The sequence below is a fragment of the Hemiscyllium ocellatum genome, chromosome 17, assembly GCF_020745735.1.
Source record: "Hemiscyllium ocellatum isolate sHemOce1 chromosome 17, sHemOce1.pat.X.cur, whole genome shotgun sequence".
Taxonomy (NCBI): domain Eukaryota; kingdom Metazoa; phylum Chordata; class Chondrichthyes; order Orectolobiformes; family Hemiscylliidae; genus Hemiscyllium; species Hemiscyllium ocellatum.
This window is the reverse complement of record NC_083417.1, coordinates 43,745,768-43,889,946: the sequence shown is the minus strand read 5'-3', so window position 1 is coordinate 43,889,946 and position 144,179 is coordinate 43,745,768. Positions and strand designations below refer to the sequence as shown.

Sequence of the window (144,179 nt, the reverse complement as noted above, 5' to 3'; positions counted from 1 at the left end):
TTGTTTGTGGGTTTGCGGTAGAGTGTGGTGCTGAGGTGTCCGTCCTTGATGGAGACGCATGTGTCCAAGAATGAGACAGACAGTCGAGAGTAGTCCATGGTGAGTTTGATGGTAGATGAAACTTGTTGATGTCACTGTGTAGTTTCATCAGTGACTCCTCGCCATGGATCCAGAGGAAGAAAACGTCATCAATGTACCTGGTGTACAATGTTGGTTGGAGATCCTGACACACACGCTCCCACACTCGCACATGCACCTCCTCACAGACTTAAGACACTCTGCACTCACTACACACACACACACTTTCTCACGCTCACAACCCCCACCCCAGACAGACACACAGACAAAGACCCACATGCACACATATATTTTGTGGGGTGAATTTGTACCTTGCAGAGTTACATTGCACTTTGCTGAAAAACTGCATACGTTCATGTAGAACTCTGAGCTCAAAAACTGCATGAATTTATGTAAAACTCTGTTATCTCACTTTTTAGATTGGAATCAATCTAAACATCAGGTCATAGACAGAGAATACAGGAGGCTAACACCTTCAACATATTGTCTAGCTATCACCATTGTTAACAGCTAACCCGAGAATGCAACTTTAAAAAAAGGGTTTTGTGATTTACACATGAAAGAAGTGAAACTATCACTGTATTCTAACAGATGAAAGGCTTAACGGACAATCAATTTTTGAATGTATAATTTCAGTTACATCACACTGCAAATTTTTGCTATAAATTCTGTGTTACGATCGAGTCCTCCACTATCACCTGATGAAGGAGTGTCGCTCCGAAAGCTAGTGTGCTTCCAATTAAACCTGTTGGACTATAACCTGGTGTTGTGTGATTTTTAACTTTGAATTTGTCAACACTGTTAAGGGAAGAAGTTAACATTGTTTCATATTTAACTGATGGTTAGCATCAGTACACAAGTCCTGCTGAAGTAACAAGTAGTCTGCTTTGATTTAGACTCCCACAATACTTGGAATTCATTGTTAAAATTCCTCTCTTCACATGATGTGTTTTAACAGGAGGTACAGGAATCTATTAGCAAATCAGTCACTTGTTTCGGTATGTATTGCTATCTGTTTGCTTTATTTAACCCAAAACCTGAGTACATTTTTTGGTATGAAATGGATTCTAGTGTGAACGTTATGCATCGGACTGACAGCTTATAAAAGAAGGGCATAAGGGAAGATAAATGTCCTTTAAAACTCGCCTTTTTCAGTAACCGAAGGCATTTCCAGGATACAGAACTTAGAAATTTTAGTGAGACCTGGTTTCCAGATGAGGGGCAGTGCCTCTTTGTCTTGTAGCATCTGCACATTATAAACACTTCAGATATTCAGAATAATCACTAGATTAAATATTTTAAGTCGTCACACCCAACTCATCTGGGAAACTGTCAAAGACTGCCAGGATCTGTTGGCACTTTAATGCAATCTTTCTTTAATTCCTATTCTTATTCATTATGAAGTGGACAAATGTTTGGAATAGCTATCATTCTCAGTGTTAGAAGCAGTGATCTTTATAAAACTTTGTTTTGTTACACCGTGGTAGAAATTAGCCCTTGAAATGCACAATTCCAGGCAGAAAGGAGAGAATAATGAAGACCTATATCAGGATGTAGCAGCCCTGCCTGATCTGTGTATATCTCATGAGCACTGCCACATTGATAAAATTGACCTTACAGGTGGCCACCTGAAACTGTCCCCTTAAGAAGTAAATAGAAAGGCAATGTCTGTTTCAGATACCCTCAATAAAATTACTTTGCGAGAAGTGGTACTGATCATGGATCTGCTGCATTTACAATTCTTCAGTGCCAACAGAGGATTACTAAGAAATGTAAATACTTTTGTCAAAGGAAACCTATCCGTCCTTCCTCCTGTATGATGGTGCACAAGCCATGATTCTCACCAACAGGATCCACCACTGACCCCAAACTAGGCTCAGGCAGGCTGTGTCCTCACACCAACATTCGTCTCCATCTTCCTTGCAACAACGCTCCATCCCATATCTCTGAAGCCTCCAACAAAATCAGGTATTGCTGGTGAAACTCAACAGGCCTGGCAGTCTCTATGGACGGTAAGCAGAGTTAATGTTTCAGGTTCAGTAAGCCTTTTTCAAAAGGTTCACAATTTCTGGAGAAGGGTCATTTGACCCAAAACTTCAACTCTGTTTTCTCTCCATGGATGCTGCCAAACCTGCTGGTTTTCTCCAGAAATTTCTGTCTTGTTTCTGATTCCCAGCTTCCCTACTCCTTCGGTTTACATTATCCTGAAGTCGCCTACTAGAATAGAGCTTCTCAGCATGACAAACGCAAACTTTTTAAATAAGTGTTGCCTCCAGTCCAGAATCAAGACCACCCCAAACTCGGTTGTTGAATTGTTTTATGCAGATGACGATTTCATGTGCACACATTCAGAGACTGAACTCCAAACTATTAGTTGTGCATTCATGTAGGTATACGACAGAATGAACATTTAAACAGATGAAATAGGAGAAGTAGACCATGCTTTGCCAATCAATAAGACCATGCTGATCTGTGTTTGTTTTGCATTCCATATTCTCATCTATACCTGATAATTCCTGATTACCATGCCTAAAAATGTCCTTCCACCATTGCCTTGAAAAATGACTGTACCCCACCAGCTGCTGAGGCAGAGAGTTCCAATGTTGCACAATGTTCTGAGAGAAATATATCTTTCTTAAGTCTGTCCTGAAAGGACAACACCTTTTTTTTAAACGAGTACACCCTAGCTCACTGTAAGGGGAAACATCCTTTCCACATCCATCTTATCTAAGTCACTCAAAATCATGTACACTTCAATCAAATCACCCCTCATTCTTATAAGCTCAGTGGAAACAAGACCATTCTGTCCAGCTTATGCAAATGAAACAATCCGCTCATTCTAGTAATCTTCCTTTGAACCAACAATGAATTTACATCCTTCCTTATGTAAGGAGATCAAACATATTCAAGATATGATCTCACCAGTGTCCTGTATACTTGAAGCATGACATCCTTAATTTTATGTTCAACTCCTCTTGTAATAAAGGATAACATTCCCTTAGTCTTCTTAAATATGTAATGTACCTATGTCCTAACCTTAGGTGAATGATGCAACAGAACATCTAAATCCCTCTACACCTTAGAATTCTGCAGTCATTCTCGGAGTATTTCTCCACTTTTTCATTACAAACCTGCTAAATTACAAACTTCACAGCTTCCCATATTATACTTCCGTGTGGACAGTGAGAAAGGTTATCAGAAATCGCTGCAGGACCTTGATCAGCTGGGGAAGTGGGCTGAGAAATAGTAAATGGAGTTTAATATTGATAAGTGTGAGGTCTTGCATTTAGAAAAGTCAAACCAAAGTAGGAGTTTTGTAGTGAATGGTACAGGCTTAAGCACTGTATTGAAACAGATGGATCTTGGAGTTCAGGTTCACAATTCACAGAAAGTGGAGTCACAGGTAGACAGGGCAGTGAAGAAGGTTTTTGGCACACTGGCCTTCATCAGTCAGGGCACTGAGTATAGAAGTTGAAAGTTAGGTTGCAGTTGTAAGGACGTTGATGAGGCTGCACTTGGAGTACTGTGTTCAGTTTTGGTCATCTTGTTATAGGAAGGATGCTACTAAACGGGGAAGAGTGCAGAAGAAATCTGCAAGGATGTTGCCTGGACTCAATGGTCTGAGTTGTAGGGAGAGGTTGGACTAGCTAGGACTTTTATCTTTAGAGTGTTGGAGCTTATAGATGTGTGTAAGCTCATGAGAGGCATAGATAGAGTGAATGCACTCAGTCTTTTTCCCAGGTTTGGAGAATCAAGGACTAGAGGGCACCAATTTAAGGTTAGAGGGGAAAGAATAAATGGGAACCTGAGGGATAACTTTTTTTTTCATAGAGGGTGGTAAGCATATGGAATGAGCTGCCAGTGGAAGTTGTTGAGTCAGGTACATTAAAAACATTAAAAAGGCATTTGGAAAAGCACATGGATGAAAACAAATGGAAAGGATATTGGACAAATGCATGAAAATGGGGTTAGCATGAATGGACATTTTGGTCAGCATGGACCAGTTGTGGCCAAAGGATATGTATCCATGCTGTAGGACTCTCTGTTTCTATGATAGGTTGAATGGACAAAACTCTATCAATGACCATCTATAATCTCTTTACCACAGCATCATGGTACCCAAGGCTATGCTGGGAAAAGAGAGAGAGACTGGTAGGCAGATTAAAAAGGTAGAAGTAGTGGGTTACTCAAAAGTACGAGGGAAGTATAATTTTCAGCCAGGAGCTTGAGTCCTGTATGGTTGGTTGGCTCTTGGGTGCAAGGGTTTGGGATATAATTAAATAGCTGGTTAAACTTCTGGAAAAGGAAGGTGAATAACTAATGGTTGTGGTTCATGTGGGAACCAACAACACAATGATATAGCCTAGAAGACTTGCAGGAATTTGCTTCTAAATTTACCAAATTAGAAGATGGTGACCACGTTGAAAATGTGGGTGTTGAATAATTGAGCAATATAGTAATAAATAATGAAGAGGTGCTAAAAAGGCTGGCAGCACTCCAGGTAGAGAAGCCACCAGGCCCAGATGGGATACATCCCAGATTGCTGAGAGAGTTAAAGGAGCAAATCATGGAAACATTGTCAGGAATTTTCCAGGCCTGTCTGAATACAAGATTGCAAATGTGACATCGTAGTTCAAAAAAGGGGCAAATGATAACTCATGAAATTACATACCTGTCAGCTTGACATCAATAGAGGGAAATCTAATGGAAGCCATAATACAGGATTGGGTAAACAAGGACAGGTATGTCTCACGAATTTAATTCAGTTCTTTGACAAGGTGACACAGGCATTGAATGAGGGAAATGCTATGGATGTTGTATATTTAAACTCTCAGAAAGCCACATAGCAGATTTGTTAGCAAATAAGAAATGATTGATATTGATGGGTCTTTGGCAGCATGGATTAGAAGTTGGCTAAAAGATGGGAGACAGAAGGTGGCTAAAAATGGGCATTTCTCAGGTTAAGAGTCAGGTTGAAAATAGTGTTCTTCAGGGATTGATGGTGGGACCCTTGCTGTTTTTGATTTATGTACACAACCTGAAGATGGCTGTTGATGGCAAAACCTTCAAATTTCATGACAATAAGATGATACTAAGCAAGAAAGAATAATGAATTGTGAGGATGATGCTGAGCAACTTCAGAAGAACATTAATAAGTTGGCCTAAGGGGTCAGGTACATGGCAGGTGAATTTGAATGTACAGAAATATGAGGTAATGCATTTTGGTAGAAGAAACACAGAGAGACAATAAAAGCTCAATGGTATAAATATGAGGAGAGTACAGGAGCAGAGGGAACTCAGGGTTCACATCCATTATTCTATTATCCATTTATCCAGGCAAGTTGAAACAAGTGTTAAGGAGGCTTACAGGATTCTTGGGTTTATAAATAGAGACATAGGGCATAAAAACCTATACCCTATGCTACACCACTACAAATCATTGTCAGACCAGATTTGGAGTATTCTGTTCATTTCTGGGCACCTTATTTCCTGAAGGATGTTAAAGTCCTAGATAGAGCTCAAAGGAGATTAATTGGAATGACAGATTGCTGATAAATGGCAAGATCAGAGAAATTGGGTTTGTTTTTCTTGGATCAGAGAAGATTAAGACCTTTTTGAGGTGTTCAAAGTAAAGAAGGATATTTTTGTTTCCACTAGTTAATATGTCACTAACTAGGGTCACAATTTCAAGATTTAGAACAAGAAAGTGAGGAATGAGATGAAGAGAGACTTCTTTACTCAGAGAGTTGTTAGGATTTGGAATGCATAGGCTGGGAGAGTGGTAGAGGCAGATTCCACACAAAGGTTTCAAAAGAGATCTGGATATGTATTTGAAAGTGATGAATTTAGAGAGCTGTGGAGATGGGGCTGGAAAATGGGACTAACTGGGTAGTTCTTTCATGAGCTGGTACAGACAAGGTGGGTTGAATGGCCTTCTTCTGTACTGTAAAATTCTATAATTTTATGTCTTCTTCAAAATGTACTTTCCTACCTATCTTAGTGTCTACTGTGAGTTTAGTTACTATACTTTCTCTCCCCTCATCGAAATCATTGATGTAAATTGTAATAAGTTAAGGCCTCTGTACAGACCCCTGTGCGGCTCCACTTGTGACAATCAGGCTAAGTCCCATTCATTTGTACTGTCGGTTTTTTGCCAAGCAATTTTCTATCGATGTCAATATGTCACCCTGTACACCATGTGCTTTTATTTTCCACAATAACTTTTGATGTGGCACATTATCAAATGTCTCTGGAAATCCAAATGTTTGTATGTTTACAGGCTCTCCTTTATCCATGTCACCTCTTCAAAATCTGCAATTAATTGGTTAAGTGTATTTCCTTTTGACAAAATTATGCTGTTGCTTCCCAATTATCTTGGGTTTTTCTAACTGCGCAGTTATAATATTTTTCATGATTGATTCTAACACCTTCCTCATAACAGGTGTCAAGGTAACTGGCCCATAGATTCCTGTTTGCTGACTCCCTTCCTTCTTGAGTAAAAGGGCAATACTTTCTTCTTTACAGTCTGATGCAACTTCTTCTGAATCTAGGGAATTTTGGAAAATTAGCACCAACACATCTGCTACTTCAATAACAGCCTCTTGTAAGATGCTGGAATGAAGTCTATCTGAACCCAGAGACTTGTCGGGTTTCACTCTACCACTTCACTGATGATTGTAATTTCACCAAGTTCCTCTCTCCCTTCCATCTCCTGATTAAGTTTGCTGTATCCTCTATAGTGAACTAAAATGTTTATTCATTTCATCGATTGTTTCCTCATTGTCTTCTATTACCTCACCATTCTCACACTCTAGAGGACTAACACTCACTCTACTCCTTTTTAAATATCTGTGGCTATCTGGATCTGAAACGTTTACTCTGCTTTCTCGCCACAGCTGCTGCGAGACCTGCTGAGTTTCTCCAGCAATTTCTGTTTCAGATTTCTAGCATTCACAGTGCTTTGTTTTACTCTAGTGCTTTAAGCTTTAATGGAAATTTCTACAATTAAGAGGTTTTTTAAAACTTTGGTGAAACAATCATTAGCTTTGAAGAGAGAAACTGTTTTTCAGCTTCACTTTGTTTTGGATAATTCTGTGAAGTCCTTGGATGGTTATGGTTGTGTAGAAAAGTGATCCTAAGCAGAAGAGAATATAATAATTTTAGATATATGAGAATAAGGAGTTATTGATTGTCTCAAATCAGAAGTGTTAGAATAAAACCCTGAAAAGTTTATTTGAAACAGAGTGTGTTGCAGCTTAATTCTCTAATAGCTTCAGAAAGTAGAGGCCATCAGTGTTTCCTGTCTAGGAGCTAAATCAGATCTACTTTAAGCCTATCAAAATGTTAGGAAAATAAGTTTTTGTTGCTGTGAGTGCTGTAAAAGGGATGTTTTTATGTAATGGAAAAGAGATGTTGCTTTTTCTTTGGAAATTATATAGGAGTGTTTTATATTTCTACTGTATTTGAAATTCTTTGCATTTGTCTTGTGAGTAAATAGTTGGGTTTATTCAATTTTATTTTCATTCACCTTGGTTAGCAAACATTGGTTATGTCTATATGTGCAACATTACATGCTCATGTTTCTGTGAGAGACCACCTTGTTAAAACCAAGACAAAACAAAATATAATCTATCAGTTCAGGTTTCAGGCTGGCATCTGACTTGTTGAGTAATAATATTAGCTGGAATCATAGCATTTTAGGATTTTTGGCAGGATCTTTAATCTAAGAGAGTTCTGTGTCATTCTTGTTAAAGTAAATTGCTACAGAATGGTTTTGGATCTCAAGCAGCTGTGTCGTGAAGTTCACCACACGTAGTTTGAAGATAGCTTTGAGTGTTGTAAGAGTTTTGTGGAAGTGGAAGATGTAACAACAGATAATTTAAAATCTTTGACCAAAGCTAAACTGAGAGAGTCAATGGATAAATTGAAGATAGAAGGAAATGCAGAATCTCATAAGGATTGGGTTTATGGTGCCTCAGTGGTTTTGGAAATTGTGGAGTTTGCATATTCTCCCTGTATCCTCGTGGATTTCCTTTGGATGCTCTGGATTCCTTCCACAGTCCAAAGATGTGCAGGTTAGGTGTATTGGCTATGCTAAATTGACTTCTAGCGTCCAGGGATGTACAGACTAAGTGGGTTAGCTATGGGAAATACAGGGTTACTATAATAGGTTGGGGTGGTGTTTCGGGAGGGATGATATTCGGAGGGTTGGTATGGACTCGAAGGGTCAAATGGTCTACTTCCACACTGTAGGGATTCTATGAGATGTTTCAAGATGAACTTGGTAAATTTAGAAATTATAGTTGGAGTAGTGAAAATATAAGAGGAATTGACTTTATTTGTGGAAGTGACCCAACAGGTTCAAGAATGTTGGCTTCACCAAGAGTGATAGAACAACCAGTGAAAGTAAAAGAAACTGAAATATTACAAAAAAAAACACATCCTGGATTGTATTATGACTTTATCCTGACTAGATCTCAAGCTCACAGACCTAGACAGGAATAAAAGGTGTCTATAAAACAGAGAAATCATATAGAAATTGAGTTAGCAGGTGAAATTTCTGATAATTTAACTAAAAAGAATAAAGGTAAGGAGAATAAGGCTAATCAGTTTGGCCCATCTTTTTTAAGAGAAATCTAACAACTGCTTCAAAATTGAACGAGTTATACCAAACTAGCCTAATCTGAAACTGAACCAAAAACAATGTGTGTTTTATTCTTTGATAAACGATGTATTAATGAGGAAATGTAGACAATTCCTATACTAGTCTGTGAGGAGTGGGCAGTGGTCCACCCAGCATCATTATCTGAGTATCATTATGATAGGTTCAGTGGCTCATGCAATTCTAATGACAGCTCACTTAGGTATTAAGAAAAAAATGAGGTCTGCAGATGCTGGAGATCACAGCTGCAAATGTGTTGCTGGTCAAAGCACAGCAGGCCAGGCAGCATCTCAGGAATAGAGAATTCGACGTTTCCTGATGAAGGGCTTATGCTCGAAACGTCGAATTCTCTATTCCTGAGATGCTGCCTGGCCTGCTGTGCTTTGACCAGCAACACATTTGCAGCTAGGTATTAAGAAAGCCTATGCCAAAATATTCAATTTTCTTTCTTGGTCAGGATTACATAAAGATACATTTTATCAAATGTACTACATGTCATAGAGATGTACAGCACAGAAACAGACCTTTTGGTCTAACTCCTCCATACCGACCAGATGGTCTACACTGATCTAGTTCAATTTGCCAGTATTTAGCCCATATCCCTCTAAATCCTTCCTATTTACGTAGCCATCCAGATACCTTTTCAATGTTGTAATTGTACCAGCCTCCACCACTTCCTCTGGCAGCTCATTCCATACATGCAACACCATCTGCATGAAATAGTTGCTCATTAGGTCCCTTTTAAAGTTTTCTCCTCTAACCCTAAACCTATGCCCTCTAGTTCTGGATTCCTCCACCCCAGGGAAAAGACCTTGTTTATTTATCTTATCCATGCCTCTCGCGATTTTATAAACCTTATAAAGGTTACTCCTCAACCTTCACTACTCTGAGGAAAACAGCCCCAGCCTTTTCAGCCTCTTTCTTTAGGTTAAGCCCTCCAACGTTGGCAAAATCCTTGTAAATCTTTTCTGAACCCTTTCAGGCTTCACAACACCTTTCTGATAGACGTAGGAAAACCCCAACCCTAAATAAAGCCTACAACTATAATTCCAGTATCAACTTTTAAAGAAATATTTAGTGAGGTCTAAACAGGTTCATAGGGCCTCTAGTTAAAACAGGAACAAGGACCAATATCTTTTAATGATTTTGGATTTTTCCATCTAATTTCCTAAAGTAGTGCCTTTAGGGAAAAATTACTGCAAAGACAATAGTAGGAATGCTTGCTCAGTTTTTTTTAATTAGCTTTGGATTACCCAAAGTAATAAAATGTGATCCTTGATCCAACTGTATGTCACAAATGTTCAAGAAAATGATGTTTAGATTGGGAATTAAACAATTAGCATCTTCTGCTTATCATCCACAATCTCAGAGTGAATTGGAAAGGTGACATCAAACTTTGATGACTATGATTAGAGCTTATTATCAAGAATGTTCTGATGATTGGGTTAAAATAATTGCTTAGTGTTTGTCATAAGATTCATTTGGAATGAGTCACAGGATTTAGGACTTTTGAACTAATATATTAACATGAGCTGAAAGGACTACAGACTAATTAAAGAAAAGTTGATAATCCAAAATGTAGAAATTTCATTTCCAATCTCTGAGACAAACTGACCAATGCATGTGAGTTGGCAAAAAAAACATCATTTGAAGGAAACCCAAGAAACCATGACCACTGGAGAACGCTATAAGATCCAGCTCAGTGCTACAGTGGGTGCACAGAGAGGGGAGCCGGAAGGTAAGCGGAGACCAGTTTAAATTAACGATTTTCTTTTCGCAGTCTGTTTTTTTCAACTAGGAGTGGGAACCCGGAAGTCATCAACAGAGGCTTCTGGGAAGGTAAGAAGTTTGAGTGGAGAAGGAACCTGAGACACTACACTTGTAGTGTCTCCCACCCTCCCTCCTCTAACCTAAAAAAAAGAACTCAGTCGGCTGAACAGGTAAGCTACTAAGTGTAGAGTTATGGTAGCGCAGGCAGTGGAATGTTCCTCCTGCAGGATGTTTGAGGTCGGGGTGACCACCGATGCTCCTGCCGACTTCACCTGCAGGAAGTGCAGCCAGCTCCAGCTCCTCACAGACCGTGTTAGGGAACTGGAGCTGGAGTTGGTTGAACTGAGGATTATTTGAGAGGGTGATAGATAGAAGCTACAGGGACATAATTACGCCAGAGAACAGAGGTAGCTGGGTAACAGTTACAGGTGGGAAGGGGAGGAAGCAGGCAGTGCAGGGATTCCCTGTGGTCGTTCCCCTCAACAATAAGTATACCGCTTTGGATACTGTTGGGGGGGGCGGAGACGGCCTAGCAGGGGTAAGCTGCAGTGGCTGGGTCTCTGGGGCAAGGTCTGTCTCTGAGGCCCAGAAGAGAAAGGGGGAGAGGAGGAGAGCGCTAGTTATAGGAGACTCTATAGTTAGAGGGACAGACAGGTGGTTCTGTGGACATGGGCGAGACTCTCGGATGGTTCGTTGCCTCCCGGGCAACGAACTGGCTAACCGGTCGAAGTCAGAGAGTGGTGGTAGATGGTAAGTATTCAGCCTGGAGCCCAGTTACAAGTGGAGTTCCGCAGGGATCAGTTCTGGGTCCTCTGCTGTTTGTAATTTTTATTAATGACTTGGAAGAGGGAGTCGAAGGGTGGGTCAGTAAATTTGCAGATGATATGAAGATTAATGGAGTTGTGGATCGTGAGGAGGGCTGTTGTCGGCTGCAAAGGGACTTAGATATGATGTAGAGCTGGGCTGAGGAGTGGCAGATGGAGTTCAACCCTGTCAAGTGTGAGGTTGTCCATTTTGGAAGGACAAATAAGAATGCGGAAAACAGGGTTAACGGTAGGGTTCTTAGTAAGGTGGAGGAGCAGAGGGATCTTGGGGTCTATGTTCATAGATATTTGAAAGTTGCCACTCAGGTGGATAGATTTTGTAAGAAGGCCTATGGTGTATTAGCGTTCATTAGCAGAGGGATTAAATTCAAGAGTCGTGAGGTGATGTTGCAGCTGTATAGGACCTTGGTAAGGCCACATTTGGAGAACTGTGTGCAGTTCTGGTCACCTCATTTTAGGAAAGATGTGGAAGCTTTGGAGAGGGTGCAAAGGAGATTTACCAGGATGTTGCCTGGAATGGAGAATAGGTTGTACGAGGATAGGTTGAGAGTGCTAGGCCTTTTCTCATTGGAACGGCGGAGGATGATGGGTGACTTGATAGAGGTTTATAAGATGATCAGGGGAATAGATACAGTAGATAGTCAGAGACTTTTCCCCTGGGTACAAGAGTGTTACAAGGGGACATAAATTTAAGGTGAAGAGTGGAAGGTATGGGGGGGGATGTCAGTGGTAGGTTCTTTACTCAGAGAGTGGTGGGGGCATGGAATGCGCTGCCTGTGGAAGTGGCAGAGTCAGAATCATTGGTGACCTTTAAGTGACAATTGGATAGGTACATGGATAGGTGTTTAAGCTAGGACTAATGTTCGGCCCAACATCGTGGGGCAAAGGGCCTGTTCTGTGCTGTATTGTTTTATGTTCTATGTTCTATTCAAAATGTTATTTCAGGAAAGTGTTATCTGTCTCTAGGGAGCCATTAATAGAAAGATTCACTGGACCTTCCCAAATCAAGAAGAAACTAAAAGATTTGAATTGTGTAGTGAGTATTTGGGACAGCAGAAAGAATCAGCAAGTGTATCATGTCATATGTTGGAAATACATGGTAATAGGTCTGATAATCAAGGGTACTGCGTACTTACAGCAATGGTGGAAGGAGGGAGTAAAATAGAAACACCAGAGTAATTGTAAAATATTAAATCAATTGAAAATTCAAATGTTGTAGTTAGAATTTATTTCTTTATAATTAATGGCAACTCTTTTTAAGTACAGTAAACTAGTCCATGCTTTCTGTCAATTTAATGTCTAAAAACACAGGTCAATTGGAGAGTTTTTGTGTATTTTGATTAGACCATTCTAAAGATCCAAAAATAAAACAATGTGGTTCACAAATTGTACAGCAATGTTTGAACTGTTGTTCAATTTTTTGATTGCAGCCAGTTTTTAACAAGGAGAAAAACAAAACTGGCGTCTTTACGAGATGATTTACCTGATTCAACTTTTTCTCAATTTGACAGGGACCACTAAACTAAATGGATCTCTCTACAATTGGTAAACATTCTAATATGTCATCCCCATGGGAAAATGTCCGAATTTTAAAGTTTTTATCTTCAGCCTGCTTCATTCTATGCTATGCCCTCTTCAGGTGCTCTTTAGCTAACTCACCTACCCGATTTTAATCTCTCACTCACCTTAGATAATAATCTAGTATAAAATCTTTGACTTCCATCCTGTCAATTTTTTCTTTAATTAATTTCATAGGGCGTCTCACTTCATATCTGAATATTAACTCAAAGGGAGTAAACTGACTCAATTTGTTTTGGGCATCTCTAATGGCAAACAATATGAAAGGGATACCTTTACCCTAATCATTTGGGATAATCCTGACTGCACACCCTTGACATAATCTTTAGGGTCTGATGTCACCTTTCCAAAGCTCCCTGGGATTCAGGATGGTACGCACTTGATTTAAAGTGCTGTATGCCTAAGCCATCAATGACTTCCTCGCAGTAAAATTAGACCCTTGGTCTGACTGAATTGCTATTGGTAGCCCATACCACTTAAAGAAAGCTCCACTATCCTTTTTGCCTTAACACTCCATGATGGAATTGTCTCCAGAAATCTGGTAGACACATCCATTATAGTTAGCAAGTACTGGTCCCCATGTTTAGTTTTTGGGAGGGGACCTCGACAATCAATCATAACCCAGGTGAAAGGGTCTTTGAATGCAAGAATTGGCAATAAAGGGCTGGTTTTATTACTGCCTGTGGCTTACCTACCATTTGGCAAGTAAGACATGTACGGCAAAAGTTAACCTTTTGCATTCCAGGCCAATAGAAGTGTTTTTGTACCTTAGCCTGAGTCTTCCTCACACCTAGGTGACTTCCTACTGGCAATTCATGTGCTACCCATAACACTTCCTGTATGTGTGCTACTGGCAACACAACCTGGTGCACTTCCACCCATTTCTCTTCTGCACTAATTTGCCATGGTCTCTATTTTCATCTTTTCAGCTAGGATTCTAGTTTTAAGATAATAACCCTCAGGAATACGTTCCGATTCTTTTTCTGAGTATGCATCAATATATATGTTTTATTGTATCGTCTTTCTGGTGTAAGTCCATTAGCCTTTCAGGACTAAACACTTCTGCCTGTTTAAGATTTTCCTGCACCATTACATCGTACAAGACATCTGCTAACTGAACCTCAACTCCATCATCTTTCTCTTTAGTTTTTGCTTCTTGCTGTGACTTATGACAGTGAGATCTTGTTACTACACAGTCTGGAAAAATTCAGTGTAATTTTCTTTGAACTCTTCAGTTCCCTGGCCTTCCTTTGACTTCTCCACAACAAGGGGTGTCACTCCCACCTTGGATCATGCTAAATTGTTCCCAAGAACAAACTGTATTCCTAGAACTGACACTCTGGCAATCACTCCCACTGTTACTTCCCTGGTCTTAAATTGGCTCTCCGAACTGATCTTACACAGGGAACATTAAATTTCTGTTCATTTATTCTACAAATTAACACTTTCTCGGGTAACATATCAAAACGAGTGCAAATTCATTAATGTCTTACTGTTAGAGATTGATTAGATCCCGTATCTCTCAAAATTGTAGCTTCTTTCCCTTCTCCCTCTGTTCTTCCTGAGTATACATTACCTACAGAGGTGAATTCTTCATAGAGATCAGGCACTAACTCTATACCCTAGGCTAGGCTGTGCACTCTGTAGCTCCTTGACTTTTCTTGGGGTTTCCTTTACTACTTTCGGTAATGCCACTGGCTTAGCCTCTTATACCACATCTTTTACCACAGTGCATTTCTTCAATGACCAGCACTGTGAGCTTATGTGTCCCATTTTCTGGCAGTGAAACCATCTCTTCCCAATGCCCTTCTGAAACCACCGGCACTGTAATTTTATCAGTCCCACTGTTTGTGAGAAGATTTGTAGCTCGGGTGCTTGTTGTTGTGGTTCTGTTTGCCGAGCTGGGAATTTGTGTTGCAGACGTTTCGTCCCCTGTCTAGGTGACATCCTCAGTGCTTGGGAGCCTCCTGTGAAACGCTTCTGTGATGTTTCCTCCAGCATTTATAGTGGTTTGAATCTGCCATTTCTGGTTGTCAGTTCCAGCTGTCCGCTGCAGTGGTCGGTATATTGGGTCCAGGTCGATGTGCTTATTGATTGAATTTGTGGATGAGTGCCATGCCTCTAGGAATTTCCTGGCTGTTCTGTTTGGCTTGTCCTATAATAGTAGTGTAGTCCCAGTCGAACTCATGTTGCTTGTCATCCGTGTGTGTGGCTACTAAGGATAGTTGGTCGTGTCATTTCGTGGCTAGTTGGTGTTCATGGATGCGGATCGTTAACTGTCTTCCTGTTTGTCCTATGTAGTATTTTGTGCAGTCCTTGCATGGGATTTTGTACACTACATTGGTTTTGCTCATGCTGGGTATCGGGTCCTTCATTCTGGTGAATTGTTGTCTGAGAATGGCTGTTGGTTTGTGTGCTGTTATGAGTCCTAGTGGTCACAGTAGTCTGGCTGTCAGTTCGGATATGCTCTTGATGTATGGTAGTGTGGCTAGTCCTTTGGTTGCAGCATGTCCTCGTTCCGTTGTCTTTCCCTTAGGCATCTGTTGATGAAATTACGCGGGTATCCGTTTTTGGCGAATACATTGTATAGGTGTTCTTCCTCTTTTTGCAGTGGTGTACTGCAGTGTGTGGTGGCCCTTTTGAACAGTGTCTTGATGCAACTTCTTTTGTGTGTTTTGGGGTGGTTGTTTTCATAGTTCAGGACTTGGTCTGTATGTGTGGCTTTCCTGTATACCTTTGTGATGAATTCTCCATTCGATGTTCTCTATACCATCATGTCTAGGAATGGGAATTGGTTGTCCTTTTCTTCCTCTCTAGTGAATTGGATTCCTGCGAGTGTGGCGTTGATGATCCGGTGTGTGTTTTCTAGTTGTGTCTTTAATGATTACAAAGGTGTCATCCAAATATCCAACCCAGAGTTTGGGTTGAATTTGTGGTAAGACTGTTTGTTCTAATCTTAGCATCTCTGGACTCATAGCAGAAGCGGTAATGCAATCAGTCCCACTCCATTACATGGAAAACACTGGAGGTCTTTCATCTCCTTTCCACCCTCTTGAGTTTCTTTATTCATCGGTGATAAACTATTAGTGTGATCTATTCTTTGTTTTGTAGTGAAGGATCTCCCCTTTTCCCAATTTTTATCCCTCACAGGGTGAAATTCCTGCTGGAGACTCAATTTTATCTTATGTACAAACGCATATTCATCTGCCATCTCGACCATTCTTCTCACTACTTGAACTTCCTGTTCATCCACATGAATTCTTATCATCTCTCAAAGTGAGTTTTTAAACTTCTCCAGCAGAATCATCTCTCTTGGAGCCTCTTAGGTCTTACCTATTTTTAAGGCCAGCACCCATCTATCAAAATTGCTATGTTTAATTATTTCAAACTCAACATATGTCTGACCTAGTTCCTTCTTTATGTTTCTGAACCACTGTCTATACGCTTCTGGTATCAATTCATAAGCACATAAAATAGCCTGTCTGACATCTGCATAATCTCTTGACCTGTCATCTGACAGTGCTGCAAATACCTCACTAGCTTTGCCTACCAGCTTAGTTTGAATTAGCATTAGCCATAAGTTCTCTGGCCACGCGATCTGCCTAGTCATTTTTTCAAATGAAATAAAGAAGGCTTTGATATCTTTCTCATCAACATGTGGCAATGTTTTAACATATTTGTATACATCACTACTTTCTGTCTTCATCTCCATCCTGTTAACTTGACTTTCCTGACTAATTCACAACTTCAAAGCTCAAATTCTCTCTCTTTCATTTTGCTCAGCTAAGAACTTTCTCTCTCTTTCTTTTTCCTCACTCTCTCTTTACTCTAACAAGGCTCTTCTCTCCCTGTATCTTCTAATTCCATTTGCCTCAATTGCAATTTAAGTTTGTCTGCTGCAGTTGTCTGTTTCTCTGAAACACCCAAGTACTTGACCAACTCCACTACAATTTCAGCTTTCCTTTTGTCCCTGTAAACCCAATTCTAACCTATTTGCTAATTCTAGTAGTATGTCCTTCCTCTGTCTTTCTAAACTTTCTTGGCAAATTTGGAAAGCATCTTCAAACCCCAGAACGTCTTTAGCAATGTTAGGTGCCATTTCCCTCACGTTTAATTTAACCAACCACAAGTAACCAATATTAAACAAATTGCCTCATCTTTTAAAGATCTAGGACACTAATTGGCAAGTATTTAAATCTGCTGGGACCTTTTGTAACCTAAAATCTTTTCAAGTCTGTTCAGATCTCAGACTATATCTGTCTAACCCTTTCCAAATCCATCCAAATCGCAGAACCAAACCCCCAAACTGTTACAACATGGAGGTGAACCCCTCTGTTAATTAAACCAAACAACCAGAAAACCTCACCTTGCCCACCCAAGATACATGCGCAAATCAACCCCACCGCCCCATGGCTGAACACTTCAACACCCCCTCCCACTCCGCCAAGACATGCAAGTCCTGGGCCTCCTCCACCAGCAAACCTTTACCACCCAATGCCCGGAGGAAGAACACCTCATCTTCCGCCTTGAGAGCCTCCAACCACATAGATCAATGTGGATTTCACCATTTTCCTCATTTTCCCCTCCCCTGATTTATCTCGGATCCAACCTTCCAACTCGGCACCACCATCTTAACCTGTCCATCTTCCTTCCCACCTATTTGTTCCACCCTCCTCTCCGACCTATCACCTTCAGTCCCAACTTCATCTACCTATTGCATTCCCAGCCACATTCCCCCCAGTCCTAAACCCACGCCCCTCCCATTTATCTCTCAGTCCCCTTGGGCCACACCCTCATTCCTCATGAAGAACCTATATTCAAAGTGTCAATTCCCCTGCTCCTCAGATGCTGCCTGACTGGTTGTGCTTTTCTAGTGCCATGCTCTTCGATTCTTGACTCATAATCTGTTAAAATTTGAGTGTCAGAACTCCCAAATTCTACTTTTTAAAGGAAATAATATCAATTTATTTTTTAACTCTAAAAGTGCACATTAAACAACAATTATTCACAACTCCAAGCCCCCCTTTCTCTTAATTGCTTATCACCTGCCTCCAACTCTATAACAATATGCTGTTCCGATAAGTCACTTATTAAAATTATATAACTTAATTTCAAAACCACACAGCTACTGTCATCTTCTGTGACTTCACTATTCTGGTTGCTAAATTCCCTGGATCATCTTTCTTTTTACAGCGAGTATGTTTCATATGAAAAGGTACCTTTGATAGAGAGTTTTCCTAATTTCTTGGATCTATCTCAATGGCAGTTGCTGTCTCTCCACTTTTCAAAACATCTGCACTTTTATATCCCCAACATCAGATTGTTTCATTGTTTTGATGTTGGCAAAACAATAAATTCAAACTTGATTGGGTTTTAGTATCCTGGGTCATAATTTAAACTGGTTAAATCTGCATTATTGTCATAATAGCAACCAACTCGGTTATCCATTTTGCAGCCAAATGTTACATACTTTGAATTTTCCAGTATACTCTGGGACTGCCATTCAGTCATATATACAGGTGCTTGTGAGCTCTCAGTTCAGAACAGCATTCATTCTCTGAGGTACAGTACACACCTTCAACTTCATAACATTATTATAATGTTTGGAACGAGATGAATCTTATTGACTATAAGATCATAGTCAGGGAGACCTGGCTGACAGATATAAACAGAGGATTTAGTGACTAATCACTTCAGGGACAGACTCTGAGTTGACTGGTGTGCATATGCACTGTGCACATGCAAATAAAGGGTGAATTGATGATGGAATACTGGCCTCTGCACAGTTATTTCACTTATCATTTCCTGTTTTGCCACTTTTCTCTCTTGCTTTGACTCTACATTTTGAATAACTATATCTTCCCAAATATTATCCTTAGCCCTACTATTTAATTTGAAGGCTTCTGTGTTTCCCCAGTTATGCAACTCACAAGAACACTGGCCCTAAGCATTGTTGAGCTGGACAAAGTTGCAGCAGTATAGATCCCACTTCCTAGTATCAGTACCCAATGGCCCAAGAACCAAAACCCATCTCTCCCACAACAATCTTTGAGTCACACACTTTTCCTGATTTGCCTTATACCAATTTGCATGTGGCTCAGGTTATAATCCAGATATTTTGACCTTTGAGCTCCTGCATTTGAATTTAGTAGCTACCTCTTTATACTATGCAGAACCTCCTTCTTTGACCAGTTTGTGTTGGTTGTACCTACCTGGAGCATGAGGACTAGATCCTCATCTTCCCACTTCAGATCTTTTCTCTAGTGCTGTCTAGATGCCTTGAACTCTCACACCAGGCAAATAAATGGCCACCTGGATGCATGCTTTTTGCTGCAGGGAATGGTGTCAACCCACATTATACTGTCCTCTGCTACGACTACATTCCTGTTTCTTCCCACCATTTGAATAGCTTTCTGCATCATATTACTGTGCTCATCTAATTTGTAAATCCCCTCTTCATCCAAACAAGAAGCTCAAACCTGTTTAAACAATTGAAAAGGTTAAGGCTCCTCTGTTCTTGTCCTTTGAGTCCTCTCATCTGTTCCACTCACAATTACACTCTGTCCAAGAACACTGACCAAATCAGAATACTCGATCCTAAGAGGATTTATTTCCTCTTGCTTTAAAAAATCCATATAATATTTCCCCTCCTTGATGAATTCCAGCATGTGTAATTCAATCTCCAGCTCATAAACTCTGAGCAAGAACACTTCAAATCTCACTTATTGCTGATAGGTTTCCTCTGGATCAAACTGGCAACCAGGAGGTCCCACATGCTGCAGCTGTGGCACATCACCCATCCTGTTGCAGCTGTGGCACATCACCTATCCTGCTATCCTTAATATGTTCTAATTAGCTACTTAACTATTTTGCTTAATGTTATGTTTGCTGATGCTTTAATGTATTTTATAATCTTACCACAGTTGCAATGTTTTTTAAGCCTTAGGAATTGAATAAATAATGTATCAGTATATTGCAACAGTCTGAGCTGGTTATTGCAAAGCAAGCCTATATATATTGCACAATGTTCTTGCCCTTCCAAATGCGGAGTCCTTTAAATTAATTGATATACTTCTTGAGAAGGAATGGTTACAGCAATTAGATCCTAGTTTTATGTAAGTTTCAGCTGCAGGGTATTGTTTCGCATTACTTATTATCTGAGAGCACTAAAACACTTTGTTAACATAGGCCCTCAAAAGTATCTCAACAATTATTATTATTTCCGCCATAGTGTGGGTTTTATTGAATGAAGTCCCAAGACATACCACAATTACAGTGCTTCATTAAAAGGATAGGTATATTGCGAACACAAGTTTGAAAATTTGTCAAAATACACTGTGTAGTCAAATAGCATAATACCAAACAGCAAGACATATTATCAGCTTCTCAATGCACATTTTGGCAATATACTGAAGCTCATAACCATCTCCATAAAAAATGAATATTTCCACATGATGCTGAGATTAATGGTGTTGGTACAGAATCGCAAAGAAACTAAGCATTATGCCCAAAACATTGCTTCTATTTTTGAAATTAAACAATGAAGACAGCAGTCTTTTTATCCGACTTTGTTCTCTATTATTCTGTTCTATTTTTACTGTAGAAGGTTGGAAGTCTTTGCTGACATATAAATTATGGGGAATTCTGTTTAGGTTTCAAAGTAACATTGAGCTGTGAATTCTCTAGAGCTCCAAAGCAGCTGATTTACATCAAACTCTTATGGACAGCTAATGTGACAATTCAGCTGATTCTAAATTAAAATCCAACCCCAGGATATGTATCAATCAGGTAATTCAATACCTCTCAGTGTATAGGCTGAGAGAACCAGCCACATGTCTATCATTTAAACCCAAGGGGGATAGCCTTCAGTTCAAATCAGTCTAATGCAAGCTGAAAGCAAACTCTACAAGTCTGACACAATTAATAGAAATTTTACATTGTTGAAAAAAACAAAATAAAATGAACTAACACTTTTGGTGAAAATCACTCACTGGACAGACATTTCACTTGGGATTCAAGATCCTGCTGTCAGGAGGAAATGCCGGTCTGGATCCCATACTTTCTAGCACCAGGACCAAAGAGTGAGTTATATCGAGGCAGGCAATGAAGTGGCTACTTCCAGAAGCCCAGTCCAATGAAGGATAGACTTTAGTTCTGTAAGGCTGGATAGCCAAGAGGAAGCCATCCAGCAGTAAAGGATTAGCAGCTCACATGAGCTTTGGGATCATGTGGATGTGCCTGAGTTGGACAAAGTCAAAAATCACACAACACCAGATTATAGTCCAACAGATTTATTTGAAATCACAAGCTTTCAGAGCCACACTCCTTCATCAGATGCAGGTTTTGGAGTTGAAGACATATGAAGTGATGCCTCAAGATTGAGGTACCCCGTTTGGACTTATGAAAAACTTGTAATATAAAAAAGGAGCTACCTCAGACCATCAATGCAGAGGGAGAATCTTCTCCTCTGGCTACCCTTGGGGTCAGTATTGCACTTATGGCCAGAGTGCATGTGTGGGTGAGAGGGGGAAATAAGGTGTTTGGTAAATATAACAATCTTTTTCCACTCTGGTCCTTGAATCCATCTCAATTCATTCACCAATATTCTCTCTTAGCAAGCGGCTTGATGTTGACAGGACAATTCCAAACACTGTTTGTAAATCTTTTGAGTCCATCTGCTCAGATATGTTATGACCCCACCTGTGGAGCAGTGGGATTTGAACCCACATCTTCTGGATCAGAGTAGGGACATTACCACTGCACCTGAAGACACGGAAGTGTCAGTCACTGATAGTAGATTGGTCTTAATATGTCACAGAATTCACTTCCCACTATTGCACGCAGTTAGACACCACTCTTCTCAACCAGAATCTTCATAAATACACCCAATGGGACTCAGCTTCTAGCCACCAGTCAGTGTGTAAGCAGAGAATGTTACCTTCTCCATTCCCAACTCTGCAGCCATTGAAATATTCTGCACATTGATGAAAAGAATTCTGCACTGCTGAAAACAGCAGCCTAAAAATGCACTTGTCTGTTCCCTTCCTGCTTCCCCAATCATCATGTTTTGGTGTTATGGGATATGGCATTAACACAATATGCAGGGGTTCCTAATTTATAAATGCCCAACTTACAAACACTTCATACTTATAAACGTGATTGCATACAGGTGCAATTTTAAAGATCTGACATATTAACATTTCTTCTCCTACAATCAGTCACTTTATATTGTTCTGCATTGTGTTCTGACTTGCATATGAATCGACTTACAAAGGGACTCAAGAATGGAACACATTCGTAACCAGGGCCTGCTTGTAGTGACTTTTTTTGTCTTATTGCACTCACGTAGGCATGTTTGGATGTTTTATAATAGTAAAACTCTATATACATTACAACAACTGTTGTCAAGAAGTTTTCAAACTTATATTCATTTAGCTTTTATTGATCAAGAGAAACAGTGTGTTCATGTTACACATAATAAAGTAATACTTCTCCAGTACATTCAAAATGTGTTTGTGGATTTTTGGCACCAATTCACAAAAAATGCATATAATCGAAGATGTTTTTAAAATTGATGTGGGTATTGGATTTTGTTCATTAAACTACTTGGAATGAACAAGGATAATATGTCTAGGAGATACTGATAAGAGGTTAATGAATTAAGTTATACTGAATGACACAGCAAACATTTTTAGAAATTAAATATATTAATAGCATATTTTAAGACTAATTTTGATGCATCATTCTTGCTGCATCCAATCGGATTTTTGAAAAAGGAGAAAATATGATGAAATGTAATTACATTTCCATGTCTATGATTTTAGCAACATATCCATACTGCAATTCTTTAAATCACAGTTAATATAATCCTCCATTTCATGATGTTCAAGTTAAACCACATTTTTTGAAATTCTCAAAGGATACAATTTTTTTTTTACAATATTCAGATAATGTGAGAACTAGGAAAAGTCACATAGAATGAAACCTTTCACCCTTTCAGACATTGCATTGTTTGCAAAACCTGCCTTCAGTGAAGTAAAACTTAACCGAAGTTGCTAACACAGCAAGATTATTTGAAGAGTTACAAAAAAATTTAATCAAACCAGTTTTGAAACAGGATCTGGAGGGCAAGAGGACAATCCATTTTAAGTTAATTCTCCCTAAAACAAGGAATGTCACTCTAGTTTGGTGAGGTTTTCTTAATGCCTCCCAATTCCCCACTGGAAAACAGTGCAATGCATCATATGTAATGGCTTAGCAAAACATCAAAAAAGCTGGATTAAACAGGAACTAATTCAGGATCAAAACTTGGCATGGTTATTTAGCAGCACATGCTGGATTTGTAAATTTGTGTACATGATTGTATATTAAAGGTGCTAAGTACTCCTGCAATTTGCAGTGCATTAAGAGAGGTAGTTACATATCTAGGGCATGGTAATTTTCTCCCCAGGGAGTGAGGAGGGTTATAGAATCAGGAGGGCAAGTGGGAGATATAATGATCCTCGCTTTCAAAAATCCCCTGGATAAAGTCAGAAATGTGAAAGGCTGAAGACAGACTTCACACCTAAATTCCCATCAAGTTCTGTAAGTGGCTAATTATTTGGGATTTCGGTTTAAATAAACGTTGGCAGCCTTACTACAGACTTCAATAAGGATTGGACCTTTTCTGACCACAAGAATTTGCTAGATGACCTATCTAGCCTCACAGTGACCTCCTTCCCTTTTGCCTGGGACTGATCCCAATCAACTTTTGTTCTAGCAGCTTGTCCACTGTCATTGGCCTTCGGCTGGCTACAATCCCAGCGGTAACCAATACTTCCAGTGGCCCTGCTGAGACTGGAAAGCTGCTAGTCCTATGATTGGCAGGCAGCTTTTGTGGATGGGATGCCCCATTATCAGGTAGTCATTTCCTGTTGATAGTTAATCCCATCAGTGCTTTGGAAATGTCATAGTGATGTTGCCACAAACTGCTGTGCTTTACCATACACTTCATGCATCCAACATCCTGTATTGCCTTGGGTAAATCACTTAAGTGGCTGGCATTGTGACAGAAATGACAAGCAAACAGCTCTCCCATTTGATTTCTAAATTGTGACAGAATGATTTCTAAGACGTTCATGAGTCCTGCCTGAATTTTAGCTTACAGCTACAGAAATGGCAACATAACCACCTCTGAACTATTCACACCCATGACTGTACATGACATAATAAACATTCTAAAGCAAATAACAGGGATTAAGATCACTAAGAGGTTAAGAACAAAAGAATTAGAAGCAGGATTAAGTCATCTTAACCATTTGAGAAGTTTCCTACCCATCCCCATAAACCTTCACTTCCTTGTTGATCAAAAAATGTTTAGTTCAGCTTTGAATATATTCAAATCACTGCTGAGGTAAATCCCACTGTATCACAGACTCCTGTGATCTCTCTCAATCCAAAAAATATACTGCTTTTCTATTCTTTCTGCCAAAGTAAACAACTTCAAGCATTCTCATATTAAATTGCATTAGCCAAATATTTACTCACTCAATCTTTTCTGCAATCCCTCTCCATTCAAACTTACTTAACCTACCTAAATCTCTTTGTTGACTCTATGTCCACATGATAACTTACTTTCCTACCCATCTTTGTATCATTCAAGGTTTAGCTACTATTACTTTAGCCCCTTTATTCAAATTGTTGATTGAGATTACAAATCACTAAGGCCCCAGCACCAAAAAGTGTGGCATTTCTAACTAATTGCAAAAGGCTTTTGACAAAATTAGCAGAGCTGTCCCACAGACTGATCAAGCAATAGTTTGACATAGCCAGTCATAGTCACGGTATCTTGCAGTGTTCCAGACATCACATTCACAATCCCTATGCTCTATCTAACCAGAAGGATAGATCCACCAGAGGTGGTGGAACAGTGTGATACAGGCAGGCATAGCGAGTTGCCTGAGAGTCCTTAATATGGTCTCCTAACTACATGAAGTCTCATATCATTACATCAAACGTTTACATCAAACTCCTACAATTACCACATACTGTCCCTCTAGGTGATGAATTAATAAGTCAGGAAGCATTGAGGTGTCAAAGGCATGGAATGTATCCTGGGTGGGGGGTCTTCAATATCCATCACCATTGTTGGCATGACTACTGCCTGTGTTCTGAAGGATAAACTGCTAGACTGGATCTGCAAAAGAAGAAAATCTACTTGACCTTAGATTATTCAATCTCTTATGCAGATGTATTTATCCTTGACAATATTGGTGGGAGTGAACACTGCATGGTCAACATGAACACAAAGTCCCATCTTCACAAAGGGAAGAGCATTCATGCATCATTGTGCTAAATGGCATAGCCTTCAAACAGATCTAGCAACTCAGAACGACATCTGTGAGACAATGTGGACCATCAGCAGAAATGCAGTCGATCACAATCTGTGGACTGAAGGTTTGACCAATCGCTCACTCTCCTACTACCACCAAAGTAGGGGATCAATCTTGGCTAAATGAAGAGTGCAGGATGGCATGCCAAGAGTAGTATCAGTTACACTAAAACAGAGGTGTCAAAGTTGGTTGAAGCTACAGCTCTGTTACTTTCATGCCAATCAGCATTGGATAGACAGGGCTACGTGATCCCATAATGAATAGATTAGATTTGAACTCTGCAATCCTGCCACATCGAATCGATGTTGGTGGACAATAAACAACTAACAGGAGATGGAGACTCCACAGATCTTCCTAACCTCAATGATAGGGAAGCCCAGCACATCAATGGGAAAAACAAGACTGAAGCATTTGCATCCATCTGCAGCCAGAACTGCCAAGTTAATGATCTATTTGTCCTCTGCCAGAGATATCCAGCACCACAGGTACCAGCCTCAATCAATTTGATACACTATGCTCAATATCAATATATGGCTGGAGACAACAGATATTGCAAAAACTATAGGGCCTGACAACATTCTGCAATAATTTTGAAGACATCTATCAGAATTAGTCACACTCCTAGCCATGCTATTCCAGTAAAGTTACAACATTGTCATTCACATGACAATGAGGAAAATTGTTTTAAGCATGTCCTGTCCAATAAAAGCTGTGTAAATCCAACCAGCTAATTAATACTCCATTAGTCTACTCTCAATCAAAGTGATGAAAGAGGTTGTCGACAGTGCTATCTAGTGACAGTTGCAAAGCTCACTTTAATAGTGAGCTATCCAAGAGCGTCTGTTTAAAGAATAAAGCTCTTTTAAAAGAAAAACTTCTGGCTGAACCACTGCATGACAGTTGAAGAAACATATTGGACTTGATTGTAACTTGGATCAATGAAAATGCTTTCAGTAAGTTAAAATCTCACACTATTTTATGAAGAAGGCCACTTATTCAAATATGCTGAGGGAGTTTAAGGAGTATTGGGATTGCCACCGTAATCAAGAGTCAGGAAAGCTTTTTTATTCCAGGAAGAACCCTTTGATAAAGTAACATTTTGGTTTGTGGATATTATCTGAAGGATAACTGAAGGAGTTATCTTAATAGGCAAAACTGAAAGTGTGTTAAGTTTTATCTAGAGGCTATAATGAAATCTAACTTCCACCCCACCAATTTAAACACATGTAGCTCAGTCCCATTATTTGGTTCATAAGCAGTTAGGACTGTATAATAAACGGTGTTATACTGGTGTAGGATTTTAGTCTGTTGCATGCAGGGGCACGGTGGCTCAGTGGTTAGCACTGCTGCCTCACATCACCAGGGACCCGGGTTCAATTCCCACCTCAGGGTGACTGTGTGGAGTTTGCACATTCTCACTGTGTCTATGTGGGTTTCCTCCCACAATCCAAAGATGTGCGGTTAGGTGAATTGGCCATGCTAAATTGCCCATGGTGTTAGGTGGATCAGTCATGGGTGAATGTAGGGGCATGGGTCTGGGTGGGTTGCTCTTCGGAGGATCGGTGTGGACTTGTTGGGCCAAAGGGTTCCACACTGTAGGGAATCTAATCTAATCATGATTTAGAACATAATGTACTGTCTTAGGAAACAAGCTCAAACTGCAGGTGATAACAGACTCCCAGTCAACCAAATTAATAATCTTTGTGAAAGATGAGTCCAACTTAATTGATAGAACTTTTACTTAACAGCTTGGTTACTGAATGAAAATATCAGCAATTCATTTGTCCGCTACCTATTAAAGATTTCTGAAATGAATACGTTGCCAGTATTGAGGAACTAGTTTGGATAATGGATTGAGTTTGATATTGTGGAAAATTCAATTCTTATCAGTTCATACTAAATGTGATTGAAGCATCTGAAATCGTGATTTTATCACTTGTGCTCGTTTAATATTAATTTCTCTTATGCATTTTCAGCTTTAGTATCATCTTCAGCCAATATTCCTGAATCATTGGCAATTACTAAAATGTTAAATGAAAAACAGAAATAGACAAACATATACTAAAACATTAATTACTTTTGTAATTTTTGCTTTTGATCCTTTTGATTCAATTTTTAGAAGTCAAAAATTAATCTTTGGTTATATTACTCTTGGTGAATATATGGTTACCCTATAGCATTAAAATGAACCTGATAAATTAAATTCTCAAAAGTGTTAATTGATTATAATTTATTTATATCTGTAAAATAACTAACTACTTATTACTATGTATAAATTGTAAGTTTTATTTAGGTGAACATAATATTTTTTATGATTCTGATTTTGAATGATTCCTTTCACTTACAATGTAGTTGAATCCCAGTTGCATATGGGGGTCCCATATTTTTGAAACTTCAATAGAAACAAGTGACTGCATTCAAAGAAGCAGGTTTGGAACTATTATAATTCATGTCATTCCATTTTTTGTAGAATATTCTCTTCTCAAAATGAAAAAACATTTTAAATAATGGCACTATGCTAAACAATAACTAGCCTCCAAAACGTAACAAACCTATAAAATCTGGTTCTTAGTAACTATAATTACATTGCAGAACTTTCCATCTCAACGTCTCCCCTCAGAGATATGATGGCCCTCAGGTTTAACCACCATCCCAGACATCTCTCTCTAACGAGACAGAAGCTCTGTGGATCTGGTAAAGTTAGAATGACTCACAATCAGATCAGCAGTTTGTTTTTGATTAGCTTACAGGCCTTGTTTCCAACTTTCCACTTTTCTCACAAGATAAGTAATGTAAAAACTTTGCGAATGCGTATGCAATGTTTCTTCTTAGGTCTCATGAGGTTCTGCAGAATTGCATTATGTGAGGTTTGCCTTTTTGTTAAAATGGCAGGCAGACCTACAAGATCAAAACTCACCGGTCCCGAAAAGCTCATAGTGAAATATTGCTGAACATTGCCAAATAATTAGTCACTGGGACACCGGTTTGTTAATGTGTTCGACTAATTTACCTTTAATGAATAGGGGTTCTGGTTGGCACAGTTTTACTATTAAATAAATAAAGCATTTAATCAAAACCATCTATATATACTATACAAAATACTGAAAAGATATATTCAATTAAAGGGATACCAAAAAAATTATTTCAGAAGGGAACATGAATTGTGTTACACAAGTAGTTTTACAATTGAATGGTACAATATGTAGTAAATGCAAATTTAAACATTGTTCTTTTACATGGCTGTCAGAAAACACTACACATGTTGGGAATGTACACAATTTGTAAAATATACTAGTGGTGGAGACAAGATTGCATTAGACTTAAGTTTGTTAACACAAGATTGCTAATAATTAAAACACTATGACACAAAAATCCAATATGCTTAGCAGACATGTCATTTTCAGTCCAATATATATTTTATAAATACAAAGTATACTTAGGAGGGAAAGACTGCTACATGAGCAGTATTTGTAACATACCTAGCATCAAGGTACAACTCTGTCTAAGCCCAGATAAATGAAAAAGTTCATGGCCTCCTTAATTCCTTAGTAAATTTGAAAAAGGATCCTTGAAATATACTTAGAACGTTTTCTTCAAGGATGCTGTTGCAATAAAACAGTATATTCTTTAAATGTTTTCTTCTATAATTCGTGAGTGGTGATTTCACTGCCCACGGCACCATGCTTTCACACCTATAGAAATTGGACGTATCCTTTCACTGATGTGAAAGAAAGCACAATTCCACACAGCAATTGACTTCTGGTGACATTAGAGTAAGTGTGAATATGGGGGAACAGACCTACTTCAGTCCGTGTTGTGTATTTCTGCTGTGTCAGTTTAATTGACACAGCTATCTGAACAGACCGCAACAAAGGACAGCTTCCCAAAATCAATTATTATTGGAAACACATCACATGATCTTATCAGTAACAATAGTCTATGGTGTGATTTAAACACAGTTGTTTCTAAGTTTATTTTGCTGCTTAATACAAGAAAGATTCACTAACCAAATTTGCCTCTAGTAACATATTTCCTATCTGAAAAGGAAGCATTGACGTTTATTACTGACCTTTTCCTGGAGCAAAGCTGAATTTTTTTAGGGATATCTTCCTTGCTGTGTGAAAAAGGCCGAACACTTAATCGTCAACAGCAGCATGTAGTGCTTTTGAATTCCTCTGTAGTACATTTAAGATGCTGGTCATAGAATTATCAGGATATCTCACTCATTCACAGCCTTCTTCCATTTGTGCAAAAGACTCACCATAACTAACTCCCAACAGGCTTCTGAATATCACCATTATGGGTGAGGTATCTTCATTTGATTATCTCCTATGCTAGTTCAATAAGATTTAGAGACACTACTTGAAAACTGAAGTTGGTTGCATCAAGTTATGTGCCATCTTCCCTGTGCACCACTCATGAAGAAGTCCATTATCATTCCTTTCAGAAAAGACTTGCATCTCAAAAAATAAAGTCAAACCACAGTTTAAAAGAAAACCTGAGATAGAATATATACTCGTTAACTTCTCTGAAATGCGTATAGAGCATTGCACCTTCTGTGTAACACGGTCCCATAGCACAGGGTCAATTGTTATGGTGACCTTGAATTTCTCCAGTTGGTGGGATTGGAGTGACAGAATTTGAGTGCTATAACATTGGGGTTAGTTGCATTCATACACATTCTTAGAACTTCCACTGCATAAATATCTCAATTATATGTGAGTGATTACACCCAAGAAGTTAGACAGTAAACCTCCAATCTGTAACACTATGCACTGACTACTGCACAAAGTTTTGAAAATTATGTGCACAGTTTTGACTAACCATTTCACTCCATGTATAATATGTAGTCAGATCAGAAGTAACCTAGGAGGCATGCCACTGTCTTGGATATTTCAAAATAATTCAAATAGGTGTTCAGTCACAAAACATTCAAATCAACAACTCTTTGCCAGAAAGCAATGCATTTAAACAATCAAATAAACTAAGAAAAAAAAATGCACCAATCAGGGCACAAATCTTTCAGAACACTTAGCAGCGTTTCTTTCCTTTAGGCTACATCTCAAAAAGGTAGAAAACAATTTGACTCCAGAAGGAATAATTAAAACTACAGTATTATAATAACTGTAGAATTGGCAAATATGGGTAGTGTGGAACTTAATACAGAAAATATTTCAAATACAGAAATTTAAATGATACTCTAGACAACACAAAACTTTTACAAAACTTTTACATTAAAACCCCCTGTGGCACATTTTATAGGTTAAAGAAAATAAAATCTGAATTAACACGAGAGGTAGCCAGCTGTTCAAAAGTCTTTTAGTTTCACTTCATCTCATTATTATTCACTGTCAAAGTAATGAACTTTGCATGTTATAATTAACATCAACAATACTGTGTAGACTGAAAGTGATAAAATCCAGTCAGAAATCTCTCCTTCAAATTGAATAGTGTACTTTTTCAGTTCTCATCGAATGCCCTGATCTTCTCCGCTCATGTCTGGTAGAAATGATGGTAGTGGTGATGATGTTCATGGTGGTGATGATGTTCGTGTCTCTGAACAATCCGACCAACATGGCCTTCGTATAGCATAAGAGATGGCAAATCCCTCACATGCTCTTGCTCTACTACTCTTGAAGGGGGCTGAAAGGTTTTATACACTTGATGGCTGTCCTTCGATCTTTGTTTGTGTTTCTTGTGACTCTGTTGATGTTGTTGACCAAGCTGCATGGGGAGATATGGAATATTTGGGGTGACTACAACAGGAGTGGAGGTCAGTGGCACGTAGGGATTCTGTGAAAACTTGTTTTTGCCAACCTTTCCAGCCTGGACTGAAGCCATCATATTTTTGCTCAGGGTTCTTGGCGATTTGACTAAGTGCTTGCTGCTGTCCTGATTACGTAGTCTTTGCTGTAATTCAATCATCCGAGTGTAAGAAGAATGATTAAGGTGACTGTGCCCTCCATCCACAGTTTGACATCTCCTGTGGTGACTGTGCATGACCTCAGGATCATGGGAACGGGATCTGGCATGTTGAGAAACTTTCACATGACTTTCCTTTCTCGAAGCCACTGGAGGTGAACCTGTGGAATAAACACTTAGATCAGTCCAAAGCTTAAAAATAATTTTTATTATAACTTCCTAACAATAACTGTACATTAGGTCCCAAATTCTTAAACTCTTTTTGTATTTGTTGCTTGTCCTGACTTTAGGCTCTTTTCTAGACAATGCTTGCTCCAATTTTTCTGATCAACACTACTCATGAACTATTGCTTGAGAGGTGTATGTAATAATCTAAAATATACAACCTCCAGGCAATCCTCTGCACTGTAAAATGTCTCTTATTGGTTCATGTAAGCTGAGGTTGAAACTATTTGTACAAGAAGTCCCATCCAACCTGGTGTGGCCACTGGATATCACTGGTCAGACAGACCCATGGAAATAGGCGAAGAGAGACAGAGATAATGTGGATTGCTGCACTCAGAACCTAGTTGAAAATGTGGTGCTGGAAAAGCACAGCAGGTCAGGCAGCATCTGAAGAGCAGCAAAATCGATATTTTGGGTTACCCGAAGCGTCGATTTTCCTGCTCCTCGGATGCTGCCTGCCTGCTGTGCTTTTCCAGCACCACACTCTCGCTCTGATCTCCAGCATCTACAGTCCTCACTTTCCCTTAGTTGATTTTGCACTCAGACCCTAGCCCAGAGATCTTTCCCAATCTCTAATGTCTAACACTGCACTTGCCCAGAGTACCTGGTTGGCACAGCAGCCAGTCACAAACATGGCAAATAATACAATGGCCCTCGAAGCATGCAAATCTACTTGTAGCATACAAATGGGGATTGGCTGATGCAGTCCAGCTGATAATTAAAATCCAACCTTTATGTCAAAACACAGAAATAAGTAACCACATATCCCCTGTTAAAGAATTACAATATCTTTTTTCTGTTCTAATTTAGATCCTTGTACCTGGTCCAAATTTTGAGGTGTAGTTTTCTATCCCTGCCAAGTCAAGGTAGTGGTTTCTCCTTTCTATGTTCTCATCAACACAGTGGCGATGGCAGCTATTTTGCTGGGGATGCTGGTCACTGTTGTGACGTCTGAAAAAGAGTAACTTGATGTATATTCATTCCATAAGAACTTTAATCTAGATGGTGTTCCAGCTGTTTTTCCTTCAGTGTTTGCAGGCAAAATACAACACTTACTAAATTTTACATAAAAATCAACATACATCCTTGTAAATTGTGAACCACTAATGCAAATTACATTTCATATTGTAGGATTATTTCTGTATACAATAAAGGGTTTGTACAGCAACAAGTGAAGTAAAGATTATTCAACATAATCACAATTACATGCTAATCACAGAGATGATCTAAATGTCAGCGGGTTTAACATTTTGAAAAGATACGGAAGGCTTGCTTTCTTTACCTGAGGGGGGCACGGGTTTTCTTCTCGAAATTCTTTGACTCGTCCACACATTTATTTTCAGTTTTTTGCCATGTACTGTTAACATCTAAGATGGAGAAAGTCAAAAGAATTAGCTCTTTCACTTCTAAATGCAGTTTATTGTATGACCCAATATTTACAAGCACAAGAAGTAAAACTAAAATCAGGAATACTGGCAAGAGTGTGGAACTGCAGATTCAAGTAGCAAGCCTTGAATTTCTTCCAATCATTTCACCCACCCTCTCCCCATTATGGATCTTAGCCAGAAAACTGTGGTGGTGCTGTATGGAGGCTAGTGTGCTTTCTTCAATGGACAAAGTTCAAAATCACACAACACCAGGTGATAGTCCAACAGGTTTATTTGGAAGCACAAGCTTTCAGAGCGCTGTTCCTTCATCAGGACACTAGTGGGGCAGGATCTAAGGACACATAATTTATAGTAAAAGTGTCATACAACTGATGGAGCGAGAGCAGGGTTAAAGAGTCCAACATTCATGTACCAGATGTTAGAGACATGCAGGAACAGGCAACCTTTTTAACAATATGGTGGAAATTATTATTGAGGTCTTCTACCCTAAACGTGAATCTTTTATCTGGAATCAGAAACTCACCTAGTTCCAATTTAAACATTCAAATGGATTTATTTTAGCTTTCTAGGTGGCAGCGTATTTAAACTTGAAAGATTGATGCCTATTGATTCTGATTGAATGAACTGAAACCACACACGTATTTATTTTGCAAAGCCCTTTCAAGTTATATTATATTTTAGGGCTCTTGTAGCACAGTGATAATGTCCCTAACTCTGAAGCAGGAGGCTCCAGTTTGGATCCAATCAGCTCCAAAAGTTGTGGTACACATTTGGGAGAGGTGGGGAATTGTAGCCAGGTCTCCTAGCTCAGAGGTAAGGACACTGCCCCAGAATGCACCACAAGAGCCTCACATTAATGCTTAAACAGGGAGTTGAACACTAGACCCTCAGATTACAAGTCCTATACTTCGCCAGCTGAGCTATCTGAGCTCTAAACTACAGATCTATGCTTGGCTCAATTGGTACAGCATTCGCATAGAGGCCAGGAGCATAGGCAGAAATGTTGTGCTGCAAGTTCACTGCAAAGTGCGTGCACTGTTAAAGATGACACCATTCAGATGAGACATCATGTTTCAAGAAGCTTAGTTAGACTTTATCTGGAGTACTAAATCAGAAAGGAGATTAATGCCCTCAAGGGAGATTCAACAAAGATGGTGGGACTGGTCTATAAAGAGAGATTGGGCAAACTGGACCTGTATACTTTAGAGTTTCAAAGAGTGAAAGGTATTTCTTGAATACCTAAAGGAATAGACAGGTAGCGTTTGGGAGTCTAAAACTAGGAGGCACTATTTAAAATTAATGGGATACCGCTTATGGTGGACATAAGGATGTTTTTAAAATAAACTTACAGTTGTCAAATCTTTGGAATTCTCTATCACAGAGGGTGGTGGAGGCTCAGTGTTTGAGTACGTTTACAGTAGAGCCTGATAGATTTTGGATTACCAGTGGTGTATAGGGTTATGGGAAATAGCGAGTTGAAATATTTGATCAGCCTTGATCCTATTGAATGGTAGGGCAAACTTGACAGGCTAAATGGCCTGTTCTTGTTCCTATATTCCTAAAGCGTGTGCGCAAGTACACTCAGATCCTTCTGCTCCTTCACCCCCTTTAGAATTGTACCTCTTATTTTGTGTTGTCTGTTCACATTATTTCTACTAAAATGTCTCTGCATTGAATTTCTTCAACCTTTCTGCTCACTCCCTCAACTTTTGAATGTCCTTTTGAAGGTCTACAATGTCCTTCCCACAGTTTACGATGCTTCCTAGTTTTGAATCATCCATCAGCTCTGAAATTATCCCTGGCACACCAAGATCTAGATCATTATGATACATTAGGAAAATCAAGGGTCTCAATACTGAACCCTGATGAACTCCACTACAAACCTTCCTCCACCCCCCAAAAAAAAATCCATTGATCATATGATATGTGAAAATGTGATAATGCTGCAATACAAATGAGAACCTCCTTTGTTCTCTCAAATCCATATACTTAGGCTGAGCATTTCTCCATGACACTGCCTCAATCCAGCTAGCAATCTCCAACAAGGCAGCACGGTCTGGTGTTGTTGCCTCCACTGCTGGACTTGAGGGAAGGGGAAGTTTCAAGTCGGCACCAGCCCTCCCAGCAGAACCCTCGGGACCCTGCCCACAAGGCAGAGCATTAACTTCCCCCGATCTACCAATTCCAGGGTAAATGTCAGGAACTGCGCAGGGTACACTGACTGTCCAGGCATACAACAGACAAATATTATCCAAGCTAAGGAATGCCAATGAATTCTGGGATATTTGCTGAGTGGATATTGTTCCTGGACAGAACATGGTAAGATGGGCTGGACATCAGATTGAGAGATGTTACTGGGATAAAGTATGTAGTTAATGAGGAGGGTTTGGTCATGGAGAAAACTCACTGGATATCACAACGAGAACCAGACCAGACCACTCGGTGAGACTCGCAGTTAGCCCAAAAAACATAAAACTCAGCCCAGATGGTTGATAAAAGGAGGCATTTTCAGGGTGGCAACCATAATTAATAAAGCGCTAAAGATCAGCACTGGATCCACAACTATTACAATTTATATGAGTGACTTGGATGACAGAAGTGAATGTATGATCGATAGGTTTGCAGATGACAAAATCGATGGGAAGGCAAGTGGTGAGGATGACAAGTTGAGGGGGTGAAAATTCAACAGAAAGAATATATTGTAGGAAAATGTGAGGTCATGCACTTTTGCAGGAAGAATGGAGGAGCTGTATATTATTTAAATACAGAAATCTGCCTCACTGAGGGATTTGGAAGCCTGGCAGCAGTCTGTGCACAAGTGAAGTACACATGGTGATCCCTACACCCAGTTTTGAGTCTGCATTTGAACGGACTATATTTTTAGCCATTTAAATTAACTGCACACAGTATTACATTCCTGTATTCTGAAAGACTTAATTAATATTTAAAATATTAAAGTTGGGGGGGTGTAAGAAGAGGAGATTTCAGAGCACCCTGCTTTGTATGCAACTTCCTCACAAATTGAGAACTCTGTAGAACAGAATATATTGGCCTCATTACATAACTGTTGAAGCAACAATGAATCTAAACCTTTACAACGATTGCTTACAATCTATTTAACTGAAAGTGTGATTTTCACTAAGATCTGTCTATTTAAATTGAGTGTTTTGAGAGAGAGTTTTCTGGAATTCACATTATATAACCCTTCATTTGTAAATAAGTTCAATAATCTAGTAGGATAATCTTTCGCATCCAATCTGACCTGTTTGATTGCCTTTATTTTTCTGGCTTGCATCAGGTGTCACAGTTAGCTTTACCCGCAATGTCTTACTGGAACTTGGTGAGTGGTTCACAGATGCATCGACCACCTCATAGATTGTGTGCAGAAGACTAGTGATATCCTGCAAAGGTAGTAAAACAAAAGTGGTACAGTATTTTATCAACATAATTCCTTCCAAAAATGCAGACTGTTACAAATTAAGCTCTGTTGAGCGTTTTTATAGCTTAGGCAAGTCATTTATAAAAGCTAAAATTAAATACAGAAGAAAATGAGCAATCATGCACTCCAGCAGTCAGAAAGCTACATGTTAACTTGAATGCTATGAAACCTAACAAAATAACCTGACAGGATCACTTCAATCTCAGAAAAGTATTCTCTACTGATCAAGACAACATTCCCGTTTCCACCACTATACCCTTTGAATGAGACTATCAATTAAAGGCCAACCTTAGCTATGAACTCAAAATAAAAGGCCTAACTTCACTCAGTACTATGTTAGTCAAAGACAGTACTGCTGAAAGTACAAACAAATACATTTTATTCATACCAACAATAAATATGCCAGTTTTCATATAGGGGAAAAAAAAAGAGAAGGCAATGCAATATTGGATTCTTCATCTCTGGTCAACTAAGAATGACAAATCTGACAGAGTCATGTTGGGATGGAATCTTCCCCAGGACGGCATCTACATTGGAAGCAAGCCTGAAGAGCAGGTCAATTCTGGCCGGGGGTGGATTGAGATTCCTTGCACAATCACACTAATCTCTCCTCATTCACGATGGGTGTGAGCGTCAGCCAACATTGAACAATGAATCTCAGGAGCAGGCAGGACCTTCTTGGCCTAGAAGGGACCAGACACAATAGTATTGTGGACAACCAATAGCTCAATGACAGCCTGGAGGATCACTCAGCCCTATGCTAGTCACCTCCACTCATCCACTGGAGGATACTTCAGTCTGCTGTTGTCAGATGTGCAGACACATGGTGAGAGATTATTGGAGATGGTGAACTGTATCTATCCAGAAACTGATTCTTTGCTTCTCTAATCGAGGTGCCAACAGACAATAAAAGAAGTGGAGGTTGCAGCATTCCCCAGTTCCACTTTGCCCTCCATTTTCACCCCACCACTTCACAGACTGAGTTCTCCTGAAATGGAGGCCAGTGTTCATGGTCAGAAGTTGTTGAACTCAACGCTGACTCCTGAACAACATTTGAGTTCAACAATTCATAGCTTGAACTGCATTTTGATTTCACCTACTTCTCCACTCTGTTTCATTTGTATGTGATCACTCTCAACAAGGATCATTGACTTTTTCACTATTCATATCTAAAATTAATGCAGATTCTTGAACTATATCTGTATTCTCATTCCACTGGCACTTTGTCTTTTACTCTGGACACCCTCATCATCGTGCCCCTCCCCTTTTGTCAACTACATCAAAATGAATTATTTTCCAGGCCTGTTCAGTTCTGAAGAAGTTATACTAGACTCTCCTTCCCTCTCCACAGATGCCTCCAGATCTGCTGAGCTTCTCCAGCACTGTTTTATTTCACAACTCCAGCTGATTTGCTTTAATTGGCAGTAAGACAGTATGTGGCTTTCAAGAAAAAATATATTTAGGCTTGCTCTAGGCAAGGCCCATAATGGAACTTTTCTCCAGAAGCCCGAGATCACCGCAGTACACAGTGTTGTTCATGTATAGTTGAGGCAATTAATGCAAAGACTAGTTTCTCTATACACAGCTTGACTAAAGCAAATGAATATATTAACAGCAGAACCCAAGTTAAGCGGGATGCTACAGTTAATGAAACAGAAAGAAATACATCATAAGAATCCGACGAAGCATGTCTCAAATAACAAGCAGCAGACTTCCAACAACCAGGTGTTTTACGAAAAATCTTAAACAGAAGAACAGTTATCCATAGCTCTGTCAGACTGGAATAGTCTGCACTACCATTTCCAGGGGGCTGTTTGCCTTTGTCTTACCAACTCACTGGCCTCTTTCTGTCTCTAAGTGACCCCTTGTCCCACGTCACAATCATTGATTGCCCGTTCCTCATTAGAAGGCTTTCTTAAGAAGGCTTTCTTTGAGTTCGGATTCATAATACATTGGGACCAACATTGGGGAAGGATGTTCTAATGGCACGGGCTCCACTAGACTCCTGGAATATTGCAAAACTAGGGCTGTGAATTGGGCTTTAAACTAAATAGTGGGGTGGGTAGGTTCAGTTGCTTGGAAAACTATGGGAAAAGTTAAAAGGGGGGAGGGGAGGGGGGAGGTGGGAGGAATGGCTTAAAAGGTTAAAGTTTCCACAACGAGTAATAGGATAGAGAAAATGGAATGGGTCAGGAATCTAACTTTAGGCACAGCAGATAAGGGGAAATCTTTGAGGGGGAAAAAGGAAAAGCAACTGTGAAAGGGAAAAAAAGACCCTGTTGTGAGTTTTGAACAGGCTTCTCAGAAGTCATCAGGATGTGGGGAAGAAAGTAAATGAGGAGAAAGAAAAGGCATGCAGAAAGACACTCTTATAATAATCATGGGGCAGGGACTTCAATATATAGGTGAACTGGAAAATCAGGTTGGTAGTGTATTTCAAGAAAAGGAATTCATAGAATGACTACGAGGTGGATTTTTGGATACAGCCCACTAAGGAACAGGCAGTCCTGGATTTGATTATGTGTAATGAAGTAGACTTGATTAGGGAGCTTAAGGTGAAAGAACCTCTAGGGGACAGTGATCATCACATGATGGAAGTCACCCTGCAGTTTGAGGGGGAGAAACTGGAATCAGATATAAAATGGTGTTATAATTGAGTAAAAGGTAACTACAAAGGCATGAAGGAGGAGCTGGTCAGAGTTGTTTGGAAGGGAAGCCTAGTAATGAAGACAGAGGAGCAGCAATAACGTGAGTTTCTGGGGATTTTTCGGGAGGCACAGAGAAATTCGTCCTAAGGAAGAAGAGGCGGCAACTATGGCTGACAATGGAAGACAGGAACAGCATAAGAGACAAGAAAAAAAAACATACAATGTGGTGAAGATTATTGGGAAGCCAAAGGATTGGCAGCCTTTAAAAAAAATGCAGAGAATACCTAAAAAAGCAAGGAGGTAGGAGATGAAATGAGAGAGTAAGCCAGCTAGTGACATTAAACAAGATTACAAGAGTTTTATTTAAGTTATCTAAAAAAGAAAGAGAGAGAGGCAGTGTGGGCATTGGACTGTGGAAAATGAGGCTGGCAAAGTCGTAATGAAGCAAAGAAAAAAGGAACTGAATAGGTACTTTGCATCAGTTATCACATTGGAAGATACCAGCAGCATATCAAGACTTCAAGAGGCACAGGTGAGTGTAGTGACCATCACTAAGGAAAGGCGCTGGGGAAGCTGAAAGATGTGAAGGTGGATAAATCACCCAGACCAGAGGGACTCTGGCCAAATGTTCTGAAGGAGATAGCTGTCAAGATTGTAGAAGCCATTGGTGGTGATTTTTCATGGATCATTGGAAGCAGAGAGGATCCCAGAGGACTGGAAAATGGCTGTAACACCCCTGTTCAAGAAGGGAGGCAGGTAGAAGACAGGAAACTAATGGTTGTTGTCTGACCTCAATAGTTGGTAGAACTTTAGGTGGAGGTGCGAGTTATCCCTCATTCTCCGGCTGACAAACAGAACAAGTGAACTCAAATCTGAACAATTGCACATTGGGGAACGGAACACTTTTCTGCTCAAAGACAACTTTAACAACAATGTGTACACACACACACACACACACACACACACACACACACACACACACACACACACACACACACACACACACACAATCAGGAGCACCTTTATGTGAAAACTCTGATTACAGCAAATCCATTGTCTTAGCTGCCTGGCTCTTTGTATGAAAAGGACAATTCCTGGGATTTTCCAAGTGGAGTATCAGTAACCCCCTGTATGTACTTGTGAGTGAGTCACTGACATCCTCAGTGAAGCCCTGAAACAAGCCACTTACAAAGAAGCTGGGGGGGGGGGGGGCGGTGGCGGCAAAGTGTCTAACAAGGCAACTGGTGTGCAACTGCCTCTCAGTCCTTGCAGGCACAGTTCCTTATCCAAGAGCTCTGCTGTTCAATCCTGCTTCATTATGTCACCACTAAACCATTAACACAGTGTGTGTGTGTCCCCTCCCCTCACCTCCTCCACACACAGTCAGATCCAACTGATGTGGCCTCACAGGACACCTCCTTGTGGCAAAATATACATATGTGTGGACACAATATGCACTGCCTGGAGCATGTAAAATAAGACTGTGCACTTTCTCCTGGACACAGCAGTGAGCTTCCCTTCAGCAAGGGTGGAACTCCACTGTAGTCACCTTGCTTTGAGATGAAAGTCCTGTCACCTACTCTCCTTATCCACCACAAACCCCTAGCCAGAAACTGCAGCTTTCCATCCTGAAAACTGGTGCATTCTGCCAGCTGGCCTCCTTAAGGCTTGAATCTTTCTCCCTTGCTCCATGGTGCTGCCATAGATTGAACATGATGAGGTACCCAACAGCCCTCAACATACTGTGCCTAATTGCCAATGCGAGATCCTGTTGGAATACAGTGCCATGGCCTCTGTAATGATGCTGGTTCACTTGGAGTTGAACCCAGCCTAATGTGGTTTCCCAGCCTTTGGATTGATCATTTATAGGATTCCCTCATCAATCAACCAAAGAAAATCCAAGCATTAACCCCACGCACTGGGAGAAAGAAACCTTTTCCCTCTTTGGATGCTGCTTTTTCAACACTGATTGCCACTTCCTTGTACAGAAATAGTCTGTTTCACTCTTACTGAGGATAAACATGCCTGATCCTCCCTGTGTAACCCAACAATCTTTTTTTCTTCCACACACATTGCCTTGATTTCTACTATCTGTTAACCTAGAACTTCCTGCTTTTCCATTGATCCTAGTTTTGTCAGTGTTATTTTTCCTGTTCTCTCAGTCCTTCCTTGCAGAGTCCTGACCCTGATCCTGCCTGTTCTTCAAGAGACCCGCACACTTTGGGCGGCTGATTTCCCAAATCCTCCAGCTAGTAAGCTCACTGGATCAATCAGGCACTGAAGAGCTGACTGACAAGCTTCTTGACAAATCACAAGAAATCACTGAAGAACCGCCTTGCCAAAAGTTGCCAACCACAGGCCAGTGGTTTCTGGAAGTTGCCATTGGATTTATGAAGTTTTAGGAATTTAAGGAACAAAACTTTTCTTTGGGGTTTTGTAGGGGTAGATGTCTCAGAGAGGGTTAGCCCAGATTTACCCCAGTTTTGGGAAAACAGGCCTGCCCCACAAGCTGGCTGACAGGAACTTGGAGCCAACCTCTCTCAAACCCCAGGAGAAAGTGAGGACTGCAGATGCTGGAGATCAGAGTTGAGAATGTGGTGCTGAAAAAGCACAGCAGGTCAGGCAGCATCCGAGGCGCAGGAGAATCAACGTTTCGAACTCCTGGTAAAGGGCTTATGCCCGAAATATCGCTTCTCCTGCTCCTCTGCTGCTGCCTGACCTGCTGCATCTTTCCAGCACCACATTCTCCACTCTTTCAAACCTCAGCCGAGAGAGGAGATAATTGGCCTTGTGAGAATCTGAGCTCTCTTGGTCACTAGGACCCCCTAGTCTTAATGGAGACATGGCAGGTTAAGGAGGTCACCAGTCACCATTCTTGCCTAGCACTTAAATATAATAGCATTAGGGAGGCAAGGAAGGGGCAACTCACTCAATTATTTGCCTTTTTATTGCCACCTCTTGGGAAGTGATTAATGTGCTTTGCAACTAAGAACATCAACCGGTCTTTTAAGATTGGGTAGCCTTGTTGCAACAGTTTATTCTGCCACAGATTCTGAAATTTGGATCCTTGCCCAGTTAAAGGTCCCCTGCCTGCCTAACTTGCCACCTTGGCTCAAACCAGAAAATTCTGGTTTACAAAGTTGGGTGTCACAGGACAGCGTTGCTACTTGTTGGGCAAGAATTTCTCTAGTAACCATATGCAATGAGTCTACAACGTTAGAAATAGTCATGAAATATAAGATTGTACATCACAACCAGAGGAATTCTTACCCGGAGTAAGGGTAGGATCAAGACTGATTGCAATGTCCAGAGTGTGCTGGCAGTAAGTAACTAGATTCATAAGAGAACAGCCATTTAAGTGTGACACACAGATTGCTGCTCAGTTATTGAGTGCAATTTTGAATAATCTCTAAATGCTGACAATTAAAATTTTAATGGTTTGAACAGCAAACTAAATTTAGTGTTATATGTACATTTCATGAAATAGCCACTTAAGCCATCTTTTTAAGCTGATGACAGCTGTTCTTACAGCACTGCAGATCATAATTTCACAAAGAGAATTTAATTAACACAAAATATTTATAATGCAGACTGCGAAAGAACCCCTTACCAGAATGATTGATCTGGGAATACATCGTTATATTCAAGTGATCAAATACAAGATTAGCTGTATAATGCTGGGAGCACTAGACCAGTTATAAAGTATGACTACTAAATGCAGGTGCTAGAGCAGACCTGGGCATTTTACAGCCTGCGGGCCATATCCGGCCCTTTGGTCACTCCTGTTGCCCACATGAGGTCAGTCTTAAATTAGAACACAAATGAAAATGTATTTACACTATGCATGCAATACAACTGTGTTGCTTTTGTTTTGAAAAGGATGTTTTTTTTATTTTTGTATGGACTCACATGCGCGCATATATGTGTGCGTGCATGAACAGCTAAAAGTGATGCTTGCTAGCTAGCCCTTAAAATGTCAGCTTAAGCCCAAAACAGACTGGATTTTTCTCACTAAACAAGTAAAATGAACTGAAAAACATCAAAAGCACATATTGCTTTTTGTATAGAGTTGTTTGTTGTTTATAATATTGAACAATAATGAAAGAACTTTTCATTATTAGTTTGTGAGATTAACATGTTAAAAATAAAATGAAATACTGAAATTATTGTTTTTATGTTTATTTCTTCTAGATTTAACCTACTCCACAATTCATATCTTTATTGTAACAGAATATCCTTATTCTTTTTATTATAAGTTTCAGTGCAAAACTATATAATTTAGTACTTTTTACAATGGGAGAAAATTAATACTGTGCAGAATTATGTTCTACTTATTGTCGGTTTGGCCCTCCAACATAACTCAGGTTTCTCATGTGGCCCCTTGGAAGACTGAATTGCCCACCCCTGTGCTAGAGGATCATGTAGAACATCACAGTGAAAGAACTATTCACAGTGAAAAGTACTATTTTGTCCTTCATAATGCATACTTTTACATCCCAGCACCTTGATGCTGCACTGTGCAAACAGGCCATGAGTAGGACTGCAAAAAGGTACAAGTCTGGTTAAATATTTTTTATTAGAAAATGCAGGTAGCATCATGAAAGTGATGCTGGAATTATTTCTCATTGCCTCCTTAACAATCAATCAATAGTGCCAAACCAATTGAGAAAAGCAGCATTCATCTTTAGTAATTGCAACTTTCTTCCCAGGAAAAGTGACAAAGCTTTCAGATGTACAATATCTTCAAAGTGTTCTCATCATAATAAGATTTAGATTTGGTATTACACTAAAAATACACACACAAGGCTTCATCTGCTTCTAATTTATAAACCTTTTAATTTTACAACAAATTATGCAATAGTTACATGCAAATAAGCAGGCAATTTTAGTAAGCAAAAGATTTAAATTGTATTTAAGAAACACAGCAGTAAAACTTTCTGGATCAAACAAATTGGGTTTAATAACTTTGGTTCCCAGTATTTTATGGAGGTCCCTGTGAAGGTAATTACAGCATAACTAACGATTCTCAAAAGACTATAAGAGCAACATCAGTTAGGCCTTCAAATGCTTCCAAAATAAAGAGTAGCAGTGAATGAGATTACCTGTTAGTTTTTAAATTCACAAAGCCTAGCAATTTATCTTGGAACATAACAAAGCATTGCAAAATACTTTTAATTGGTATTATCCTACAAAGATGATGTTTCCTAATTAATCTTCCAGGAGACTAATCTTCCCAGTGCTCCTTTTGCTTCCCAGATTAGTAAACAAAGCTTCTTAAAAAAACCCCATAATTTGGATAAACCTTATTAATCAAAAACCTTTAAACTGTAAAATGCACTGTCTTAAACGAAAGAAAGTGTGTAACAAAGCTTCATTCTTCATGAAAATGTGAAGGAATGTGGATGCTGGAAGTCTGACCTAAAACTAAATATTCCTGATGAAGGACTTATGCCCAAAACGTCGAATTTCCTGTTCCTTGGATGCTGCCTGACCTGCTGCGCTTTTCCAGCAACACATTTTCAGCTCTAAAACTAAATATGCCAACAATGCACAGCAGGTCATGCAGCATCTGTAGAAGGGGACGGGGCACCATTTCAAGATCTAGAACCCTTCTTCAGAACTAGACAAAGAAAGAACAGATTTTAAGCAAGTGCAGAGATGGGAATAGGGAGCTAGACAGAAAAGAACAAAAATGATGGTACATGAGACAAATTAAAAGCTGGATTTTCCCAGGACAATGCAGAATGGGATGGCAGGGAAGAGGTGAATGACATTTTGCAGTCTTCCTAGCATTCTGTCACCAGTAGGATTATACCAACATGTGCAAAGGCAGTCAGTTCACTAGAGAGAGCGAGAGAGTAGGAGGGCAAGAGTGCAGGAGGGCGAGAGAGAGTGCATGCACAATTGAAATTATGTGAACCCAGAAACTGGGAGTGAGCAGACAGATGCACACACCCCTCCTACACAAAAATCTATCCAGATACCATGTCAGGAGACAAGGAAAACCCAGGCTGAAAGACAAAGGAATCTCACTTTTGACTCCCAATGTCTTGTGTGTATGGTGCTGGAGGAGAACACTAGGTCAACTTTACTTCAACCCAACTCATTAGTTTGGCCCAGGTCCCCTCCCCCTTCCACAATGGGCAGAACCTTGGGATCTGGTTTCTCTCAAGTATTTCTTTTCAAGCAAAAAACACAAAATACGGTTTTGTTAGTTTGCTCTATTCCTTGGTAATTTTCTAAAGTAATCTTTGGTAATTTCCTAGCATGGTTTGTCTTGGCATTCTTCGTTCATGCCTCAATTGTTTTTCTCAATCCTTGTTTCATGGATTGGACCTTACCGTTCCAAAATGCGCTTTTTAATCCTGTGTGAGGAGAAAATTGAAATGTGACTCCTCACGCAAAAGGTTGGAACTCCTTGTTCTGAGGGGCACCTTAACAAAGGGAAATTTTGAAAGGAGCTACCTTCACCTCTTAACAGGTGGTCTCTGAACTCCTAAAGATACATTATAAAGACCAGTGCAAACTATCCATCCATCTCAAATATATAGACATTTTTTTTGGAAAACTGTTACTCTGCATCCAAAAATCTCAGGTTCTGCTGAAACTGATCCAAACTGGCAACTGCCAGCAGTTCTCTGGAATGAGAAACAGCATTTTTTACCAGAATATTTTACACGTTTGTTTCCTAATTCAGGCAACCAAGAACTTCTGGGATATTTTCACGGAGATGCACAATCTACTCAAGACAAAACCAATGCAAAAATGACTCACAGTCAGCCTCAAGGTATCACTTATTTAACTGCACCAGTGCCATTGTTCTGGTAGCAATTTTCTAAATATCTGTTGGAGAAGGCTCAACAGATATTTTCAAATAGAATCAACATCTTTTCAAATATGTACATATAAGGCTGACCAAGAGCTTACCTAATAAGTGTTGGCAACATGATTCAGCTGCAATATCATGACAGAAAAACATGGCCCATTACCTTATTAATCCACCTCAATGAGAGATTAGATTAGATTCCCTACAGTGTGGAAACAGGCCCTTCGGCCCAACAAGTCCAGACCAACACTCTGAAGAGTAACCCACCCAGACTAATTTCCCTACATTTATCCCTGACTAATGCACCTAGACAGTTTAACTTGGCCAATTCACCTAACCTGCACATTTTTGGACTGTGGGCAGAAACCAGAGCATCCAGAGGAATCCCACACAGATACAGGGAGAATATGCAAACTTCACACAGACAGTCGCCCAAGGCCGGTATCGAACCCAGGTCCCTGGTACTGTGAGGCAGCAATGGTAACCGCAGAGCCACTGTGCAGCTTCATTCCTTGGCTGCTGGAACCTGATAATATATTTGTACACAGCCAGCAGGTATGTTTTATTGAAGTAACAAACTGGATAGATCATAAATGAATTACTCTCACTCCAGTATTCATAAACATGAAGCAAGGTATGTAAAAATGTGAGAACCAATCAGCTTCTTCCTCACAACGCAAAGTGTCCAAATACATCTGCAAAACCTTTTGTCTGAACCAAAATGACCTTGATGAATTCAGTAGCTCAAGGACTCATATTCAAATAATGGTTTGTTTAAGTTTAACAACTGTGAAAAGGCAGTCTTGCATTTGCAATAATCTACTTCAACATTCACATTCAATTACAGTAGAGATGTTTTAAGAAAAAGATCTGAAGAAAGTTATATCTTTAAACAAAAAATAAACGAAAAGCTGGTGAGTCATTTGTTTGGTTTACCTCACGAGTGACTTTCCCATTGTTATCGAAGTCATAGAGTGTGAATGTCCATTCTTGTCTGTTGTCGTCTTCTACTGAAACATCACATTCCAACTCCTGAAAAATGCATTTCAAGGGTGACTTCAGACTTTCTCTGAGCATTATGCCTCAATACGTTCAAACACCAAATCAAACAAAGTTCTAAGGCAAAAAATTGCCAAAGTAGATTAGGGGCAGCTGCTTGTAGGAAACTCTACATCACAGCAGTCAGAGTCTTTCAAAAAGGAAGTGGTAAGAGTGCAGGGCCAACATGTACCAATAAAAGGCAAAAGGGTAGGACCAATACATTAAGTGAAACCTGAATGTTGAGATATTTCACAGGATTGGAGAAGGAAAAGGGAATCTTTTGGGTTGTACCAAGGACTCAAACAGCAGAAACACTAAGTGGGGCATAAAGGGTTACTTAAATAAAAATAAATTAAGAAAGCAAAGAGGTTAAAATAATGGCTAGTAAAGGAAATTTTTTTTAAAAAGGTGTTTTATAAGTTTATCAGAGGCAAGAGGATCACTCGGGAAAGAGAAGGGCCCATTAGGAACCAAAGTGGCAACGTATGAGTGAAGCCACAAGGCAAAGATAAGGTTTTAAATGAGCATTGTGAATCTATATTCACAATAATGGATAATGTAGGTATATAAATCAGGGAGAGGAACTATGATATATTTGAAATATTGTGATACCATTAAATTAGCATTAAGAGGGAGGAAGTATGAGCAGTTTAACCTGTTCAGAATTGGATAAATACCTAAGCCCAGATGGGATTTATCCCAGGCTGCTCTGGGAGGCATGGGAAGAGATCACAAGGGGCACAATATTAATTTTCAAATCCTTTCAGGCCACAGTTGAGGTGCCAGAGGACTGGAGGACAGCTAATGTGGTTCTGTTATTCATGAAGGATGGTTAGGATAAACAAGGCAAGTATAGGCTAGTGAATAACATCTATGCTAGGGAGACATTTGGAACAAATTCTGAGGGACAGAATTGATCTCCATGCGGAGAAACAAGATTTAATCAAGGATAGTCAGTACGGTTTTGTCAGCAGAGACCATATCTGACAGTTTTGAAAATTATTTTTGAGGTGGTGACTAGGTGCATAGATGAGTATAGTGTTGTTTCTGTGGTCGACATGGACTTCAGGGAGGCTTTTGACAGGTGTCACATGGGACATTAATAAAGAAGTTAAGAGCCAATGCAATCCAGTGTAATTTTCCGAATTGGATCCTAAATTGACTTAGTAGGCAAGAAAGAGGGTAATGGTCAAATGGGGATTTTGTGACAGGAAGGTGGTGTCCAGGTTTTCTGGTGGGTCTTTTGCTGTTTGCAGCACTCATTAACAATGAAGACATAATAAGAAGAAGTTTGATCAGTTAGTGTGGTAAAGTACAGTGATGAGGAAAGCCTCAGGCTACAGGATGATGCAGATGGGCAGAACAGTGGCAAATTGAATTTAATCTTGAAAAGTGAGGATACATATTTTGGGAGGACTAATGAAGTAAGGGAGTACACAATGAATAGTAGGACCACAGGAAGTAGAGGGGATTAGAGGAAGCTTGGCATGCATACACAAAATCTAGTAAAAGTCATTAGAGAGAGCGGAATCATGGCTAGTCTTTCTTCTCTTCTTTGAGGATGCTGAGACTAACTGCAGTGGGATCCGGCATCATCCAAGTACAAACTGAAATTTAAGCCTCTGGCTTTTCCAGTCGGCATATCTCAGCTCCATGCCGGCAGGAGTGCTACAAGCTGAGTTGCCTTTAGGCATTATTTCCTGATCGGAAATTCTATATAATGAATGAATGAAATTGGTTCGAAATGAAACAATTTTAGGTTTGAATCTAGTCAGTGTATCAGTGGTTAAGTGACCATCATCATTTAGTGTCGTACTTCATCAGGATAGAAATCAAACCAGACTGCCAGGTAGGTTTGCTTCCAGTCAGAAAAGGTTCCTGTTTATGCCAGTCCATATTAGGTGAATTTAGATCGAAGATTGTAGAAAGCTATCAGTGAGGCAAGTAAAAATGGGCATTGTTCCTGCTATTACATGGCAATCACTGAGCTTTAATGTGACAAAGGTTTAATAGCAGCTGAGACTCCAGTTGAGGCATGTGGTATAGTCCAAGACCAGAAGAGGCACCGATCTTTTTTTTCAATTAGATTAGATTAGATGACTTACAGTGTGGGAACAGGCCCTTCGGCTCAACAAGTCCACACCGACCCGCTGAAGCGCAATCCACCCATACCCCTACATTTACCCCTTACCTAACACTATGGGCAATTTAGCATGGCCAATTCACCTGACCCGCACATCTTTGGACTGTGGGAGGAAACCGGAGCACCCGGAGGAAACCCACGCAGACACGGGGAGAACGTGCAAACTCCACACAGTCAGTCAGTCATCTGAGTCGGGAATTGAACCCGGGTCTCAGGCACTGTGAGACAGCAGTGCTAACCACTGTGCCACCGTGCCGCCTTCAAAGGACATCTTCAATGTCAACAAGATAGAAATGAAAATATGTCTTCCACGTAGTTACTTTGTCACTGGAAGATCCATTCTGCTGGTTTTCTGAAGGCTACTCACACACTCTCAAGTAGGATTGTCCTCTCCACAAGTATTACTAATAATGAAGGACATGATGGTTTTACTTTTGCAAACAGCACATCAAATGTTTAAAACATACTTTACAATTGATTTTTCTACTTCATCCTGGGGATATTTTATTTTGAATGTACTTACCACATACAATAATGAACTAATGCAACTGAGGTGCTGTCGTTATCCATTTTGGTCAAGAATAGAAAGGCAAATTATCTAAATGGAAAGAAACTTCAGTGTTTCAATGCAGAGGGATCTGGGTGACCTCATGCATGAATCTCAGTAACTAGTATGCCGATAGAGCAGGTAATAGGGAAAGCAAATGGAATTTTGATATTTATTGCAAAATGAATACAGTATAAAAATAGGAAAATATTGCTGCACAGAAAACTACTGGAGCTAAAATTTGCACATAGAGTACCATTTGGGAAAATGCGAACTTGTCTACATTGGCAGGGAGAACAGAAAAACAGCATATTGTTTGACTGGAGAAAGAACTTTGAGGTACAGACGGATCCGGTCAGCTATACTTAAAACACAAAAGGTTAATATGCAGGTACAAAAAGTGATTGGGAAGGCAAATGGAATGTTCTCTTTTATTGCAGAGGGACTGGAACATAAAAGTCAAGATCTGGACTACTGTGGAGAGTTTTCTATCGTCTGATTTAAGAAAGGAGTAAGTGAAGGTTCACTAAACAAATTCTTGGGATGAAGGTGTTATTTTACAAGGAAGGCTTAGACCTGTTGGACCTGTATCCACTGGTACTTGGAAGAATGAGATATGATCTTATTGAGAAAAGTGCAATCTTATGGTGACTTGACAGCATAGATGCTGTAAGGACATGTCCCAATGTGGGAGATGTCCTTAAGATGTTGATGAGCTGCCTTCTCGAACTCTTGCAGTCCTTTTGGTGTAGGGAGACCCACAATGCCATTACAAAGGATGTTCCAGGATGTTGAATCAGCTACATTGAAGTAACAGCAATATATTTTCCTTGGATCTGCTGCCAGGTCAAGTGAGCCACTGTATCTTGAATGGTGTCATGCTTCAAACTGTACTCATCCAAGTAAGTGGGGAGTATTCCATCACACGCCTGCTTTGTGACCTGTAGATGGTGGATAGGCTTTGGGGAGTCAGGAGGTGAGTTACTCAAGATTCCTAACCTCTGACATTTTCTTGGAGCCACACTATGGTTAGTCCATTTGAGTTCTGGTCAATGGTAAACCCCAGGATTTGATAATGGGGTGATAATGTCACTGAATACAAAGGCTTGAGTGGTGAGATTCTTTTTTTTAAAAAAGATATTCAGTGCCTGACACTTGCATGGCACAAGCATTACTCACTACTTGTCAGTCCAAGCCTAGATATTGTCCAGATCTTGTTGCAACTGAATATATATTGCTTCAGTTTCTGTGGAGTCATGAATGGTGCTGAGCGTTGTGCAATCATCAGTGAACAAATGATTTCTAATCTAATGATGAAGGGAGGGTCACTGATGAATTAGCTAAAAAATGGTTGGGCCTTGAATACAACGCTTAGGAACGCCTGTGTACATGATCCGAGGTGGAGTTGACTGACCTCCAAAAACCATAACCACCTTGCTTTGTGAGAGGTATGAATCCAACTGCTTTCCCAGATTCCTACCGAGAACAATTCTACTTGGGCTCCTCGATGTCAAGAATAATCACTCTTATCTCTCGGCCTATTCTTGCTCCTAACTCCTATGTTCATATGTAAAATTAGCTTTTCTTTTCTCCTATTCACAATGAACATACCAATACAAACCACCAAAGATGCAAATTCTTTAAAGATCACTAGTTAGTTAAAGGATTGTTATAACTTTCCCACACTGTATACTCTCCCACTCCTCCTTTGTTGGAGGTGGTAGTTTCTATTGTTCGCAATGTTTACAGCAGGTAACTAAAATGGATAATATACATGAAGTCAAATGGGTGCAATATGGGCATGAGGAGAAAAACTACCTTCTATACAATTGCTTTCTATATTTCCTTTCAAGTGACATAAACATAAATGAAAACAATGGTGGCCACCCACGATTACAACAATCACACAAAAAAATACAACATACTGAAATTTAAGTTCACACTCATGGAGTTTGACTTTTCCATCCTTTGCACAGATAAATAAATGTTCCAGTTTCCTCCCACAGTCCAAAAAATGTGCAGATTAGGTGGATTGGCCATGCTAAGTTGATCACAGTGTCTAAGGATGTGAAGTTTTGGTGAATTAGTCATGGGAAATTGGCAGTTACAGGATTGGATGGGGTGTGGGTCTGGGTGGGATGTTCTCCAGACAGTCAGTACAGACTTGATGGGATGAATGGCTTGCCTCCACACTGAAGGGATTTATGATTCTACAGAATGACTGTCACTCTGCACTTTTATTTTCAAGCACGCCACGTTTCTGACAAGAGATTCAGATTTGGGCTTCTTCAGAAATATAGCACATACTTCAAAAATGATAGGTCCCTCATAGGGCAAGGTAATCAAAGGAAGGCAAACCATTTTTCACAGCTGTCAGTTGTTGTATTCTGTGATTTAAAGATCCAGCCAGAGAGGTTTAGAGTGCCATAAAGGAAGGGTTAGGGTGCCAGTGTGCAAGGTGGGAAAGGGGCCAGGTGGAATTTTGGTGGACAGCAGATATTAATTCTGAGGGAGGGGTAGTCAGTGGTCCCAGGTGTGTGGATCTGCAGCAGGGGGAGGTTTAGTTGAGGGAATACATAATAAACTAGAGGGGTCAGTTTGGTAGTTACTCAAGAATTATGCGAGGCATTTAACAGGCTAACTTTTCCTGAGTGACTATTTACCTAATTGCAGTGGAACTCTGCAGATTCTCATTTAAATGGAATGCTTTTGGAGGGCTCCAGGCAGAGGCTGATTACTCATCAGAATCGTTAATTCCCCGAACAACTCATTCGGGATCCGTGATGTTGGGTATTCCGCAAGGTCCTAATACATAACTCCCATTTACACTACAGAAACGACCATCTGGACATTAGAAAATCCAGGCTATTCTCTTTAGTTTTCAACACTACAAAGACACCTGGGAAAACCCTTGTTTTTACTTCTTCAGGAATGCTAGCTGGGTTCCGCTCATCTCTAAACTGCCCTTGAAAAGACTGTGTGAGCTGCCTTCTTGAACAACTGCAGTCCATGGAGGGGGGGGGCGGTGGTGAAGGTAGGTACCCTCACGGTGCTGAAGAAAGGAGTGCCACTCAATATGCCAGGCCTTGTGAGGTCATTTCAGAGGGCACTTAAGAGTCAATCACACTGCTGTAGGTCTGAAGTCATGTATAGGTTGGATGAAGTAATGGTGGCAGACTTCCCCAGCTAAAGGAGAGCAAGATGAGTTATTACAACAATCAGCAATGGTTTGTGGTCACTCTTCGACCTCACTTTAATTCAAGATTTATTAATATCTGCCATTGTGCTCATTCTTAACAAGATCTATCTACACAAAAACTCACTTCAAATTTCAGTTGTTTCTTCACACCACTTTGTCCAGTTGCTTCTTTTTCCATTTTCTTTTCAGTTGTATTACTGAAGTCATCAGTGTTTTCTGGAGGTAGGGCAACTTTAAATTAAAAGAAAAAAACAGTTGGTTAGTTTATTACGGACCATGCAGTTAATTGACTATAAAGAGGTACCACTACCACTACACACCAAAATTTGATAAATATTTATGTCTCCAGAAAACTCTTAAACATACAAACTTTAACCTTGGGTACAAAATTATCACCAACAGTGCTGTTAGGAAGAGAGTTCCAGTATTTTGATCCAGTACTAGTGAAGGAATGGTGATATATTTCCAGTCAGCATGGTGTGTGACTTGGAGGGGAATTTGCAGTTGGTGATGCTCCCATGCATCTGCTATGTGTTTCTAGATAGTAGTGATTGTGGTTTTGGAAGGAGCTGTTGAAGGACCCTTGACGAGTGCTGCAGTACTTCTTGTAGTGGTACACACTGTTGCCATTGTGCACCAGTGGAGGGAATCAATATTTAAGGTGATAAGGAGGGTGACAATCAAGTGCTGGATGGCGAAGAGCTTCTAAAATGCAGTTGGAGATGTAATCGTCCAAGGAAATATAGCATTTTCCATTGCCTTTCTGATTTGTGCATGGAAGATGGTGAACAGGCTTTGGGAAGTTGTTTGCCACAGAATTCTTTGCTTATTCATCTGCTGCTATGGCCAGAATGCTCATATGCCTGGTCCAGTTTGGTTTCTGAACATAGTAGTCTCAGAGTCATACAGCATGGAAACAGACCCTTCGGTCCCAGCCAACCATAATCCCAAACTAAACTAGTCCCACCTGCTTGCGCTTGGCCCATAGCTCTCCAAACATTTCTTTTTCACATACTTATCCACATATCTTTTAAATACTGTAACTATACCCACCACTTTCTCTGAAGTTTAAACAAACTTCTGTGTAAAAAAAAAACCCTCACGTTTTTTTTTAAAGATTTCTCCTCTCACCTTAAAAATATGCTCCCTAGTCTTGAAAACTCCCATGTTAGGTAAAAAAACACCTACTATTCACCATAATAGTTTCTGAAAATAGCAAACCTAAATAAATAATAAAATAAAAATATGTTTCACTTAGGTATTCAAAACTGTTATTGAGATGCTGATTCTGATCCCTTACAAGTACTGAGGCACTGCTCATATCTAGCGATATAGATTGGACAGAGATTAAGTAGGTAGTTAGTTTGTTTATTGAAAAACCATCAAGGTGACAATTCTGAACTGATGATCAGTACAAATAAAATAATTCATAAGAATTTATGACAGTTATATGCAGTCATTAAAATAAAATGAAAGTTAACTTATATCATAATGAAAGGAGAGCACAATTGTGATCATTTCAGAATGTGAATAGTTACAAAACTTTACAAAATGCAGGTCTACTTTATAAACAGAATCAGAGCAAAACATTTAGTTTCCCCATTTTGTATTCATTACTACAGATCACAGGTTGCCATCAAGTCCTGGAGAAACTCAACAGATCTGGCTCTATTTGTCAAGAGAGAAACAGCAAACATGTTTCTGAAGAAGAGTCATATTGAATTTGAAACATTAATTCAGTTTCTCCATAAATGCTGCCCGACCTGCTGAGTTTCTCCAGCACGTTTTTGGTCTTATTTCTGATTTCCAACATTCGCAGTCTTATGCTTTTGATGAATAGTTATGTTGTCAAGTTGACTTTGTTGAATTCTCACTCATTTACATGACTTTTTAAAAAATTGATTTGGGATTATAAATAGCCCAACACTCCCAACCTCCTGCAAACAGTATGGTATTCGTGGAATTCACTAATGCCCTTTAGAGAAAGATAATCTGCCATCCTTATCTGGTCTGATCTACATGTGACTCCTGACCAACGAAAGTGCGATTGGCTCTGAAATAGCTTATCAGAATCACTCCATATCTAACTGCCAAAATGTTTGATAACAAGAAATAAGATCAGATGAATCACCCAGCATTGACCTATGCACCAGAAACAACAAAGGCATACACAAACCTCGTCAACTCGCAAAATCCTCCGAACTGACATCAGCGAGTTTGTGCTAAATTTGGGAGAGCTTTCTCACAGACTAGCAAAGCAACAGTCCAACAAAATAATTCTTGGAGAATCATGTTGCCATATTATGGCATCAATTCTTAACCAGACAAGCACTGTACCTTTAAGATATTATGTGACATTACAGTATAAAGGCACTCATCTTCAATTATGGGGTGTCATGGAGTCCATATACTGTCCTGAGTCATATAATGTGTATAAAATGTACAATAACATCAGTAGGCACAGAATCTAGACTCAGTGTAAAAGACTGTATATAAAAAAAATGAGAAGACATCCATCCTAATAAGTATCAAGCTTTCTGTGGTTTCTGCTTTGCCACCTAACACAAAAAAACCCACAAAACCCATCACAATACATTATAGACAATGCTCCACCATCTCCACCTCTGGGTGCACTTCTGCCAACAAGGCAGAGGTGGCAGCATTGTGACATATAGTTGAGAGTGAGCTTCCCTGGAAATGCTCAACATTGACCCAGAACACAAGTGATTTGTATCAGGCTTAACAAAGACAAAGAAGCTTCCTGCTGATGAAGCAGTACACTGCCATGTTGAGCAACACTTCGAAGATGCACTGAAAGTGGCAAGGATGTAGAATATACTCTGGATTCGGAATGTCAGTATCCATCCCCAAAGTGGCTCAGCTGCCAGACTAGGCTTGCGGCAGGTAATGAGGGAGTCAACAAGAATGAAAAATGCTCTTGATCTTGTCTTCACCAATGTACCAGGAGCAGGTGCATCTGTCCATGACAGTTTCAACAAGAGTGACCAGTGCAACGTCCGTGTGGAGATGAAGCCCCATCTTCACACAGGATACACTTCATCATGCTGTGTGGAAGTAATAGCACCATACTGAATGGAATGGATTTTCAACAGGCTAATAATTCAAGACAGGTCCATGAGACACTTTGAGCCATCTGCAGTAGAATATGCAAACTCATGGCCCAACACACCCACCCCTTACCATTATCATCAAGCCAGGGGAACAACCCTGTTTCCAAGAAGAGTGCAGGAGAGCACAACAGGAGTAGCACCAGGCATACCTATAAATAAGGTGACACTACAACACAGGACTACTTCCATGTCAATAAGTATGAGCATCACATCATGGACAATAATTAAAAGATTTCATAATCAATCGTTCAGATTGAAGCTCTGCAGTCCTGCCCCATTTAGTCATGCGAGGTAGTGAACAACAAAAATAAATCTCTCAAAGAGAAGGCTCCAAAATACCCTAATCCTCAGTAGATGGTAGACCAGACAACACCAAAACATTCGCGTTGCTAGAAGAGCCAAGTGGACAATCCAACTCCGTGTCCTCCTAATGTGACCAGTATTTGGCCAATCTGACTCACTCCACACAAAATCAAGATGCCGAAGGCTCTGGATACTGCAAACTCAATGGGCTCTGACAACATTGTGGAAATAGTACGGACAGTTTGTGCTCCAAACTAGCCATGCTCCTAGCCAAGCTGTTTCAGTACTCTTGCAATATTTCCAATGTTCAAAATTGCCTCAGTACGTCTTACCCACAAAAAAGCACCAAAAACAGGGTGCTCCGGTTTCCTCCCACTGTCCAAAGATGTGCAGGTTAAGTGAATTGGCTATGCTAAATTGCTCACATTGTTAGGTGCACTAGTCAGGGGTAAATATAGGGTAGGTGAATGGGTTACTCGGAGGATCAGTGTGGACTTGTTGGGCCTGTTTACATACTGTAGGGAATCTAATCTAATCAAGCAGGAGAAACCCAACCCAATCAATTACCACCCAAGTCCATTTTCAATCATCAGTACCCTGAAAGACAATGTTGCCAACAGTGCTATCAAGTGTCAATATGGAATTGGGGGAAAGCACTCTACTTGATGGAGTCATACCTGGCACAAAGAAAGATGACTGTGTGGTTGGGAGCTCAATCCCAGGAGAGAATCTTACAGTACAGAAACAGACCCTTCGGCCCAAGCACATCTCTGCAGGTGTTCCTCAGAGTAGTGTCCTAGGCCCAACAATCTTCAACTGCTTCATCAACAACATTCCCTGCATCATAAGGTCAGAAGTGAGGATGTTCAGTGACGATTACAAGATGCAAAATTCACAACTCTTTGGATTTAGAAGCAGTCCACGTCCAAATACACCATGACTTGGACAATGTTTCAGATTGGAATGAAATGTAGCTAATAACACTTCCAGTGCCAGGTGAACATTACATCCTGTGAGTGAAAATCAAAAATAAAATTCTCACTCTCCTTTCAACTAATGCAACACTTCCCAACCACCTGTAAACAACTCTCCATTCCTTGGAAATAGTTGCATCCTCTTCAGGACAACATCCTAGTTTTGAAAAGATGATCTGAGCTAGACCCAGAGAGAAATACAAAGCTGATATCGTAAAAATCCTTTCTTTACTACGAGACTGATTGTAACAGAAGTTAATATCCAACGGGATTGACTCCCTCATCCTCCCACAGATATTGTGGCAGATTGTTTGGGTTATCCATTAGAAGCATCTTTCATTGCCAATTAAGCAGTACTGCAGCAACATCCAAGAAACCACCAACTATTTAATTTAGATTTGGGGTCAAATCCCTTATTCTGACCTCAGTGTTATTATTTAATTAGATGATGGAATGCCAAGGAAGTGTAAGATGGTAACTGTCGAGTGGAGGTTTGTTATGTGTCATTCAAATAAAACTGCAGAGAAAGGCAGAAGAAAGACAAACTATTTAGCCAAAAAGCAAAAGCTTCCCAAGGTGCCCAACTTTTGCACAAATAGAACTTCACAAGCTTTCAGTAAACACAAGATAATATCTGTGGCTTGCTTCCCACAAACGTAATGTATTTGCACTTTTAAAAAAATGTTTTCGTATGTTCCATTAAAAAAAGATGTCAGTCCATAAAAGAACAACAATGTGAAATCATGAATCAGCAGCATGAATTTTTCTTTGAATGACAGTGCTACTATCAATCTTGTCAGTTTCTGCAAGATGCATCCAAAGCAGCAGATTTTACCTTTTGTTTGTGAACAGTACATCAAATAGTCAGTTGATCTAACCACTGGATCTCTAAATGGCACATCCAGAACAATGCCTGGGCATTCAATGGGCATCAGCACACAACAGTATTTGGTAAATGAAGCTCTGGAGTCAATAAGCCGAAAGGTTAGGTGCTGTCCTTATTGCTGGTTCTGGACTTAGCTGTAACCTACTCAATCAATAAAGTAAATAAAGTTGCCATAGACCTGGAGGACCACAAAGCTGGTCTCTCTTTAGAGAGACAACTGCTGGTGATTTAAACTGAATAAAGGACTCATGATACATATGGATGGTGAAGCTTTTTCTATGGAAAATCCTGTAGTTAACTCTACTTTGACTCTTTTTGTACTGTAGTCACAACTGGCCTAGTTTAGGTTAGATTAGATTGGATTAGATTACTTACAGTGTGGAAACAGGCCCTTCGGCCCAACAAGTCCACCGCTTCGACCCGCCGAAGCGCAACCCACCCATACCCCTACATTTACCCCTTACCTAACACTACGGGCAATTTAGACCCGCACATCTTTGGACTGTGGGAGGAAACCGGAGCACCCGGAGCAACGTGCAAACTCCACACAGTCAGTCGCCTGAGTCGGGAATTGAACCCGGGTCTCAGGCTCTGTGAGACAGCAGTGCTAACCACTGTGCCACCGTGCCGCCCTTCACCCAGGTGGTGAAGCCATCGCGATGTCACACAAATCATATTTTTCTGGAAAGTTGAGCCCAAAAACATCCCCTCTCCTGATCTTGACTAGTCTTGAAAACCTCAACGCTCGCATTCTCTGTTTCTTGCTTGCTTTTTGCCCAATTCTAACGTTCAGCAGAATTCCCCACTCTCCAGGTCACCCAGGCACAGAAACTTTCTTTTAGAATTTTACACGTGGAGAAAATACAAATTTCAATAATCGTCAAAAAACCAGGAGCAAATTATTTATTTCAATAAGAGTTAGAAACAATCATCAACTAAATGAGGGATAGGAATTGAACTACAAACTGTGCCCTGGGGAACTCATGCCGTCAGGCCAACCAGATGTGCTTGCTGTGCGCTCTATCAATCAATCTGATCATTTTTGTGAATGTATACTTTAGTCATTGCAGCAAATCAAAACCTTTCTGCCAAACTGTCTTAAGTTTATGGATGGTTAGCTGGCTGTTTCATCTCACTGAGCACTGTATTAAAAACCCTTGTCTGTCTGTGCTTTAAGTGAACTAGTCTACTGATGGGTCAAGCAAGGCTCCTCACCAGCAGCTTGCTTCATTGAATTGTTGTTATTGCCACCCCGAAAGATGCATCAGACAACTGCTCATGACTTTCCGGACAGGCCTTGTGGGAGACTGGGAATGAAAAACTGCTACATTCAGCCCAAGGACACAACGTTTTAGAGTTCCAGCCTAACTTGATTGCAATTAGGCAGAAAAATGTGATGTGTACAGGAAACTCCCAAATTTCCCTTCACCAAAGTTGGTGTTACGATGGGGACGTCAAGCATGCAGTGGGAGCTCGTGATATGTATATTGAGCGGCATTACTTTGAAATCTTGAGTTACAGCCAGCAGCTCCTTGCGTGCCATATTAACAGCATAGTCTTCCAACGAGGAATATTTTGCAATGAATATCTCAGGATTAGTATGTTATTTTCAAATCAAAGAGTTTTCCTGTGATGGAGAAGTTCTTGATAAACAGTCCCAGCAAACCTTGCCAACTGGATTGGTTCCAGGTAAATATGAGCAAAGGTTAATTTTAGCTTAGTCTAGTTCTGGGCCCGATTTACCACCAATTCCAATTACCTTAATGGTCTATAAAAACAATATTTGTCAAGTAACGCTTTAAATTAAAAGCCTCTAATCATTTCATTATTCTACAAACACTCAAGATTAACATAATAGCCATTATTGATTTTCTGTGAATAACTTATCAGAAAGAATTAATGTCTATTGCACATAATCTGAAAGTTATTGGTAACCTGCTTACAAACTGAATAATTTTGTGAGATAGAAGTTGTAGCTGATGAATTAGGCCTGCCCTTACATTAATAAATATCTAACTCCAATCCTGGACTTGTACAATTGAGAAGCTCTTTGGTAACTAACCGTAGTAAAGCTTTAGTTCATTTCATGGCACATTGCCTTGAGGTGACACTGCAAACTCTAGATCATTGAGCCTTGCTATTAACAGTTGTGCCTATCCAAAATTTGTCAAGGTCATAATTTCAATATATCCGATTAAGCATTTCTCTCTCAACATCTATTTACATGTGGAATGGCCAAAAATAGCTTTTCTTATAGCCAATGAATGCTATACAGCCTTTGCTAACTTCATTGCATCACACAAGAATCTTTACAAGTGATTTCTTTGTCCGCTTCTTACTCTATTGAAATAAAAAGTAGAATTTTTTAATCAATGATCTACAAACAAGCTTTTAACTGGGGTTTTAGTGAAATAAGTATGACTGCTTTGGGAGTCAACATCATTGATATGCTGCCTTGTGAAATATCTTGTCGAGACATTTGCAGATATATAAGCAAATAACAATAAATCCTCTTTTAAAAGACTAAATTATAGAGTAATTATTTGTTGCCTAGTTGAATAAGTCAACAGTGATTAGTAAATAGAAATTACTTGAATCAAACTAAAACTTTACCAACTTTCACAACAGGTATCCAATGATTAAAACTCCACTTTCTGCAATGGTGTATTAAACCTCCTCTCCAAGCTAGATTTTTAAACTAGCTGTGTAATCCAGTTAATCACATAAATATGGAAATAAACCATATTCCATTTATACCAGTTTCATTTAATCCTTACTGAAACCTTATCAAAGGATGGCAGCTATATAAAAAAAAGGAATCTGCACAACAGGAGCTCAGAAATATATATGGAACATAAAAGTAATTAATTATATGGAAGTATGACACTTAAAGTTATTCTGGTTTTTCATTAGATTCTTACTGATTTGTGATTTAGAGCACAGTTATACTGCTGCTTGCTGTGAAGTGAAGGAAAGCAGCAAGACATCACCCATGGATTGCACTGTGTGATGCTTGGCTCTTCTGCATCTTCTGGACACTTTTTAAAAGAACATATCTTAAAATAAAAGCCAAGTCAGATCAGAAACTAATTTCTTCCCCTACTTTCAAGCCATCAAAGGCAGAGTGCTCTCTGCATGTCAAGTCAAGTCGCCATAGTCTTGCCAGACTATACGGCTGCTCTATCATTAGAGAGAATCGACTGGTAGTGATTTAACTGGATGGACACCACACTTCAGGCAAGGGCAAGAGGTGGTCAAGGAGAGTCCTTCATGGTAACCTCAGCCGGTGTTGGCATCAAACTGCTCTGTAAACCAACTGTCCAGCCAACTCAGCTAAACCAACTTCCTCTCTCCATGTACTTCAGCAATATCCCCTTGTTCCTGGCAATTTGATTGGGGATGCCTTGTGATAGTTCCTCCATTCATTTTCTACATTTGTGGCTTCTTTCTTTGTGTGCCTACATGATCATTCACAAATGCAAATTTCCCTGGGGCAATGCTTCATGCTTCCTACATGTCCTACAAGGGAAAACACATTCATTTAAGGATAGGTAATACCTCATACTCTATTCACGTGCAAAGTCTGACTCATTTGACATTAATCTGACAGGTAATGAAGTTTTAAGCGTGGACTGTGTAACTGCAGACTGCAGCAAAATCTACTGTGGCATTCTCCACAAACATTCACTCCTCCACCACCAGCACCAATGGTTGGTAGCAGCAGTTTGCGCGCAGTCTATCTGTAAGATGCACTGCAAAGTCTACCAAATATCCTGAGAAAGCACCTTCCAAGCTGAAAGGGCAGCAGATATATGGCAAAACCACCACCTGCAAGTTGCCATCCAATGCCCTTAATATCCTGACTTGGAGATATATCACTGTTCCTTCACTGTCACTGGGTCAAAGCCCTGGAATTCCCCGCTAATTGCATTGAGACTATACTTGCAACACACGGACTATAGCAAGAAAACGGCTTACCACTACCTTCACAAGGGCAACTCGGGACGTGCCAGCCAGCAACACCAACATCCAATAAGTGAATAAATGATGGGGTGGCACAGTGATTAGCACTGTTGCTTCATAGTGCCAGGGACCAGAGTTTGATTCTAGCTTTGGGTGACTGTGTGGAGTTTGCACATTTTCCCTTTTTATGCATGGGATTTCTCCAACAGTCTAAAGATGCACAGGCTAGGTGGATCAGCCATGGTAAAAGCCCCACAGCAAGGATGGGATCTGGCAAGATGCTCTTCGGAGGGTTGGTGCCTCTTCCAGCATTGTAGGGATTCTTAAAAAAAAAACTTTCCAGGTGAAAGCAGCCCATAACAGAGCAGAGAGCGCCAGGACAGACGGCATGGTGCCCAACATTCAGCCAATGTCACCCTCTTTAACAGGATGCTGCTCTGGCTGTTTCTACGATGATACTGAAACCTCCACGTCCTAGCCACCAAGAACGATGTGAAAAAAACTGCTGTTCTTCTATTACGGAGGATGTATGCTTATCGTGTTCAATCTTCTATCCCTTGTTTGTGACAGTCTCCCTGTTGTCTCCCACAGCTACTAGTGGCATCTGCACGATTGTGGTGGCTAAGAGACTAGCCCCACTACACATCCCTCCTCCACCTCCAAGGAAGAAGCCATAGTTCCTTTGGAGCATGCACTGGCAACTTTGCTTCCTGCACCCACCAGGAATCCAGACCTTGACACCTCGTTGGGTACTTCTGGCTTTATTACAGTCGGAAGCAGATACAGGTGAGTACATCACTCCACCGTCTCTGCACTGAGAGAGAGAGAGAAGCAACGCCGCAGGCTGCTGGCACTTAGACTTTGGAGAACAGGCACCTATTCAATACTGGCCATGAGAGAAATCCATGGTGTTGGTAATTAATAACTTCACTCCAATGCACAAGCAGACACAGGAGTGTTAGTGGCACTGGATAAACTGAGTCAGAGGTTACAGGGCCATACTAATGCTGTGTGTACCTGCTGCTCTTGGACAGAGATTTTCTAAAGGCACATAGGTTGGCATGGGTGAAACATCACCGTAAATACATTCTCACATTTTTAAATACATGCACTCTTCATCATTAGCTGAGCAAGCGAATATGTATCTAGTAGCAACTGCAACACTGAACACATTAGACTGAGCCTTCCTGAGCACTATATGAACTTTTATTGTCCATGGTGTAAAGTTAGAAGCTCCTGCATAATGTGCTGGCTCTAGCAAAATTAAAGGTGTTTGCAACTCGAGCAACTAAGATGAACCCTCCAGATTGTAATATATGATTTATGCAGCACAACCATTAGGGGCATTGATTCCTGATGTTGCAGCATGTGGTTGAGGGTTTGGGCCAGTATTTGTGGTCCGCGCAGCAGGTTAATGACTAAGGTTCACCATGTCTTTTATTGGACCTCCTGTGTAATGCTATTGACCTGTGAAGCACTTCATTGAGCAAAACTGAAGCCCACTCCATTATTAAGCAAAACTCTGTAGGCTACAGAGGTACAGACCCCTCTGATCCTCACTAGCCCAAGTGGCCAAATGACCGTGCCTAAGCCCCTAGACAAATACTGGGCAGCTGTTGTTGACTTACTGTGCAAGGACCCCTGACTGAAGGGTGTTGCTCTAGACTTGACTGAGGGCTACTCCTCTTAGACTTGTTGGTACATAGTGCAGGTGTGAGATTGACATCACACATTGTCATACAGCAATGTATCAGCCCCATTAACTGGTGACTGCAGACAACCACAACAAGCTACCTCACTTTTTGTCTGCACTAAAAGGCAAGTCAAGACAAAAGAATTAGGAGCATTTAAGCTCTGGCTGTGTGGACAAAGCACAAACAAGGTATGGAAGCTACAAGCATGTGCAGAAGTGAGTGATTGAGTGCTAATCAAATGCTAAGATGGGACTCCTGAGATGCAGGCAAATAAGTGCCTATTTCTGTGTGCAAAGTGTCCTTATAGCAACATTACAATTAAAAGTACCAGTGCACTCCAAAGTGCAGCATGGAGGTGAAGAATTGGGCTGTACGTAGGTCAGAGATGTACTATGAGGATTTGTGGAGGTTGGTGTGAGTCAGATACCAATCTCCATGGACTGGGAGGGGAGTGCTATCACATTACAAAGAACATGCACTGCAACAGTCCAAAATGTGCAGGTTAGGTGAATTGGCCATGCTAAATTGCCTGTAGTGTTAGGTGAAGGGGTAAATGTAGGGGAATGGATCTGGGTGGGTTGCTCTTCGGAGGGTCAGTGTAGGCTTGTTGGGCCGAAGGGCCCATTTCCACGCTGTAAGTAATCTAATCTAATCTTAGTAATCTAAACATTGGCGACTGGTGCTCAAGATGAAGAGCTGAAGGAGCAGCTGGCAAGTTGGAGTCTCCAGGTAACAACTCTGATTCTCACATCAGGAGTTGTCGCCACCTAGTTTCTCTCTGGTAGGTGAGAGAATGGTATTCAGTCTCCCAATGAGGTGAGATTGGCTAATAATGAAATATTAATTCATGCTAATGCACGCAAATAAACCTTTCACTGCTCATTAAAGACAATCTCATTCAACACTTCTTTACAAAAGGAGGCATTTCGCTCTTGATGTCAAGAGGCTCCTCAATGCCAATTTCACATGGGTTTCCCAACATTCTTCACCAATGCCCATTACCTTCAGTGCCTGGGAATATTCTCCCCATATTTACACTGCGTTGGTAGCAATATGCAGTTCACTAGGACAATGCTACCAGTCAAAAAGAAAGTAGAGGGCTGATGGAAAGCTTGGCTGAGGGGCAGCTGGTTAGTTCATTATTTCTGTGACTTGGTGTGATGCTAGATTATATGCTTTGGCTCTCTTACAGTACAACAGCATCAGGAACATAAAACTATTAAAATTCCAAAATTTCCATTGGCTACATCTGTGTTGATCAGTTAACTGACCACAATTCTTCCACTGAATTATGTAAAATCAGATCTGCATCTTTGCAATGATAAAGTTTGTGCACAACTTGATCTTTCTTTAATGGCTTAAAAGGTCCAAGATATGTTACAAGAATTGCAAACTGCGGTCTGGATCATTTGTGTTGCCAATTTTGTATTATCCACTGTTTATCCTATTAGGTAGCAACTGCCAAATTAAATGCTTTATTTCACATATTTACTTGAAACACTTTGATGCTCTATTCTCATGCTAAGAAAATGCACTTTGGCCACAGATCAGACAGGATTAAACGGAGTAACTAATTCGTTAAGTTAAAATTTAAACACTGTTTCTATGTTAGCAAGAACAGTGAACTTTATTTTGAAGATCAAAGAAGATTCCAACCCTTCAATCACCAAAGCCAAAGTAAAACCTTTCCCAGCATGCTTCTTTTGTGATGCTATTGTCGGGAACTTATATGCAAGAAGTTAAACAAAATAAGCCGTCAGGGTTTAAAACTTATAAATACTTTAACAAGGCACATTTATTTTTAAAGTGATTCAGTAATCATGCCCAGCCTGGGTTCACACAAGAAAACCTAAACCATCTTGGATGGAGCCTGGACAGAGCTGATCAATCTGACCTTGTAATTAAACCCAAATTCATAACAGAATTACAAGCAAAGAAGTTTTTCCAATCGGTAACACTGGTTTGTTTAAAATGTCACAGTCAGTCAATGTTACATGAAAGAAATTCAATTTCTGCTCAATAACTATTAAAACTGCTCCGTAAAAATCCCCTCAGAATGAAAATAGTGCCTGCTGCTTATGGTACAAAATATCCTTAATACCCGCTGCTGCAACCAGGTTTTGAACATTTGTACACGTAGAAATTAATAATATTTTAAAATATGAATGACACCATCCAAACATCATGCTGTGCTCAAAGCACACTGCTGCTATAACTTCTAAAATGAAACAGTCCCATAACTCTTAACAGTAGATTGCTGAACTTCCAACTAGACAGCAGGGGTATAACAGTCTGAACTATGCTGTCCTAAGAAACATGGAGCTGACACCAGTTCACATTGAGACCATTGCAAAGAATGCTTCAAAGCAAAAGAAAAGGTCGGACTGGCTCTGTAAAAACAGCCTGATAATTGGCTGATTAATGTTAGCCAAGGTTGTGTATGATTGATGTGGACAGAAATGAAAATATATATAACTACAGAAGGGCAACTTGAGAAAAGATGGAACAAGTTTCCGCTCTCTATCTCACCTATCTTCTTCGCTGTCCCATCAAACATAGGCGCAGGATACAGGATTTGGAAATAAGAGTTAACCAATTTATTTCCACATAACCAAAACTAGTTCAGAGTTATAGCCTTCAAGTCAAAGTCCCACTGAATCAGCATCTGTTCACGCAGTAACCAAAGTATTGAGCTTCTGTTCAATAGAAATACTAATGTACCAATTTCTCACCAAATAATTTCTTATTCAGAAACCTGCCAACCCGCCTCTCTGTTGTCCAAGACTAGAAAAAAAACTGATTAAAATTTTATTCCTGTAAATATTTATTTCTGCCGAAAAAAAACCTTTTATAATTTTTATGAATCAATGAGAAAACTCCATGTTTAAAAGGATCATTTGTGCAAAGCTATTGTTTAATCAAAATACATACTTTTCATTCCAACCAGAATGAATATTTAACCTAATTTTTATTTCACATTTCCCTCAGTTTGATGAACTTACAAGTTTGTCTGGCTCAGACCTAGGTGTAGATTTTCACTGAGTCAGGATAACTTAGTTGTCCCTTAGTAGGTAGGAGCCAACTTCCAGATTCCCAAACCTAATCGCGAGCTTTCTAATTTCAGTAAGGTATGACTGATTCTGATCAAAAGCCTGCACTCAGCTCTCCTGACCTGGCTGGTTCCACTACAGAGGTAAGTATGATTTGGGCCAGCTTTTTAACGATCAGGTTTCGTGGCACCATTGAGATGTTGTGAGCTTTGGTGTGTGCGAGCGAATCATTTGAACAGTAGGCTCAACAGCACCCCCCCCACCCCCCACCTCCTCCAAATGTCAGACCATAAATCCCTAAATGTTTCCTATGGCCCATCATGCCCACCAACCCACTGCCACAGCTTCCCATTCAACTTGCACATGCAGACTATGGAAGTTTGATGCTTATTCACCCATTATACAATGTAAAGAAACAGTGAACCCTGCAGTTACAGTTGGATGTCAAAAAATGCTTCTAAAAAGTAACTCATTGACAATGTTCCACTACGATAAAAAAAATTATTTTCACTGCAGCTCAATAAAAGTGACAATTGACCAGACCCTTATAAATTTCAAGACGTGAAACTGCAGTCGGCTGACACCTCTTCACCTTGTTGAAATAAAACACTGTGAAACTGATAGTGAGAACAGTTAGCCTGAGCTGTCAGCTAAGCAGGACTCAGGTGTTAAAAGACTGAAATGAGCTTGAGGTTCATTTGACTCATTGCTGAGATGAAAGGATCATCTTATGCAGGTGATGTTAAACAGGCTAGGTCTATATACATTGGAGGAGTTTAGAAGAAGAGGCAACCTTATTGAAATATGCATGATCTTGCAGAGGCTGGATAGGATTGATACCCAAAGGGTGTTTCTACTTGAGAGTGAGACTAAAACCATAGGACATAGCTTAAGAATAAGATGATTCCCTTTTAAGATGGAAGGGGATTAATGTTTTTTCTCCCAGATCTTCTGTACTGTATGTAGAATTTTCTTTCCCAGAAGACAGTGGAGGCTTTAAATTTATTCAAGGCTGAATTACCTACATTTTCAATAGACAAGGAAGGAAAGGGTTATGTGATACAGACAAGAAAGCAGAATTGAAATAACAAGAACAGATCTTATTGAGTGATAGAGTAGGCTTGAGGGGCCAAATTGCCTACCCCTGCTGCTAGGTTCCATGTTTCCATTGTTTCTGAAGGTTTTCTAAACCAAAACACATGCCACTGTCAGTATAGGTTTTGTTGTTTTTATACAGGCAATTCAGAGAATACAGAAATACAGACAGCAAAGAGGCAAAAGGTTCTCAGTTTAAAAAGGCATCATGTTCAACACAGTCTTGGTGGGCCGCAAGGCCTGTTCCACAGTTGTATATTCATTACAAGGTGATAGATATCAAAGTGCCATAGCCGGGCATGAGGGGTCATAGAGCAGGTCTGTGACTTTCTTTGAGTGAAAATTTTTTAAGGAATCCATGTGTTATCTGTATATAAATGCTGTGACTCTGCCTGACAGTTAACCATGGAGTTAATTAATCCCTAGTGAGCAATTATCAGACAATTATTAATATGGCATGAGGGGTATAATATGGTGTGGGTGGAGGTGATTGAGAGACCATAGGGAATGGGAGGGAGCAATGAGGTAGGACAGGTGGAGTATGGCAACTATGTGGGACTGACATTACGATTGGGATAAAGTCCTGTAGAATCATTCTAAAATGGCCCACCTCCACAACAGAAAGCCCTGTGCTCTCTCCAAACCTTTTCCATTATTGGCTGGCAACCAAGCACCCCCACCAACTCTATCCTGGGATGAGCATGTCATTCTGGCAGCATCCCACTATGTGCCTGGAGGATGAAAATTCAGCTGCTCAAAAATTTTGCTTCATTATGCTGCAGTTACTCTACAGGTAGTGTCTGAGATTGGCACCAATTTCCACCACTGCAAACCAGCAACTCAGTTATAATCCCAGTTTTGCACTCCTGTTTAGTCAGGGGAAACTTCTGTTCTTAGTCCATAGTTGAAACACACATACATAGAACATTACAGCGCAATACAGGCCCTTCGACCCTCAGTGTTGCGCCGACCTATGAAACTGTTAGGAGAGACAGGCTGGAGCCCCTTGCTCGAACAGGGAAAAAAAAGGCAGACAGAGTGAGGATGGGCAGAAAGATGTTTACACCCTGGAGTTGAAGAATGGTGAAGGATTAAAATGAGGGTATTTTATATAGAAGACAGTGATGAATAAACCCATTAAAAGAATCCAAGAGAAACTATTACAAAAGACTATGAATCCAATACCACATGATCTAGTTGATGCAAATAGCACAGGTGCCTTTGAGAAAATTAGTTGCTGGATTTGTTTTTTATTCTTACTGAGAGATCCAACATCCTTTTCATTACTTACAGACTCAAAAATGTTTTTTTTAAAAACAAATTAAGTTTAAAATATTTATTCATATATATTATGCACAGCTACTGCACAAAAAAGCAATATGCAACTCTTTCCTTGAAATCAAATAAAATCACATAAAACCAAGCATCAAACACATGCCAGTTTGGCTGCAGATGAACCACATATTCTACATCACTGTGAAGCCCGAAAACTTTCACAGAAACCCAAGGCATGCAGTATTACCGCCTTATTAGTTACTGTCCCATACACTATCAAATGAAGTCAAGCTGATTCTTAACAGACATTTCCTCAGACTTCATTACACTCCCAACATCCCAGACATAGTTTACAAATCCAAAAATAGAAAATTCATCAATGTTTCAGAGCAGGACTATTTCTCAGATTGATCAAGCCTCAAGTGGCAGATATAAATTACACAGAGGTAATTTCTTGTTTACCGAATCAAAATAAAAGGGTCATTTTCTGCTTGGCAAAATGTAACAAGCTGTGTGCCCCAGGGATCAGTGCTGGAGACTCACTTTCTTCCAATAATCTGGATGAAAAGATTGCTGGTGCAGTTGCTAAGTTTCATGATGACACAAAGATAGCCAGGAAAGTATGTTGCGATGAGAACATGAACATGCCAAATGTTAACTGAGTGGGAAATATCTGACAAATGGAATGTAATGTGGGAAGATGTGAAATTGCCAATTTTTGCAGGAAGAATTAAAAAATGCGCATATAAACAGGGAGACACTGTAGACCTCTGAGATGCAGAGTGTTTAGTGTGTATTGTGCATGAATCACAAATCATTATGATGAATGTACAGCAAATAATCAGGAAACCCAATAGAATGTTTTTTTTAATTGCAAAGGGAATGGAATACAAAAGACTATATTTCAGTCATACAGTGCACTGGTGAGACCGTATCTAAAGCATTGTATGTAGTACTAGTCACTTTACTTACAAGAGGATGCTAACATAGTGAAAGCTAATCAGAGAAGGTTTACTAGACTAATATCCAGAATGGGCAAGTTATCTTATCAAGAAAGATTGGACAAGCTGCTGAGTTGAAAGAGTAAGACATGACTTGATTGAAACATATAAAATCCTGAGGGGTCTTGATAAGAAACATTTGAAATAGGAGGAAGAGTAGGCCATTTGAGCCCTTCCATCACTTAATATGATCAAGACTGATCTGCTGTCCCAATGCCATCCCTATAAAGCCTTGAACATTTATAAATCTATTTCTTTCTTAAACATAATTTAAGCCTCCACAAGGCTGCAGGAGAGAATTCTAAAGGTTCAGCACCCTCTGAGCGAAGAGGTTTTTTTTTCATCTCAGTCCTAAGTGACTTATCCAGTATGCAGAGTCTGTGACCCCTTGTCCTGGATCCTCACCCCCAAAACAAGGAAAATATCATCCTTGTAATCTGTCGACGTAGGCCCTGTCAAATTTTTAAGCCTTTCAATGAGATTCCCCCTCGTTTTTCCAAACTCCAGAGAAGAAGCTGAAAATGTGTTGCTGGAAAAGCGCAGCAGGTCAGGCAGCATCCAAGGAACAGGAGTGAAGAAGGGCTTATGCCCGAAACGTCGAATCTCCTGCTCCTTGGATGCTGCCTAACCTGCTGCGCTTTTCCAGCAACACATCTTCAGCTCTGATCTCCAGCATCTGCAGGCCTCACTTTCTCCTCAAACTCCAGAGAACACAGGCATGGTTGACCCAATCTCTCCTGACATGACAATCTTGCTATCCCAGGAATCAGTCTGATGAAGCTTTACTGCACTCGATGGAGAAATGATATTTCAACTTCTGGGAAAATCTGTTACTCAAGCTCACTGTTTAATACTAAAATAATTGCTCATTTAGAACAGAGCTAAGCAGATTTCATGCACACCCCCTCCCTCCACCACCACAGAAAATCCTGTATCTTTGGAACTCTTAACACTCAGAGGAAGCAGAATCTTTGAATATTTTTAAGCAGAGATAGATGGAATCTTGATAAGCCAAGGGCTGAAAGGCTATCAGGACCAAGCAAGAATGTGGACTAAACAGCTATGTCACAATCTTACTGAGTGATGGAGTAGGTTTGAGGCGTCAAGTGACCTGCTTTGCTCAGAGTTAGTATGTTTGCACGTAATTATTTTGAGACCTAGTTTAAAGTCACATGACAATTTTACGTGCAAATTTGATACAGATAGTATCATTATTCTGAACTTTCCTTTTCCAGAATAAGCCATGAAAAGTTCAAAGTCGCAGGCTCGCAGTTGAAACTGATCAGTAGTGTAGAAGAAAAAAGGTTTTATTTGTGACACATGGCACTGCACCGGGTCTTTTCTTCTGTTTCCCCACCACCACCCCCCACCCCAGCGCTCGGTGCAGGTTTAGTGGGCTGAAGGGTCTATTCCTGCGCTGTACTGTTCTTTGTATATTCTATTTTAGAGATGAAGAAAAATGTTGGTTTTAAGACAGCACTGGCTAAGCGTAAGATTATACTTCATTATTCAGATTATCATCTGAAAGGAGCATTGACCTCTCATAGCATAATACTCGCATGGGCTTAAGGCTGAAACATTCCCAGATTTTCATTACACACACCAGGTATATAAAATAATATATACTGAAGTAAACCTGAAGTTTATATTAATGCCATGGGTCTTTTCAATAATAATCTGAAATAAAAATAAAAATTGATCATTAGAGATTTTGTGTGTCAACATTTTCTAATTTTTTCTTGTAAATGATCCATGTTTTAGATTAAGATATCCCGGCACGTTGTAGTGACTGCCTATACTTATCAGTGTAATTAAATGGCAGTTACTCCTTTAGGTATGCAGAATTTGGCTTTTACAGCTGTCTCACAGTCCAAATCTTCTGCTCATCTCCAATAGATATAAAAGAAATCTCCAAACGTTAAAGATAGATGAGCCAATGGATAAGTTATTCAGATGATTATCTAAGTAACAGTTCATTGCTTTTTCTTCTACTTTAAATAACACCTGACCTTTACTGAAAGTCAGCCTTCTTCCCTAGAGATTTGCAAGTAATACAACTGCTCAACCCATTAAAGTCTACAATATGGATTCCCTACATTTTGGCAGGGTCTGGAAAGATCCACTGCTGGAAGACTCCATCTGTCTGGCCATGTATCACCCTGAGTGTAATAGAGATGCATGGTGACAGCTGCAGAGTCTACCTACACTAGATAAATTTCAGCAAGCTGTTTGGTCAATACTTAAGTTACAATTTCAGGACCTGCAGATTAAACTTGGCAAGACCGATAGTGGGTTGTGGGCTGTGCCAAAAAAAAAATGCTCAGGAAAACTGGTGCCTGAGTACGGGTGGGAAGACATTCATGTGGCTCAAGTTGCACTTTACCCAGGAGAGAAGCTGTTCTCATGGCTGTCTACATCCGCTACACGCTCAGTGACAAAAACACAGAAAATGCACAAGTTACAAAGAGGAAACTGAGGAAACAGGGCCTTCAATGAGAAGAATCAGCACTTCTGACTGGGGGGCTGCATCGGGCAATGCCGAAGAACTACAAATGTCAACTTTCTTTTCTCCCCTGCATTACCAACAATTCCACCACCACCCCGCCTCCCCACCAGTGTGTCTTCTTTCATGCTGTGGCTTTTTATACTCTCAAATTAAAATTGGGAAAATATGAGAGTTCCATCCAAAGAAGCATTCTGCATTTCTTTTTACACTTGCTTTTATAAGAAAAGACAAAAATACACAACTGACTTCACATAAATATCACTGTCAGTGCATCAGTGACTTGGTCCACCTACCAGAGTTTGCTGCCACAAATCAATGCAGACGGCTTCTGATTACAATACATATTGAAAGCAATCCTTTCCAATCCTCGCACCATTGGGGCAGTGGGTTGGTACATTAGTAGAAGGTGGTATAGCACGTGGAACACGGAGTGCAGGATGCATGACAGGAGTAGGGAAGAACAGAAGATACGGTGAGAGCACAGCAGGTAAAGAGAAATAAGAATGGATGGCCATGATTAAAGGGGAACATTGATAGCAGTGAAGGTGTGTGAAGGAAATAAAATTGATGGTAGAGAAGAGAGGAGAAACCGGCAGTGAAGGAGGGTTGGAAGAACAGCAGAAACAAGAGGAACAGTCAGTTTGGGGTTGGGAATGAATGATGGAGAAGGTCAGCATTGACCAAGACGAAATGGGGACAAAAGTGTGAGCATGAAATTAGAGGACACGGTGACAACATGGAGAGAGCAAAGGCAGATAGAGAAGTGCAACTAATTGTTTTCACATATCAGCAATGTTTATCAAATGGTTAGCTTTTCTGGGGGACTGAATACATGAAGTTTTAATCAGTTTTTGTTTTTCTAAACTAACTGGAACCTATCAGTATATTTGCACATGCAGTTCCTTTCCCCACAATTAAACTGCTTACAAAGGTCCATTTAACATCACAGAGAAGCTACCGTTCAAAGCAATAAAGATCTGAAAGCTGAATACACTGGAGCTAAAAGCACATTAAAGTCTTCACTTCTAGACAGATTACCGCTGAAATGTTGACTCAACTATATATAAAGTAGCCATAGAGATACATCAATCAAAACAATAATGAAATCCTATGCTTAGTAATACAGAACATTCCACACAACTTCTTCAGCTTAGTTACAATGACTGACATTGCAATTTCACAATCTTATAAAAGACTAATGACATTAACTCAGCAAATTACTTTTTAAAAATAATCCAGTTCATTTAGAAGGCTGTCAATACCACTTAATAGGCAACGGGCTAAAATAGAGTTCTTAAGCATTGAGGTAAAATAGGTCTGAGGAAGTATTTTTGTACAGTGCTTCTTAATGCTTTCTAAACCAAAGAAAACAACAGCGTCATGTAGAAACGTAATTTAATCCTTGCGAAGTATTGAGTTAGATTTAATAACCAAAATATTCATGCCTATAATTGTTATTATGACTGCATTGTAGAAAAAAGGTGCGTTCCATAAATCAAAAGAGATGATAGTGTTGAAGAATGAGTTGATTGTAAAGAGTTTCAAATATCCCATTCTTTTTACCAGCAATGGCCTACACAGGACTATGCTATATTTGTCACTCTATGAAACATAACATGCAGCACTGCACTTTCACTGACAACGGGTACAGCCCAGGTTGTCAATTCATCCACATATTTCAAGTTATGGAGAGTGAGTAAATAAGATGAAATAATACTTATTTATGCCAGTTCTGAAAACGTGACAAATTATTTGTACCTTTTAGAGTACTTAAAAGCAGGCAGCAACTGACTGACAAATTGGATGTCAAATGAAATATAAATATGAAACATAGAATAAATTTTTTAATTAAGTGTGGCACTTACCTTCTAAAGGATAATGTTCTTCACTGTATCCTTCTCTGCTGTATTCACCAGCTGATCCCTGCAAGACACAACCTAGAATTACTTTCAATGTGAAGCTCTTTTTTAAATATGAGATCGTTGACTATCAACAAACAGCAACCAAAGGGCAGACTATTGTGGATATGATGCTGGAAATGTGAAGTTTCAGCAGAACATGCCAGAAATACTCAAGCAGATTAGTAAAGATGGAAAGAGTTAGCGTTGCAGATCAGGACGGCACTTAATAAAACAAAGGAGTTCCATTTTTGTATAACAGAACTATATTAACTAAAAGAAGTCAGTAAACACACTAAGCTTACATTGTATAAGGGGTCTTGTGAAACAGTGGCAATGTCCCTACCTCTACACCAGAAAGACCAGAAGGGATATCTGGTCGGCATGGATGAGTTGAACTGAAGGGTCTGTTTCCATGCTGTACATCTCTATGACTCTACGACCAGATTCAAATCTTACCTGTCCAAGAGCTGTAACATCTCTGAACAGGTTGTATAGAAAAGTTTGTTTACGTCATACCATCAACTCTTGATCAATTGTCAATGATAAATTATATGGTGACCATGTTTGGATACTCTATGTAAATGTCTAATTCTGGTGCACTGATCACAACAGATCTATTTTTAAGTGGAATCAGGAGGGATCAGGAAAGAGGAGTGGCAGGTGAATTTTAATTTAGATAAATGCGAGGTGCTGCATTTTGGGAAAGCAAATCTTAGCAGGACTTATACACTTAATGGTAAGGTCCTAGGGAGTGTTGCTGAACAGAGTGTCCTTGGAGTGCAGGTTCTTAGCTCCTTGAAAGTAGAATTGCTGGTAGGTAACATAGTGAAGAAAGTGTTTGTGATGCTTTCCTTTGTTGATCAGAGTATTGAGTACAGGAGTTGGGAGGTCATGTTGCGGCTGTAAAGGACATTGGTTAGGCCACTGTTGGAATATTGCGTGCAATTCTGGTCTCCTTCCTATCGGAAAGATGTTGTGAAACTTGAAAGAGTTCAGAAAAGATTTACAAGGATGTTGCCAGGGCTGGAGGATTTGAGCTATAGGGAGAGGTTGAATAGGGTCGGGCTGTTTTCCCTGGAGCATCGGATGCTGAGGAGTGACTTTATAGAGATTTATAAAGTCATGAGGGCGTAGATAGGGTAAATATATGAAGTCGTTACCCTGGGGTGGGGGACACCAGAAGTAGAGGGCATAGGTTTAGGGTGAGAGGGGAAAGATATAAAAGAGACCAAGGGGCAATTTTTTCATGCAGAGGGTGGTACATTTGTGAAATGGGCTGCAACAGGATGTGGTGAAGGCTGGTGCAATCACAACATTTACAAAGGCAACTGGATGGGTATATGAATAAGGAAGGGGTTGGAGGGATATGGGCTGGGTGCTGACAGATGGGACTAGATTGAGTGGAGATATCTGGTTGGCATGGATGAGTTGGACTGAAGGGTCTGTTGTACACCTCTATTACTCTAAATATGATCCTGCAACTATCCCTTAGTGACCAGAAAACATAACACGTCACAGGTAATGAAATCAAATGAGAGATGAGCCCATCATATTCGAAGGACAGGAGGATTAGTCCTTCCATCTGAAAACAGCAATCCTGTCTGTCAAAGCAAAAAAAAGCAATATGTTCTGGTGAACTGCCTCGTTTACTCGTTCGGATGGAATCTGACTCTAGGTTTGCAAATTATGTCAAGGTTTCCAGCTTCTCCTAGGTACCTCTGTCTTCTACTGCCAACTTCAAATTATTGCAAGAGCCCTACTTACACCCCTCCACTAGAGGAGTCAAGCTCTTCGTGAGTACATCTGATGTGTGGGACAGAAACGCAATTCCATATTAACATGCTTCCTGGCTTGCTATAGCCATGTGACCTCTACCATGAGAGACCTACTGTGGGCACCCAGGGGCATGGACAGAAATCATATGACTCAGCGCTGCTTTTAGTCAGGGGCTCCTGCCCCAAGCACAGGGAGCCTTCCCCTTACCCGAGGGCTGAAACATTAGTGCCTGATCTGAGCATGGTGCCCCTAATCTCCCATATTGAGTGCAGCAGCACCACTCATCAGAGCCAGAGCACAGCAGTGCCTACCCATCACACCCAACCTTTCCTCTGCCCTAGCACAGTGAGCCACCTGAAACCTTTGGTCTTATGTACCCTATAGTGGGCACTGCAGATACCCACTAAAAAACAATGAAGACACAGCACAAACAAGACTATTGACCTGTAACCTTGTAACATGGTGTCAGGAGTGAAAGATTTGTTAACTACCTCTTGAAAAAATAAAAATGCAAATCGCCCTCAACAGCCAGTTGATCGGTTTCCAGGCACCAAGGCTTACACCTATCCTTTTAACTCTTCACGTCCCATAATCCAGGGACACACATCCCTCCTTCTACGCAAAACTGTTATAGTGTTGTTCTTGTTGTACACTGTTCACAAAGTGGTCTCGTTTCTACGAGGAGGAGCAGATGCATATTGGGGAACCATGATGCCAAAGACTTCTTTGGTATCAGCAAGAACGATTCTGAGTTAAACATCACTTTCTGCTGAATTCTGGCCCCAGTTCCACTCTTGACCTCTGTGTGTTCAGCATCCTGCACTGTTGCAGAAGCTTAATGAAACCAGATCGACTTTCCACTCTTTACAAACTTCTAAACAGTAAGTTCAATAAGTTTAGATCACTGATGTATTGGGAGCTCTTAGCATCTGAACTCTGAAACTTAACTTCATAAACAATTGGCTTTGCAGCTCTGTCAGACTTCAAGCACCTCTGAAAAACGTGTCTATTTAGCACAGTCTTCATATACCCAAACTAAACTGCCTTTGCCTCCTGCTAACTGACAATTTCACAATTTCATCAAGATATGATTAACCTGAGGAGGGAGCATTTCATCCAGTGATAAAATCTGCCTGCATAAATCCCTTGAAGTTTAATGGGTGCAGATCCTACCAGCCAGAAAGTCCTGTATTTAATTCATGGTTATTGCATAACTCAGATAATCAGTTAGGAGGTACAGTTAGTCTCAGGAGTAAGGAAATACAAAAATAAAACTCACACAAAAATAAACACAAATGAATCACAGAATCCCTACAATATGGAAGTAGGCTATTTGGCCACTGAGCCTCTGAAGAGCATCCCAACCTGACCTATCGCCGTACTCTATCCCTATAAATCTGTATTTCCCATGGCTAACCCACTTATCCTGTACATCCCTGAACACAATGGGCAATTTATCATGGTCAATCCACCTAATATGCACATCTTTAGACTATCATAGGAAACCAGAGCACTCAGAGGAAACCCATAAAGACACAGGGAGAATGTGCAAACCCCACTTAGACACCACCTGGGGTCCCTGGCATTGTGAGGCAGCAGCGCTAACCAGTGAGCCAGCGAGTAGATTGTGTATGGGAACAGAATCTGGATCGGCTGCAATACTGTCTTCAGATAAAGTCAGTTATTCTCTTGATTTACTCATTAAAGAAATGGTTACTTTAGGAGATACCAAGGCATTATTCTGCCACAGTTCGTACCTTCAGAAGGTGAGGGAAAAAATTGATGCCCTGTATTTCCTGTGAAATTTGAGAGAAAGGAAAAGCAATAACATTCCCTCTTTCTCTTTAAAACACATTTTTTCCACCGTTCAAAGCCTGAGTTGAAAATGTGACCACTGCTCAAAAGCCATAGAATATAAACATCTCACGCGCTTCTCACATTGACCTCCCACAAACCAAAACATACACTTCCGGCTGGGTCACCAAGGACCAGGGATGTGCTCAACTACCCAGATTTCCAGGAAAACAAACATATCTTCAAGATTACAGAGAAGACAGAACATTCCCTTTTCAGGCTGTCCCAGAAAATGAGGCCACATTCACTGCTGAGCCATTTTTTAAAAAAATCATCAAAGATATAAAAGCTACTTCTCCTCCAAAATGTCAAATGTTTCTGGACACATTCTTTGGAGACCGGAGTTACAAATGTAACATCCAGACACCAACCTGATAGACAGACTGGGTCTGAAGTTGGGCAAGGAATTAGTGCTGCAAACAGCCAAGAAGATGGAAGAGGTCAACCAAAAAGAGGGGTAAGAGGTCATATGAGTTAGTTGCCATTTGGGGGCAATGGGTGTGCAGTGAGGGTGGATGGATCGAAGACTAATGCTGAGAATTCAAAGTGCTTTGGGGGAAGGCAGCGTTTGGTATGCTTTCCTTCGTTGGTCAGAGTATTGAGTACAGGAGTTGGGAGGTGATGTTGCAACTGTACAGGACATTGGTTAGGCCATTGTTGGAATATTGCATGCAATTCTGGTCTCCTTCCTATCAGAAAAATGTTGTGAAACTTGAAAGGGTTCAGAAAAGATTTACAAGGATGTTGCCAGGGTTGGAGGATTTGAGCTATAGAGAGAGGCTGAACAGGCTGGAGCTGTTTTCCCTGGAGTGTGGAGGTTGAGAGGTGACCTTTTAAAGTTTTATAAAATCATGAGGGGGAGTCCAGAACTAGAGGGCATAGCTTTAGGGTTAGTGGGGAAAGATATAAAAAAAAGAGACCTAAGGGGCAACAGAAGTGGTATGTGTATGGACTGAGCTGCCAGAGGAAGTGGTGGAAGCTGGTACAATTGCAACATTTAAGAGGCATTTGGATGGGTATATGAATAGGGAGGGTTTGGAGGGATATGGGCCGGGTGCTGGCAGGTGGGACTAGATTGGGTTGGGATATCTGGTCAGCATGGACGGGTTGGGCTAAAGGGTCTGTTTCAATGCTGTACATCTCGATGACTCTATGACCCAAGATCAAATGGGTCTGGGGTCATTGTAAAGACAAGGAAGGAGTTAAAATTATAGAGACTCTTCAAACGAGACCCATGGATCTAGAAGGAAGCGAGGCTCATAATACATGGATACAGTGAGGAAATTTGACCCCAAGGAAAATGCATCCATAGGGATGACCGACCAAAAGAAAAATGTCACCCCCCACAAACAGACTGGCCAGAATCTGCGAGGAGCGCAGGTTGGAACTCCCATACATTTGCAGGATAGATTCACTCCGTGGGAGAGACGCAGCAGCAAACAGAGCAAACAGTAAAAAAAAAGGAAAAGGAGTAATAAGCCAGCCAAACACCGGGGAATTCCCTTTCCTGGGGTTTGCCAAGACCTGGGGTGTCGAAGCAGGAGATGCATCTGTTAGGAATTCCATCAGCTAAGTTGGGGGAGGAGAGGGAAATAGCTGGGATGGTGAAAGAGACTGCAAGGGGAATGCAAAGGGGTGGGAGGAGATGTTATAAGGAGGGTATGGAGAGAAAGGAAGGCTGGAAAGCCTTGGGGGAGAACGGAAGGCTGTAAAAGGGGTTGGCCTAAGGCCACTCATATGGTAGCTTTTCAATGAAACTAACAGTGGGTCTAGGGAAGGGGATTAACATGTTGGGGTTGATGGAACCACTCTTATCACTCTAGCCCATGTTGTATTATAAAAAATGTATTTACATCATGGATTCACCCTTTTTTTCCTCCTTGCAGCTTTTAGGTTTGCCTAGACTCAGGAAACATTAAAAAATGGTTTAACGATAAATTACTGTTAAAGTGCATTTTAATATAAAAGAGGAGTGGTTTGATCACTCATTTTGTATCCATTACAATTAAAAATAGATGGCTTTGAGGTGGCCTTTTAATAATTATTCATTCATGGAATCTGAGCTTTTATTGACTTTCCACTGAGTGCCTTGCTAGGCTACAGAGGCAAGTTAGGTGTCAACTACATTGCTGAGAGTCTAGAAATACACAGGCCAGGTAAGGATAGTAGACATCCTTCCCAAAAGGCTATTAGTGAACTAAATGGGTATTCACAATAACTACTATATAATTAATTTTTAATTCCACATTTTTTATTGTATGAAAATTTCAGCATCTGCCATGGTGGGATTTGAACGTATCTCCCCAGAATAATAGTCTGTGATGCTGGGTATCCAATCTAGTGACTCAGTAACCATCACATTGACAGACTCCATGTTCTTTACACCTTAAACTGTGACATAATTCAAATCCTCCTGATGTCTGGAAGTTAAATTCAAATCTTCGTTAAGGCTGTTCTTTTAAACACTTTTCTTTATATTTGTCTATGCACTAAAATGGGGGAAAAAGATCTGTTAGTAGAACCAAGGGCTGTGAAAGGAATTGTGGCACTTTAAAGGCAAGTTAGAAGGGACACTGTAGCTTTCCAAGTAATGACGGCAGAGAGATATGATGTCACAACACCAGGGTGTGCACAGAGTAGGATTCGTCCAGCAACAGATTGCTGATTGGTGTGGACAATTGCGATCAGTTGTGGACATCAGAAGTTTAACCTGACTAAAAGTTTGAAGGCAGTTCTCGAACTGGCTCACGGGCAGGTGATATGTTTTGGTGTTTACAAGAGGAGACAGAAGCCTGAAGAGTTAGATGCTGTATCTCTTTCTCTGCAGTAAAAGTAACTAAGGCCCAAAATAAAGGCCCGTTATTTTCTCCTAACAGTTACTGTAAGCTATTCACTTTAATCAGTAACTCAAGGATTTTATATGCAGTGGAGCAAATTACATGTGCCTCCTGCACAAAAGTAAAAGGTGATTGGGCAACAGATCTTGGGAAGTAAAAGGAATACTGTCAAATTCTGTGGACTGGTACCGATGAACTATATTTCCCCAATAACTTTTCCTCCACCCATAAGACTAAAGTTTTATTTCTTTGTCTGTCTAAGCGTGTGCAAATATTTTAAAAGTGAGTCAGTGTTTCAACTAGCAGAGTCTTTTGTTTATTCAGTTTTGTTTTGTTTATGGTTAGTATTTATTTGTAATGTATAGTCATCCTTGCTAAGGACAGGATCCTGGTTGACATTTTTACATCAATAAGAATTAAATTGGGGAGTTTCCACTACTTTGATTTGATCATGATCTTTACTGGCAATCCTGGAAATAGAGCAGCTCATGCATCAGTGCATGTTCCCAAGTGGGTCATGACATCTTGGAAATAAACTGTATCAACAACTGTCAGTATGCGGGTGTCAAGTCCATTCGGACAAACTACAGGAATTTCAAAATGTGTACATTTTCTAAAATAGTTACCAAAACGCAATAACCAGGACATGCTCCATTTAACAAAATAAAAGCAATCAATACATTTGGACCACTTATGCTCTCACCCGCAATATAAATGTTTGATACAATTAAGTTAGAGGATGGAAGTCTGAAAACGGAAAAAAAAAAGCGGCATTCTAACAAGAGGCTGAGGACGATGGTGGAATTACAGCTTTGGAACAGTTGTATCAGATGGCAGCAACTCCATTTCTTGCCATTTACTCTGTCCTGATTACTGTACAAAAAAAAACATATCAGTAACTCGGATCTACATGCATGACCTGTTGAAAGGATCAGAAGACTGAACTGATAAAAGAATTCAGTTTGTAAAGCACACCGAGAGGTTTATCAAAATCCCACAAAAAAGTCAGGCTCATCACTGATCAGATTACTAAGATTTTCTGTGCAGTCACTGGAGGTTGGTCCCACAGGTTCCTCTCACTGGGTGGTCAGCCTTTTAACGTGAAAGACAGTGCACTGACCTGGATTCTTTCAAGTTTGAACTGTATGGGGTTGTCATTTAAACCAATAGTGAATGTTTATTAATAGGAACATGGAAAAACTACTGACACCACGTATGCATTTCATTTCTGAGACGATTCAAGCAGCATGCACTGGAGATACTGTGACTTCAGACTTCTATTTATGAAGGATGAAATTACAATAGTTAAATCTATCTTGGCCACATGCGAGGACTGAACAGCAAAACACGTTTAGTATCTTCTCTTTCTACATTCCAACAATATTTCACAACAAGCCTTGTACAGAGTTCTCATTTTGTACTTGTAGTAATGAAAAGTTAGATGCCAGGATAAAATAAGAAACACCGCCTTATACTCGCATCTACTTCTGCACTGAAATTCGTGGACAGAGGAGAAGGTAGACCATTATCGAATGGGGAACCCACCAAATTTAAAGTCAAGTCTAAATGAAACATTAAACATTTTATGTTCATGTCACTTATAATACAAACAAACATGACAAAATATGCTCTGTTAACTTGATCTATTTATATGTAGCATAATTGCCTTGCCTCTAAATTAAAATGCAAGAGGCTATATCTTCTAACATTCAGTAATTCTGAGAAAGGACATTAATATAATGCAGGAAATAAATGAAAAGAAACGAAACGAAAAGAAACAACGCATGTTGCGCTTTTTAAAAATGGGATACCTATAACTTTTTTGTTTTGAGTGTGTGGTGCTGGAAAAGCACAGCCAGCCAGACAGGATCCGAGGAGCAGGAGAATTGAGCTTTGCATCAGGCTTATGCTTGATTCTCCCGCTCTCCGAAGCTGCCTGACCAGCTGTGCTTTTCCAGCACCACATTCTCGACTCTGATCTCCAGCATCCGCAATCTTCACTTTCTCCCATTTTTATTTATTTGCATTGCCAAAGCAGATAAGGGGTGAGATACAGAAATACACAGAGTGCAATTTTAACCTTATCTTACCCACCCTAAATCTATGTGAAGTGACTCGTTCTGATTTCCACTAGTTCAGTAGAACAGGCTCAAAAGGATACTCACCCAAGGATAAGTTTATTTTTTATAAAAAGAACATATGCATGTTGGGTTTAGATAATATTGTAGTCTTACTCTGATGATGTTAAGAATGGGCTGAAACAGCCATGAGTTGTCTGCCTGACTGAGCTAGTGGTGCAGAAGTGATGCAGTTTCTTTATGCAATCAGGAGTAGGTGAGCTCCTTCTAGGCCATTGTGTGTGGCCTTTTGAATGAATCCAAATTTTGCAGAACAAATCTTTTATTTTTTATTAATATGTTTTTTTTCCATCCTTTATTATTTTTGTTTTAATCTTAAAATAAATGCATTTAAATTACCAGAGAGTAAAAGAAAATTCAACAAAATAATCCTCACAGACTGACTGCCACAATTAAACAAATGTGAATTTTGAAGTATAATTGAAGTTTTTTTTTGATGCGGCCTTATTAGATTACAACTAACATAATGCAGCTTTTCAACATGAAAAGGTTCCCACCCTCTGTAGGCGGCAGTGCCTGCCATGCAAACCATATTTTCCAAACCTTCTCCAAACCCTGACTTTGCAAATCCCCAGTGCTGGTGATTTACCTATACTCCGTGAATGGGAAAGGTGAATCAGTTGGAACAGCATTACTCCAGGATCAAGGAGTTCAAATACCTCAAGCCCATATCTCTATATGGCTGTTCACCAGATGAAATTGGATTGCCGCTAAAATCAGGACCCTAGAGACATGTAGAATCCCTCAGACATTAAGATTAGATTCCCTACAGTATGGGAATAAACCTTTTGGTGCAACAAGCCCAAACTGGCCCTCCGAACAGTAACCCACCCTGACCCTATATTTACCCCGACTAATGCACCCAATGCTATGGCCATGCTAAATTGCCCCATTCTCCTGACCTTGCACATCTTTGGGCTGTGGGAGCACCCAGAGGAAACCCACACTGCCACAGGGAGAACGTGCAAACTCCACACAGGCAGTTGCCAGAGGGTGGAATTGAACCCAGGTCTCTGGCATTGAGGCAGCAGTGCTAACCACCTGAGTCACCTTGCCACCTTGATTTACTTATCATGTTCAGAGTCGGGTGTGGTGGAAGATGGCTGGTATAGCTTAGTAATTGTTTCCATTGGGAATGACATGAACTAGAAACAAGAAAGATGGACCAATGAAGGTTAAAGACTTAAGTGGCAATTTTATCTCACTTTTGAAGTTAAGATAATACCTTTTTATTAATGAATAGTTAATTGTGATTTATTAACTTAATGTGCAACTATCTTTTTAATAATTTACTAGCATAAACACATGCAAACTGCTATGGTCAGTAATACTGTCAGCCTTGACTGTTTGACAGCACTCTCACCTGTGAATCTGAGGCTGTAGGTTCAAGTCCTACTTCAGAAATTTAAGCACATAATCTTTGGTGGTACCCCAGAGAAATGTAATGGAAATGCTATATTACCTAAAGTTGCTATGTCTCAGATGAGAAGCTAAACCATCTGGATTTTTCATGAATGAACAAGTTGCAGCTGCAATGCTGAAAGGTGAGCAGTATAGTTCTAACTGGTGTCTTAGTCAACATTTATTCCCCCGCTTCCACCTTTAGTAACAAATTATCTGGTTGCTAATTCATTTATGGGTCTTCTTGTGCACAAATTCCCACATTACAACAGTAACTACACTTTAAAAGTACTGTATTGGCTGTAAACTGCTTTCAGATGGTCTGTGGTGAAATATACATATACATATATATACACACATATATACAAGCTCTTTCTTTTAGCAGAATTCAATTTGCCATGATAAATAAAGGTGAAATTGGGAAGTAAAGTTCAAACTTTGACTTAGTTGTAAGTTTAATTTGACAAATCAGAATAAGTTCCAAATTTATAAAAGTTCTAGCTGTGGCAACATATTCCATTGTGCAAGTTTGAGGAAGCAACACTTGGCCAATAACATGCATGCTCAGTGTAATTCAGCTCTCCAAGGTCAACATAGCGTGAAAGATCTCAATAAAAGTAACCCAACATTTTTGTATGCAAACCTACAGAGGACAGAACATTTCCTTAAATGGAATGCTACTACTAAGGTAAGGGTTTATCACCTTTTTTTTGATCTTCTAAAATTCACAACATAATTTTAGTCTGTATCAGATTTCATTGTTTTATTTATGTCTCAAACCCTAAAAGTTAACAGATGTGGCACAGCAAGGTTTAAATGATGTTTCTTAATAGCCATAAGACTTTGACGACAGTATCAGAAGTTGGAGTGTGCATAAATATACCAATACTTCAAACATAAGAACTTAGTCAGATTATACGGTTAATATTAAAAGAGTCAGCACATTTTTGACTCTTGACAGCTTTTATTCATGACATTATTTCTTTAAATGTTCCAACCACTATAGAAAACTCAATATTCCCCAGGAATTTAAAGACAGCTACAAACTTGACCTTGATTTTAAACTCCATGTAGGTAGCAAAGTGATTTAGGAATTCTGGCAAAGGACTAAGGCTGATTATTTTAGCCTGTGGAGCTAATATACCTCCACCTATCACAAGCTAGAAACTGGCAGGAAAACAAGCAGAAAACTACACAACTCAGTGGCCTCCTGCCCAGACCAGGTAACATAATTTGTCTAGTGCCAGCGCTTGGACTGGGTAGGTGCTCATGTTGAGTAGAGAAGGTAAAAGTTCAGGATGGTGAATTCATACCAGCTGTCCAGCGCTCAAACAGAAGGAAGATTCTAACAGCCCGCTTGACAGCTATGTTTAACCTTTGTGCTACATTTCTCTCGGTCATATAACCAGGCAAGTGGTGCTAATACTGTGTTTTTTAAAGAAAGGATATTAATGTGTTACCTAATTTATAAAAGAAACAGATTGAAAGAGTGAATTGTCTCCATGTCTAACAGATTTTGTTAAGGAAATTCAGATCCTGTCATCAGGGATGCTCAGCAATTCAAGATGTGCAAAAGCACCAGAAAAATAAAGTAGAGACATATGGGAACCTTCAGTACAAAAAACAGTCATAAGTATTTGTTAAAACAATTGACTATATCTGGTTATGTAATTGCAGCATACGTATCTACTATCTTGATTTAGCCAGCAGTACTCCAATAATTGTGAACATTTTATTAACATGTGATTAACTCCCAGATAAGTTTACTCAATAAGCCGACTGTGATTTTCACAATCCTATTGTAAAGCATCTTAGTAAATCATGTGCCTGGTCTGAATTTTAATTGCTTTTGTCATTTTCCTTTATCGATGAAATGGTTTTTAAGGGTGATTTATGATAATCCAATGAGAAAGCTGACCAACCAATGCCTGGTGATCATTATTCAACTTGCATGCGTTCAATGTTTGTGGATAAATTCAATGACAGACGTGAACAGAATTTCTCCAAATGCTGCTGGGAATATTAGATAAATATTACATTCCTTTACTAAATTCACTATTTCTCTTTCTCCTGATAAGTGGTGTATATCATGAAGAACTCCGTGACTAATAAAGCAAGGTCTGATCTGTCAAATGGACAGTTGACAAACATTCAACCTGCTACTTTAAATATTATAGTTACCTAATTTACAAAGGTGGTCATTGGGTGGAACGATAGAGGTTTGAATGGCATGATGGGAGAAGTGGCAAAATGGTGATAAGCGCATTGAGGCCTATCTCAATGGACAGCATGGTGGCTCAGTGGTTAACACTACTACCTCATACCACCAGGGACACATGTCTAATCTTGGGTGACTGTTTGTGTGGAGTTTACATGTCCTCCCCATATCGGTGAGGGTTTCCTCCCACAGTCGAAAGGTGTGCAGGTTAGGTGGATTAGCCATGCTCAACAATTACCCAGAGTGTCCAGGGATGTGTAGATTAGATGGGTTAGCCATGGTAAACATGGAGTTATGGGGATAGTGAGTTTTGAGAAAATTTGTAGCACAGGTTGAGGTTCTGAATGTAGGTTTGCCCACTGAGCTGGAAGGTTTGTTTTCAGATGTTTTGTTTACCATAAAAGGTAACATCTTCAGGAAGCCTCCAAATGGAGTACTGGTGATTTAGCCTACTTCCTATTTGTGTTTGGGTTTCCTTGGTTAGCGATGTCATTTCCTGTGGTGATGTTATTTCCTGTTCTTTTTCTCAGGGGTGGTAAACAGGATCCAAGTCAATGTGTTTGGTGATAGAGTTCCGGTTGGAATGTCACACTTCTAGGAATTCTCTTGTGTGTCCCTGCTTGGCTTGTCCTCGGATGGATGTGTTGTCCCAGTCGAAATGGTGTCTTTCCTCATCTGTATGTAAGGATACTACTGAGTGCGGGTCATGCCTTTTTGTGGCTAGTTGATGTTCATGTATCCTGATGGCTGGTTTACTGCCTGTTTGTCCAAGTTTATCTTGGATCCCATTTACCACCCCCTGAGAAAAAGAACAGAAAATAACATCACTAGAGGAAATGATGTCACCACCACAGGAAATGACATTACCAACCCAAGGAAACCCAAACACAAAAAAAGAAAGCAGGCTGTACCACCAGTGCTTCATCTGGAGGCTCACTGATGATGTTAACCAGTATGGTGACGAAACATCTGAAAACAAACCTTCCAGCTCAGCAAGCAAACCTACATCCAGGGGAGGATGTCTTTGGAGGGTTGACATCGACTCGATGAGCCAAAAGTCCTCTTTTGGCACTGTAGGGATTCTACAATCAATGACACGAACAATTTGCTGCATCTTTTAACTAAGTTCCAGGTGCCAAGTGGTGGGAGATGGGGGCAATAGCTGAGGAAGACCGAGTGACAGGCATTAGAGTGAAGATGGCAGCATTCTGCTGGAGGAGTGGAGCAGGTCATTGATCTTCTTCTGATAAGGCCAGACACTCCTCCAGACAGCTGAGACTGCATTGACCCAAGTAGCAACCTTGGACTAAGCTGGCAGGGTCTGCTGGTATGGCCTCCACTGCTGGTCCTGGGAAAACAGGATGTCCCATGTTGGTACCACCACATCCAATAGAATTTCCAGGAACCCCTCCACAAAATGGATATTAAATCTTTCCTCGTCTGCCATGTCCTGGGCGAATAATATGAATTATAGAGGGCAGCTTCAACTGACAGCTTGTCCAAGTACACAATGGCCTTTTAAAGATGACGCCAGGGATTCTAGTCCTTTCCAGGACCTTTCAACAATGGTGGGTAGTTCCGGATACTGTAAATGACAGAAATGGGCAAGAGAGTGCAATAGGTGCATGGTGGGTAGTTAATGATGTGCGTTTAGTATTTTATGATAAGAGATAGCACTGAGCCTTGTGGTGAGAAACCACTGACAAAATTCATAAGATTCACCATTTGTCTTGACCCACCTGCCCAGCATAAACAGGAGAGGTGGGCAGTTAAATTATCCAGTTTACTTGCTCTCGAATTCTGCCAGGAATTCAACATTCTGAATGTTATGATACTGTACAGAATTTACAGGTCTTGTGAAGTAGCGGTTAATATCTCTGCCTGAGCCAGAAGTTTGAGATTCAAACCCCATTCCAGTCTTGATGATACAGGAAAGTGCATGTGAGATGTGGTCCAACAGGTTGAGTATCAACCTGCAAATCCTTTTAGCATACAAAAGGCAGGAGCTAAATGGAGAAGATTCCTAACCAGACGGTGCCGGAAAGAACGCTGCAGTCTCTACCCTCACTCCACAACTCCAGATGATGACATATTTGTAAAAGCACACAATTGTGACAACTACTCCGATTCCCCAAGTGAGCATTACTATCGTCCAGGGAGCTTAGGTGATCCCTATCTGCCCTTGCCTCTTTATCATAACTCCCTCCTTTAAGACTCGCCAACTTTAAGGGGATTTAAATGGTCATTGGTTAAATGTATGGATGATAATGGAATAGTGTAGGTTAGATGGGCTTCAGATTGGTTCCACAGGTCAGTGCAACATCGAAGGCTGAAGGGCCTGTACTGTGCTGTAATGTTCTATGTTCAAAGACATTCCATAAAACCAAATTTTCAAAGAAACCATTCGGGCTCAATTCCTTAGCCAAGAGATCAACAGAGCCTCAATTTCAGAATTCCTGCCTCTAACAGCCACCCAGCCCCCATTCTCATTATATCCTGGACCCATATTTTCACACGATCAGGGGGCAGGTGAGGAGTAGCTGCATAGCTTACCTGCATGTGTTGTGTTTGAATTTAGAATGGCAGCTGCCTTCATTCAGAAGCAGTTTTATTATCAGGATTTCCAAAACATCACTCATTGTATTTACAAGATATAGGAGCAGAATTGGGTTATTCGACCCATTGAGTTTGCTCTGCCATTTGACCACAGCTGATTTGTTTCTCACCCCATTTCACCTGCCTTCTCCCCAAGACCCTTAATCTCCTTACTAATCATGAACCTATCTGTCTGTCTTAAATATACTCCATGACTTCGCCTCCACAGCACACTGCAGCAATGAGTTCCATAGATACACAACCCTCTGTCTGAAGAAATTCATCCTCATCTCAGTTCTAAAGAGGCTGTGCCTTTGGATCAGAGTCTCCTACTAGTGGAGGCATCTTCTCCCTCTATCCAATACCTCTTAGTATTGTGTAAGTTTCAATCAGATCCCCCTCTCATTCTTCTAAACTCCATCCAGTACAGACCCAGAGTTCTCAAACACTCTTCAGGTGACAAACTCTTCACCCACAGGATCATTCTTTGTAAACTTCCTCTGGACCTCCAAAGCCCATATATCCTTCATTAGATATGGAGGCCAAAACCACTTACAATATTCCAAATGCGGTCTGACCAGAGGCTTATACAGCTTCAGCAATAGATTCCTGTTCTTATATTCTAGCCCTGTTGAAATGTAGGCTAACACTTTCCTAACTACCAAATTAACCTTAAAAGAATCCTGAACTAGGACTCCCAAGTCCCATTGAGCGTCAAATTTCCAAAGCCTTTGCTCATTTAGAAAAATCTGTGCCTTGATTCTTTCTACCAAAGTGCACTGCCTCACACCTTCCCAGACCGTATTCCATGTAGCACTTTTCTGCCCACTCTCCTTGCCTGCGCAAGTCCTTCTGCAATCTCCCTGCCTCCGCAACTCTATCTGGCCCTCCACCAATGTTTATGTTACCCACAAACTTAACGACAATGTCCTTACAGAATTCTAACAGATTTGTGAGGCATGACCTCCCATTGATGAGGCCATGCTGATTCACACCTACTTTACCATGAACTTCCAAGTACCCCACAATCTCATAATTCATAATGGATTCCAATATCTTACCAATGATCTAGAACAGATTAACGAGACTATAATTTACTGTCTTCTGCCTCCCTCCCTTCTAAAACAGCAGTGTTATATTCACCATTTTCCAGTCCTCTGGGACATTCACGGATTCCAATGATTCCTGAAAAGGTTACCACCAATGCCTCTACAATCTACTCAGCTATCTCCTTCAGAACCCTGGGGTGTAATCCATTCAGTCCGGATGATTTAAACGACCTTCAGATGCTTCAGCTTCTCTAGCACCTTCTCCTTAATGGCCATGACACTCACGTCTGCCCCGGACTCTCTTGTGATTCTGGTATGCTACTGGTGTCTTCCACCGTGAAGACTGATGTAAAGTATCAATTCAGGTCCTCCAACATATCTTTGTTCCCATTACAATTTCTCTAGTCTCATTTTCCAGCGGTCCAATGTGCACTTTTGCCTCTCTCAATTTGTATATACCTAAAAAAATTTGCAATTTTATTTTATATTACTACATAGCAATAAGGTTTTTGGGGTGGGAGAAGATAAAATGAGGGTAAGCTGTTTTAGTTATCCTCTGCTAATTTGAAAGGCTTCTCAAACTTCTGGCTTCCCACTCATCTTCCCTACAAGGAATTTTCTTTTGCTTTTATGTTGTCCCTGACTTCCCTTGTCAGCCATAGTTGCCTCTTTCTCCCCTTAGTATTTTTTTGATTCCTTGGGATGAATTTCTACTGTGCCTCCAAAATTATGACCAAAAACCCCTGCCATTGCTACTCCATCACCTGTCTGCTAGATACTTGAGGTAAAGGTTTAGCACTGATGGACAAGTCAGGAACCACTTTGGTAAATACACCTTTAAAGATTAAACACAAAAGTACATATAAAGTGGAGAAGGTCAGTGGAACTGCTAAACAGTCAGGTTATTTAAATCAGTGCTCTTGCAATTTTAAATCAGTTTTTAGTTTGGAACAGAAAAAAAGTGTTTGCAATGTCAATACATGCTTATTGACATAAGCCTGAGAACCATCATTAGTCTCAGTCTGCTTTCACCTCCTATCATTGTGACAGTGGAGGCTTTAAAGTTCACAGTTTAATTGACAACTCCAACTGGTTATAAAAGGATTAGCTGTCTGTAACGTTAGGCTACAAATATTAATGTATCATTTTAAAATGGTTAAGTGCATGAAGGCTTTTAAATATATTGAATGGGCTTTTAATCTTTTATTTAAATATTATGCATAATGGAAAATACAGATTATCTATTGTCTAAGCAATAGATACTTAGAACTTTATTTAATTTCATCTCAGTTTGGCTCCTGAGGTCAATCCATAGTGATAGAACTGGGGTGGAAAGGTGCAAAGGGGTGGGGGGTGGGGGTGATTCAAAACTAGGTGGCATCCTTTTAAGATTTTAAAAAGGACGTGAAGGGCAACCTTTTTGTTCTTACACAGAGTAGATCGTATGTAGAATGAACTGCCAGAGGAAATGGTGGATGCAGTTCCAATGTTTAAAAGACATTTGGGGAAGTACATGAATAGGAAAGATTTGGAGGGACATGGGCCAAATGCAGGCAAGTAGGACTAGTTTAGTTTGGAAACATGGGCAGCATGGACTAGTTGAACCGAAGGGTCTGTTTCCTTGCTGTTTGACTCTGACTTTATGACATGGCATGATTTGGAACTAAGTTGTGTTGGCATTTTAAAAGGCGGTGGGGATGAGTTGGGGTAGGGGTGTGGTGGTAGGGAGTGGTCATGGGTTGGATAGTGTCGAGGTCAAATTGGTAGAAGGGCTACAGGGATATGAGTGGGAGGCATGGGTTGACATAGACCGTAGAAGTGACATGTGTGTGGGGCATGAGATGACATGGAAAATAAAGTAATTAATCACACCATCCCAGTCTAACACTGGCACCTCCAAGTCTTGGAAAATAAAGTCTGTTTTATACTCGGCGGATGAAAAGTGGAGGGCCTTATTGTTTTACGATAATTGGGATGAAAATTTAGAGCATTGAGGGAGGTATTTTAACCAGCTTGCCTTTGCACTCAGCAGCCCTTGTTGCTGTTTCCACATTATTTCCGAAGGCAGACAGCCCAATTGGCCCAGTTAGCATCCACCTCCCAGAACAAAACTCCAGCCATTTGGTTAAGTTTCTCCTTCATTGGGAAATTTCTTAATTCTGAGCACTTGGCTCACGAGCAAAATCTCAAACCGAAGCACTTGCTCATCCAGCTCAATTTCTCCTTTTGTGTCTCAGTGTCAAATTGTGCTCGATAAATTCTGTAAAGCACCTTGAGGCCTTGTTGTTTGTAAAACAATAAACCCTATATAAATCTAAGTTTACTCATAAATATTACTGTAGATGAGAAAAACAAATTCATTGACTTTCACAATGATGAAAAGTAACATCAAATTTGAGCAGCTTGCAAAAGGATAAGGCATTTAATATCATATGAATCATATAACATCGTAACATAAAACCATCTCACAGGAGATGTATTTGTTTCCATTTACAGTCACCACACGCATCGCCTTTCTAACTCTCAGCCAGAGTCCATTCCAACAGCATGGGAACTATTAATGAAGCACAGCCAAGGTAGCTAGGGGCCTCGTTGGAAATGTGCCCATTTCGGAGGTGCTGATGGGCTGGCATGCTTTGATATATACTGGCATATCGATGAAAATTATGTTATCACGTACAGTACAAGGCTTTAATAGCCACAGGCTGCCATTTGAAATAAACATTAGTGTGGTTCTGAACAAACATACACTGTAAACGGGACTCATTAACCTCACTTCTACCCAGCGTGAAACTACTTCACTTCACGCTTGGCAATGAAGGGAGCAGTCAAAAAATTGAACAGTCACCCCATATGCCAAAACAAACATGCATAAAAGTTACAAGTTACCTCATCACATGGGTGGCAGAAGACAACAAAGAAACATTGGTATTTTTTTCCCCTCTCTTTTTTCACTCTTACCCCTCTACCCATCGCTTACATGCACCCCAACCGCTGAAGGGTGACAGAAATCAAGCACACTCTAAACAGCACTCTATCAGTGTCCATAAGAAAGGTCTCTATTGAAAACAGCAAAGTCAAGAGAAGCGCGAAGATGATTACAATTTCATACATGAAATTCTTGAGTGGATAGAGAGTCGTTGACATGCTGCAATGCAAGGATAATTGCATGTTTTGAAAAACATTATTGGAATGATTCTGTTCCAAATGATTTGTTTCTTGTGGTCTACTGTATGGATAGGACTGTCACTAGCGTGACGATCCCATAAATGGTCATAGTAGACAAGTCATGGAACAGAAATGTAGCTGATGCACCAAAGAGCAGACTGGGGGTGGAGGAAGGAGGATAGAGAGAACACATCCTGTTACATGCACTGTTCCATTCTTGGTTCTTTTGTCAACATGATTCAGACTGGGTCACCAGTCCTGTTGCCAGGTATTCCAGTCTGTGAAGGAAAACTCACTGATGAACAGCCAAGGCATTTTTGAAATAGATTTTTTTTAAAAGAAGTGTTTTAAAACGGTCAGTATATTAAAAGCAGTTTTTCATTAAAGAACAATCACTTTGCTCATCTATTATTCTGTGACTTTGCACCAAAACACTCCATTATGACATTGAGGATAAGTCACACTGGCACAAGGTACAATTATGTTCATACTATATAAAGAGTAAGGTTTTGTCTTTTGGATTAAATTCCTTACAATCTGTCCCAAATAGGGATCATAAGCCTACACTACGTGGGAAATCAGACAGTGATTTTCCCTATATTGGTCAGGCAGTGGTCACAGAGTGGGCAGCTGTCTCATTAAAGACAGCAGGTAAACTCCTCAAACTGGTCATTCTGGTAAGAGAGAGTATACATCTTCATTTCAAGATGCATCCCCGGCATATTTTTAATTATTTTAAGCTTAATAATACTTACCACATTTTCACCATTATACAGGTACACAATCCTTTATCCGAAATCTTTGGGGCTAGTTGTTTTTTTGAAATTTGGAATGTTTTGGATTTCGGAATAAATTACATTTTCATAGTGAAATAAAACAAAATTATGTAACAGCAGACACACATATGATCGTTTGAGCACTGAGAAACAATTGAAGCCTGCTAGTGCTGGGCCACGCCACCATGTCACATGAGTGATGTGGTTCGAGTGGGTGTGGAATTGGATCACCTGTTTGCACGCCAAAATGACACTCCACACTCCATAAAAAACATTCCAGATTTCGGAGCTTTTCTGATTTCCGAATTTCAGACAATGGATTGTGTACCTGTATTTGCATAGATGACTTTGGATTCTTTTTCATGTTGGCAGCCAGTTCCTTTTGATACTCCCTCTTTGTTACTAATATTTGCTTTTTCACCTCACCTCCGAATCGCCTATATTCAGTCTGCTTCTCAGTTGTATTTTCTTCCTGACATATCGTAAGCACACTTTTACTTCATCATCTTAAATCATTATCTTTTTAATCATCCAGGGGTCTCCGTATTTGTTGGCTCAACGTTCCCTCTCCAAAGAATGTTCCTTGGCTGTGTCCAGAAGCTCTGTTGTTAGAAGGTAGTCCATTGTTCAACTAAGCCAGTCCATGATTTTGTTAATTCGTGAAGGTCAGTACCTTTTAAATGAACCACATGGCGTTCAACAAAGCCCTTAACTCTGCAGAATGCATGATCTCACAGAGAACCACATGACATTGAACTAATCATTAGTGGCTCTGATTTCTAATCATGCAATGTTATCACCAGGACAACATCTTGATAATATTTAACTGTGTTCATCTGCTGAATTTATTGTAAACTTTGTTCTACAAAATAGAATTCAACACAAAAAAAGTGTAATAAGATCACTCTCTTGTTGCAATGAGAAAAACAGCTATTCTTGTTGATTGGAACCTCTCTTTCAGAATCGGTAAAAGGTATTCAACCCAGACTAACTCGTCATAATCGAAAAAATGACATTTGTAAGTTTGAACAGTTTTTGATTATGATCTCATATTGGAAAATGTCAGATACATAATTCAGGTCCATCAGGATTTGTCACCACAAGTGGATTGACATTAAAATACTTTTGGAATATTGCATGCAATTCTGGTCTCCTTCTTATTGGATGTTGTGAAACTTCAAAGGGTTCAGAAAAGATTTTACAGGATTGGAGGATTTGAGCTATAGGGAGAGGATGAATAGGCTGGGGCTGGAGCATCAGAGGCTGAGCGGTAACCTCATGGAGGTTTATAAAATCATGACGGGCATGGATAGAATAAATAGACAAAGTCTCTTCCCTGGGGTTGGGGAGTCCAGAACTAGAGGGCATAGGTTTAGGGTGAGAGGGGAAAGATATAAAAGAGACCTATGGAGCAACATTTTCATACAGAGGATGGAATGGGCTGCCAGAGGAAGTGGTGGAGGCTGGTACAATTGCAGAATTTAAAAGGCATCTGGATGGGTATATGAATAGGAAGGGTTTGGAGGCACATGGCCAAGTGCTGGCAAGTGGGACTAGATTAGTTTGGGATATCTGGGCAGCATGGACAAGTTGGACCAAAGGGTCTGTTTCCGTGCTGTACATCTCTGACTCCAGTAGGAGAAATTTCAAAACGGGGACATTGTTCCCCTATTCTGTGACTCTCATGTAAAACTAAGATGCGAAGGATTCCTTCCCCCTCCTCCTCCCAGAGTTGTAAATATCTGGAATTCTCTATACGGAGAGTTATGGTGCAGAGATCACTGAACGTATTTAAATAGGAGGGAGATAGATTGTTGAAATATCAGGGATTGAGAGGAGTTGTGCTGAGCTGGCACGAGTGGAGTTCAAGTCTGCAGCTGAATGTAATAGCAGGCTTAAGAGGCTAAATGGCCTACTTATCCTCTTATTTCTTAAGTTTGTATAACCTTGACTCCCTTGTCAACAGAAAAATCTGTCTTGCTTATCCCCGAATGAATTCAATGACTTAGCCTCCTCCATTGTTCACTATGTAAGTTGGTGTTGTATCACCAAGTCTTACCAGACCACAGGGGCTGGTCTCTCATGACAGGGCGACCAGACCTCAGGCAAGGGAAGAGGTTGAAAAGAAGAGACCTTCATGGCAACCTCAAACCAGTGATAGGAATTGAACCCCCGCTGTTGGCATCACACTGCTCCATAAACCAACGATCCAGCCTATGGAAGAGGACTCCAAAGACTAATGTTCCTCGGAAAGGAAATTCCTCATCACCATCTAAAATGAGAGATCCTCTCTTTAAAAAAAAACCTGTGCCCTCACAAGACCAAACATCCTCTCACAAACTATTCTATCAAGCACCATTAGAATCCATTAATTAGCACTCATTCTTCTAACCTTCATTAAGCAGAGGCCCTATCTGCTCAAACTCACCACATAAGATAAATTCCAGGTATCAACCCTGTGAACCTTCTCTGCACAGCTTCCAATACAACCACATCCCATTGGCAAAGAACCCTCAGAATTCAGGATGATGTCGGTCAGGTTAGATGACTCTTCAGATAACTGAGGAACCCAATTATGGATCCACACTTTATTTTCTGCAATGGGGCTACTTCGTTGCATGGGGAAATGGAATTGACAGTTAGCTTCCTTTTTCTTCCTCTGCCATTAATGCTTCACCTCACAGTCGAGCTGCCGAGCCTCAAAGTAACTTGTACCCTGGTGAATCAGGAAATGGGCGGCATTGTGGCTCAGTGGTTAGCATTGCTGCCTCACAGGGGAAGAGACCTGGGTTCAAATCCCACCTCAGGTGACTGTCTGTGTGGAGCTTGCATATTCTCCCGGTGTCTGTGAAGGTTTCCTCCGGGTGCTCCAGTTTCCTCCCACAATCCAAAAGATGTGCAGGTTAAGGTGAATTGGCCATGCTGAATTGCCCATAGTGTTAGGTGCATTAGTCAGGGCTAAATATAGGTTAGGGGAATGGGTCTGGAACGGTTACTCTTTGGAGGGGCAGTGTGGACTTGTTGGGCCAAAGGGCCTGTTTCCATACTGTAGGGAATTTAAATCTAAAAATAAACTGCCGCACCCAGCAGACATCAGCTCTCTCCTCCAGGTCAGGGGTGCCTTTGCTGCAATACTTTAGTGAGACGTGGAGTGTTCTTTACATCTATTCCTTTGGTCACCCTTTCAGAGTTGACCAACAGAAAGCTGACAGAAGACAACCTGCTGAAGAAGGCAGTTTTCAGGCATTTGGAAGCGATGGTCCACCATTCGAGTTGGTTTTTCAGAAACAGGGTGTGACTTCTGGTAGGCACAGCTTCATGGTGGATGCTCATGCTCCAGCAGTCTTCCCAATTCCATATGCCTTGGCTGCTGACAGCTCTCAAGAATCTTGCTGTGACATTAGTAGATGGTCCAGGCTTCATTACACTAAGGATGGCAGTTCAACCATAGCTATAAATCATACCTTTGATAACTTCCAGAGGTGTCTGTTGTCAAAGTCATATCATAGCTTGAAAACAGTACCACTGACTCCATGTTGAACTGCTTCATCAATGGTAACTGCCTGCAGAGGTTCTGCCGTGCCAATGAGAAATACTGCACACACTTAGCTGTCCCACCTATGTAGAAGGCATGTGGCATACTCAAGTGACCTGGGGAAGGTTGATGGAGGGCCACCTTCTTGCTGATTTTTAAAGACAGGCTGAGCTTCACTTATGAGGTTCATTTTGAAAAGGTTGAGCATCCTTTGCCTGTGCTGTGTGAAGTGGGCCATCACGTACCAATCATCCATAAACTGAAGATCATAAATGTCAATGGTGGGGAATTTTGTTTTTGCCCAGAAGTGATCAAGGTTGAAGAGTTTGATATTCACACAGTATGGGATGCTGACACAGGTTGGCTGGTCACCTGGGAGGAGGTGGATGACAACTCTGGTAGACAACATGACCAAAACTGCACAAAGTGTTCTAGATGCGGTTTCATCAATACCCTTAAACAGCTATTCTATACTCCACACTACCTGCAATAAAGGCCAACATTCCATTCGCTTTAGTAATTACCTGCTCTATCTTCATGCTGACTTTGCAAACCTTGTACCCAGCTCCCTCCCTCTTGTACTTGTACTTTCTCTACTTTTGAATAATATTGTTTTTCTATCCTTTCTGGCAGAGTGGACATCCTCCCATTACACTCCATCTAAAATCTACATGCTTTTGTTGATTCATTTTAACCTCTTCACAACTTGCTCCCTATCCATTGTTGTATTATCAGCAGACTGAGCTACAATACAGCCAATCCCTTCATCCAAATTAGTACCACAAAACAAAAATAATGGAGGTCCAAGCACTGAACACTGGCCTCTCCAGTATTTAGTTTGGCATCCTGAAAATGAAAATTATTTATCCAGACTCTCTATCTGCAGGCCTCTACTTATGTTGATATCTGAACCCATGACCTCCTAATCTCGTGTTAGCATTTTCCCAATGGAATACATATTTGTTGAAGGTTATGAAATAGACCCTTAAAAAGTCTGTCACTGCTTCTCCAGCATCTTCCCTTCTAATTTACTAACCAGTCTACTTTAGCAAACTATAACTTCACAACCTTCTAATACTTCAAACAAGTTCAAAATATTAGCTATGGACTCATTTCTCAAACCTAAGCCAATTTTGTATTGCATAATGATCACTCTTGCCCAGTCATTTACTATGGGGTATTTATTTTCTTCTGTCCACAGTATGTATTACCAAGATCAAAATAGCTTATTTTCAAGTTTGTTCCAGAATATATTGTTCTAACAGTGTGACCTGAACATACTCAATAAACACATCCTTCAGGCTAACTTTGCCAACTTGCTCTGTCCAATTCACATTACAATTACCGTCATCCAAGATTAATGCAGTACATTTTTGGAAACCCCAGTTCTTTCATGATGCATACTCTGTCCCCATGATGTAACTACCTTTAGGAAATCTATAAACCACTTCCAACAATGGCTTTTTTTCTTGTATGAAATAATTACATCTAACTTGAATCTTGATTCAAAAGGAGGAGAACAGTGTATGATCATAGCCACCATATTATAAAAGGCACAGTGCAGAAGTGTATTTAAGGATGATATCAGAAATTCAAGCTTACATCAGGAGAGGAATAGGAATTATAGGAAGAAGAGAAACAGGGGGGAGAAAAAACAAAAGAAAGAAGAAAGAAAAATGTGTGTGGAAAGCGGCCAAGGGGAGAGGGGGAAGCTGCAAAAGAGGAAGAGTTGGCATGAATTTGGAGACAAAGCTTTCGACCCTCCCCAGAAACCTATTCATAAAACAGACTGGGAGAACAGGAGAACCTAAGGTGAAGGACTACCTACTCTCTTTTGAATTTGGGAAGTCTGGAAGTTTTGGACTGTGCACAACCAAAGGCAAAAGAAAGGTAAAACTCCTCCTCACAGGCTCAGTCCACAGGCCTTTCCCTGATGACCAGGACATGAGGCCTGGTCTGCCTCTCTCCAGATCTGCTTCTTCATCAGCTTGGTCAAACAATTAGTTTACCCAGGACATTTTAAATGGCCAACTTTATTAACTACTCATTAAAAAGGTGCCAGTTTAAGGATTGGAATTGATTTTTTTTCTGAAATTCTGTTTGCTGTTGCCCAAAATCTCATCTGTCTGAAATTTATTCACTGGCACTCCCAAGTGAGAGAAAAATTGAAATGTGGCCTCCCATGCACAAGGGTTGGATAAGCCTCCTTTAATAGGAATCAGGGTTAACTTATGGATCTTTTCCATATGATTATAGAGAATCAGAAACATCCAATGATGTGTCTTGGCACTGAGATTCCAAACCAGCACCGCTCATGTCTAATATTTGAGATCAAGGACTCGTAACCAAATTAAGCACAGGAAAAACATGTGCATCAACAATACGCATGATTAACTGTTAAATTTAGATAATTGATTCCACTTGTTCCAGCACATGACAGTGTTAGAACAATGAGACATGCAGTTGTATAAACCAATCATTTCTGCATATGCCCAAAAACATAACTAAACAGAAGATGCAATAAGAATCGAGAGTTTATGCAAATAGACAACACAATATTTTGACCCCATAAGTGCTTTACGAAATTGAAGAAAATACTCAATGTACAGAGTTGTTGCTTTGGGATGGTAGAACGCGCTAACAGCCTACAACTGTGTAGCCAAATATTCCCTAATTGGTTTCTTTTTATTTGGCATGACATCGTTTTGATGATAGTTCACATTTGTGTACAATAACCCCCTTCCCAAAATTATGTCAAGTTAATCATTTTTATATATAAAAGTCAATTTTGTTCTATCTTTAATAATGTACCTGCCCTTTAGTCTTTGCCAACAGAGAATAAAACAACTGCTCAAATAATATATTATAGATTTTACAGCCACATTTGGTCACAAACCTATTACTTTAGAAATAGATCTTTCATTGAACAAAATTAAATAATGTACCTTTTATACACTTTGGAAAGATTAAAAGGACTGTTAAACATTTAAAATTACTGAAAGACTATGATATCCAGAATTAGAAATATCGAATTCCAAATTGAGCACAGAATAAACAATTTAGCCAAAGATTTCAAAAACAAATACCAGGGTTGGCTGCTCTTTTCTCAGCTCCAGTTCCCTATCATGCGCCAATTGTCAGAGCTGACTTTCCTGCTTGATATGTACCCTACCCCCAACCAGCACTTTTTCTCAACCATCTGTGTTTCTAATCAAAGTGTCAGCTACAGCAAAGCCCAGATGATGAAAGGGAAACATCTTGACTCCAAAAACCTACTGGAAAGGCCGCTTGACTGATCAAAGCCCAGAGTCACTGCTGCTTGCACTGTATTAGCTTAATGAATGCCAGTAAGTGCTCAACAGATTTGATAAACATTTTGTCTGTGATTCCACAGAGTTTGCAGATAAAATTTAGATTTGCATCCAGAACAGAGGTTCTGTGCACATACAAAATTGATGAACGAAATCTGAAGCTTTTAGAAGCTAAAGCAGCATTTGTTTTTTTTGTTGTCCAATAAACTCTCTTAAATAGTGTGCCTGAGACCCATTTTTGGTTTTACGCGTTTAAGAAGCATTGGAGTTCAAGAGAAGAAAATGCATAACATCCTAAAGCATTAAACCGCTTGTTCTCCCATTCTCTTTGTCCTCCGGTGCTATATCTAATATAAATCAAAACTATCAGCTGTTTCTAATACCCTTAGGTATCCTCTGGACAGATCAGGAGACAGCTCAGATCAATTAGCAATGAGCAACCTTTCCCCTCCCAAGAAAAGAACAAAATGATAATGACAGAAATACGCTTTGGACAGGGGAATAGTAACAATAGCAAGAATCCATCGCACTACACACATGCAGTAAAACCAGAGTAAACACCATTCCAGCAAGACTAGAAAAACACAATTCATTTCACTGTCAAGAAATTTCAATGTCATCATTTTGCAGAGCATGGGAGTAAGTTTGCTAATCTTGATCTTTTGTGAGTAAGTACTCACAGAATACACGTCGGTTTCTTCTTCAGAGTTTTGTTGCAATCACAAGTAGAAGTGCTATCAATACAATTAAGTTAATCTGTTTGCAGATCGAGAAGCAAAGTTTGGCTTAGTTTAGAGTTAATAGCAAGTATTGACATCTCAGGACATTGTGCAATTAGCATTGTGATCATTCAGTATTTTGGAGGGCTATCTTAACGGTACCCATCTATGGACATGAACCTTTTAAATTGTTACACACTCAATGGAATACTGACAGGAACTCACTGTTCTGACGTTTAAATCTCTTGATTAAATAACCAGCAATCAAACTTCATTACCAGGGCACAAGACATTCACTAGCTTTAGATAGTAGCCTGGTTAGAGATATCAGTGTAGCTTCTCTACCGGGCAAAGAATGGATGAGGGACCAGGGTCAAAATGTGCCCAAGTTTTCATTGTGGGATCAGAAGGGAACAGGAGTAGCCTTTCACACCTTGCAAGAAACTTTTAGGCATTCCCTTTGAGACACCCTCAGCACCATTCTCAGTACAAAGTAAGCCAGTAAGATTTAGATGATGCACCTAGTCAATTGTTCAGTTTCTAATTCAGCCCACTACTCAAGTGAAACAAGTTACAAATATGGTATCTAAAAACAAAGGTATCTAAAGACAAAGAATTCAAAGGACAACAGAAATATTTGCTACTGCTGAAAATACAACATATCTATCAAATAACTATGGTGTCAGGTTAAAAACCTTTACAGCCCAAAGAAAGGACTCAAGGACTCAAACTGCTCATGCATGAGTGGCACAGTGGCTCAGTGATTAGCACTGCTGCCTCACAGTGCCAGGGAACCAGGTCCAATTCCAGCCTTGGGCGACTGTCTGTGTGGAGTTTGCACATTCTCCCAGTATCTGTGTGGGTTGCCTCTGGGTGCTCCGGTTTCTTCCCACAATCCAAAAATTTGCAGGCCAGGCGAATTGACCGTGCTAAATTCCCATAGTGTTAGGTGCCTCACTTAGGGATAAGTGTTGGGGAATGGGTCTGGGTGGGTTACTTTTCAGAGGGTCAGTGTGGACTTATTGGGCCGATATGGCCTGTTTCCATACTGAAAGGAATCTAACCTAAATTTCATCTTCCTTTTGAACTGAACACTATCCTTTGTAGCTATGACATGGACGTGCTGGTGTTGGACTAGGATGGACCACGCCAGAAGTCACATGACACCAGGTAATAGTCCAGCAGGTTTATTTGAAATCACAAGCTTTCAGAGCACTGCTCCTTAGTCAGGGAAAGTGGAAAGAAACACAGAGACAGTAACCTAGTGTTGTGTGACTGACTGTCCAACTTTGTACCTGTGGGCATGCATGTTCAGTGAGAGTGTTCATATATTTTTCTCAGGGTCAACAATAATAAAATTGTTCTTTCCGTCACTCAAGAAAATGTGGCAACAAGTTGTTCCTGGTGAGACAGTTAATTACATTTTCATTGAAGAGAGTTTGTAGCGTTGTGCTCAAAATAAAAATCGTTGTTGCAGCCTGCAAGGAAGTTGAAAAGAGAGGAGTTGATTCACTCCACTTCACCAGGTTGTAACAACACTCATTACAGCAAATTCATGTACTCCAGCAAACAAGGCCTTTTCAAAATGTGAACTGCATTGTCTTTAGACTTGAAAGTTACAACTGAGTCAAAGCAAAGGATTGATCATAGGGGGAATTTAAAAACAAAAAGAACTGGCTATAATGAGATCTGATTGTAACTTTTCCTTTGATCACAAGCCTGCACCACAGAAATATCCTGCATCTCTTTTGAAATTTCTTGCGCTGCATCAGTGGATTGGTTTTATGTCATCCTATTCTAAACTCAGTGGATAGGGTTAATTGGTTGACAGTCTTGCAAAACATCAAAGAAAAGACTACAGTATAATTACTGCAAACTCAGCGAAGATCAGAAGAACGGCTCCTCCCTCTTCAACCAAACTATTCAGAAAGGAACTTCGTGTCTGCATTTTACAATCATATGCTTTCCTTAATGCCTAATCATTAAACAATGAAGCCCCCTCCTTCACCATTAACCCCTGAAAAGAATTATATAAAAAGGGGAACAGTGCACTTATTCACCAGAAGGTGTGAAATTTCAGTTTAAGTGGATGGATTTTCACATTTGGGCTCTACAGCTTCCCCAAATCTATGCTTCTTAGATCGATTTACCCAGATTCATGCTTGCAGCGTTGTTTTCAGTGTTACATTTCCAACAGTCTTCACGCTATACTTCTAATTATCACAAAATGAAACTGCACATTAGCCAGGGCAAAAGGCCATTTTTTGTTAGCATACAGAAGTTAAATTATTTTAATAATTTAAATATGTTTTTCACCAGATTAGGTCCATTTGTTTTCCTTTTTTTGTTTATTTAATTAAACCATTAAGGCAATCTCTTGTGAGTCGCTGCAAAAGACTAACTTCTCAAATGGAGAAAACTTTGAAATTCAACATAATCTGTTGCAAACTATTATTTTTAGTTGCTTTTTAACTTGATTTCTGTTACTTGTGGTAGTCATTAAATACAATATTAATCCTTGGATAAACATGCTACAATCCACAAAAGATAACATGATTTTCTTTTACTTTATCAGCATTTGCTTTTACACATTAAACATTTCAATGAATCAACATCCTTTACCAAAGCATATTCCAAAATTGAAAAAAAAGCATCCTGTAGAGTAGAGGGCTGGCATTCTGTCCGTAGCTTCAGTAGTGTGGAGATGCCGGTGTTGGACTGGGGTGGACAAAATCAGAAGTCACACACACCAAAGTTATAATCCAAAAAGTTTATTTGAAATCACAAACTTTCGGAGTGCAGCCCCTTCATCAGGTGAAGTGAGCAAAAGTTTGTGATTTCAAATAAACCTGTTGGACTATAACCTGGTGTCGTGTGACTTCTGAATTTAGCTTCATTAGGTCAGGAGTAAAACATTCATGGAATTCTCCAAACATGTCCATGTACAAACTTATGCTAACAATGGCCTCAACACAAGGAAATCCTACATACCAAAATAGTCAACACAAAAGAGAGGGTTAACATTTATTGGTTCCCTGGCAATATTCCATGATTCAGTGTCACTTTACAAAAATATAAACTTCTAACTGTCTCCACAGAGAATAAAGCTCCAAATTAAATGAAAATCTTAAAGACTAGTCAAATTTCTTAATGAGTGGAGCCTTGGGATTGTGTGGTACTGGTCTTAAAGGGGAAAAGAATCAAATTCAATTATAACTTCTTCTGTAATAACAAGATGTGGCTTCAGTAAACGAAATGTTTAATTATGAAAAATCCTTTGGAGCCATTAAAATGCAACATGAATGTGCTATTGAATGTCTCTTATGCATTTTCAAAGTAGATAAAATGAACCTCCAATCAATTTTTCACTTCCTTTTCTGGACTACCCTTCCAATTAACAATAAAACTTGTGTAAAAAAAAATCATAGTGAAATGATTCTGTTTAATGGATCTAGTCTGTGTGTCTTAAGCTTACAAACTGTGAGATTCAAAGTGAACTGATGATACAAACCCAAAAGAACTGCAATGCTTTAAAGTTCAGAGGAAGGGTCACCAGAACCGAAATGTTAACTTTGATTTCGCTTCACAGATGTTGCCAAGCTTGCAGAGCTTTTCCAGCAACTTCTGTTTTTTAAACTGATGATAAATCCATTAAATTCTATGTAAACTCATACCACCAAGTTGCCTGGATTGCTCAGTGAATGAATGTCATGAACTATTTGGTAACAGCGAACAAAAGGATTTCCAGGTTTTAACCCTGGTTTATGCTAAGGTTCTGTCGTTGCTCTCAGATCAGGGAGTGAGATAAAGGAAAGGCAAGCCCAGAACCAGCAATAGAGAGAGAGAAAAAAATCAGCCAGAGCCTGATTCCTGCTCCTAAGAATAGACTGGTGAGACCAGTTGGGAAAGACAATATCCCTGCATGAAGTAAGGGGTGAGACTGGTTAGCTGGACTCATTTGCTCAACATTCATAGGTTAACAACTGGAATTGTCAACATTCATGAAGCCATATCCAAGCATAGCATTTTCCTAAAATAATGATAGAGAACAAAAGTGGGGGAAAAGAAAAGTTTAACAACAATAATGCCAGAAAACTTCAGTTTTAATCATAGACAATAGACAATAGGTGCAGGAGTAGGTCATTCAGCCCTTAGAGTCTGCACCGCCATTCAATATGATCATGGCTGATCATTCCTAATTAGTATCCTCTTCCTGCCTTATCTCCATAACCCTTGATTCCACTATCTTTGAGAGCTGTATCCAATTCGTTCTTAAATGAATTCAGAGATTGGGCCTCCACTGCCCTCTGGGGCAGAGCATTCCACACAACCACCACTCTCTGGGTGAAGAAGTTTCTCCTCATCTCTGTCCTAAATGGTCTACCCCGTATTTTTAAGCTGTGTCCTCTGGTTCGGCACTCACCCATCAGCGGAAACATGTTTCCTGCTGCCAATCATTTGCACAAATCAACAATATTTAGATAATTTTTTTTGTTCTAACCTTGCTTTCCAAAGGCACAGGTTTACACTATGGGATTGTTTCATCGATGCAAGTTGCCAAACAGTACCTTATTCAAGGGGCTATTCTTTATTCACAAACTGGCAGAACCTATTGTCAGCAACTAATTCAAAATGGTCATGGAAAGAATACTAGGGTGGCCATTGATCCCATTCTCACACAGCATCCACAAAAGGTGCATTTCCAGAAGAAATTTCTTAATGCAAAGCTACCCATTGTTTCTCCTTCGCCCAGTCTATGAGCATCAGAGACAGATTGTAGCAAACTACCAGTGGAGTTCTGGACCTCTTCCATCAACGTACTATGCAGCTGCATATCAGACAGTAAATTTACAAATGGAGTTACTGGACCAATACATTTTTCTAAATAATTCAACCTAATTTGCAAATGCAAAACCAGCACTTTGAGACATTAAGTTTGCTACTGTACAGTTCTGAAGCACCTAATCTTGATCTGTATCACATCAAGAAGTCAACTCTCCAAGAAGTGTCATCCCTCAATGGGGTATTGCACAGGAAATCAGGCCCTACTATTCCCAGAGTCCTCACAAAATGTAAATATTTTATCATAGTACGAGTTCACAATTTATCTGTAGTATGGACCAAGTACAACAGAAATCCCAGACCACGTTTCTGTACTTACGGGAGAACTATCTATTCCAGCTAAATAGATTCTAACCACAAGTAAACAGTGATGAACTGTTGACATATAAGTTACTAGCTAAGACTCTAAACCTCTTCAAAATTGAGAAACACACATACACAAAACAAAAATTGTTGTTATGAGTGGAGAGAAAACTTCAATAGCACTAATCCTCAGGATTCAATGGGGATTTTCCTCATGTCTTCCCTCTGATCCTTTCTTTGAGGTTACTTCACTTCCTCAAGAGAGACATAGATGTAAGTGAAAAGCAACAGTTGTGAGCGACTGGAGGTGAGAGGAAGAGACAGAGTGAGCACATGCGAGAGAGCAAGTGTGCGTGTGCACGAGTGAAAGTTGGTTTCTATTGTATTATTCACAACCAGAGGACAGTTTTTCCCAATTTTGCTAGGCCCCTTATTGCCACACTTGGTTGAATGCTGTCTTGATGGAACTCTCACCTCTGCTCCAGAATTCAGCTCTTCTGTCCATGTTTGAACCAAGGCTGTAATGAGGTCAGAGCTGAGTGGCCCTGGCGGAACCCAAACTGGGTGTCACTAAGCAGATTATCACTGAGCAGGTACTGCTTGATGGAAGTATTGATGAACACCTTCCATCACTTTACTGATGGAGTGTAACTGACTGGGTAGTACTTAGCTGGGTTGGATTTGCCCTGCTTTTTGCATACAGGACATACCTAGACAATTTTCCACATTGTCAGGTAGACACCAGTGTTGTAACCATACTGGAAGAGCTTGGATAAGAGTTCCGGAGCACACTTCTTCAGTACTATCAGGACCCTTAGCTTTTGCAGCATCTAGTGCCTCCAACCATTTCTTGATATCACGTGGAGTGAATTGAATTGGCTGAAGATTCTGTGATACTGGGGCCCGCTGGAGGAGGCCAACATGGATCATTCATCCAGCACTTCTGGCTCAAGATTGCTGTGAATGCTTCAGCCTTATCTTTTGAACTGATGTGCTGGGCTCTTCCATCATCGAGGACGGGGATATTTGTGGAGCCTCCTCCTCCATTGAGTTGTTTAATTGTCCACCACCACTCACTACTGGATGATGCAAAGCAACAGTGTAAACATAACAAACTAAGTTTCAGTTGCTTTGCTTCTCGAAATTAATTCCTTCCTCAGTCCTTCATTATGAAACCGTCATTTTCCCACTTCAAACCACAATTAAAGTGAAATAAGTAAAAATGTGGTTTTTGCAAACAATTCTTCATCTGAAAACAAGCTTCCAGGCACCACATCACTCGCTGATACTTCAAACGGATAATACATCTTATGACAACATAAAAGCGCAAACAATGATGTTCATTTCAATTTTGCAATTTTTTTTATAATCTCAGATCTTGAACTACAAACTGTGCAGATCACTATTTCAAACTGACAGCTTTGTTTGCAGAATCCTGGAATCACTTTCATGTGTACATTTTCCTCTTACAACGTCCACACATTTATCTCAAAGTTTACACTGTAGCTGTTGGCGTTTTTCAGATGTTGTTAGGAATTATCAGGGTCAGCCAAGTACCACAGCTCTTTAAGTAGAAATGCTCCAAAAGCCAGATTCTGCACTGGTCAAAATCTGGAGAGAAGCTAGTAGAATAATATATTTAAGAAGATTATTCATTAAATAACAACTGTTCAACAAAACACACATCATAAGAAAAAACTACAGCAACTTACTTACTTTGTAACCAAATGATAACTTGCTACACTGTGCAGCACACAACCCGTAAACCATGTAAAGCACTGGTCGTGATCTGCTAAGAATCTGTAGATTTGTCAAAAATCCCAGAAGTTTGGAAAACCCCCATGTAACATCCTTATTCAAAAAGGGAGGGAGACGAAAAAGATAGCTATGGGCCAATTAGTTTAGGATGTGTTATTGTGAAAATGTTAAGAGTCTATTATAAAGGATGTAACTGCAGAGAACTTAGAAGCACATAATATGAACAAACAGAGTCAACATAGCTTCAAGAAAGAGAAATTATGCTTGACAAAATTATTACAGCTCTTTAATGAGATAAGAAGCCCAACAGATAAAGGGGAACTAAAGATGTAATATGTTTGAATTTCCAAATATATCATATACATTCAGCTACTTAATAAGTAACAAAACAGTCCATTGTGTTGGGGAGGGGTTTTGTACCAGCATGTCTATAAGGATTGGCAAACTAACAGAATTGGGATAAAAGGGTAATTTTCAGGATGACAATCTGCAACAACTGGAGTGCCACAGGGACCAGTGCTGAGGCCACAATTTATTACAATACACACAAAATAACTTGGTTGACAGAAGTGAATGGACCAATGTTGTATTAAGGCAAATTGTGAGGATGACACAAAGAGTCTACAAAGCAACAGACAGGTTAAGTACATAGGCAAAAAAATCTTGACAGATGGAATGTAATGTGGGAAAATAGGAGTTTATATATTTTGGCAGTAAGGACAGTGGAACTGAATATTATGCGAATAGGGAAGAATGCAGAAAGCTACAGCACAGAGGAATTTGGCAGTTCTCACTCATGAATCGAAAAAAAAACCTTTTATCTAACTTCAGCAGATAATATGAAAGCAAATGTACCAGTCTCTGATACATGAGCATCTCACTTTTTTTTTGCCTAATCTTATCTGAATATTCATCGATTCCTTATTTCCAAAATCCAGCTGCACCTAGATGGTTTTTTCCTTTTTCTTTTTTTTGATCAAAACAGTGAAGGGGATCTCCTGTTTATTTTTTTTAACTTTTTTTTTAATTAACCCCCACACTACCGCCTAACTGCAGTAGTGCTTTTTTTTTCCCCAGCACCCATAGTTGTGTGTGCAGGTGTGAGACACAGTGAGAGACAGAAAGTGCACGAATCTTTATTCAATTTCCATCACCAGGAAGATAGGAAAACACCCGAGTGGCCAGTGACAGGCAGTGCCCCTCACAAAGGACAATGCTGTGTGATCAAACAGTGAAGGGGAGGGCAGGGACTAACCTAGATGGTTTTATACCAGGGACACCTTTAATTGTTTGACAATGGTACTCCCATCTCCTTTTGAGAGGAAGTGCCATCTGAGAGAACAGCTGTCCAATCTGATTGGCCATTAGCTGCCTCATCCCAGCAGTGCCGGAATTCTGTAGAGGTCACCGCTCGGACTACAGACAATCCACAAAGAAGTATCTGAGGTCTGGGATCCAGGACACATATGGGAGTTTAGACAGTCCAGCCTGGCACCCCAGCAACAAATGGGATTGACACTGGAATATAGAAGAGAAAGTGAGGGCTGGAGATCAGAGCTGAAAATGTGTTGCTGGAAAAGTACCGCAGGTCAGGCAGCATCCAAGAAACAGGAGATTTGACGTTTCGGGCATAAGCCCTTTTTCAGGAATATAGAACCCATTGGAAGGTGTAGGAGGGGGTAAGACCTCGGGACTGGAGTAAGTACCCCGATAGCAACATGGAATATCCTGAAGGAGAGATGCCCTTTCTTGCCCAACAGGAGCTCATGCGCTGAAAGTTGATTGGATGCCAGCCTTCCTGCACTTAAACTAGTAGAGCAGAGGTGAAATGAGACTCAGAGACTTAATGGCAGGTACGGTGCTGGTACCTTCCCTGTCCATTGTAACATGGGAAACAGGTCAGGGAACAACAGCGGGCAAGTCCTTTTTACCTTCTAGATTCTCACCTCCGTAAACTCTCCAACCCCATGTGATGGCAAGTTCTACATCCTCCAAGGATAGAGGATAAGAGAGAAAAAAAGTTCCTTTTTATGCTATGAATTCTGCAAGTAGGTACACACGAAGTGTGATTGATGATGGAATTCTGCTTGCCTGTGAAACCATTACTCTACTACAGAATAATCTACACACCCTCACTTCCTAGGCACAAACTTTCCTCTGGGATGCCAAGCACCTGTCATCCACAATACCCTAGTAAGAGTCACAAAAAACATTAGAAAAATAGGAAAGGACCACAGTGCTTCGTTCCTTGTATCCCTGGGAATAGGAAAGATCATAATTAATTTTACTCGGGTGGAGAGACCCATATTTCATAATGACTAAAGCTGGAGGTGAAAGTTTGATTCACTGTTATAGGGTACATAGAGCAGGGAAGCAGACATTTTGGTCTAAACAGGTTTCCCAACCTAACCTAGTCCCACTTGCACGCATTTGACCCATATCTGTATAACCCTTTCCTATTCACATACCCATCCAAATGTCTCTTAAATGTTGAAATTGTACTCACCTCTACCACTTCCTCTGGCAGTTTATTCCATATCTGCACCATTCACTGTGAAAAAGTTGTCCTTTTAAATCTTCCCCCCTAACCTTAAATACATGCCCTCTAGTTTTGGATCCCCCTACTGTAGGGAAAAGATCTTGGCTATTTACCTTACCTATGCCCCTCATGATTTTACAAACCTCTAGAAGCTCATCCTTCAAGCTCCTACGTTCCAGGGACAGAAGTCCAGCCTATCCAGCCTCTCCTAATAACTCAAACCGTCCAGTCCAGGTAACATCCTTGTAAATCTTATCTGTTTAATAACGTCTTTCAGTTCAATAACATATTTCCTATAGCAGGGCACTTAGAACAGTACACAGTATTCCAAAGTGGCCTCACCAATGTCCTGTACAGCACGAAATGTCCCAAATCCTATACTCCATGCTCTGACCAATGATGGTAAGCATGCCAAACAACATTTCCACACCCAGTCCACCTGTGACGCACTTTCAAAGGACCATGCACCTGGATCCCTAGGTCGCTTTCTTCAACAACACTCCCCAGGGCCCTACCATTATCTGAGCAAGTCCTGCCCTGGTTTGTCTTACCAAAATGCAACTCCTCACATTTATCTAAATTAAAATCCATCTGTTACCCTCAGTGCATTGGCCCAGTTGATTAAGATCCCTTTGTACTCCTAGAGAATCTTTTTCACTATCCACTACACGACCAATTTTCCTGTCATCCACAGACTTATTAACTGTGCCTCCTATGTTCTCATCCAAATCGTTTATATTAATGACAAACAACAGTGGACCTAGCACCAATCCTTGTGGAACACTGCTGGGCACAGGCCTCCAGTCCAAAAAACAACCCTTTATCGCTACTCTGTCTCCTAATGTCAAGCCAATTTTGTGTTCAATTAGTAAGCTCTCGCCAGATCCCATGTGATCGAAACTTACTAACCAGTCTACCATGCGCAACCTTGTCAAAGGCTTTGAAGACAACGTCCAGTTGAAGTCCATGAAGACAAAGTCTACAATCTGCCCTCACCTATCTGCTTGGTCACATTCTCAAAAAAAAATTTAATCAAGTTTGTAAGATATGATTTCCCATGCACACACAGTCATAACTATGCCTAGTCAGTTCTTGCCTCTCCAAGTTCATTGAAGTCCTGTCTCTCGGAATCCCCTTCAACAACTTACCCACCACTGACCAGTCACTGGTCTATCATTCCCTGGCTTTTCCTTGCAGCCTCTCAAAATAATGTTGTTGAAATCAGAATATCTTCCAAAGTAACAACTATCACATACTGCCTACTCTACAGCTTAGTTAGGAATTAAGATTCTGTATCATCAATGTAATTGCTATCATTAAAAAAGTGTGTGTAAGATTTGATCTGCTTGTCAAACTTTTGATTTAAAAGTATCCTTCTTGACTGTCAGAAAAAAAAACTGCTACTGTGCTGTAAGACAATTTTAAGTAAAAGGAAGGCATTGGTATTTGTTAGAATTTGAATACCACTTAAAATAAGAGTGGAGAAAATTTCCTACATCTCCGCAACATTTAATTTTCCTTACATAAAATGTTAATAAGGGGACTACAAAAATAATAAAATGCACACAAACGTGCATCATCTACTTCCTTTAAAGTAAAACAATACAGACTATTGCAATGAAGAAACTGCTGGATTTGTATTGCAATACAGATTCCACAGCACATATGGCAAGCAACAATGTTTTCACAATGGATGCTAATGCCAGTGCAAGAATGAGCTCTTTAATTAGTTCTCCATGGCTCCACAGGCAGCAACACAATCCCATTTACAAGGCAGGCAAAGTCAAGACTGCAGTCAGCAGCTGCACTCTATTACAGTACTGGCCCATCAGTTATATGACCAATATCATGTATTAAATTCCAACAGTAAACCTAGTGTGCATTTCTTAACATCAGTCCACCTGGTTTGGATACCAGCTGTTCAGATAATGTGCATAATGCCCTTTCCCTCTTGCACTTTGCGAGGTTACCAATATCGTTCTTCTTACTTAATCATCTAGCTCGGGTTATTACCTTGTAATTCCATCCCCTAATATATAGTTTTATGTTTATCAAAGTATTCAGTTCAACTTTTACTACTGGTTCACACAAATGAAAGGGGAGAACCTCTTGCAGAATTTGTGGAATACCTCAACAGAATAGTTAAAAACGCCAATTCAAAAGAACAAGCTCTCAAAACATCCACAATTCCAGTCAATAGACAGCACAATTAATTTCTACTACATATCTTCAACCAGGTACGATTGGTTGTATTTACTGAAGAATATATATTTACGTTATCATTAAACCAAGCAGGCTAATTGCAAATTCTAACCCAGTGGTCTGTGAAGACATGTACTTCCCTGTAAAATGCACAACTCAGCAACATAAGAGCTACATCTTTTCTTCGCTTCAACTGAGGCAACACATTGTGTCCTTGTGGTCCAGCTACTTATGTAGTCAACAGCAATCTCAGCAAAATAGGCCACTTGACAGAGGAATTCACAGGTCTTTTAAAAGTTGTAAACACAGAAGAATAGCTTTCCTGGACTCAGCTTTTTTGCACAATGTTGCTTAGAATTTGAACGAGTACCAGCTGTCTCTTTCCAGTACACACCATCAACCAGCAAATATATTCTAAAGGAAAGGAAATGGGTAAATTATAGCTTTGTTGAGAGAGAAAAAAAAAAGTGTTTCAGTATTAAAAAAATAAATTTCCTCAGACTTGCTGACAAGAAAAATGTACAGGGCACATAAAGCAACAAATCAATTAATAGTTTATCTAATGAACTACAAAAAAATTCAAAACACTTAATCTTCAGAAAATATGTCAAAATGTTCCAGTAAATACACATTACATACAAGAATAGTACACCTTCGTGAAGTAAATTATATTTAAAAAGAGTTTTTAAAAGTCTACACAACATTTTCTGCTTGCGTATTTGGGGGAAATCTTTAGGATTACAAACAGAAAGAAAATATACTTAATGGTTTACATTTGTGTGGGAGTTATTACTACAGTTATTGGACCAGTCCCGCTAAGAGCTCATCCAAGCAATCAATCTTGATCAAAGAGTCTGATCAAAACATGTCCAACAAGTAATCTTGTTTAGGAAGCATCACAGCTACCCTAGCCCTACACACATTGGACATACACTTTCAGTTAGGATTACTGGCTCTTAATAACAACAAGTACCATTTTAAAAATATAATCAAAAACCACAATTCACACTATCAACTTCCACCCATAAAGCTTGTTTAACATCAGTACAGCGGGTTTACACTGGGTGAGGTGCAATGTTAAAAGTCAATACTGATGAAAAACAAGACAGGGTCACACTTCTGAAACATCTTAAAGATTATACAAGAAGTAATTAATTGAATGACTACTTTCTCACAAATTTTTAAAAAATGTTAAAACTAAACAAGCCATTTAATTACCATCAAAATTGTTCCAATCAATTAAGTTTGGGAGTTGCACAAGTTCTTAATGAGTTGCAGGTTGCAAACTCAGTGTAGGAACAGAGAACAGGAAAATCTTTCTATTTCCACCACTCCCACCTCTTTGCACTAAAGCAATTTAGTCAACTGCAGCACCCCCTACTGGTGTCCCATGTGAGAAATAGTTCTGATCAGATGTCTGACTCCAGAGTCCTTTACTAAAGTGGCTTAATGGCGAAGCAGTCAATATAGTCACACAAAGCCATGAAGTCACTAGAACAAATAAACACTTAAATAAACAAGTAAAAAAACATCTTGGGCACAGAATTTTCTTTAAAACAGTTTTATCCTTGATTAAATAACTTGTCTCTTTTGTCCACAGGGGCTAGCTGACCCGATGAGTGTTTTAAACTTTCTCTGTTTTTGTTGCACACATTACTTTTTTTAAAACCCACAGTTAAACAACCTGTGGTTAGAGTTTCATTACAATAAAGGTGCATCAGTGTTACATCAATACATTTTCTACCGATGTGGAAGTATGGAGACACCAAGAAAATAATGGAAACTCCCTTTAAAATGATGAATTGCATGAGAAGAAAAACAACATTATGAATTGGGCTAAATTTCAATACCACAGGATTTATTTGAACTCAGATGAATAATCATCTAACTGGTTGAAAATGATTTAAATGTGACAGGTAATTAATTTATCATCCACAAATTGAAAGCCTACTTAAGTCAGCCGAATAATTCCTCGGTTTTGACTTACGTCAAGAAAAGCCTTAGCTGCAAGTTAGCTTTTGTGGTGACTGTCCGTACAGCAGGCACCCAAGCTACCCACAGTAATACATTTTGAGGGTCTACTGAAGCCTCAAAATAAGTCAAAACCATTGATCTTTGAAGTTTTACTGAAACCAAACTTTAGAAATATTGATGCAAAAAGGATGGGGGGGGAGGGGAAAGAAGAGGAAGAAAAAAAAATCTTCATTCCCAAAGATACTGTAGACAGGAAACATAACTTCAGTGGCACATGTTTCAAACCCCAAAGAGAGATCATTCTGCATGCGCAAAGCAGTTATTCTTCCAAACTTTAAAATCCAGCTTTTAAAATCTCAAAAACCTAAAAGGAGGCCAGATGCAAGTTAGCACACAACTAGATTTTGTTGTGAGAGAATATAAAGAAGTTGTTTGTGCAAAAAAAGAACAGATAGCAGTGATTCCTGTTAGTCTGTATTATGCTCTAGACCTGCCCATAGTAAGTAATCTTGAAACAAGCATTTTTCTTTTTTATTCCCTTTACAATTAAATTTGAATATTTGATATTTTAGGTTTTAAATGTCTAAAACCAGAGTGAAATGCATTTCCAGCTGTTGCCCTTCACTCCAGGAAAATGGACTTTGTATAGAATCTTCTCAGTCATACTCTGTGCATTTTCAATGTGGCCCCAGCCCAAGGGACAAAGCTTTCAATGAATCCCAAAGGGAAGTGCAAAAGAAAAGTTGTATAATAGTCTATATCCTGCCTAAAAAAGTTGGCAGAGCTTTCAAGCTGCAAAATGTCCTTCTTCCAAAAACAAACATTCATTGTGCTTTTATATATTTTAATTATCAGTTCGTTGCATCAAAGTTCTGTATGCTTTACAAATTCGTAACTGTCTCTAGCACTGGAGAAACCTACACACCATTCAAAATTTGGGAAGTCAAAACAAATCGAATTGTCTTTCTTAAAATTACTTGGAAACCCAATGCTCACGATAAAAATAGCTAGAATAATGCCTGCAAAAGCAGCATCTTTGTGATGTTACTGCTGTTTATTCAAGTGTAATGGAAGAGAATCAGCTCAAAGAAGCAAAAAAAGCTGCAGTCCTAGTGAACTGTATTCTGCAAGGCTAGTTTTTAAAAAGGAATCATGTAATCTTCCAGAAATACATGTGAATTTCTACTTTCTCTCTCACCATTGATTGTAGATCAATTCTGCAGAGTACTCTTTTTTAACAAATTGATAGCTCAATGAAGACTTCCTGGTGGAATTATAGAGTCATAGAGACGTACAGCACGGAAACAGATGCTTCGGTCTAACTTGTCCATGCCGACCAGATATCCCAACCCAATCTAGTCCCACCTGCCAGCATTTGGCCCGTATCCCTCCAACCCCTTCCTGTTCATATACCAATCCAAATACCTTTTAAATTCTGCAATCATACTAGCCTCCACCACTTTCTCTGGCAGCTCATTCCATACACATACCACCCTCTGTGTGAAACGGTTGCCCCTTAGGTCTCTTTTATATCATTCCCCCTCACCCTAAACCCATGTCCTCTAGTTCTGGGCTCCTCCACCCCAGGGAAGAGACTGTCTATTTATCCTATCCATGCCCCTCATGATTTTATAAACCTCTATAAAGGTCACCTCTCAACCTCTAATGCTCCAGGGAAAACAGCCCTAGCCTATTCAACCTCTCCCTAGAGCTCAAATCCTCCAACCCTGGCAACATCCTTGTAAATCTTTTCTGAACCTTTTCAAGTTTCACAGCATCCTTCTGATAGGAAGGAGACCAGAATTGCATGCAATATTCCAAAAGTGGCCTAACCAATGTCCTGTACAGCCACATGACCTCCCAATTCCTGTCCTCAATACACTGACCATAAATTAAAGCCTTCTTCACTATCCTATCTACCTGCGACTCCACTTTCAAGGAGCTATGAACATGCACTCCAAGATCTCTTTGTTCAGCAACACTCCCTAGGACCTTAACATTAAGTGTATAAGTCCTGCTAAGATTTGCTCTCCCAAAATTCAGCACCTCATACTTATCTAAATTAAACTCCATCTGCCACTTCTTAGCCCATTGGCCCATCTGATCAAGATCCTGTTGTAATCTGAGATAACCTTCTTTGCTGTCCACTACACCTCCAATTCTGGTGTCATCTGCAAGCACTAACTATACCTCTGATGCTCACATCCAAATAATTTATTTCAATGATAAAAAGCAGTGGACCCAGCATTGATCCTTGTGGCACTCCACTGGTCACAGGCCTCCAGTCTGAAAAGCAACCCTCCACCATCACCCTCTGCCTTTTATCTTCATGCCAAATGGCTAGTTCTCCCTGTATTCCATGAGATCTAACCTTGCTATCCAGTCTCCCGTGGGGAAACTTGTCGAACACCTTACTGAAGTCCAAATAGATCACGTCCACTGCTCTCTGTCTTCATCAATCCTCTTTGTTACTTCTTCAAAAAACTCAATCAGGTTTACCTGATTGCCAGCTTTGGGAAAAGCCATAAGCATGATAAAATATGGTAATCTATTGAGTGTGTTCAATGATCATTCTAGTGGATAGGTCAGGGTTTTCAAACTTGCCAAGGGAAGAAACTCCACACAGTTGAGACTTTGACAAATTTGTTCATATGTATTAACAGTGACATTCCTACCTACCAGGACTGTGTGGTCATCTTCACCATGCAAACCACAATCAATCAAGCAGCCAGTTCAACATCAGCTTTTGATGATAACTAGATTTTTTTTGAAAACAAAATAGTGTAAAACCTCTCTGCATCAGTGGAAACATTTGCACAGGCTTTTTCAAATGGTTTGAAACCACTCCCAATTGAAGACAGCTGAGAAACACCATTATCCAATTCATTCCTCTGTGGTAGTTGTCTGATGTGAAGGTCTCACTGGTTCAAAATGCCAAGTTACAGATGCTGGTACTTTCTCCCCCCACTAAAGGCAAGTGCACTTACTGGCTGGATCTTTTATGGTGTGTGTTCTGTTAATCAGAAAAAGCAAAAGAATCCGGGACCACACTACACTGCATCTGCAACTAGAAGGTGGCTACCTGCAAATTAATATTCCAATAGTTTTGATTGTTAACGTCTGGAAACAGAACTCAGCATCATTAATGCTTGGCTTTGAAAACTCGGGTACTTATCTCCATTCCATGGAGCTGTTGAATATCCACTGTGCCTTGCTGACACCAATCCGCACAGCACAGGCTTCAAAGAATCAGCATCGAAAGAGGCCAGACAGGCACTCTGAAAGAGCTATCCTATGAATCCCACTCTCCTGCTCTTTCCTATATGCAAATCCTGCAAATTGCTCTTTTGGAAAAAATATTTCCTTTTACAAGTCACTATTGGAACTTCTCCCAAAACATTTTCAGTCAGTGCACTCCAGATCTTAACAACTATGCGTAAAAACATTTCTTATACTCCCTCTGTTTATCTTGCCAATTATTTTAAATCACTGGGGTATCAACCCACCTGCAGTTTTTCCCCAGTCATTCAATCAGAACCCCTCAATTTAAATGGTTTGTACAAAAATACTGTATACCAAAAAGTAAACTGGTGGGACCCTGACACTGAGCACTGGGAATATGAAACTCACTGGCACATGAAGCAGAACACACTAACACATTCAAGGAGAGAGTTAATGCAAACATAAAGGCAAAAGGGATTAGAGAATTTATGGGCTGGAAGACAAGAGTTGAGGAGAGTGAGGCTTGCACAAGGAGTACAAACACTGGTATAGTGCAGTAGGATTGAATGGCCTGCTTCCTTAATGTAAATTTAATATGATTCTACACAAGTAAAATCTAACAAAACTTACTAGTTAATCTCAACTCTTTTTTATTTTAGAACAGAGATACTCATACAGATGAAGAAAGAAAACTGCATGACAAATATTGCTTCTTTAGAAACGTACACCTTCAACGCTTGTGACTACAACATACCTATTCGAACATTAGGTTTGGAAATAAATGTTGATTTCTCCATTTCAAAATGTTGTATTTAAGGCATTTAGATCACAATATTTGGTTTTTCCTTTACATAAATAATGTATTTTGGACAAGGAAGATTATTTGACCTTAATTAGTTTATAATCCAGAAACACCCTACAGTAACTCTTTCGCAACATCCAATTATTTTGCAAATACATCCAGTGTTTTTGTCTTTGCTACTCTATCCCCCTACACATTAATAGCACAGAGGTGGAATGTGTGGAGAATGTCAAGCTCCTGGGAGTGATCATCCATAACAAGCTTTCTTGGACTCTTCATGTGGATGCACTGGTTACAAAGGCCCAACAACGTCTCTTCTTCCTCAGGCAGATGAGGAAATTTGGCATGACGGTGAATACCCTTGCCAACTTTTACAGGTGCGCCATAAAGAGCATTCTGTCTGGATGTATCACTACTTGGTATGGGGACTGTACCATTCAAGGTTGGAGACAGTTACAGGGACTGGTGAACTTGGCCTGGGCAATCACAAAAGGCCAACCTCCCACCTATAGAACACAAGTACCAGGCCTGCTGTTAAGGAAAGGCCGCCAGCATTCTCAAAGATCCATCCCACCCTGGTAATGTTTTTCTACAACATCTACCATCGGGGAGAAGGTACAGAAGCCTGAACACAAGCACCAGCCAATTTCGTAACAGTTTCTACCCTACTGTTGTTAGAATACTGAATGGACTCACAAACTCTAACATTCACCTGTACCTGTGTTTTTGTTTTTGCCGGTTTACCCATTATTTACTTAACTATGCTATTTAACTCTGATCTGCCTGTATTATTTGCAAGACAAAACTTTTCACTGTGCATCGGTACACGTGACAGTAAATTCAATTCAATTCAAATCATTGAATTTCTCAATCTTTGTCCTAATGTAGCCATTTACCAGTTTAAATTTACGACATACTATCCCCTCCAAACACATCTTCACTCAATTCATAGATTAAAGGAAAAAGTAAACTCCAGTCAATATTACATGTCATTTACCATTTTATTCCTGGATCACCCTCCATGATCTAAGTATGCATAGATTAATTGTTCAAATGCAAGGAAGTTTTTGGCACTTTACAGACCTATTCATTCAGATGCTACACATGGTCTGTTTGCAATGTATCTCAGGGAAGTACTTACCAAATTGTGACTATTACATTAAATATGCTTTTGTTTCAGACACAAGTTCAAGTGGCTATTATTTCCTTCGTCCAACCAAGTACTAGTCTAAACAACCTCATGCTTTCTATACAGCAATGCAACAGATTTTGAATTGCAGATTGCCAATTAACTAGCACTCTCAACTTTTGTTTTAAAAAAGTGATCTACATTTCTTTTCATAGAGTCACAGAGATGTACACCACGGAAATAGACCCTTTGGTCCAACTTGTGCATGCTGACCAGATATCCTAAATTAATCCAGTCCCATTTGACAACAACCCTCCAAACCCTTCTTATTCATATACTCATCCAAATCCCTTTTAAATGTTGTACTTCCACCACTTCTTCTGGCAGCTCATTCCATACATGCACCACCCTCCATGGAAAAGTTGCCCTTTTAAACCTTTCCCCCTCAGCTTAAACCTATGCCCTCTAGTTTTGGATTCCTTGATTATTCACCCTATTCATGCCCCTCATGGTTTTATAAACCTCTATAAGGTCACCCCTCAGCCTCCGAGACTCCAGCCTTCAACATATCCAGCCTCTCCCTACAGCTCAACCCTGGCAATATCCTTGGAAATACTTCTGTGGACCATTTCAAGTTTCACAACATCGTTCCTATAGCAGGGAGACCGGATATTGCTCAACTGGGTATGATGGGTATTCTGTATTATCACCCCCAAAGGATCCATAACACCAGCACTCATTTCCTTTGTATATTTGCACAAGTATCTCACTCTGAAGTAATAAATATATTTGCTACATTTTAGGGTCTGCCAGTAATTTAGACAATGAACAACTGGAAGAATAACAACATTTGCAGGAAATCTTTACAAGTGCGGTGAAATGAAAATTTTTCAAAACTAATACACATAAAAACTGTAGAATCATTGAAACATTTAACATTACCAAGTTTGTCATTTGCATTTTCAACATGTCAGGCTTCCATCAATCAGTTTCAGTGCTGATCTCAAGACAATTTAGTGTGGAGCATTTAGGTCCATTTTATCTGTACAATTAGCTGAAGAAGAAAAATCTGCAAAACAGTCAGGAAAGGAGTTGGGAGTGGAAATCGGATAGCTCATAGCATGATGGGCTAAATAGCTACTTCTCATATGTATTGTTCGATGATTCCAGAATAAATGTATTATAAATGGGCAGGAAATTCTTTACTTGACAAAGTTCCCAACTACATTTTTCAAATATATTTCACCTGCTACCCAATGATAGTGAATTCAATATGACATCAAGAAAATGCAATTTAATAAGTTATTGGGTGGAACTTAATAAATTAATGCTTAATAATGTTAGAACTAATCAAATGCACAGCTTTGGTACATTTTCATATTACACACATGCACTCGACATAAGGTGGAATTTCATATGACGTCAAAACTTCCAAGAACAAGTTACTCATTTTAAATCTCCACTGACGTAAGTTGCCACAATATGATGCTACTGCCATTTCACAGGCACTATTCATGATCTGAAAATCTATTCTCTTTAAATGGGTACTACAGTTTTGCCTCTGCCACCGGACACTATAGCAAATATAAACTCAATCTGGTTAATCCCTTTGACCTTTCAGCAAGGTTGGTTAATGGGTTTCTACAAAGAAACCCTATGTAAGACATGTGCCTGCTAACAGTTTGATCATTTGTGTAAATAAAAGCCTACAATTCCCAGCCACATTGAGTAAGAGAAGTACCCAAAGTTATTGATTATTTTATTGGTCAGCCACTAACAGCACCAAATATATGAAACAATAAATAGTTAGGACAATGTTATTGACCTTTCTCATTTACTTAGAACAGCAGCAATGCTATAACAATATGTCAAGTCTTTCAGAAACAGGAATGGGGAAAGTAGAGAGAGAATACATTATTAAATAAAAATTCTCTCTTTTTACACTTTTAAACTTTTTATTGTACAATATTCCAAAGATCCTTGTCAAGATGCTTTCTTCAATGATGCTCACAGTGAGATTCGACTAAAATGCTCCATGGAAATTCAGTAGTGATCAAATTTCCTCCAGTAGAACTTAAAATCTCTTTGGGTCTCCTTTTGCCATACTGTGATCACAAAAAAGTCTCTAGTGAGTGAATTAAAGATGTTTTTAATGGTATGATTAAGAACTATAATTAAAGGGAATTAATTTCTTATGCTGAAGTTTTGAATTAAGTCCAAAACAGCAGTGAGGGAGTTCTACACTGCTAGAAATGACATTTTTTCAAAAGTAACATTAAATCAAAGCTTTGTGAGCTCTCGTAGATGGATAACAAAATAATCAATAACTGAGTACTTCTCTCGTAAATGTTTGCCACTCTGAGGAAATGGGGTAGAATATTCCTATTCTTCTGGCCAATATTTAACATGCAATAAACATCACAACAAAAAAAATCATTTGGTCATTCTCACATTGTGTTTTGATAGTGCTTACTGTGTGTAGATTGATTGCAATGTTACATTGTAACATCACCACACTTTATAATCAATGAAGTAATTTCGAAGTGCTTTGAGCTTGTCCAATGGCCGTGAGTGCTATACAAGTACAGATCTCTCTTTTCTTTCCTAGCAGCATTTTAGAATGAAAACTTCAAACTGTAAATAGTATGTCTCCTTTCTCCTTTAATAACACAAAAATGTATGCAACATAACTACAATCTGCTTTACAGAGAATAAAAGATAATAAAGTAAAATTGTTATCATTTACACAGTTTTTCAAAACTTGCCAATGAAGCCACCTGGAGTTTGAAATAAATTAAATTGAAAATTATAACATTCTGTAATCTCTCATGACATTAACTAAATTTGAAGAGTCATAGATTAGACATAGGACCCAAAAAAAAGCTAGAGAAATATTTATCTACCATTATGCCACTGGTTAGTGAACATCTGAATTTGAAAGAAAACGTTTGAAGAAAGACAAAAAATAAAGAGTAGAGAAATGTGCAGTCCAAACATCTACCAGGTTTCTGCACAATTTTTGCAGCAGGTTATACCAGGAGCTTACCCTATCCAAAAAACACTCACAGGAACAACAATGTACCACGGAAAATGCTTTGAAAGCAAATGTCCTTGTAAACCTATAAAAGTGCACAAGGCAGCTGTAATATCTCAATATTTATTTGGAGTGTGAACTGGGATAGTGGTAGTTATAGTTTTTGACACCTTCTCCACAGGTGTGGGCTACTCAGGCTCTTCAGCCTCCTCTGCCAATGTCGATCACAATTAATCCTCTACTTCAACACCATCTTCCTGTGCTATCCCTACATCCTTTGATGTTGTTAGTATCTGTCACACCACTCAACATACACTATAAACCTATCATTTCACATTTTGGTAATGATACCAAAATAATTTAGAAGAGATCTTCTTATTGTGCTAAAGACACACTCAATGCAAATAGAACTAAATGAAAAACCGCCAAAACAAATTTTAAAACATTTCTTTAAAAACTCAATAACTATTGCACTACCATTTATTTTTCAAAAACAGCAAAAAGACCTCTGGCAATCATTAGAAATCTCATTAGTTTCCAAAAGCAGTAAAACAGGACTTTGATATATGTATACAATCACTCCTCCTGCAATGCACAGTGAAAGCAAATATTGCAATTGAGAATTCTCACCAACCTGGTTGTTAAAAGTTCAATTCACTCATGATGAAGCTGGTAATAGTAATGTTATGCCAAAGCTGCCTGGCACAAAATTGTGTTTTCTCCCCCAGACAATGAATTATGGTGGGGTATGATTCCAAAACCAGTTTTTACTCCATTGAACAAGTGGCAATTTTCATGTGAGAATATCAACACTGAATGCTGGTGGCTACTTGATTACAAATACAATGGAACCAACTCTGATTCTATTCAGACCCATCATTCAAAATGGCAAATTTCTAACAAGGGTTGCTTGACCAAACTTTGGGGGAAAAAACTTCACTGTTTTCCCCCACCCCCATTTCCTAACATAAAACCAGAGACGATTTTATAGGGTCCCCCAAGCCCGTGTTCCCCTATGATTTCCACTCCCACACCCAACGCCTACAGCTGCCTCAGTCAGCAGTGATCAGCGAATCCAGCATAGACTAGTGAATCCCAGCCTGGGACCTTCATGTTCTGCATGCCCCAATACTACACCGGGTGGTGTAGATTTACTCACTTGTGCCACTAGGGAGCCATACAATAGTATTAAATAACAGCAGTGCATTATAGTTTTTGACACTTTCCCATAATTTCTATTCCATAGGCAACACTGACAAGCCCCACAGAATTATAACAGTCTGCACTCTGGAGTTGAATCCAAGTTGTGCAGAAGCTCATATACTATAGGCATTCAGATCCAGTTAGGAATGTAACTTGTTTCTGAGACAATTTTCATTTTGAATTCCTGGCCTTGCTTACCTAGGACAATGAAATCTACATGACTTCTTAGGGATATACGAATTACAGCTGACAATTAAAATGCATCAGACATCAATTGATGGAAAAAAAACATCATTACACTTAACACTGATGGCCAAGTTTAACAAACTGCAGAATGGAATCTGCAGACTTTCAGATCCCTTGTCAAGAGGCAATTGGAGTTGCATGGCTTCTGTTACTTTTCATCCAGCACTCTGCAGGAAGTCAAGATACAGTTTCATTCCATTCACAAGAATCCAGCACAAGCTGATGAATTATTTTTCTCCTTTTCTTGTTTTTATTAGCAGACGGGACAGAATGGGAAGGGTAGGGGGGTGGGGTGGTGCAGGGAAGAGGCCTTTAAAAAGAAAATGCTTTTCCCAGTGGTAAGAAAGTGCAGCAGCCAAGAAAGTCTTGGCTCCACGTGTGGATTTGTCTCCTGTAATCCATTCATTCACTAAGAAGGGGACCAGATGCAGGATTAGAGAAAATTCCAAGCTGCCTTATTACAGCCAGCTTTAATAGGCATTCAAACCTATTTGGAGTCACCAGCTTTATCAACAAATTATCATCATTCTAGGTAAATTCCATTCCATTTGTATTCTTTAAAAATGTTTAAAAAGTCACATAAGGATTTAAACAATATTTAGGTGTGCCAGTTTTAAATCTAAGTCTGTACCAACTACCATGAAACAATACAAAAACACAAATATAAAATAGTCACTCAATGTCTATTAAATGTCAACGCGCCTACAACAGGTCCAAACTGTAAGCAGCTACTACAGCAAACAGTTAATGTACTTGAAATAACTTCTAATAACTTTTGCTTTGATACCACATTTGTCAATACGCTTACACAATTCAAATGTATTTTCCAAGTTTCCAAAGGATTAACTGTAACCACTTCAAAGCTTTGCCTCAACAATGACATCTGAATTGCAGCCTCAACACTCTCTCTCTTTGCACAGATAAATGACCAAGCTCCCTTTTTCATCTTTTCTTTCAAGATTTCGATTACTTCAAAACAAATGATGTGCACTTAGTCAGATTTTGATCCAAAATGCTTCAATTTAAAATGCAGCTTGTGCTAATACTCCTCTGCAAGTTTACAAAGGGGGCCGAACATTTAAACAAAAAGAAACAAAATTAGCAGATGTTCTGGACATTCAAGCAATATGCCTGTCCCAGGAAAATACAGATTTAAAAACAAATTTAGTACAACACATAGCTCCAAAGTGATGTGGATCTAAGTCTTGCAGGCTTCTTGCCAGAATCAAGGTTCTTTGATGCTGGAAAAATATCCTTCAGTTAGAGTACACTTGTAAAAGTGCAGGGCAATATCTTTAAATAATATTTTCTTCAGTGATCACCTGGACTTTTCCCAACCTACAGGCGCCGGTTTTAACTTTTCAAAATGATCCTCTCTTTCACTTCCACCCCATTCCCCAAGAAAACTGCCCAAGAAAGTTGGTTCCAGACCTGGCTCCCCATGAAAGCCTGGGTCAAAGAATATTTCAGACATCTGCATACATTTTTTTGGGGGGGGTTGGTGGAAATGAAAAGAACATCTTTCAGATCACACATCGGCTCTGAGCTTGAGCAGCCTAGGTTGTTAAAAAGAAACAGGCATGCACAAATGGGAATTTCTAACACTTTCCATATGACATCTGAATTGCGGCTGTTACGTGTACCAACTGGTACCAGGCAAAGATACTCCAAAAATTTACCCAAAAGCATTCTTTTTACAAAATCCATTGAGGGAATCCACACTCTATAGAGTCTTGTTCAACAAAATTGGGTAACAGTTATTTATCCCACCACTTGTGGAAGAGTGCAAGTTAGTCTCTGAGTGTTAAACGTATTTGGTGCCTTGAGTTCAACCAGGCAACTTCTATCCAGCCTCATTTTCAGATTTTCCGAAAGACAGCATAGACCAAGGGAGACACCTTCCCTCCCTTTGATAAAGTGAAGGTGAAGTGAGAAGCACAAAGTAGGAGAGAAGTGAAGAGAGCAGGTGGAGAAGGGGAGATGGGAAGGGGAGGGTGGGGAGCCGATGGGGGGGGGGGGGGGGGGTGTAGGGTTGGAGAAGAGAACTCATGGGGAGATTGGGGGTGTTGATGGGGGTTTAGGGTTGGAGAGTGGAACTCATTGGGAGGTTGGGGGAGCTGATGGGGGTGTCGGGTTGGAGAAGGGAACCCATGGAGGAGCTGATGGGAATGTAGTATTGGAGGAGCTGAAGGGGAGGGGGGTGTAGGGTGATGTTGGGTGGGGGGCGCAGAGAAGAGGTATATCTGGGTGGCGGGGGGGGGGGTGTGGGGAAGGGTGAGTCGACCCTTACCGCGGTAGAAAGCCTCCAGCCCGCTCGCTGGGAGCCCGAGCTGTTCCTCTGTTTGACGATCCAATCCTCCAGCCCCTTTCGAGTTAAACAAGCGTTCACCACAAAACTGTCACCTAGAGTCAAGATCGACAACAAAAAGAAAACACAGACCCGTGGGGTTCTTCTTCCAAACAGAAGCTGTGGTCAAATATGGAGGAAACTTTTTAAAAAAAAACTCACGTAAAGTTTAAAACTTTAAAATAAGAGCAAATGCCTACCTTCGGGACTTTCTCTGGGTTTGCAAACGGCGGCTGTTCAGCAAGAAGATGGAACAAAATGGGGAGGGGGGGAGGAAGAGAAAAGGTAACGATGATGAGAGGGTCTTTATTTTACAGTGGAGTGTCTATGAAAGGTTTAGATGTCTTGTCTGGCTTACCATGTTTGGAGTGAAGTTTCCCCATGTCTAGTGCTCTGTCTGCATCGGGCTGGATTCCGGCAACATCGGGAGATGTAGTGGGTGGGAGGGGAGGGGAGGGGGTGGAGGGGTCCCCGGGTTTAGAGATCCATGATTTGGTTCGAGGGCAAGCTTGCTTCTTCAGTCCATGCTGCAGCTCCGCTGCTGCTGCCTCTGTGTATGTTGTGAAGCGCTGCTGCTGCTGCTTCTGCTCAGAGTGCCTCCTTCCCCAGCCCTCCCCCTCTCTCTCTCTCTCTCTAACACACAGGGAGGCAGTGACAGGGAGAAACTTCACCCACACGACCGGCTGATTGACACCCACCTCATTCAGCTCACTGCACCCAGGCCCGCCTCCCCCTTCTTTTATTGGTCATTCAGCAGATGAAAGGAAAATTGCATTTTTCCACACTCCCCCACCCAACAAACGCCTTTGGAATAAAAGCACTTCCGTCAACTCACTGAGGGCAGCAGCCAAGGGTCGAGCAACGTCGACTTCAGCAGCACGTTTAATTTTCGATACAATTTTAAACCTTCTCTTAAAGAAAGGTTGCAAAGATTCATCAGGACAGTTATTAAGATGCGTGGTAATGTTCCTACCTCTGAGGCAGGGTTCAAGTCCCACCTGTTCCCCAGCTGTGTAATGATATCTCTGAACAGGTTGGTTAGGAACTAGTCTGATGGAGGATGGGACCGACTTGATGTTTCAGTTGTCCTGCTCCCTCCTTTTTAGGATTGTTCAATATCATCCAGCAGTGTTCTTTGGCTTTTAAGAATTAATCAATAATCTCCTCAATAATTGCTGCGAGCAACACAGATATATAAATAAAATGCTTCATTATTTTCACATTTGTATGTATTAGTTGTTAAGATAGTGGAGAACTGGGCTTTTGCTGGAGTAGACAGAGTGGTAGGTTATGCTATATAACTTGCTGCAATATATTGAATCACAAGTTGGTCATCTCTAAGCATTCCTTCGTTTTGCGTCTGATAAGTTTTTATCTCATTCTTTTCACCAGTTATAGTCCAACAGGCTTATTTGAAATCACAAACTTTCTGAGCGCTACTCCTTCCTTAGATGAAGTCCTTTCATGTTCGTTCTCATGGTGTGGGAGTCCCTGACTAGGCTTGCATATATTGCCCACCACTAATTGCCTTTGAGAAGATGTTTGCAAACTGAAATGTAGGGACAATCACATTACTGTTAGGAAGGTAGTTCCAGGAATATGACACAGTGACAGTGAAGGAATGGCAATGTAGTCAAAAACAATAAGGGGTTCGGCCATTTAAGACTGAGATGAGGAGAAATGTCTTCACCCAGAGTGATGAGCCTGTGCAATTCTCTGCAACATAAAGCAATTGAGGCCGAAACATTGAATGTTTTCAAAAAGGAGTTAGACTTAGCTCCTCGGGTTAAAGGAATCAAAGGGTATGGATGAAAATGGGGCAGGACAGGCTAATGAAGATCCTAAACCATGGAACTGTTTTCATGTATCTGTCTTGTACTCGCTCCAATGTCTTCACATACTTCTTAAAGTCTGATACCCAGAAATGGACACAATAGTCCCAATGAGGCAGAGCGAGTATTTAATAATTTATCATTTATGTGGATATTTAAAACTGGCATGAAGAGACACTCAACAGGTCGAGCAGCCTCTGTAGATAAAGAGGCAAAAATAAATTGCTTCAGAGTATTACAAATGAATAGCTGAAATGAGGGTGACCAGTGAGTTGAGGATGACTGCCCTCAAAGTCAAGACATTTAACTGAGTGTGGCATTATAGAGCCCGAGCAAAGCCGGAGTCAATGGCAATCGGGGTAACTCCACTGGTGAAGTCATACCTCACACAAAGCAAGAGGGTTGCGGTTGTTGGAGATCAATCAGCTCAGACTCAGGATATCTCTGCAGGAGTCCCATACCCAACATTTCAGCTACTTCATCAAAGATATTCATTCCACCCAAAAGTTAGGAGTGGGGAGGTTTACTGACAGTTGCATAATGTTCAGTGTGATTTGCTACTCCTCAAATACTGTAGCAGTCCATATGCAGCAAGACCGGACAGCATTTAGGTTTAGGCTGATAAGTGACAGATAACATTTGTGCTGCACAAGTGCCAAGTGATAACCATCTCCAACAAGAGAGAATCTATCCAGTTCCCCATGACGATGGCATTGCAACCACAGAATCCCTGAAACTGACCTGTACCAGCCATATTAATATGATGACCTGAGCAGATCAGAGTCTGGTCATTCCGTAGAAAGTCACCTCCTGACTCTTCGATGCCTGTTCACCATCCACAGGCAAAGGTCAAGACTCTTCACTAACTTGGATGACTGTGGTTCCAATAGCACGCAAAATGCTTGACACTATGCAGGACAAAGCAACTCACATCTTGCGTACTCCCCCTAACAGTTTAAACATAGATTTCTTTCACCACCAATGCACAGTGGCAACAGTGTGTATCATTTAAAAGATACACTGCAGCAATTCAACAAAGGTCCTTTGATAGCTACTCCCAAACCCATGACCTCTACCTCCTAGAGTGACAAGAGAGCAGATAGGAGCACCATCTCTTGCAAGTTCCCCTCCATGACGCACACCACCCTGACTTTAATACAGGAACAGCAGTAAGTCATTGAACCCTTTGAAACATCACTACTCAATATGATTACGGCTGAGACTCAGTACCTTGTAGACTTGAGTGCACAGAAACTTCTTTAAAATACACCACTGCTAGCATCTACAGTAGTTGACTTTGTATATAAACACAAACCTTGTACTCCAGTCCTGCTGAAATATGTTTTGTATATATTTCTTTTGCATCTACAGCATGCAAGACTTCTGTGTGGGAATGTTAATTTAAGAGAGGTGACAATGGGGTGATCTTCAGATTGTAGATAGATTGAAGAGGCTGAGCTGTTTTCTTAAAGAAATGAAGATTGAGAAGACATTTATCTGAGAGCAACTTTTTCTCATTAACAACAGGATCAAGAATCAGATTTAAGGTAAATGGAAAAATAATCAGAGGTGACGGGAGAAAAACCTGCTCATGCAGTAAGTAGTTAGGATTTGAAATGCACTGCCTGAACATGTGGTGGAGGCATGTTCAATCATACAGTCATAGACATGTACATGATTTTCAAATCAGAGGAGAAAGGATTTCCGGGGCTACAGGGAGAGTGTGGGTAAGTGGCATTGAAATGCCCATCAGCCATGATTGAAAGGCGGAGTGGACTCGAATGACCTTACTTCCACTTCTATTTCTTATGGTCTTATGGTAAGGGTGAAGGATTAGGACTAGCAGAGTTGATCTGGCAGCAAGCCAGCAATGGATACATAGGGCCAAAAGGCCTTCTGTGTTGTAACCATTCCTCTGTGTGTGATTCACTCCTACACTAAAACTGCTCCCTGCTAGGTTAGGCAGCTATTAGCACTCCCCTGCATGCTTGCAAAAAAATCTAAAAAGTTGTTGTCTTATGAAAATTAAAAGGTTGTGAGGGCTGGCTGGGGGTTAATTGCAGAGGACCTCTTTGACAGTCTGCTTTCCAGCCTGGCAAAGACTGCCATCCACAGGTCAAATGCTTAAGATCTGCAAGGAGAGGTAGAGATTTGAATGTTTGTTATTCTTTCAAGACCATTTGTGTGATCAGGTGTTTGCGTATTGTCTAGTAGTAGCCATTTGTACAAAAGACTGAATATAGTTTGCTTAACCATCAATGGAAACCAAAGAAAGTTTTGTACTTTTATGACATCCGTGATTGGCCACAGCAATTTAATTAGTTTTCAAGCAAATAAATTACTTGCCAAGTGTAGTCACTGTTGGCATATGGGACATGCAGAGCTAATTAATATACACTACCCCGTTGAGTGATGAGATAATGACTGGAAAATTTGTTTTGTGATAGAATCATATAATCATAAAATTTGTAGTATGGAAGGAGACATTTGACCCATCTGTACTGGCTCCAGAAGGAGCTACCCGGCTAGTCCCATTCTTCAGTCCTATCTCTGCAACTCTCTAAATTCATCACTTTCAAATATATTCAGCACTCCTTTGAAACCTTTTACAGAATCTTCATCCAGCACTCTCCCAAGCAATGCATTCCAAATCCTAACAATTATCTGAATATGGACATTTTTTTTCTTAAGCTCATTCCTTGGTCTCTTGCTCTCAATCTTGAAATTGTGAGCCCTAGTTAGTGACATACCAATAAATGGAAACAAGAGTGTCTTTCTTGACCCTGTCAAAATTGTTCATCACTTTGAACCCTTCAATAAAATTTGAATAGACGAGCTGGAAATATTGGAGTAAAAAATGAGGTCTGCAGATGCTGGAGATCACAGCTGCAAATGTGTTGCTGGTCAAAGCACAGCAGGTTAGGCAGCATGCTGCCTAACCTGCTGTGCTTTGACCAGCAACACATTTGCGAGCTGGAAATATTGGTCAGTGCACCACTGATACCTCCTCTGCTGTCCTTTAAAATATGCCATGTGATCTTTTATACGTAACTCAAAGTGCTGGAGATGACTTGGTTTAATACTTCAGCCAGAGAACAACACATTAGACAATGTTCCTTCTGTGCACTGTCGGATCAGCCAGAAATATGTGCTTAGGTTCTAGAAGTGAGATTTGGACCCACAAGCTTTGACCGAAAGGTGAGCATGCCACCAACTCAGCCACAGTTGATGCCACCAGATGTGGAGCTAAAATATTTTAGTTGGAATAAATCAATTGTATTAGTGGTGATTTCCTCTTGGGAATTATAAAGCATGTTTTTTGCCTTATTAGCATCAGCAAGTATTAGTGCCATCCTGTTAGCCATATCTCTGTTCCATCCAACTGACACCAGTTACTACAGGTCAAGCATATAAAACCATCACATTAAAACTATCACAACTACATGCAATTATAGCCTGACCATCGATGTCTCTACAACTCACATATCTCCAGGCTTTGACTCATATCCTGCCTGGCCATGATTCCACTTGATGATTCTACCCAAGACTCTTGATGTCTTCCATCCATCTATCTTGCGATAGAAACCCGTGAGCTGACTCAACAGCCTAATTGTGGAGTGTACATCCTGATAGTCAATGTCCAATCTCTCCAAATCTCACTGTTCTCCCACTATGGGCAACATAGCATGAATCATATAAATAAATGGAGTTACTGGAACTATTTCCACAAGAGCGTATAAGTCTATGGAGAATAATAAATCTATGAATAATTTTATATTTTAAACAGTTTTTGATAGGATGAATGAAGAAAGCCATTATGGAGTCAGTGGCAAAGGATCATTAATTTACAAATTGCCACTTAAAAGAGCAAAGAGTGTTTGGGGCAAGTTATTCATACCGTGAATTGTTACAGTCAGGGCAGTTTTCAATATGGAATGGCTGAGACAGATATGATTTCGTCTTTAAAAAGAAGAATTGATAAACTTTTGAAACAGTGACAATATAGTGCTATAGAAAGACAGCTAGTCAATGGGACTATTTTTGAATTCATAGAATCCCTGAAGTGTAGAAACAGACACTTCGGCCCAATATGTCCACACCGACCTCCGAAGAGTAACCCGTCAAGATTTTCTGTGACACCGCACCATTCCCAAACGTCCACCACTCTCACAACCACGCCCCATCTTTTGTCCTAACGTAGATATGTTGCCAAACTCCTTACTTTCACAATTAGTCAATAAATTAGGTTTTTGATGAAAATATATTGAAATAACTTTGCAATACAGGCAGATTTTAAAAACTGTGTTGCATCTTAAAGTCAAAATAAATTGAATAAGTCATTGTTTGAGATTTTCTGCAATACCTCTGCTTGTGTTAGGAAGACAATTTCCATAAGCAGATCAAATTTTTGTTGTTCTGAAATGTCTGCCCTTGGTCATCTAGGTAGTGTGTCCAGAATTAATAATTATCCTAACCACACAGTGAATCACTTGGGTTAGTCACCCTGTATCTGTTTGACAACAATAAATCTGGAATGGGTTCGTACAGGATTAAAGTATCTTTTCAGAAAACAGTTCTTAAACCATTGAATGAGTAGCAGGGATCTTGAATGAAATAGTTTTTCATCCATTTTATGACATAATGTTGCACAGGATGTGAACCTCATCCCATCAAAGAATTTCAGACCTCCAACCAAACTTTAAGCCTATGGAGAACTATTTAACATTCCAAAAGCTTCCAAAGTTGAGGCTGTCACTTATTCAAAACTAAAAACACAATAGTAGGAAGCTATTATATAAAATGTTGATGCAGAGTTAGTTATGGCATCTGATTTCTGAGGGCTTGTTAATGTCTTTACAAAATGCAAACAATTAGCATATCGATCAAAGTCTTGTTTCTTGATTAATTTCCAGAATAATTCAACTTGGCCTAGTCCCAGGCCTACATTTTGAAATTAGGCAAAGAAAATTATCTTCCAATTTAGATCCTACAGATTCAGAACTGTGGAAGTAAAAATCTAGAAATCACCATATGTTGTCATAAAGATAATTTCCTTCCCCAAATTCATGATTTGTGATAGTCTGCAGTTTATCACAGAGGCAACTTCCATTTTAAAAAGAATAGAGGAAAAGTCTACTCTTTTCATAATTGGAGTCATTGATCAAGTTTGTGAGAAGATTTGTAGCTCGGGTGCTCGTTGTTGTGGTTCTGTTCGCCGAGATGGGAATTTGTGTTGCAGACGTTTCGTTCCTTGTCTAGGTGACATCCTCAGTGCTTAGGGGGCTCCTGTGAAGCTCTTCTGTGATGTTTCCTCCAGCATTTATAGTGGTTTGTCTCTGTCGCTTCCGGTTGTCAGTTCCAGCTGGCTGTTGCAGTGGTCGGTATATTGGGTCCAGATGAGTGCCATGCCTCTAGGAATTCCCTGGCTGTTCTCTGTTAGCTTGTCCTATAATAAGAGTGTTGTCCCAGTCGAACTCATGTTGCTTGTCATCTGCATGTGTGGCTACTAAGGATAGCTGGTTGTGTTGTTTTGTGGCTAGTTGGTGTTCGTGGATGAACTAGCCACAAAACAACATGACCAGCTATCCTTAGTACCACACACACGCAGATGACAAGCAATATGAGTTCGACTGGGACAACACTACTATTATAGGACAAGCCAAACAGAGAACAGTCAGGAATTCCTAGAGCAATGGCACTCATCCACAGATTCAATCAATAAGCACATAGACCTGGACCCAATATACCGACCACTGCAACGGACAGCTGGAACTGACAACCGGAAGCGGCAGAGACAAACCACTATAAATGCCAGAGGAAACACCTCAGAGGTGCTACACAGGAGGCTCCCAAGCACTGAGGATGTCACCTAGACAGGGGACGAAACGTCTGCAACACAAATTCCCAGCTCGGCGAACAGAACCACAACATGGAGTCATTGATGTTATTGTTTTGTTAATAAGGCACCTTTGAAAGCAAAATAAAGTATCGGCATGCATTTAAATTAAGTTGTATTTAATGAAGCATTCCTGCTTCAAAGTATTTTTATTTTTGTTCTGATTCATTTTACCAAAACTAAAGAAAACACAATCCCCCAAACACTAAAATTAGAAGCTGAAATGTTCAGACCCAGGAATTTCAATTCCTTTCACCCACTATCTGGGGAATAGTGTATTGTGGGCTCAGTAGCTTTTTAGTACACAAGTCTAACTTGCTACGGTATATCAATAATGTGTCTATTTCCAAACACTAGTTAGTAACAATTAAAAAGGGATTATAACTTAGCTAAAAAAATAATTAATTAACAGTACATGATTATCATGCACTTTCAAAGTTTTATGAATAACACAAAATGATATTATTATTTCTGTCATCACAGAACTTACAAACTACCTAACTTAGAAGAATACTGTCCCTTTAAGTTAGAAGTCAATCTTAGAAGGAATCAAAGCTTTAATAAACAAATTACACAGTAGAAACAAAATTCTCACAACATTATATACTTTAATAAATCTACCAGGTTTATTTCACATTTTTAAATTGTTTGTATGATTACAAATGCTAAATAGTTTCTACAATTTTGATTTTGAATAAATAAACAGTCTAAAACAGACATAAACTAATCTTTGGTTTGAAAATATGACTATACCTCGAAATTAAACAGAGAAGTCTAAACTGAAAAAGGCTATTGGGATCTCCCCAAGTAAACAGTTTGTTTGGTGACCTCATGAAATATGAAGTTATACAGCTGGTTAATTAGGATTTTGAGCTTCAGAAAATATTGTTTAATGTCTTAAATCTCTTTCCTATTTGATTTCACAAACACAGAATGTTTTTGAACTGACAACTCCTCAATACTGGGCAAGTGACTCAGGAAAAAACATTGCTGTTGGACTACTGTAATCACCAACATGTTTGGCACGGTGACACGGTGGCACAGTGGTTAGCACTGCTGCCTCACAGCGCCAGAGACCCGGGTTCAATTCCCGCCTCAGGCGACTGACTGTGCGGAGTTTGCACATTCTCCCCGTGTCTGCGTGGGTTTCCTCCGGGTGCTCCGGTTTCCTCCCACAGTCCAAAGATGTGCAGGTCAGGTGAATTGGCCATGCTAAATTGCCCATAGTGTTAGGTAAGGGGTAAACGTAGGGGTCTGGGTGGGTTGCGCTTCGGTGGGTCGGTGTGGACTTGTTGGGCCGAAGGGCCTGTTTCTATACTGTAAGTAATCTAATCTAATCTTGAAAAGACGCCTGTGATGGTATTTCTCCAATACTTTGAGGTGCCCACTGTTGGTTGCCCAAGTCCCAGAAACATATATACTTGTAAATTTTTTCTGAACCCTTTCAGGTTTCACAACATCTTTCCGATAGGAAGGAGACCAGAATTGCATGCAATATTCCAACAGTGGCCTAACCAATGTCCTATACAGCCGCAACATGACCTCCCAACTCCTGTACTCAATACTCTGACCAATAAAAGAAAGCATACCAAACACCTTCTTCACTATTCTATCTACCTGCAATCCTACTTTCAAGGAGCCATGAACCTGCACTCCAAGGTCTCTTTGTTCAGCAGCAATCCCTAAGACCTTACCGTTAAGTGTATAAGTCCTGTTAAGATTTGCTTTTCCAAAATGCAGCACTTCGCATTTATCTAAATTAAACTCCATCTGCCACTCCTCAGCCCATTAGCCCAACTGATCAAGATCCTGTTGCAATCTGAGGTAACCCTTTTCGCTGTCCACTACACCTCCAATTTTGGTGTAATCTGCAAACTTACTAACTATACCTCTTATGCTCACATCCAAATCATTTATATAAATGATGAAAAGTAGTGGACCCAGCACCGATCCTTGTGGCACTCCACTGTTCATAGGCCTCCAGTCTGAAAAACAACCCTCCACATCACCTTTACATCTTCTACCTTTGAACCAGTTCTATATCCAATTGACTAGTTTTGCTTGTATTCCATGAGATCTAACCTTACTAACCAATCTCCCATGGACTTTAGTTTACCAGGTCTTTAATAAATGAACCATTTTGTCATATACTTTGGAAAGGCATTTCTAATGACCAGAGCTGACTTTCTGCGTAGTAGACACATATGTGCTATTTGCATATTGAGACTCTGTGACTGAGCTTGGAGTACTTTTGGTTTGTTTTAAAGACATCATCATTTGAATATTTTCCCATGTGTTCTGGAAATGATCTCCATGAATTTGAGTAATTTGGTGGAGGTAAGGTTCAGTATTGCACTGAAGAAAATGGGGAATATAAAAATACAAGTGATTTTATTGTCATGTGTATTTTATTTTGAGAAAACAGTAAAAAACTGTGAAATGAGGAGAGTTCCTGCAATAGTAGAGCCTGTTGGATGCCTATTTTCACCAAGGTTTCTGTTGGAGAGGATTACAGCCTGCACGTTATTATGAAGTAGATGGTGACAAATTTCTGAGAGCAACCTACTTTGAGGAGGTTACCCTATATGCCTTTGCGGTTGACATACGCCAACTTCCAAAGTGTCAAAGAATTTTTTTGAAACTGAATCATTTTACAAGGAAAATCCTACAAAAGTAGCTGCTGTGTATCACCTGATGTAATTTAAGACAGTAGGCTGCCTCTTTGATCTCACAGATAAAGTGTTTTGTCTGTGTATTTGAGAAAATTGACAATTTCCCTCCATTTACTGAAGAATCTCTCATAAAAGGGAAACTTTATGGCACTCATTACTGAAATGTGTTGTGCGACAATCAGACGGAAAGTAATCCCCTTCTTCAGATTACCGACTGAGTGATAAAGAACTTCAAAGAAACACTGGTACCCTCCCTTGAGACTTCCTCTCTGTCAACCTGAAAGCACAAACAATAAAAAAATTAGAAGCTACTTGATAAAACCTTCCCTTCTAACTACAACACCTCTCAGCAATGGGACCATGCACAGCCACTACAAACTAACGCAAATAAGTTAGGAAATAAATAATTTCTAAAAGCAGAGAGTGGGTGTGAAGGCAATTTGGCTTCTGCATCTGTGTCTCCATTACTCTCTTGGGTTCATTAAGCTAATCTGTCTCTTAGGTCTATATCTGTATTTATATTGGACATTAGCCATTTACTATTAAGAGCAAACAAAATGCACAATGTTCCATGGTGAATCAAAGACTAATCTGTCAATTGATACTGTCCACAGATCCCACAGGCTCCTGTCTGATATTTACTGGGAACCCCTGAGTGATATTTAGTGTTGTGAAAGTGATCTGAGATGAAATGCTTTGATAGAACTATTTGCTGAGCTAAGTTCCATTTCTCTATCTAGCCGGCTATTCCAGTTATTTACAAGTGGAAGAACGGGCAAAAATAGCAGCTAACTTTGGCGGGGAGCTAAGGAACAAGAAATACTGCTTGACTGTCTCTCAATTCCACGGCATGTGAGCCCTGGAAGTTAACATTACCTGAGGTAAGCCAAAGATTTATGAAGGGTCTCAGACAAAAACAAATAGCACGTGAATGTAAAATTGATTGAAGTGCAGGAGAGATATCTTAAAACTCCAAATGATCTAAAGCCTTTCAAAACTTTCAATTATGTCTGGTGTAAGTGATAACTACTATGTTCATCGTAATTTTCACCAGCAATACTTAAACCCTTAAACCAATACTTAGCCAAAAGCTGTAAAACCCTGATGTAAGCTCAAGATTACCATTTAAGAATCTGATTTTGACACCATTGTAAACTTTCTACCTCATCCGCCATAAAGGCAACTATTTCTGTTTCTAAAAGAGCATAACACAGTAGCTTAATATGAGTCCTTTATTGCTTGGAATTTTTGTTTTTTGGGGAATGCATTCTGATCAACAGAGCAAAACATAGTCTGATAAATATTTTAGGATGAAAGGTAAACTGTCCATGTACAGTGAGTAGGGTAAGGGATCAATGTCCTCCCTTGACCAAATTTTGGAATAGAAATAGATAATTGTGGTTTAAAAAGGGAGCTAATGGCTCTGGGAGATGGGCAGAAAGCTGGAGTTCAGGTTATATTCAGATTGGTCGTGAACTTGAGGAGTCAAATGATCTACTCAACTTCTATTTATTATGTTCTTAGAAAAGATAAGTCTTCAGATAGAAAGCCTGACATATTGGGATGGTAATTCATCACAGGTGATGGTGCAAAACTGATGACATCAGTTGGGTCATCTTTTATAGAGTCTATTCTGTGTGTGCTGTGCCTGAAGCTGGATTATTGGCTCATTGTGTGCTGATGCTTTACCCTGAGCTGCAGGCCTTGGCGGTTTTTGGTCGTGGTTGATGGCTATAGCCTTCCACTCTCAGGGATATGAGCAGGAGGCTGTCGACCTCAGCCAGAATAATGACTGAATCATGCTGCTGGCATTAGTCTTAATCCATCTAGCTAACTGAGATAACTGGCCTTTTCTGTTATACGTAGCAATTAACATTTAATTGCTTAGAATGCAATGGAATTTAACATCAGAAGTTGCATATCTGCTTTGGTGCCATATTGTGTCACTAATGAAGCTGCCTTTGTAACCCACGGATTTACATTTTATCCATTACAATGTTTGGCTAATAAAAAAAAGTGAATATTTGGGAGCAGAGATCTAAATTGTATGAGTAGAATCAAACAGTCACAACATAATAATCCTGCTGTGAACAGAAATAAATTAAAACATGTTTATGTCCTGTATCTTAATGAATATTAACATCTCTAACCAGAAATCTTCTGACACCTTTTGACATTGTTTAATTTCAACAGCTTTCATTTCCTTTTAAAAAATCTCTCAAGCATCACTTGATCTCATCAGCAGTGTAATGTAGGCTTTCAGCTATCGATATATATCAATTGCACTGATGAGCAATCAGAGAGGAATAAGTTGACAATTCCACAGGCCTGTCAACAGACACCATGGCATTCCTTGCAAATAACTGTAATATCACAATATTCAAGCAGTTTGAAGGCCACCAACATTTGATTTACTTTAGTGCTTTTAGAAACTATGATAAAAATTAATGAAATCCCACACATCATTTTGACATTAGATTTCCTACAGTGTGGAAACAGGCCATTTAGCCCAACCAGTCCACACAGACCCTCCAAAGGATAACCCACCCAGACCCATTTCCCTCCAACTAATGCACCTAACACTATGGGCAAATTAGCATGGCTAATTCACCTGACTCACACATCTTTGGACTGTGGGAGGAAACCCACGCAGACATGGGGAGAAATGTGCAAACTCCAGACAGACAGTCACCCGAGGCTGGAATCAAACCTAGGACCCTGGTGTTGTGAGGTAGCAGTGCTAACAACTGAGCCACCAAGTACATTTTCTTATTCCCAGCTGAATAGCTATGACTTAAGAAACCTAATATATTTTTATTTCTTTGTGGGTTTGCGACACTAAATGTGAGTCAATCATTTTCTGATACTTGTAAGAATCAGCCCTGGCTTAGAGTATAATTATGGTGACAAGATTACATTGTTTTAGAGTATAGAATACGTCTGCCATTGGCAGACATATTTTTGATCTGCTGGCAGCTCTCACTAACTTGCATTGAGACACTCACCGCACACTCTTTTCTCAAAGGACCTCCTGGCCAATCACAGCCACTGCAGTTCTCCCATGGCAAAGCTTTTACCATTAAGGCTATTTAATCTGATGTCTGAGCTAATTTACCAGTACACAAAAGATTGTACATGGAGCACATTGTTAGTCAGACACTAGCTGGGTGCTGACAGGAGTACACTTAGATCTGGAAATTAGGGCTAAATTATCATTTCAATCTCCACTATGTAAAAGATAGTTTCAGGATATACGATACTCTTTCAAAAATCTATGATCACAGAATTGCACCCAGCACAGAAGGCCATTTGGCCTTTCAGGCTTCTAGCAGGTCTTCAAATGAAGATCATTAAAATCAACCTCCTGCTTTCCCCCATACCCTTGCACACTCTTTATATTCAAATGTCATACAATACCCTCTTGAATACCTCAACTGAACCTGCCTCTGCCACATTTTGAAGGAGTACATGTCATACTTTAACTACTCGCTTAGCAGAAATGTTTGCTCCTCTCATCACCCTTACCTCCTTTACACATCACTTTAAATCCATGCTCTCTCATCCTTGTTCCTTTATAGGCATGAATAGCTTCTCCCTAGTTACTTTACCGAGTCTGCTCATGGTTTTAAAAACCTCTTTGGAATATCCTCTGAGCCTTATTCTCAAGGAGAACAGTCCCAAGTACTTAGAGTCATAAAGATGTACAGCATGGAAAAGATCCTTTGGCCCAACTTGTCCATGCTGACCAGATATCCTAAACTAATCTAGTCCCATTTGCCAGCACTTGGCCATATCCCTTTAAACCCTTCCTATTCATAAACTCATCCAGATGCCTTTTAAATGTTGTAACTATACCAGCCTCCACCACTTCCTCTGACAGGTCATTCCATACACTTCTTCAGTCTATCCTCTTCACTGAAGTTTCTCATGCCCAGAACCGTTCTTTTAAATTGCTTCTGCACTGTCTCCAATGCATTCCCATCTTTCCTGTCATGTGACTCCCACAACTGTACATAATACTTCAGCTGTGGTTGAACAAGTGTCTTACACAAGTTTAAAATCACTTCCTTACTCAACCAGTTCGAAGATATCTATGAGTGATTTTATTTGTAGCAAATGCGAACTTTTGATAACTATGCTATTTGTAGGAGTGACAAAAGCAAAATCAATCTCAAAAGTTTACTGGTAGGGATCCCTGGTGTAAATCACAGATTAAAGTTTCTCTCTTGTATGCAAACACTTCATAGAAGTTACTCCAACATTTAATGTTTCTGAACTTGAGGCTTAATTGAATACTAATTTTTTTTAGCAACATTTCTGCTTTTAAGTATTTTACTTATTTTGTCATTTTATAAATAATCAAAACCATAAGTTTCAGAGCAAAGTAAAACTATCTTATGTGTCTGTCAATAGGCACCAATACTATGTAACACAGAAATGGAAATTTGCTGAAAGACAGAGCAAACAGAAACATACATAGGTACAGCATTCAAAATATTGTTATGTATTTAGTGGCTAGTAATTCACCTACTGGCATCCTGTGGCCTCTTCACCACCTAAAAACTGCAAGTCAGGAAGGTAATAAAATATTCTCCACTGTCAGGATACTTGCAGCTGAAATAACACTCGTGGAGTGTGACATTAGCCAGAATCTTTGATCAGCACTCCTTGCATCAGTATAAACTTCAACTCCCTCCAGTAGAAACACCAGGACAGCAGTGTGTGTTATCTACTGGATGCATTGCATGAGGTACCAAGACCTCTTTGGCAGAGTTTTCCAAACCTGTGACCTCCACCGCCAAGAAAACCAAGCACAGTAGGTGCTTGGAACGTTAGTTGAAAATTACACCTCAATTTGAAGCAGACGTATGTTCCCGTTTCGACTTCAATATAGTGTCAGAAATCCGAAAATCCTTACCTGACAACATTGTGACTGTACATTAACCAAATGGATTGCCATGGCTTGAGAAGACCAATAACAACTTTCTGAAGTGTAAGTAAGGATAGAAAATTAATGCTGATTTCACCAACATCTATATCCAAAAAATGAGTTTAAAAAAATACATAACTCACATTTTCACAGATATGAATTTCTAAGTAATCAAAGATTAATGATTTGTATTAGTACTTAACAACAGAACAACTGATCCTAACTATCTGCTGATTCAAGTAGGGACCTGCAGGCAACAGTTGAGTTCCAGAGAAATTGAGAAAAGAGAGAGATGCTTTATATCATAGAATCTACACAGTGTGGAAACAGGCCTTTCAGCCCAACAAGTCCACACCAACCCTCTGAAGAGTATCCCACCCAGACCCATGCCCCTACATTAACCCCTGATTTGTGCACCTAACCTACACATCCCTGAACACTATAGGCAATTTGTCTTTGCCAATTTGCTTAGCCTGTGCATCTTTGGACTGTGGGAGGAAACTGGAACATCTCGAGGAAAACCACGCAGACACAGGGAGAATGTGCAAACTCAACACAGACAGTTGCCCCAGGCTGGAATCAAACCCAGGCCCCTGGCGCTGTATGGCAGCAGTGCTAACAACTGAGCCAACGGGCCTTCAGTCTTAGGCTTAATATTTTCAAAGGTCATGGAGAGTCAAATACTACCTGTCAAATAGAACATAAATATTGTCTGTCAAAGTTTCATCCTCAAAATAAGGTGCTCTATTACAAAAGACTTTAAACTCTGAAGGTATTCAATTTCTGAAACTAAATTCATGGGTCCCTTTGTTTCAAATGTCTATTGGAGTGCTATTGCTTAATTCTATCCAGATAATGATACAAGCCTAGAAATTACTAATGATGACATTAGAAGAATACTTTAATGTATTCCTCTGAAATTCCATTCTCTGTTATTTTGCTGAAAGTATTAATCCATTTAAAATAATGCCAACATCAAACTAGCCAACAAAGATCTCCCACAGGAATGCATAAGCCTCTGTCACTAATAACAGCAGATGTAATTTTAGGTTACAGTCTCTGAAATCTCAGACTAATTTCAAGCGATTGCTTTCTTTGATCAATTTTATGAAGAAAACAATGTGAAAAAATTCAAGTTTATCTAAAGCTTTGATAGAATTGGCATTTTTTCCCTCTATTTCCATAGCAACAGCAAAGAAAATTAATACAGCATTCACGCTCAGCATCATGTTTGACATCATTTTACTAAAATATCTTTGTACAGCTTTTACAAGTCTTTTAACAACATCAGATTTTTTTCCCATTAACTGATAATAATCTTTTGTTTTCTACTGAATAGAACTCACACACGTTTGTTTATGTATGTATCTTGTGTATTGTGCGAGGAAAAATTAACACATAATTATCAGATGATGACAGGATTGGTAAAGG

The 144,179-nt window shown here is 39.9% G+C and overlaps 1 protein-coding gene across 2 annotated transcripts; it reads right to left on the bottom strand.

Moving 5' to 3' along the window:
* Positions 1-27,837: 27,837 nt before the first annotated feature.
* Positions 27,838-128,062, bottom strand: nkd1 (NKD inhibitor of WNT signaling pathway 1). Of its 2 annotated transcripts, XM_060838127.1 has the most exons (11): positions 127,777-128,062; positions 127,619-127,651; positions 127,362-127,474; positions 74,405-74,462; positions 52,786-52,892; positions 46,668-46,763; positions 36,081-36,219; positions 32,713-32,797; positions 32,251-32,381; positions 31,101-31,366; positions 27,838-31,007 (listed from the first exon to the last, which is right to left on the bottom strand). In XM_060838127.1, the coding sequence occupies exons 1-11, from the start codon at positions 127,799-127,801 to the stop codon at positions 30,777-30,779; spliced, it is 1,284 nt and encodes a 427-aa protein (XP_060694110.1). In that variant the 5' UTR covers positions 127,802-128,062; the 3' UTR covers positions 27,838-30,776. The 2 variants fall into 2 exon arrangements, with proteins under 2 accessions (XP_060694110.1, XP_060694109.1); XM_060838126.1 differs by having other exon boundaries at positions 27,840-31,366.
* Between the last annotated feature and the right edge of the window lie 16,117 nt (positions 128,063-144,179).

Excerpts from the sequence above, each read along its gene's own strand:
- nkd1 (XM_060838126.1), bottom strand. The coding sequence starts at position 127,801 with ATGGGGAAACTTCACTCCAAACATG. Across the intron at positions 52,893-74,404 it reads AGAACATTATCCTTTAGAAG|TTGCCCTACCTCCAGAAAAC; the intron begins GTAAGTGCCACA and ends TTTAATTTAAAG. Across the intron at positions 32,798-36,080 it reads AAATAAAGGCAATCAAACAG|ATGTTAACAGTACATGGCAA; the intron begins GTCAGATTGGAT and ends TCTCCATCTTAG.